General features: G+C 47.7%; 2 protein-coding genes and 2 long non-coding RNA genes across 6 annotated transcripts; 2 read left to right on the forward strand and 2 right to left on the reverse strand.

The window, feature by feature from the left end:
- Positions 1 to 23,424: 23,424 nt before the first annotated feature.
- On the reverse strand, positions 23,425 to 32,441 carry LOC144934578 (uncharacterized). Of its 2 annotated transcripts, XR_013637177.1 has the most exons (7): positions 32,346 to 32,441; positions 29,801 to 29,918; positions 27,245 to 27,360; positions 25,285 to 26,340; positions 24,960 to 25,118; positions 23,879 to 23,974; positions 23,425 to 23,746 (listed from the first exon to the last, which is right to left on the reverse strand). It is a non-coding gene; the product is annotated as an uncharacterized LOC144934578 (long non-coding RNA). The 2 variants fall into 2 exon arrangements; XR_013637176.1 differs by lacking the exon at positions 27,245 to 27,360.
- Positions 32,442 to 35,342: 2,901 nt separating this feature from the next.
- On the forward strand, positions 35,343 to 48,306 carry CYP27B1 (cytochrome P450 family 27 subfamily B member 1). The gene is made up of 9 exons (XM_078860527.1): positions 35,343 to 35,876; positions 37,249 to 37,439; positions 39,459 to 39,652; positions 43,315 to 43,515; positions 45,218 to 45,381; positions 46,254 to 46,420; positions 46,683 to 46,764; positions 47,595 to 47,810; positions 48,180 to 48,306. Exons 1-9 carry the CDS (start codon positions 35,535 to 35,537, stop codon positions 48,291 to 48,293), a joined length of 1,671 nt encoding a protein of 556 aa, XP_078716653.1. The 5' UTR covers positions 35,343 to 35,534; the 3' UTR covers positions 48,294 to 48,306.
- Positions 48,307 to 55,319: 7,013 nt separating this feature from the next.
- Positions 55,320 to 121,435, reverse strand: LOC144934579 (uncharacterized). Of its 2 annotated transcripts, XM_078860530.1 has the most exons (6): positions 121,238 to 121,435; positions 110,741 to 110,812; positions 90,912 to 91,030; positions 60,488 to 62,759; positions 58,022 to 58,290; positions 55,320 to 56,900 (listed from the first exon to the last, which is right to left on the reverse strand). In XM_078860530.1, the coding sequence occupies exons 3-6, from the start codon at positions 90,958 to 90,960 to the stop codon at positions 56,155 to 56,157; spliced, it is 3,336 nt and encodes a 1,111-aa protein (XP_078716656.1). In that variant the 5' UTR covers positions 90,961 to 91,030; positions 110,741 to 110,812; positions 121,238 to 121,435; the 3' UTR covers positions 55,320 to 56,154. The 2 variants fall into 2 exon arrangements, with proteins under 2 accessions (XP_078716656.1, XP_078716655.1); XM_078860529.1 differs by lacking the exon at positions 90,912 to 91,030.
- LOC144934338 (uncharacterized) lies at positions 69,872 to 85,670 on the forward strand. The gene is made up of 3 exons (XR_013637150.1): positions 69,872 to 70,051; positions 71,152 to 71,209; positions 85,639 to 85,670. It is a non-coding gene; the product is annotated as an uncharacterized LOC144934338 (long non-coding RNA).
- Positions 121,436 to 121,896: the final 461 nt, after the last annotated feature.

Below are 121,896 nucleotides of genomic sequence, written 5' to 3' on the forward strand. Positions count from 1 at the left end.
TATTGTGTCGAGGAAGGCGACTTTAAAGCAATTTTGACTGACCATGAATCGGACTTTTGGAACTTAAAATTTGGCTTCCGATGTTCATGCCTATAAGCAGAATCACTCGAATATATTCGTCCACAAAAATTCTAGTTTCTATCCGTTGTCGAGAATAATTTAGAATCCACGTGAACTATACCATCATGATCATTTAGATCGTTCACGCATTCGGTTACAATATTTCTCTATGCAGTGCTTAATTTCAACCAACACATTTCATAATAGAGTTTTTTTAGGGGGGGAGGGTTAGATCGCGTAAATATATAAATGTGTCGTTAAAACCCGCCACCACCCGACACAGTCAACAAGTAAGTGTTGCCACGTAAACAGAACGTGCCAATTCGTTACTAGTACAGCACACCGGTGTGTTGGAGAGCAAATCCACAACTTTTACAATCTCAGATTTCTCGATATTTTCTGGAACGCTGCTAGCTGGGCTGGTTTTTGCCGTCGCAATTAAGTAAGGCACGATTACGCCTGTGCTGTACTAGTAACGAATTGGCACGTTCTGTTTACTTGACCCAACCTTACTATACTCTTTGGTTCTTTCGATAAAGTCACGTATTTTATTTTATCTCTACCTCCGTGACTTTACCGAAAGAACCAAAGAGTATGGATTTCTGCAGTCACGAAAGCTTCAAATCAAGACTGACCTTACTAATTGGCTGTGTCGGGTGGTGGGGGGTTTAACGACACGTTTATATTTATGTGATGCAACTTCAAAAAAAACTGTATTATTATACCTACTATAATCACCCAGGAATATCCTTAATGCTCGTGACGTCACTCCACATCGACCAGCCCCCCTCATTAATATTTATGAGCAGGTGACGTCCTCCAAATGGACACCCCCCTCAATTAATATTAATTAGCGGCTGACGTCACTCCACATGTGGGGTGAGGCGCCTCCTCCCCCCTCCTCAGCGTCAACTCATAACCCGCACCACAAAGACAGAACCCTCACGTCACGTGATCTCCGTCACGCTGTTGAGACATCAAAGTAAAAAGGACGTCGTGATGAACAAGGGATTATAACCTTTAAATTAAATAAGTCTGTGTCACCGCGGCTTTACAAATTGCACACGCATTAAGGCAATGAATATATCACGTCGCGGTCTGCTTTTCGCTTGCAAGTTTCAGATTTACTTGCAATACACGAGTCCTTGGACGGGCAAAAGGCTCGTGGATGAAAGTGGTCGCGAAAACCCCCTTCGTGTTAAACTGGCCCAGTTTCTCTGTGCCAACAGAACAAGGCAATGCTGTCGGCGGCCCCGAGCCAGCCAGCAAGGAATGCTTGGCACGATGCTGCAGTTCCCCGTGGATTCTCTATCCTCCCTTTGCGTAATATTACGCAAGAGCGACACAGATATTCGCGGGTCACGTCCACACCCACACGCGCGCGCGCGCACACACAAATAATCCCCCCCCCACCGTCCACCCCTCGCCGTATAGCAAACATAGACTGCTGGGGCAAGTGCTGTTCGCGAGCATCTATTAAGGCTGGTACAGCCGCCTTTGTCTGCTCCATTGCTATTATATATATTGCAACACACCGCACCAGGAACGAGTTCAATAATGTTTGCAGTGGAGTTAGCGCACTGTCCTACGGGTCTGGATTGTTCGATTCCTAGCCATGGCTACTATCAGTGCAGCTCCCCAAGGTTAACAATAACAACAAGTGATGGTGACGTAACAACGGCGCTTGTGCCAGGCTAGGTGCACCTCGAGGCTACTATCGAATGTTTTCGCTGGCAGGAGGTCACGGGACACACACAGACACTTATGTATATACATTAGGCGTAAATTTCGATTTAAAGCTTTCGTGACTGCAGGGATTCATCTTCTTGGTTCTTTCGGTAAAGTCACGTAGAAGGGAAGTAATAAAATAATAAAAATAAAACATAATAAAATAATTCTCACGACGTTTCGGCGTGTGCGTGTAACACCACACAGCACAAGCTCGAGGCAGTGAAACTGCGGACACCAGAAGCCGACACTGCACATACGCCCACCTGCCACAGAGCGCAGTCTAATCATTGCTACTTAATGCGTCGGTGCGAGTGTCCGCTCAGTCTGGGCTTAGGGTCTCTTGTGCGAGGCCGCTAATTGGACGCTCTCATTGCGTCTGGCGGCGTGCGTGAGATGCGCGGAGCAAGTTGCACGCGCAGCGTTCTACTTCTCGCTCGATATTTCCCAGAACGTTGGCTTGAAGCAGTCGGGTAGACGTATTCTTAATGCTCACGTATAATTTTATTACCATATACTGTTGTAATCCCGTGGAAAATGTACTTAACAAAAAAGGGCATTTTCTTGGGTTTTTCGGTAAATTCACGTAGATAATTTCAAAGAAAATATAACAAAAAAGAACAAAAAACTACGACGTTTTGATCGCAAGACAAGCAATCGTCATCAGGAGAAAAAAAGAGAGGGAAAGCTGCTGAAGCAGGCTGTTTTTAAGGTTTGAAATGGGTGTAGCCCAAGGGTCATAAACGAAGTTGGCGGGGCTAGTGATGTTAAAGTGAGACTAACATCGGAAGGTAGGATGGAAACATCACAGCCACTTATGACTTAAACTGGTTAATAACGTCCTTCCATTAATTGCTCAGTTGGTACCCATCTTCTCGGTTGAAATTGTGTCTGTGTCGATAAATATGGATGGCTTCATGAACGAATCTTTGTTGATAGCCAGTGGGTTTGCAAAGTACCTTCGTCTTGGAGAATTAACGACACCAGGTGAGCTGAGTTAAGTACAGCTGAGATGGTCTTACCAGTGAATGGTTGTAAGGTCTCAGACAGAAATCCGGCCAGTTTGTAGGTGGGTGAGTCAATGGTGGAGACGATAGGACGAATGGGTGTCCCTCCTTTAAAAAATGTTGGTAATCCATACAATCTGGGTGGTCTAGCAGCAGAGGGTTTTAAGGAAAACCGCTTGGTTGGTTCGATTCGAGATGTCGAATCTTATTCTCTCTGAGATCAGGGCTAGGCCAGCCCTGAACAAGATCCGTTTAGCATTGGGAGAAGTGACAGCAGCAGATGTCAGTGTAAAGGCGATCAGTATTACCTTCGTGTCGCGGCATCTCTTCAGACACATTTAATGCGGCGAGATGGATGTGGCGTGGCCGAAATAATTTCCGTAACAGTGTTCTTGACTGTTCCACCAGAGATTTAACAGTGTGCCACTCATGCTGCTAGCGTCGATTGCACCGCGTCAGAACCACGTGTTCTCTACTGATGGGGCACGTCTGCGACCCACGACTTTGGTGACAAGGGTTGTGTCGAGAATAGTGGACCACCACAAACCTGCAGGCCTGCGATGTGGCCAGGAGATGGCAGTACAGCGAGTGAATTCGTGAACTTGTCTGTGTGGAAATGTGAGCGTTATCTCGTGGTATGCGTGGTGGGGCTTTCGGTGCTCTGGTTTTCTCCTAGAGCGCCGAAATTTACCAAGCTTCCCATTGCACGACCCTCTTGCGACACAGTGATATTTTTCTAAACAAACAAATGAATGAATTAGACATTATATTTTCCTATACTATACTTAAATATTGTCCCTAGAATAGTGGCAATGGAAGCCCATGGAATGCATGCGTACTGATTACACTGTGTAACATTTTTTTTGTTCCTGGGTAGTAAGTGTTATTTCCTAATTGCTTATGCCTCAAAAGTACAGAAAATTGCTATTATTCCCTACAAACTTTGCTTTTGTGACCAGGACAGTGATATTTTGAAATTTACATATTTTCCCGAACATTCCAGATAGATTCAGTGCTGAGTATACTTGGAGTAACTTCTAGAACATTCTAGAACTGTCTAGTAACATAAATAGTAGTATAAATACAAGGGCCTTAAGCCCACCAGTTCAGTTTAGTTCCAACTGCCTAAGTGGATACATATTTGCATTTTTCTGAGATGGAATCAAGAGGCTGCAAGCATCCGGCAGACGCATTTTGCGATGTCTGCGGCCAATTTATCAAGACAAAAGCGAAAAAATACTCTGTGGAAGCATCTGCTCGGCATGCCTTTTGGGGATTAAAACATACCCTGGGCACCTCATTTCACCTGCGAGCAATGCAAAAAAAACTCTGGAAGGTAGGGATGGACAATTGTTGCTCGGAATTTTCTGTTATTACATTTTTCAAATTGTGAAAGTTTATTATTTTAAAATGTTTTACAATTTTCAATGTTATTGAAAAAATATATCATATATGAAAATTTTTGCGAGAATCTCTTACACATTAGTCATGCGTGAAATACATGTATTTTTGTAGGATGGTACAGAGGGGAAAAGAGAGTCATGAAGTTCGCTATCCCAAGAATTTGGCGGGAACTCACTGACCACTCAAGCAACTGCTAATTCTGCATACTGGACCCTTCCAAACGTCGGACTGGCAAGAATGCACATGCTATCACGTATCCGGACCTTCCTTCATCCATCGCCCCGGTGCCACACTGCCATGAGCTCCCCGTACCCACTGCTCTGGAGAGAGAGCAGCCGTCTTTAGAAGACGTCTACAACGTCTTCCTCAGAGAGCGAGGAAGACGTTGTAGACCCAGATGACAATTTCAGAGGTGGCGCTGAGGAGAGAAACCCATACTACCCCAACTAAAAAGACCTCAACGACTTGATCAGAGATCTTGGTCTCACCAAGCCCAATGCCGAGCTTTTGACGTCTAGGCTCAAGCAGTGGAACTTGTTGGATGAAAGTGTGCAAGTCGCAGATCATAGCAAGCGTCACCAACCTTTTTGCAGCTTCTTCACCCGTCAAGATGGGCTCTGCTTATGCCACAATGTGGCCAGTCTGTTCGAGGCAATCGGAATCGCCTGTAAACAGAATGAGTGGCGCCTCTTCATTACCAGCTCATCCAGGAGCCTCAAAGCCATGCTGCTCCATAATGGTAACAAGTACCGTCTCTTCCCTTGACTCACTCGGTGCACCTCAAACAGGATTACAACAGCATAAAGACCTTGCTGGACGCCTTGAAGTATGATGAGAACAGCTGGGAGGTCATCAGAGACTTTAAAATGGTGGCATTCCTGATGGGTCTGCAAGGCGGTTTTACCAAGTTTCCCTGCTATCTTTGCCTTTGGAACAGCAGGGACACCAAGGCGCACTACCGCAGGCGGGACTGGCCACAGCGTTCCGAGTTCTCTGTGGAGAGGAACAACGTCAATGGGAGCCACTGGTGGACCCCCAGAAGGTGCTGATGCCACCACTGCACATCAAATTGGGCCTTATGAAACAATTTGTCAGAGCTGTAGATAAGGAGTCGGCAGCCTTCAAGTAGCTTCAAGACTTCTTCCCTCAGATGTCTGAGGCAAAGGTCAAAGCCAGCGTCTTCGTCGGACCACAGATAAAGAAGATCCTGGAGTGAAATGAATTCCCCAAGAAGCTCACTAGTAAGGAGAAAGCGGCTTGGAACAGCTTTGTCACAGTGGTTCGTGGCTTCCTGGGCAATCACAAGGTCGAAAACTATGTGGAGCTGGTTGAGACTGGTGAAGAACTATGACACAATGGGCTGTAGGATGTCCCTCAAAGTTCATATGCTTAATGCTCATCTTGATAAATTCAATGAGAACATGGGAGCATACTCGGAGGAGTAAGGTGAATGCTTCCACCAGGATATACTGGACTTTGAATGCCGCTACCAAGGACAGTATAACGAGAACATGATTGGAGACTACATTTGGGGGCTGATTCTTGAAATTGATTTACAGCGTAATCGTAAATGTCAAAAAAACTACTCACTTCTAAATCTTTTGTAGTAATTTTTTATTACTTTTGTATAAATACATGTTAATTTTGAATCATATATTGTTTTTTTATGACTTTATGTGAACGAAAAGACACAATTTGGCCCGTTTTCTCAATGAAAATAGGTAAATTCAAAATATCAGTGTCCTGGTCACAAAAGCAAAGTTTGTGAGGAATAAAAGCCATTTTCTGTACTTTTGAGGCATAAGCAATTAGGAAATAACACTTACTTCCCAGGAGCAAAAATTGTCTTACATAGTGTTATCAACACAGGGAACGTAACACAACAAGAGTACTATTATATTCAAGGGTAAGTATGCGAAGAAACGTAATCGCTTTTTACTAAACACTATTGCAGACATAATCCATATGGATAATCCTGAAACGCATTGCTGACTCGCTTGAGCTCGACTAAAACTGTCAGAAATTAGTTTCTCATGGTTTACATTTTAAAGCCACGTGGTTTGCAATGCAACGCAAATAATGAATTCCGCGAAAAGAGGCCTGACTGAGATTTGAAAGTGCCCTCTTGCACCGCACACGCAATGTGGTGCCACGCGCCGTGCTTTCTCAGGACAATGCATCACGCGCCCCGACTTTGATTCGATTCACAAACATTCCCACAGAGTCGAGAGTTACGAGACAGCGTCAGCGTTGGCTTCCTACTCTCCCCCGCCTGGTACTGAGCAAGAAGGCCAAACTGCCAGAATTCTGCAGTAAGAGGCTTACTAACCAGACGCTTAAATCCCCGACTCTAACCCAACACCAAGGCTGTCTTGCAAGCTTAAGCGAAACTGAGAGTGTGGGGCGGCATTTGATTTAAATTTTACATTTGATACAGATGCATAATGGATAATCCCTACGGATATTTTAATCAATGAATATTCACTTTTCATCTCTGCGGTACGTAGAGGTGGAACGATTCGGCATTCTTAGTGCTGGGTACCAAGCGGTTATCTATTAGGGATAAAGTTAGGGCAGGAGATAGCAACGCATCAATGGATTATTGAATCTATCTATACGGAGCTTTGAGTGTCACCGGCCTGGTGCGTGTGGGATTTTACCGAGGACGCTGATTTTCTCTCAGATGAAGGCCAAACGCTCACACACGTCTTATTGCAGGGCCCTCTTTGAAAAAAGGGTCTTTAGACTCAGTGGGGCTGGGTATTTAAATAGTTTTATTATTATTATTGTTATCATGATTATTATTTTACATTTTCAGGAGTACTTGACACTTTAATCTACATGGAAATAAATACGGCATTGTGCAAACTATATCAACATGAATGCCATACCTTCTCACAAGCCTGTCCTCTCAGATGCACATCGGACACTGCTGAAGAAGATGGGCAGACAGTGCCATTGTGGCATTGGTGCAATGCTGTCGTGTAACCGAAGCCTAAGGTTACGTTAGGACGGCTTGAATGTGCGTTCTTATGTTGACCCAACAGCCTAGGAATTCCGACAAAAGCACGGTCTGCCGATGAGATCCAAGCGCTCGAAACCGCCTCTGACTTTGCTCGCTTAAACATATGCTGCTGAATAATATTGTTCTGGAAAGACAATAGGCTGATGGAGTAAAACAATGTTGCGACCGTTGTGTAGAGACACATAACGGACGTCTATGCATTTATTATATAATTGTTCATAGTGCACCGCAGCAACAAACACTATTGCTTATTATGCTGATGAGGACCCCGTGATTCAGAGGGATTGTTCTTGCTATTTGGCATTTCTTTAAACAAGCGTGCATTCAATAGGCCCGACTGCTTGATGGGAAACTGAAGGTTTCAAAACCAATCCAGGATTTGCTGACCTAAACCAACTGCGCTGAATAGCGTTCGTCTGGAACGGCGATAGGCCAAACGAACACAACTCACCACCGTTTTGTATGTTGTAGAGATTTGTGGAACAAAAAAACTATTTATTTAGTTACAGTGCGTCACATATCCGCCCTGAAAAATTAACCACCCAAGACCAGTGGATACGGTGTAACTCTCTTGTTTTCTCTGACTTGTTGATAAATCTCACGTCTCTCAAAAAACAGTCACGGACTGCGTACCCTCACGCGCATTTGCCCACTTCGAAACCGAGGTGTTAGCATTATCCCCCCCCCCCCCCCAATGTTTCAAGCTGTATGCGTGTCCCGTAAGACACTAACACATAGATTAGCGTGGCGTATGTAACCGCCATCGTCACCATCGTAGATGTCCACATATCCGACCTTGCCACATGCCCGCCTCCACCCCCACCCAGTGACCCTGGGAGTCGCACACGCGACGCTGTGCCGCATTTCATTACGCACAAGGCGGTGGAGGGGGGTGTTGGGAAGGCCAGGGGCAAGCTGCGATGAGCCTAGCGAACGCCATTCGCGCATCAATCGCGGTCATTGTCCGTGCCCCTTCACGCGCGGAGAGGGCGCGGGAGGATGGTCGAGGATTGCTTCGCTGTCTGGACGCTTGGTGGCTGAGCAGCTTCGGAGCCTCATGACCAAGGTTATGGTGGCATTAATGTCGCCGCACTATCACAGCTCGTCTCATGTGTAGTGGGGGGAGGAAGAGGTACAACACCCCCCACCCCCTCCCTCCGTTGCTGTTTCACTCTTCATGCGGAGGCCACGCATCGTGAAGGATGAAGATCGATTTTGATCATGTGCCGTGCAGTCATACGCGCCACGGTGCCGAGATGTTAACTACCTCGCCGGGTATGCAGGAGGTGTCGCAGGTTCGATCCCGATTCTGACGCCTGGAGTTTGCGTGTCTCTCTCTCCCCGTGGTCGGGTGGGATTTTTCTCCGGGTCCTCTGGTATTTACCCTCCACATTTAGAAATACGCGTTTAGAGTATTTGGGCTGCTATAAATCACGATAAGCCACTTAGTCGAGCTATCGTTTGTGATGGTCAGGTCGCTTCTGAAAAAGAGCTCAAGTGGGCCTTACCTGGTAAAATACAATAAAAAAAAACACGTATATAGATAGAGAGGGGAATACAAATATGAAAGTCTTGAGCTTGGACTTGAAGAGGAGCAGGGAGCTGACAGCATGGATGTCGGGGGCTAACAGGGTTCCAGGCCACGACAGCAGAAGGGAACGGACGATCTCCCACCGAGGACATCTTCCCCGGAGGCTTTGCGAGAAGGCCTTGGTTCGTGGAGAAGAGGGTGAGAAGCGATAGCGAAACAGGGGGTGTGGTGCAAAGGGGATCTTTGCAGTGGCGGGAGTGTGGCCTTGAAATTGATCTGGAATTTGACTGAGCAGCCGGCGGGGGGGGGAGCCGAGAATTGGAGTGATGTGGCTTCGCTTAGCGGCGCGGGGTCAGGAGTCCAGTGGCGGAAATTTGGCATTAAAGTTTGTTTCTAGCTTCTTAGGAGCGGTGGCATGGACGCGCGTTTGACACCGCCGTCTCGTATTCACCACGCAGTGCATTGCGGGCTCTTCGGAAACATTGAGTAGTTTTTTGTTGCGGTTGACACCGCGCGTCCATCAATCGTTAATCGCATCCATTGCACAAAACCATGGCAGCCAGCAGATGCGGATACCCGATGCACAAATGGAACACTTAAAACGCTCCGGTAGTAAGTGTGCGACTGGTTATCCAGAGCAGAGACCGTACAGCATATAACGTCGCAGTGACCCGATCCACAGATACGAAGGAGACATCGCGGCGAACGATACACTCCGGGCTTGACCGCCTCCGTGGGAAATTGTAGCTCTTGCTCTGCAATCTACATCGGCAGCCCGTAACGAAAGATAGAAAGAAAGACTCGTAAAGAAAGAGACGCGCCGCCTGCTTCGCGGTTGACGTTAAAGATCGCGGGACGTCACTCGCAAGAGGAGGCCGCGTGCGTTCCAATGGCCACACATTTTGTGAATTTGAAAGGAAAACAAACAAAAAATGCCTCGCTCGAATCTGCACTGGGATCTACATCGCGATCGCCAGACCACAGCAAGTGCGAGGCAGCTTGCTAGGCAATCGAGTCGTGAGACTCCGGGAGTCTTCCCCGGTGGACAACACAAATGTTACAGAAGTGGTTCTGTGGGAAGGCGGTTGTTGTTGTTGTTGTTGCTGCTGCTGCAGAGAGGCTTCGTGGCGTTTATTAAAAGCGCGGAGACCCTGCAAAGCATGACCCATATCCGTGTAACCCTGCGTTTAGACACAACATCTCGGGATGTTAAAAATACCCCACGGTTTAAACGAGCCGTCCCGTACCACGCCATGCGTCATCGCCTTGCGTCTGTGTTGGTAAAGTTGCCCCTACAAGTCCACTTATACATATGTAATGTAGTAACTTGGCGGGAGACGACTTTACGGGTAGCACACTTTTATTAACACCGAACTTAGTTACACGTATGGCCACTGTAGCCTAAGTTGCGCGGGTTCCCCGGCTACACCCCCACGGACTCTTCCGCCCCGTAGCTTCTCGGGAAACCACCCAAACTGGGGTATCAGTCTCGACCCCTGGGTCCCACAGTCTTGCCCCACAAGGACGTCAAGACCGCGGGTCCCACAGTCTCGCCTCTGAGCCGCACAGAGCCCCGGCCCTTACAAGGACAGCGGGACTAGGGGTCCCAGGGCCCTATCTCTCCAACTCCGTCTTCGGTCTTCACTGGTTAACAACTCCTCGAGTGCTCCCCCGCTTCCCCCTTTATAGTCCTCCGCTCCCGGGGGAGGCGGAGCCCATGCGGACGTCGCTGAGAGCACCCACCCCAGTTGCCCAATCACCACGCGCTGTCCCATGATCCTGTTTCCCATCTTGTGTCAGCGCACACAACCCCGCACGCGCGCTGCCCCGTGATCCATCACTGTCAGCGCGCGTCACCGCTATACCATGCGATGTGACCACACCTGGCGCGCTCACACACGCGCCCCCGTTGTCAGCGCGTACCGCCACTACATCACCCCCTACCACATAGCTCGCAGCCGGCCCGGCTGCTAAAAATATTTTCCTCTCCGTGTGTGCCCCGTAACACCAACAATAACCATGCAACACAACACAACACAGGATTCCGCAAGCCCGTACGAGTCAGAACACGCCACCGTAACAACAGAACAATATGTACAAAACCGGCGAGCGACAACAATAAACTACGTACAAAAATGACCCGTGTAGCGTCCCTTCATTCCCGACCACCCCTTGAACGAGACATTAGACCGGGCCGAAGGGGAACGCCGCGAAGCAATGCAACCCCGGCACCCGCTCTCTATTCTTCTTTTTTTTTCTCTTCAGGAAAAGTGTTGCGTCTTAGCACGAGTCCGCCTGGCCGGTCCGTCGTACGGCCCCAGACGCGGCAGACCGTCCGGTGGCACCGGCAGTCCAGGAAGGCACGGGACAGGCATCGGAGATCCGCGCGTGCCTCGGGGTTCCGGTTCCCGACGGTCAGCAGCCGTCAGGTCCGAGACACCTGGGAGTGGGTTAGGCGGAGAAACGTGAGGATCAGACTGCGACACATCCCACCCCGAGTCGACGGCCACATCGCACGCTCGGTCGTCCCGGCACAAAGGGAGGCCATGTGGTGCCGCGAAAGGTTTCAGACGGGAGGGGTGTACGTACCAACGGCGTTTTCCCCATTTAATCTGAATACACTGGGGTCGAGCAATACGCACGACTTCCACAGGTCCCCTCCATGGTCTCAACAATTTAGGGGACGTGGCCACGTGCATGTGGGCAGTGCAGCCAGGCCTTATCGCCTGGTTTCCAATCGTGCGTATCCACCTTTCGTGCATGCAATCTTTCGTTAGCGATCTGGCGAGACCTCGAATTCAACCTCGCAGCCTCCCGCGCTTCAGCCAATTTGGCGATATTAAATTTGATGTGGTCGGCCAACTTAGACTTCGCACGTGGCTGGGAAATCCCCAGTTGGGCATCCATGGGCGGATCGGCCTCTCGCCCATACATGAGAAAAAATGGGGAAAAACCCGTTGCCGCATGGGGTGCCATTCGATAGGCCGCGAGGACCCCCGGTACCTGTAAGTCCCAGTCAACCTGATCGTCAGAGACCTGTTGGCACAACATAGAAGTAATCGTCCGGTGGAGACGTTCAACCATCCCATCAGTCTGTGGGTGGTACGGGGAGGTACGCACTTTCTTCGTACCCAACAGGTCGCACACCTCGCGCAACAAGATGCTCGAAAAAATTTTTCCCCTGGTCAGTCAACAAGCGTTCGGGGGCACCTTTGTCCAACACATAGCCCTGGACGAAGGCGTCCGCCACTGCTGCAGCCGACTGGTTGGCGAGCGGCCATGCCATGGGCCATCGGGTGAAGTATTCTACGCCAACCAGCAGGTACTTGTTGCCCCTAGGTGTAACGGGAAAGGGCCCAAGATGTCGAGCGCGACCAATTCGTTCGTGCGCGAAACCTGGATGGACTGTAGCGGTGGATTAGCCGCTACCGGCGGCGGTTTTCTTTGAGCGCATCCCACACACCCCTTGAGGATGTTCGCCACGTCGCTCCCCATACCCGGCCAATAGTAGTCCCGCTGGAGTAGGGCGAGCGTTTTGTGAAATCCCAAATGCAGGAGTCGTTCGTGAGCAGCCAGAACGACCCTACCTCGCATAGCAGATGGCACAACGAGCGCATGACGCCGGGACATATTGTCCCACTTCATCAGGAGGCCCTGCCTGACCACCCAGGAGCCGACCCCCGTCTCCCCTCCCCCGGAACCCTCTGCCTTCCGACGCAACGTGAGTAGGGAGCTGTCCGCCATTTGGAGACGGCCCCACTCAACAAGAGGCAACGCGAGTAACGAGTCCCCGCACGCGGGAGCGGCAGGCACGTCGACCCGTGGGGCGTCAGTGGCGGCGAGCAGAATTTCCGCGGGGACGGCGACAGGGGGTTTACACCGTGCCGATCCCAGAAGACATGCGCAATCCGAGCGAGGCGACAACCGCGACAAGGCATCCGCATTCGAGTGCCGCACACCCTTACGGTAGATGGTCGTGAATTGGTATTCTTGGAGGACCTCCAATCATCGGGACAATTGACCCGAGGGTTGTGCAACCCGCATTGCGTACTGGAGCGCCGCGTGGTCCGTACGAACAGTAAAATGAGGGCCGTAGAGATACGGCCTGAATTGCTGAATAAAAAAAACGATCGCTAGCAATTCACGACGCATAACACAGTAGCGCTGTTCCGCAGGTGACAGAACTCTGCTACCGTAAGCGACCACTCGTTCGACACCCCCGACCACCTGCGAGAGCACTCCCCCGATACCCGTGTTACTGGCATCCGTGTCAAGCAGGAACGGTTGCGTGAAATCGGGGTAACACAAGGGAGGAGCCCGCACTAAGGCATCCCGAAGGGAGCTGAACGCAGCCTCCTCCTCCGGCCCCCAGTGAAACCTTACCCCTTTAGCCGTCAAAGCATGTAGGGGCCTGGCTATGGTGGCAAAATTTTCTACGAAACGGCGGTAGTAGGAGGCAAACCCTATGAAGCTGCGGACCTCCGTGACTGAGGTTGGCGTTGGCCACGAGCTGACACAGCGCGTCTTAGCAGGATCTGTAGAGATTCCTGAATGGCCAACGATATGCCCCAAGTACCTCACTGATTCCCGAAGCAGGTGACATTTAGCTGGTTTAAATTTTAATTTAGCGGAACGCATCCTGAGGAACACTCCCCTCAATCGTTGGAGGTGCTTCTCGAAAGTCCGGCTAAAAACGATGATGTCATCGAGGTAAATCAAGCAGGTGTCCCACTGGAGTCCTGACAAAACCAATTCCATGAGCCTCTGGAACGTGGCGGGAGCGGAATGTAAGCCCATGGGCAATCGATTGAATTCAAATAGGCCTCCTGGTGTCCGGAAAGCGGTCTTTGGTTTTTGGCAATTGCCAAAATCCCGAAAGCAGGTCAAGCGTTGAAAAAAACCGTGCCCCCGCCAAGGCATCTAGCGACTCATCCATCCTGGGGAGTGGATACGCGTCGGCCATCGAGATTTTATTTAGGCGGCGGAAGTCCACGCAAAACCGTAAGGACCCGTCCTGTTTTTTAACAAGGACGATGGGAGCACCCCATGGACTGGAAGAGGGCGAAATGATGTCGGCAGCCAGCATGTCATTGACAGCCGACTGCACATGCTCCTTCTCGGCTGGGCTCAGCCGGAAGGGATTTTGCCGAATTGGGGCCGCATCACCCGTCGCTATGTGGTGGCGCAACAGGTCCGTGCAGCCAATATCGTACTTGTGTCTGCTAAACACATCAGCGAATTCGAGTAGCAGGCACCTCAATGTTCCCAACTGCACACTAGACAGGTTACTGGACCCAGCACACAACGAGTCCAATCATTCTGTATCCTCCTTTGATGGAGGGTGCGGATCGAGGTTAGAATCCACGTGTGCAACGAGCTGCTCATCCACAGGTAACGGCGCCGCGTGAGCAAGCACAGTGCCCTGTGTAATGACAGCCGGTCGCGACCCCGTGTTCAGAACCATAACGAATGGATGGCCGTCCGCCCGCACCATGGTCTGAGCTACCGCTAAATCGAGGCCCCCAACAGCTCGGTTTGACGGCCCCAACAGAACACCCTGTTCCGCCGCATCCACCCCAAAGGGTTTTCGCAATCGAAGGGGTACCAGCATCTGCGATCCCGGAGGCACTCGCACAGTCTGAGTTGCCAACGCCTGGACCGTCGCACAAACCGTGCGTATTTTGGTAGGACTTGTCAAAAATGCAATACGCCGACCCGATGGGAGCTCAATGCAAGCCTGATCCACGAGAATCTTAATGGGCATTTTAGCCAGAAAGTCCGTACCCAGTAAACAAGGAACTGCCAGGGATGATGAAACCAAAATAGGACCCGCCAATTTAATATCGCCAATACAAATTGTCGCCCGAATTTGTCTGACAATTCCCAAAGAGCCCCCGTTCGCAGCGTAACATGGTACGTCCACCGGGAGTAGGGGTCGACATTGTACGGGAAGGATGTTATAAATAAGGTCGGAAATGATGGTGGCCGACGCACCCGTGTCCACCAGCACCCGGACCTCAACCCCGTAAATAAATCCCGTTACTACGGACGACCCGGCCGACGCAGCCACTATCCTGTGGGCCAAGTCAGACCATTTGACTGCTCCCAGGCCGTGTACGGACCCCCCACGCCGAACCGAATTCCCGGCCCCAATGCGCGGTCCCTCCACCGCGAAGCGGCGACCCGAGTGTGCCGTGTATGTGGACCGAGCGTGTATGGTGCCGCGACTTCCCGGGGGTAGCTGTGATGACTTTGGCCCTTGGTCGTCGTCCGGACGTGGTCCCGTGGCTCGCTGACGCGGGGCCCGGCACCCGGCCGCGACGTGACCCCGAAGGCCGCAGTTGTAACACATGACGAGAGACGTCGCAGGTTTCGGTTGTTCCGGCTTGCGGGACGATCGCATGGGCGAGCGACCTCACGATCTCCAATCTCCCGATCTCGCCACGGTGAAGGCCTCCTCCCGAGCCGGAACAGTCTGAGGCTCGGCGACCACCGAGGCAGGTGTCACGATCCCCGCCGATGCACAGACGACCGTCCGCTTACGCTTGAAGACCTCGTGTGCATGTATACTTGTAGCAACCCCCAAGGAGCAAATGTCCATTTCGTCAGCCGTATTAATGGGGACCCCCAGGTCGTGGGCCAACGCCAGTAGCTGTTCTGTCACCATGGCGTCCTTCCCCTCCTCGTCCATGCGGGGAAAGGCGGTGTCCACCAGGGCGAGCAGCGACGTGCGGTAGGCGAGCGTGGTTTCTCCGTCCCGTTTGCGCCGTTCGTAGAACTGGTGGCGACAGGTCGAGGGCGGTCCAAACACCTTAGCCATGAGGTGCAGCGCGGCCTGGAGCGTAGAGCGAGACGATCGCGGGGCGGATGTGAAGGCCGCGAGTGCGTCGTCGTCCAGCGTCGCCGGCAGCGCACGCAGGGCAGTGGCGTCGGACCACCCCGACATTTCTTGATGTGTGAGAAACTTTCGCTGGAAGGCCACCCAGTCGCCCTTCTCAGCCTTGAACGCCGTCAGCGCGGGCAGTCTTTGTTGAAAGACTTGGTCGTCCTCCTCCGATGGACGATTTTCCCGCGCGCCGTTGTGGTTGAGAAAAATGGTGGCTCCCTCGGCAGGTGCATGGTGGAGACTTTTGGCGCGCGCTGATGACGCGGGCTGTGTGGAGTGGAGGTCCCCGACCACGTGGTGTCCACGCTTCCCGCCAATCGATGGCGGATCATCAAAATTGGCGCCAATCTCAAAATTTGAGGCGCGGAGCGCATTCTGGCGGGATCGTTCGGGCCCCGCTTCCTCCTCCAGCCTCGCCGTCGTCCTCCCGCCTCCAGAAGCAGTGATTTCCGCCAAAATAGAAGCGGCGGCGAGCAGCAACTCCGCCAGGCGGGAGTGTGCATCCTGGAAGCCGTTGTCGGGCCCGAGCGGAGCGTCAGGCATCGGCGCGAGATGCTGCCGCGTCGGCATCTCCTCGTCCTCCCCTCCTGCGGCTTGTAGCTCCGGTAAGTCGTAGTCGTCTTCCCGATCTTGCTCGTGGGTACGGGTAGTCTTCCTTGTATCCATCCTTTTGAAGACAGGTTTACTTCTGACGCCAGTTGTAATGTAGTAACTTGGCGGGAGACGACTTTACGGGTAGCACACTTTTATTAACACCGAACTTAGTTACACGTATGGCCACTGTAGCCTAAGTTGCGCGGGTTCCCCGGCTACACCCCCACGGACTCTTCCGCCCCGTAGCTTCTCGGGAAACCACCCCAACTGGGGTATCAGTCTCGACCCCTGGGTCCCACAGTCTTGCCCCACAAGGACGTCAAGACCGCGGGTCCCACAGTCTCGCCTCTGAGCCGCACAGGGCCCCGGCCCTTACAAGGACAGCGGGACTAGGGGTCCCAGGGCCCTATCTCTCCAACTCCGTCTTCGGTCTTCACTGGTTAACAACTCCTCGAGTGCTCCCCCGCTTCCCCCTTTATAGTCCTCCGCTCCCGGGGGAGGCGGAGCCCATGTGGACGTCGCTGAGAGCACCCACCCCAGTTGCCCAATCACCACGCGCTGTCCCATGATCCTGTTTCCCATCTTGTGTCAGCGCACACAACCCCGCACGCGCGCTGCCCCGTGATCCATCACTGTCAGCGCGCGTCACCGCTATACCATGCGATGTGACCACACCTGGCGCGCTCACACACGCGCCCCCGTTGTCAGCGCGTACCGCCACTACACATACATACAAGATAACGGGGTTAACTAAAACCTACAGCTGTTTCATTTTGTGTCGGTGTCGCTGAAGGGAATATCTCGACATTTGCATCGATCTATTCCAGGGGTCGGCAAGCCTTCGGCTCCGGAGCAGCATTGATTTGTGACATTATTGATTATTGATGATTTATTATTGATTATTTATTATTTGGTAGTTAATTAAATTTCTATTTATTTACTATTTATTACTTATTATATATTCAGGGACCGCCGTCTCGTATTCACCACGCAGTGCATTGCGGGCTCTTCGGAAATATTGAGTAGTTTTTTTTTGTTAACTGAATTCGAAAAAAAATTACCCTTCATTTTCGATTCTTTGCCGACCCCTAAGCTCTATGGGCCGACTCGCGTGCGCGTTTTAATGGTGCGGCGGTGAGCGATATCCTATTCAGCAGGCTGCGGCGGAATGATTGGTGGGGCTTGCTTACCCAAACATGGCCTGGGTGCGTGCGTGTGCGGGTGCCTCGCATTTGCAGCTGCGCAATGCGCCTGCGTCTGTCCGCACGTGTTTATGTACAGCCCCGAGGGTCCATCCTCTGCTGCATTGATTTGCTTGACATATATTCTCATAGAAGTGGAAATGCTGTGCTTCATTGGCAATGATATCTGAACGGGTCCTGGGTACACGCACCCTGCCAACCCACTCATTTAAATTCACCAACATGCCACTGACCAGCGTGGTGAGGTATGGTAACAAACAAACGTCTCTCAGCATTCACTAAGCGGCGGTGACATCACCACGGGGCTTGAGCCAGGCTGGGTACACTTCAAGGCCAAGGGAAGTGTCGAAGGCGCGCTGAAAGGAGGGCACGGGACAGGGCCCAGGAACTATGGGTTGACTGCCAGAGGCACTAACCTCGTGGTCTTGTGAATGTCACTCCGTCCCGTATTTTTTTCTCGGGCGTGCCTTCCCGCCCCTTCGTTTGCCATTCTGTCAGAAGTCTCGTTGCATCGGTCATAAACCCCTTCTCGTGGTGTATTCTGCCGAAGCCCGTTTGCTTTTGTAAACGGTAAATTAGAAATTCGCCCCGTAGAAGAAAATACAATTTTATCTGTGAAGGCTTCCCTAAAGTGTCACGATTTATGTTGACGAGACTCCTGCTTTTGGTGTTGGGTCAGTACGTGTTGCGAGACATTTTTTTTACGATTGAAACCCAAAGTACTCCGCAGAGATCGGTCGGAGTTCTATCTGCTGCACTGCGCCCTGTGGACAGCACGTTTGTCGCCCTTGAAGACCCGATCTCTGCGTGCTCCACCAACCCCTGCCAGATGTGCGCTACTGCGCACGGCCATCAACGAGGCTTCAGTTTTCAGGTCACGGTGTCCCAGGGACCGCCTCCCCCCTCTCCCACTCGCCCAACGCACATCACGACCGTGATCATCACAACGTCGTCCAACGTTCCACGTCTGCCAATCACCCTTGCTCACGCGAGGCTCGAGGCTGTGAGAAGACACAGCGATGTCTGTTCCGCATTTTTATTCATTAACTGCAGCTGGATACATGGTCACCGGTCATATTTAACTATGGTCACAGTTTTCAATGCGAGCGTTCTACAACGGTATCATTTGGTGGCTGCTCCCGAGTTGAAATTTGACGTACGGAACGATCTTCCTTCCGATATTAGGAAGCTCAGTGCGGTCCACTGGCCATCGGACAAAAACGGCGGTCACCGCATTGCGCACTTTCAGACGCGCTTTTGCGGCCGTCTGGAACGCTCTTCCTTCCGAACTTAGGACGCCACCGGAGCTATGCACTTTTAAATCTGTATTGAAAAAAAGTTTCTTTAGAACTGCTTTTTGTGTTTAGTTTGTTGTCCTTCCCCCACACGGTTGAATACGTACGATGCTAAATAAGTTAATCATACATGCCGTCGCGTATGTTTGGACGCTACGTGATTATCGTGGTGTTTAAATCTTAGGAAACTATTCCCGCGTCACATCCCGTGTTAGATAGAGCGGCCCGTGGAACGAGATGTCACGCAACTACTTGAGATCGTATCGAGGGGCACGCAGCAATTGTCCACACGCCCCCCCACCACCACCACTCTGAGAAATGTGCATCGCACAGAAGTCAATCTGAACATTATCAGAGCTGGAATTGTAACCAATTAAGTGACAAAAATCTTCAAATGCCATGGATATAATTTGGTGTGTGTTTGTGTTCAGCAAAAGGTGAGGACCGCCGAGGCCATCAATCACGTGTTGTTGAAACCCGAATTCGGACTCAGCGACTCGGCAATCGCTGGTCAGTGTGGTCCCGTGAGTCACATGGCGGGCACTGCAGAAGGGATCTGAGGTCAAGGGTCGTGGCCCTGTAGCCGTGACCCTGTTCAAGTTGAGGAGGAGGGGGTGCATAGAAAAACGCAATGCAACAAAAAAATATCTTTAAACAAATGTTATATGAATGAGTAACGATGCGATCTGCTTTTGTCTGGCTTACATTGTGTCTGTAGCCCTCACCCGTTATAGATTTGCAACTCCGATTAGCATGGTGGGCGACGTAGGGTGTGGAAGAAGTTCAATGTACATACGTAGATGAGGAACGCCTGCAATGTTCGTTGCTTAAATGGTATTAATTGCTGTGCCAACATGTATTGACTTGACAACTGTGAATGGATTTAGCAGGTGGCAAAGCCTTTATGAGGAATATGGGGAGGGGGGGGGGCTCAGCCCCCTCCTGCCCTCCCCTTCCCCTCAATAGGACGATGGGACTGTCAGATTCCAGGTCTTGGTGAAACGACCAAAAACCCATGGCAATGGCGATAAATCCTCTCGTTGGCGATGGAGACATCAACACATTTCTAACATTTTGCCAATGTACGCATCACCGGTGAAGACTGTAACGAAAGAGAAGAGTGGCCGTAACAGGAAAACAGTGCACTTCCAAAAATCGTAAGTTGCAAACGACGCCCTGATTCGTGAAGGGAGAGACAGAACACGCAGTCGTTGCACATTATGCAACAGCAAAAAAAACCATCAGCAGTTCCTGAAGAATTGCATCGTGGTCATCTTGTCTTAGATCGACCAGCATAAAAAATAATTTGAGCAAATGTCTCCGTGTGAGAACGACAGAAGTGATGCAGAGATACACAACTCCAGACCAGTTTCGTTCTCATTAACAATGATACGAATAATTTACATTTGTGAGGCGCATTTCATCTGTAGATCCCAAAGCGCCGCCGTGTTTGGAAAGCGGGAAATTTACATAACCTGCAGGGTAAACCGGGCAGAACTAGGGGGGTAAAGACCAATTTCAAGAGGTGAGCTTTCATAGCAAACTTATTTAAACCAAACGACTGTCTTATTCGCAAAAGCGTTCCAAAGTCTGATATGTGCACTGGCAAAAGCAAATCCCGATCAGCCCAGGAAATTACCTCGGAGTACTGGGAAGAAGGCGATCCGAATATGTCAGGGACCTCGTTGGAGACTCAACGTGGATCGGTTCCCGCAAAATATTGCGGCTGTTAACCCATGGAGCGCCGTGCAGGTCAGCGAGCAGTAGGAATCTTCCGGTGCAGTCGGTAACTTGACTGGTAGCCAGTCGTGTCGATGGCGTGGGGCAGCAGCGAGTCCCTTGACCCCCCCTGGTGACCAAAGCTGCGAGTTGGAGCCCCCTTGACAACCACCACGAGATTTGCGTTCAACAGCAGTGTAATATAACAACAACGCTTATTTAAAACGCGGTTAAAAATTTTACGAAAATTATTTCATTTACGTTCCGCTTTTTCTTACAATTCAATTGCAGCAGTAATGTTTGGCGTCCGCAAATTACGCAAATCAAATCTTGAGGCTCCACCTGACCCGATTATCACTAACGCCATTGATGATAGCTCGTCAATACATGGACAAGAGAGCGTGTGTGTGATGTGCTCGCGAAACGTTGTGCGCCTAAAGGCTCTAGCAGCTCCATTATAAACAATCTGGAGTCTAACACAGCGCCTGAGTCGCAATCCCGAACAGTGATACTCTGCAGTGATTAGGACCCAGCAGTAAGCCATCGTCACACGAATTCTCGCTGCCGCAAACGTTGGCATCTGCACTATGGGACCCATGAGCTTGGCGATAGACATCAGTCCCAGTCGCGTAAGATGGCATTTCCTTTACGAAGCAGATTTTCGTTAGAAAGTTGCGTTTCTCTCTGTTTTGAATAACGCAAATATTTTGGACAGCCGCCGGGCGCGTGTATGCTGGTGTGTGCGTGTCCCGTGCGCATTACATTTTCAAACAAGAAAAAAAATTAATAAAGCGAGTTTATCTAACAAGTCAAGCAGAGGCTTACAGATCAAAATGTTCTGTTACTCAATCGTTGGCATGGGTTATGTGATTCGCACGGGGTTGGGTGAGGTGGAGCGGACGATAAGAGTAATCTGTTGGATGGGAAAGGGGCAGACTGGTAGTAGGTGGGGGCGGTGGTGGTGGTGGCAGGGTTGGTGTTGCGGGTTGTGAAGCGGATTTAGGAAGGGGGGAGATGCGGCAGGGGTTGGAGGTGTGTGTTGCTACGATTGGTTTGCTGTCCAGTGGAGGCCACGGGGGGTGGGTGTAGAGGATTGCATGTTACAGGGGTTGCTTAGGGACAACACGGAGCTAAGCAGCCTCAGCTGCTATCGGACTGCCCGCTCGTTGTTAACTCTGCGGATCCACCAGGTTCCCATGGCGAGGGGTTCCATCCCACTCGCAGCGGTGATGCGAAATGCGCGCGTCGATTCGTTCAAAACGGCCGTGCGTATCCGAATGAACGAGGCGCTTCCAGATTACCTTCGACGTCGCTTGTCCTTAGAGGTACCGTTCCTCTTATCCACGGGGATGTTGGCGATCCACATTCGTGCATCCTATTTTCCGGGATGTTATCCGCAAATTTGCTACAGTTATCCGTTTGAGGAAAAAAAAAGTCACGGATAACAGGACGACTTTTGCCTACACGATCTCCTCTGCGCCATGAGAAAAGAAAGACTCGCTTCATAATTTGAGCACTGATGTAACCTCTCGGAGTGGGTGCCAGCAAATAAGGGCCGTTAATAGGATGTGCTCGATGCACGACTCCAATTATCCGTGAAGAATTCTCAAGAAAACAGGAGGCCGTTCCTGCAATGTAGCGTGACAAAAACAAACTGCAGAAACGTTTTGGACAATCGGATGATTCGGTCGCGGATAATCGGAGTTTAAGCGGGTGGTAACATCTCCCGCGGATGATACGATTCGCAGATAATAGGGTAGCGGATAACAGGAGGTCCACTTTATCGATGACGATTATTATCTAGATGTATTTGCGTCTACGTTAATGTTCTGCCATTCCAATTCTAAGCACTAAAAAAATGCAACACAACGCATCTAGTATGTATTGGCCAAACATCCACGTGTTGGAAAATCACCTGCGAACTACTTTTTTGGGATTACACGTTAAACACGTCGCCCCCCCCCCCCTCTGTTAAAACATGGCAAGATCCTCCCGAAAAAGAGCGCTGGGACTCGTTGAGGCTCTCCTGGGTGAACAAGTGTACGAATAATAATAGTAATGGTCATGCCTATGCGCCGCTTCTCGGTGCACTGTAAAAAAGAAAAAGTTAGTTCAACTCAAATTTTCAAGGCAACCGACTGCACAGAATTTTTGAGTTGAAGATATCAACTTAATTTTTTAAGTTTTGAAGAACAACAATTATTAAGTTGCGTCAGCTAAGTTAGTTCAACTCAAATTTTCAAGGTAACCGACTGCACAGAATTTTTGAGTTGAAGATATCAACTTAATTTTTTAAGTTTTGAAGAACAACAATTATTAAGTTGCGTCAGCTAAGTTTTTCAAGTTCGTACAACTAAGTTTTTTTAGTTCAAGTTACTGGAACTTTTAAGTCTGTAAAAGCTTACTATTTTGAGTTTAAATTACCCCCCCCCCCACACACACACACACACTAAATCATCCACTGACAGTAAAACTGTTAATTTATGCATGTTTATTTGAACGACTTTGGCACAGCTTTACAATTCCATAATGACATCAGTATGGGCATTGGGCAATGTAAACGAGTTATACCCAAAGCAAATACATCTTTTTTTTTACTTTCCGACTCTTGTTGAGACCTTACAAATAATGCAATATTGTCAAAGATGACCGATAAACAGTTGTATAGTGCCTAAGTATTAATTCAGAAATGTGTAAATCCCCAGCTGAAAAAGCCAAATTGTCTAAACGTTCTGAATTATCTGAACTTTGAAATTAGCCAAAAATGCAAACACGCAGGCTATAACAGTAATTGTGAAACACAGCTTGCTTCTACTGAGAAACAATCAATATTCTCGTGACAGTTATATGACAGCTACAAATAACAGATTTTTTTTTAGTCAAAATAAAAGAACAACATAAAAACTATAAGGTGGTCCATGTGAAGATTTACAAAATATCCAAACATAAATGAACAAACATGATAAAATAAATCTTCCCCATGGAAAATGAATCACTGGTTTAACAGCTTGGTCTTGAAGCTCCGGACACGCTGTGAGCAATTGGTGGACATTTCCATGAAAATGTGCTGGATAGTTTCACAGGTATACTTGATGTCTTTTGGGAACTCCATGTTAAGGGCATAAAGCAAGCCAAAAAGATACGCAAGCGCAGTCGGGGTGTCTGGGATGTCTTTCAGGACAATGGTTTCCTCCAACACAAGGGCAATATTAATGACTGTGTCGTCATCATCATCAAGCACTGTGAGGACCCCCATCTTGATGCCTTTCACCTGTTTGTCATCTGCATCAGTTGCCTGACAAAACAAAAACACCACTGAAATAATGTCCTGTAGAAAACTAGTCAATAAAGAGTGATGTCTATTTGTGTATGGCCTCTTTGCTATACAACACTACTAAAAGCTGAAGGTCTTCCAAGCTGCACTCACCAGGCATCTAGAGAAAAGCTTCTCAGTATTCTCCCGCAGAAATATGGGAAGACCTTCCACAGCTGCCTGTCTGCGATGACTTGTGATGTCAGATGTCTGTTTTGGAAGAATATAAAAACAAACAAATACTTTTGTTTAGCTCTGTGAAATGTACTCCTGTATGTGCACTTGGTTCCATTTGTATTCCCATCTCTACAATTGTGCATGTAGGCAGATAAAATAATTGCAGGCTCTGTTAGTTTGTTAGTGTTTATTTTTGTCTTTTAAGGATAAGTTCACTATTTTGCACTTTGAGCCCTTGCACTTTTATCTTGGCTGAAATAGAGTGTTTGACGAACACTCAACGAACACCACTAACCAATCGGTGAGTTGCACATCTTTGAAAACGAACGTTTAGGGTTGATTTAAAGACAGGTTTGTGAATGCATGTAGCTAGCCATTCTGAAGCATGGCAGGGCCGATTCTAAATCAGCCAAAAGCTCAAGACTGGACCAATAGTCAAAATTCGGGTGTCAAACACTATTTCATCAACCCACAGAGGAGGCTCAAAGTGCAAAACCGTGAACGTATCCTTTAAATATTACTGTATTAAATAGACAATCAAGATGGAACTCGCTCACCAATGTAGCTGATGCAAAAAAATTATTAAGTTATATTCCATCAAAAGTGCAGAGTGCTAGCTTGGTAGTTCCTTCTTGATTAATGGTTTAAATATTAGTGGACAAACTGAAGAAAAGGGTAACACTTTACAATAAGGTTCATTTATTAAACATTATTTAATGTATTAACTAACATGAACTATACATTTGTTATAGTATTTAATAATCTTTGTTAATGTTAGTTAATATGAATAAAGCTGTTCATTGTTTGTTCATGTTAGTTCACAGTGCATTAACTCATGTTAATAAGATTTTAATAAAGTATTAGTAAATGTCGAAATTAACATTAACAAAGATGAATAAATGCTGTATAAGTGCAGTTCATGATTAGTTAATGTTAACTAATGTAGTTAACTAATGTTAACTAACGAACCAAATTGTAAAGTGTTACCAAGAAAGGGCCTTGTAGTCAATATAACAACCTGTTTGTCAAGCATTTCCAAAAGGGTTTCCATCTCTCGACTAAAGGCGCACTTCCTGGCACGATACAATTTCAGCAGACGAGGGGTCAACATCTCAAGGGCAGCTTTAAATGTTCCCATCAGGTCCTTGGTGGTCACACGAGTGAACTCTTGACAAATCTGAATTAAACAAATGCAATACAAATACAACAAGCTGATAGTGTGATTTCATTGTTATAATTAAGACTGCAAACTCAAAGCCATAATACAAATTAACCTACATACACTATCATGGAAAAAACATAACACAAATGCACCAAGTTCAAGAAAAAAAAAGATTCCTTACCTGTTCTTCAAGAAATAGACCGGGCCACCTCTCCAGAACCTCTGAGACCATGGGCTCCATCTCTACAATCTCCATTCTCCTAAGGGAGAATGTGATGTCCATCTTCTGTTTGATGAACTCCATGTCCTTGTTTTTCTTCTTCATGGCTTCAACCAGGGAAGACCTCAGGTCTTCCAAGTCATCCTGGGTGTAGCTTTCAGGATGATCTGGTACATGGTTGACCTCACCTCGTTTTGGTTTTTTCAAGGAAAACCTTCCCTCCGGACCACCATCCCCATCATCATCATCTCTTCTTTGCCTGTTGACACCATGATCATCCGCCTCCTCCCTTCTTGATCTCCTGTTGACACCAACCTCATTACATCCAGCTTGACGTAGTTTTGATCTGTAGTTCCCCATCTTGTACTTTATGCTGGTTGTCCATCCCGCATATCCAGTACCACCACCAGGCTCTTTGAGGCAGGGATGTTTGTTGACAAGTTCAGCAGCAACAGAATCAAACTCATGTTTTTCAGGGTAGGCTTTCACAGAAAATATTTCTTGTGCCAACTTGTCCAGAATCTCTTTTTTCACATCTCTGGTTACATGTAAACCCTTCCCAAATAATTCAAACGTGTCATTCCCCTTGCGGAGTATCAGTTCCACATCATATGAGAATTCTGGTACTGGGAACGGAGTGGGCCACTGTGAAACATTCCTCCTATATGTCCGCACAACTGAAGATAAGCTGTGGATTGAGCCTGGAGATCCAATGATGGCTGTGTCAAGGGAAGAGATGGAGGATGACCGAGTTGGTGTTGGAGGTGGTGGTGATGGCATGTCCTCATTGCTCCACAGAATATGCAAGACAGCCTTTTCTGAAGGTAACTCTGCTATGTCAATCAGGTTGCAAACTGCCTGGCCAAAGTCTGAGTCTTCATACTGTATACAGAATTCACCCACAAGTTCAAGTTTTTGACGCAGTTCATTGTACAGTTCCTCTAAAGTTTCAGGAGCTTTGGTCAGCCGAATCTTACGGACGAGTTTGGGATTTATGTGGACCAGAAGCAACAAAGCCTGTGAGGACAAAAGAAGAACAGATATTTGCATGACACTTTAAACTGAAGCCATATACAGTCATGGCCAAAAGTATTGGCACACCTCAAGAATTGTTGGTTTTTAAGCAAAATTCGCAAACTTTTGAAGGTTTTTTGATAAAATAACCAAACCAGGATATTTTCAATAGCTCAACACAACTGAAACAACAATTGGTTTCCCCAAATGTAACAGAATATATCACCAAAATACTGTGGAAAGTGAATACTGCATGGTCGAAAGTATTGGCACCCTTCACAACAAGTGTCTTTTGCCGTGATAAAAGCACACTTTTCAGTGTTAAAATCCAGTGCTAAGGTTATGGGTAGTCAGACGTCAGCTGTGGTAGCACTCCTGAGAAATATCAGCCCATTTCTAACGGACAAAAATCTCCAGTTTACTTACTATACATCTGTTGGTTTATATGGACAGTATAAGGTTTTCTTCAAGTAGAATCGACTTTATTATCCTTTAGAAATGGGCTTATACTTCTCAGGAATGCTACCACAGCTGATGTCTGACTATCCATAACCTTAGCTGTGGATTTTAACAATGAAAAGTGTGCTTGTATCACAGCAAAAGACGGTTATTTTGAGTGCCAATACTTTTGACCATGCAGTATTCACTTCCCGCAGTATTTTGGTGATATTTTGTGTTGAATTTGAGGAAACCAATTTTTGTTGTTTCAGTTCTGTTGAGCTATTGAAAATATCCTGGTTTGGTTATTACATTAAAAACACCTTCAAAAGTTTGTGAGTTTTGCTCGAAAACCAACACATCCGGAGGGGTACCAATACTTTTGGCCATGACTGTACCTTGAAGACTTAAAATCAAGTCATTAACACATGACAAAATTATGAAAACATACAAACAGAAAGGTGCTTACCATTTCAATTTACTGCAGTAGCCAAGCCCTTGGGGTCACCATCAAAGTTCTACCAACTTGGTATGCAGCCAATGGGTGGTAATCGTTCAAAGTCTCTGGATCCAGGATCTCTACATCTGAGTGACAGTTATCAATAAGTTGGTAAGACCGATAATGTTCCATGTACCAAGATGATAATCTTGCGGTGACAAAATACACTTTACACCACTTGTCCACCAATATGTGTAGTATTCTAAAGAATTCTGGCAGTCCACTGCATTCACCCGCAGACACTATCATGTCCCTCACATACTGGGTCCCATACAAATGTACTTCTTTAGCAAGAGACACATCATCTTCATTTGGGTACTTCTTTTCTAGTCCTGTCCTGAGCTTTTCATCTAAAGATGATATTTTCACTCTATCTACACTACCAACATGCAATTTTGGCTTGAACAATTGCTGTGTGTAAAGAAGATATGCCATGAGGTGTTGATGCTTAGTGGAAAGGGTGAGTAGTACATTCTTAAAACAGTGAGCATCATTGATTGCCTGTTTGAAAAAACTATGCTTAGACTCAAATCTAAACGTCCACAGATCCACTAATGGCCCAAAGCACCGTGTGAGATGCACATAGTGATCAATGAAGTGATGCTTTGGTTTCAACTTAAATTCAGGAAAGGTGTCAGTGAGTAACTGGCGATGGTCAGACAATTTATTCCCCAAGTAACATAATGTTCCCTCTGATAACGTAGTAGACACCGTAATCTCCACAATCTCTTTAAGGTCCATTAAAATTTCCCATGACTGCTCTTGTTCAGGTATATAGTTCCCGATCAAGAGAGGTAGCAAACGTAAAAGTGCCCAGTTTTCATGTCCGTTACCGTTTACCTTTCCAGATACAAGGCTTGTCTTTGTAATTGCATGTGGCTTGTTGACCAAATCAGAGAATTTGTATGGAAACTGTTTTATGCGGTTATTCAGTCCATCGAATGTAATGAAACCTTTTCTAATCAATTCTTTTAAACACAAACTTAATTCCGCTGCGACAACACCTTCAAATAGATCATGCAAAAGATCAGGGGGAAATCCAGTAACTGGGTGGAATAAAGACAACTTACTTAAAGCACAGGATGATTTAACACCATTCACACATGGCTTAGGCTTATCACTCAACTTGAGTTGTTCCACAAAAGAATCGTGTTGCGTAGCAGTTCTCAGTGGAAAGTTCCTTGGCTCACAATTTCCAATTTGGTCTCGACTGATGCAACAAAATCTGCAGAATTTTTCGACATTTAAAGCTTCCTGAAAACCTGCTAAGCTATGTGCACCAAGGTTATCAGCACAGACACAGAACACTGTTCCCTTTACAAATGTATCTAGAGTCTCAATATACACTCCTATCTTTTCAAGATATCCAAGATCCTTAATCAAAGGATAAAGAAAGGCATCATACCCAAATTGTCTGACATCGACAGTTTTTCCAAGACAAGCCAGTTGAATTAGGGGGAGAGTAGAGCGAAACTTGCTTGGTAAATTCAACAAAATCCAATAGACAGCAGTAATTTTATGGATTTTTTTTGAGGACCCCAAAGGATTACATAGTTCCAGGTCATCTATGTAAAGTCCTATAGAGATACTTGCATCTTGCACACCCAGAAGACCATTGTCTTTGTAGTACTGTCCGTCTCGAAAAGAGCAAAATTTACCTGGGTTGTCCCCTTGACTAAACACCAACTTCTCCACAAAATCTGGCTGTCTCAACAAAGTCCCAAGAACCTGGAGGATTGAAACATAAACAAATGTTTGTTTATGGGTTATTTTATATGTATACTCAGTAGGCTGAATTACAGGGAACTTATCTTTAAAAAAAAGATTTCTCCTGTGATCAGTGGCCAATGCACCCTTTCCTTGAGTGCTTACAATTAATGGATTTGTTTCCAAGACAGCATCATTAATCTTATGGAGAACGCTATCATCTAATTCAATGCCGTGTTCTGCAAGCACTGCTTTGATACCTGGTTGCGAGTGGGATTTTGAAAGATGTAAAATATCATTAAACCCCTCAACTATTTTCTGTACAGCGTGTCTACTAACATGTAATTCAGTTTGCATACGTAGAAAAAATCCAGCAGCCCTGTGTTCAAGAGTCTCAGCATCTACATACTCCTCCTTTTCTTGGACATCTGAATTTCCAGAACTACCTGGAAGTGTATCTTCCTCACTACAGATACCTAATGGTTGGTCAGAGGAATCTGTCTCAATGGACACAGGTTCATTTTCTAAGTCTGCTCTTAAACAGGTTCTGATATCACCATGCTTGTGTTTCCTACTTTTGTGTGAACTAAAAGTCTTTAGATTGTTTGTTTTAAAACTACATCTCAAGAAGGGGCAACACACAGTCTCATGTTTTTTTAAATGGCGTCCAAGGTGTTTGAAGAAAGACTGTTGCGTGCAGATTTCCCGGAATTCACATAGATTACAAAAAAAGGTGAATTTATCATGTATTTTGGCTGTCCTAAAATGTGATCTGGTCAAATGTGACTTTAAGGCGCCAGGTGTTTTAAAAGTACATACACAGTCACCGTAAACACACGGCCAGTAAGCTCCTCTACCGTGCCTGAGCCGATGGTGCCTAAGCAGACGTTCTTGACTGGCACTGGCAAAGCTGCAGAAGCGACACTTCATAGAAAACCTAGCACAAAAATAAGAGGAGAAAATTAACACAGTGACATACTTCGCAACCGTTCACATTAATGCTGTTGAGCTTCAGGGCTAAAACACACAAAGGTAGGGCTGGGTATTGTTCAAAATCTTTCGATCCGGTGCCAATTTCGATACCTCAGTTTCGATACCGGTTCCTAGCGATACTTTTTTCGATACCAATTTTATGAAATCCATTTTAAAAAGATTACATAACTAGGGATGGGAACCGAGAACCAATTCTTCTTCAGAACCGGTGCCCAGTGAATCAATTCCTTGGAACCGTTAGCATGCCTGCTTAACAATTCCGCGTATCGGTTCCGCTCGTTGCAAATGTGTCATGATGTCACACACGCGCTGCATTGTTTTGATTAAGAACGTGGCAAACATGGCAGAGGCAGAAGTTCGACGCAGAAGTATAATGAGGCCTTTAACGGGACGCCATGTTGCTTTCCGACAAGCCATCGCGTGCTATCTCACACACATTCATACACTCACTCACTCTCATGCGCACACACACACACTTGCGCGCGCACACACACTCTCTCGCGCTCACTCACTCACACACGCGCACACATACACACTCACTCACTAGTGCTCACGCACACACTCTCGCTCACTCACTAGCGCACACACACTCTCTCGCGCTCACTCACTCACACACAAACGCACACATGCTCACTCACACACACACTCACTTTGAGAAGTAGCTCACCTATACTTTTAGATTTGTTCTGAGGTTGCTACACATAATTTGTGTATACAGTATGTGCTCTGTCTTCTGATCAGATATTAAAGCGAGTTAATACAAACAAACACATTTGTACTTATTCCCTCACCCAATGAGAATCGATAAGGAATCGGATCGATAAGCAATCGTTAAATCCTTATCAATTCCCATCCCTATACATAACACATTACCTCAGAAAAACTTTGGTTTTATTTTTTTAGTTTGACTCATGCTCCTTAGCCAGTGCACAAAGGAACACATTTTTTTTATAAAGAGCTCATGCTCACCAAAACTGATTTTTAAAAAATAAAAAAATACAGTAAAACTTCATATTGTGAAATAGTATTACAATTTAAAATATTATTTTAATATATTTCAAAATGTAATTTACTCCTGTGATATCAAAGCTGAATTTTCAAAATTATTACTTCAGTGTCAAATGACCCTTCAGAAATATGAAAACAGTTTGCTGCTTAATATTTTGGAAACTATGATAATTTTTTTCATGATTATTTGATGAATAAAAAATTCAAAAAAGATTTATTTAAAAACGAAATATTTTGTAACATTACACGTTGTAATGTCACCCTTTGATAACTTTAATGCATCCTTACAGAAAACAAATTCTGACAAACCAACACATTTTTGAACGACAGTGTGTAACGTTACATTCAGTAGGTTATTTATTGAAATATAAACACTGGAGTGATCAACAAGGTATCTCTTCATTTACCAGTCGAAGACGGAGCAACTTTCTGCTCTTATGTTTACTCCGTGCACTGTCAAGGTCTTCATCATATTTGTCGTGGTACCGGTCTTTGCAGCAATTATTTTAATGCGAATACTGAATCGCGCGCTGTTGGCATCGAGCCTGGAGAAATGTACCCACACTTTTGATCGACTTTTCCACATCTTTAAGGTATTATGTGTGTGTGCTCGCGTCTCATATGAATATGTGCGCGGAGAGTTTGTGTGTGTGTGCTTGCGTCGTCTCATATAAGTATGCGTGTGAAAAGTTGTGGGTGCGCGCGCGCGTCTCATAATATGAGTGTGCGTGAGCGACTTTATGTGTGTCGTTGTGCATTTCATATGTATTTGTTTGAGCACTGACGTTGACGAGTTAACTCCTTAGGTAACGTTATCGAATTCTGGAACTGGAACCGAACCACATGTCATTTTTAGATAAAGTTACTCGATAGTATCGAGGCAATTCGGTCGGTAACGTTACCTAAAAAGTATCGAACTCGGCAACTTACCCAGCCCTACACAAAGGTCGCATGCTAGAAGCTATATAAATCTAGTTAACCGTATCAAACCGAAGTTTTGTATCAAAGTTTTAGCACGTTAGTTCTACCTTGATCACGAGCAGCAATGTGAACTGTTACCGCCGGTGCTTCGGTTTCAGGTCAATGAGCAAAGCAGACGTGCATAAAACAATGCCATATCATTCATCGAGAATAACAAACATAACGGCAACACAAATCTTTCAATTAATATGTGGACAAGAATTATATTGAGCTTAGCTGTTCAAAATAAGCTACGTTAGCTTCTAACCAATTAACGTTAGCAAGTGTGGGATTTTGTATTGCCATTAACGCCTCGCCTGGTTATGATTTATCGATTTTGTTTCGCGCAATGAAATGTAATACAAATACCAAATGCATATACATATTCATATGATTAGCTTACCTGTTAGAATGAATGTTGTTTATCTTCGGCCAAGAAGTCAGAGAAATTTACCGCTGGCATCGTGACAAAATGGCGGACGCAAACTTTCAAACTGTCGAAGAGAGCTCCAGGCAAAATCCTTGGAAACCCCGTGGCAGCCGGTTGCCATGACAAATTTCAAATGAGCATGCGCAGATAAGTTGACCTCACTTTAACTGGGTGTCAACTACAACTTAAAAATAAAATCAACTCAATTTATAAAGTAAGATGAACTTTTACTCAGAAACGTCTGAAAGTGAGTTCAAGTGGCTTACAACAGATAGTTCAAGTTCCAACTAGCAATTTTATTGTCAGTGAATGCAAAAATCTTAGTAAGGTGAACAATTTTGAGTTGTCATTTTTACAGTGTGGCAGCCCCAACAGTCTGGAACGATATCCCTCTGCACATTCGCAGCATCACCTCAATCGCCTCCTTCAAGAGACACTTAAAAACTCACCTCTACAATCGTGCTTTCGAGCGACTCTGAGCTTGGCTCCGCGCCTCTGAGTTGCGGCCACTACGTCTGCAAATTTGTGCTCGTTATAAATGTAACTATTATTATTATTATAATTAAAAGTATTACACTGATGAGCAATGCTCTGGGAACCTGCGGCAGAGTTGTTTTATTTTCTAAAGAGAGTTTTCTGACCTGGTGAATGGACAAAACACGCTCAAGGAGAGAGCAGCTGGCAGGACACCGCCTCACTGTCATCTGTGAGTTGCACGGAAATAAATATGGAGCGAACGCAAGACAGTGAGCGATTGTGCGTTTTTGGATAAGGTGAAAAAAAAGGAAAGAGTGGGGGATTGCAGGCCAATCTTATTGCATCCATTGCGACGATTGGATAATAGCTCTAATTCTAGATTTGAAGCTTTCGTGACTGCAAGGAGTATGGATAATAGCTGCGGAAACAGCCAAGGCAGCAGCGAGTCAGCGCCAAGTATGCCAACGCGTATTCCAAGCCTTCTTGCGTGACCATAATCTTTCTAGATTTGTTTTATTATTTGCAGGATTGGATTGGCCCCCATCCAGCAATAGATTGGAAGTGATGGCTGCTGCTGCTTCTGATGATGATGATGATCAGAATCACCATGACGGGAATGTGAGAAATGTTTAGCTGTACTGAACTATGTAACGGACGCCCATAATTGGTAGAAATTGACCCAAGATGACCGCTCGTCGGCCCATGCAGCCTTCCCACGAGCATGCCAGTAACGCAATGTGTGCGCATGATCGTGTATATCATTGCTGTGCGCGCACGTGTATGTGCGAATTGATAAAGGGCTGCCTATTATTACGCGCGCGCGTGCGTGTGTGCGTGTGTCCATCCTGCAATGATTACACGTACAGGGGAATACGTGTGAGCTGGTCCTGGTCGCAGCAAACAGTCGCAATGCTTCAGCTACGTGACATCAATCGAGCATTTTGGCCAGCGCGCGTGTTAGTGGCGCGCGTCAATTGTGCCCACGCGATTAACCAAATTGCTCGGAATATTTGCCCACGTGACACCTTGATTTGATGGGCTCTTTCTGGTAGTGGAGCGCTAAAATAATAATGTTTTTATTATGACGTTTTAACCCAAAAGAAACTAATTATGAATCATAACATTGGTCGTGAAAGCCCATGGTTAAAATGAATGAAAAACATCACTCGAATGCACTCCGATAAGAGCCCACCCATTGCCGTGAAAGAAAAACAAATGCAAGATTACACTTTTGGCAATGTTATTATTATTCGTACCATTGTTGGACGCTTCTCCTTCCCCCCGGTCGCAAACGACAAAAAAAACCACACTCGCAATAACGCCGATCATTTCATCAGTGGGTCTTGCTCTGGGGTTATTACCATAATGATTTACTGCGTATTTCCTAAACAAAGTGTTGTAACTATGAGGCATTCCGGGCGTTCTGTGTGTCTGTAAATATTAACCGTGACCTTCGCCTTGACTGGTGTAGATTGATAAAATATGACCCAAAACTTTTTTTGTTTTAATAAAAAATAAAATAAATAAACAAATCGAAGCCAGCCTTTGCGTCACGTCTCTGGGAGGCAAAGACTCGGCCTATATATACAAATGCAGAGTCCTCTCCCGCAACGAAAACTCAGCTCTTGCCCCTGTATCACAAGTAGAGGTTTTTGGTTGTTGTTTCTATCATCTCACTTAATTCCTGCTATAGCAGCGTTTATAACGGTGCATTAACAATCCCGAATCATCGCAGGGTATCGACGGAGAAGCACATTCGAAGGCAATGTTCATTTAGGAGTTGCTGGTGAAGAGATCATTTAAAGAGACCCAGAGAACAGGGGGGCCGTGTGTCCGTGTGTGCGAGAGACACGTGCCCGCGCCGAGAAGGACGTTGCATTAAAAAGTGGAGCACATTTGCAGAGAAGCGAGAGAAACGTGGAACAGCGGTTTTGAAACGGACAGGATCGAGAAGTGAAGTGCAATCGAGACAGCGATAAGCAGACACGCCGATATAAAGACATTGAGACACACCGACACATTGACATATTTACTTTTGTTCGCATTCAGACAAGCAACCACGGAGAGACACTGACACAATTGCAGCCAAGGCATTACGCCGGCAAGCAGACACTTATCCCATTAGCAGGGAAGAAGCTGTCACTGGGACAGACAGACAGACAATGAAATAGACACACCCAGGGACAGGCATAAACATTGAGACAGATACGGAGGCAGCAAGACAGGCGTTCAGATTTTGACATTTAAGATAGACATTTGAGACACGGAGACAGATATTGACACAGACAGACGTTAAGGCACCGAGGCAGAGCCTGAAAACGCATTGCCACAAAAACACACACAGACACTCAGAAAGACACCGATGCAGATATACACTGAATAATTGTGACACAGACCGGAATCAACATAGACACAGACACCGAGACGTTAAGACAAAGACACACGGCGAGACGCACCCCGAGACAGAGAAACAGACACACAGAGGACAAAGACACCGAGGGCATTGAGACAACGACACACAGCGCCGAGACAGAGAGACGGACACGCGCCGAGACAGACGAGCGCCCGAGACAGCGAGACAGACACACAGAGGACAAAGACACCGAGGGCATTGAGACAACGACACACAGCGCAGAGACAGAGAGACAGACGAGCGCCCGAGACGCAGACGACGCAGAGAGCCAAATGACGCACGCGGTGACCGTGAGCCGGACCCGCGGCTCCGCGCTGTGGCGCGCAGCAGCCGCGCTGTGCCCCCACGCCGCCGCGCCGCCGCTGCCGCAGCCGCACGCCGCCGTCGCAGCAGCTGCAGCCGCGCTGTGCCCGCACGCTGCCGCGCAGCCTCAGCCACCGCCGCGCGTTCCCACGGCAGACGCGCAGCGCACGCGCGGGGGAGGAGGAGGCGCTTGCCCGGCCGTGGCCGTGGGGGCCCTTAAGGGTCTTCGCGACGTGCCCGGTCCCAGCGTGTGGAGCTTCGCCGGCGACCTCCTGTTCAGGAGGGGCTTGAGCAGACTCCACGAGCTGCAGGTGAGAAAGCGCGCGCGTGATCGCGAGCCGTCCGGGATTGGCGGTGGGAATTCCACGTGGCTGTGTCGGGGGTTTGGCGGTTGATCCGCGGGGCGAGCGCTCTGTGGTTGGACTCACGCAGGGAGGTCGTCGTTCGGATGGGTGTTGGGTACGACGAGAGGCTGACTTGATGAACATTTGATGAGGAAGAGTGTGAATGCATTTTAAAATAGCCCAAGACGTCGAACTTCCAGCTTAACTTCTTCCATCAGGCCAACAGACATTGCTCATTTTAAGTTCGTTGCTGTCGTCCTGCTTGCTATGTCATAGCCTGTTCACAGATTCAGATTCTCGCACGTGAGCTGGATGAGACGAGACGTTAAATGTCACTTTTTTGCATAACATCGTCGCATTTATCCCATTTATGAAATGCAGTTTTTTTTGTCTGTATTAACTGGACGCGTAACCATGCATCGATCACAATTGATGAGCTACCCACACGGTGCACGCGTGAAGCGATGCGTGTGAATGCTCGTCCGTGTGCCTCGTTATGTAACAACGTCATTCTGCCTCAATTGGACATAACTGTTTGCAACCCTTCTGCCTATCGAGACACTGCTCATGATGTGAAGGGTCTTCTCACGCCGTGTCGGTCATGGGGTCCCTTAGCCATACTTCACTACACTGGTCAGCGTTGGTTGGTGAATAACCTCACACCACTCTCCCCCCCCCCCAAAAAAAAAAACATTTGCCGATGATCAAATCATCTCGAATGCGCCCTATCTCTGTGCACCCCAGAAGCTACGCAGGTATGAGCCCGGTTAGTGGTGCAATGGGTGACCAGCGGGGCTTGCCAGGTGTTGCAGGCGCGGGGCTGCCAGGCATGGCCAGGAGATGGCAGTGTGGAGTATGACCCCCTCGTCGACAGCGTGCTGCCTGGCTTTGCTCTGTGTTCGGCGGTTTCCTCCAACAATGAGCCAAATGCTCATTGATGCACTCTTTGGTTCTTTCGGTAAAGTCACGTAGGTATAAAATAAAAAATGGATGTGTTTGGCCAAACATCTCAATGTAGCAGGACCCTCCTGAATAGAGTACTAAGATTCATTGGGGCTTTTCTTAGTTAAATTTTCATTATTATTCGTAACATTATGACATGCGGTGCTGTAGTCCTGCACTGTGCTATAACTTGTTGCCTCCGAAACGTCGTGATTTTTATTTGATTTTTATTTTACTTTTATTAATTTAAATTTTTATTTTTTATCGACGTGACTTTACCGATAAAAAAATCTAAGAATATGAATCCTTGCAGTCACGAAAGCTTCAAATCTAGAACTTCGGAGTATACTTTGCGCGACGTTCATGTCCCGTCGTGCCGTGCGACCCGCGAACGCAGATCGAGGGCACCCGGCGCTACGGCCCCGTGTGGAAGGCGCAGTTCGGACCGTTCGTCACGGTGCACGTGGCGTGCGCGAAGCTGATGGAACAGGTGCTGCGCCAGGAGGGCGCTCACCCCATTCGCTCGGAGCTGTCGTCGTGGAAGGACTATCGCACGGAGCGCGGCCACGCGTTCGGACTGCTCACTGCGTGAGTATCACAGCCGTGCAGCTGTTCACAATGAAGGTGGTTGGGTTAGATCACGTGTCGCAACCCTCCACCACCCGACACGGCCAATCGGTAACAAAAAATGTGTCACGTTAACAAAACGCCAATTCGTTACTTCTTCAGCCCACCGGTGTGCTTGAAGAGTGAATCCACAACATTTAGAATGTGAGTTGTACGACGTCTCGCTGGTAATTACATTCAGCATCCTGGTGCGATTTGCCAGAACTGATTGGCCGTGTCGGGTGGTGGAGGGTTACGACACATTTATAAATAACGCGATCTAACTCCAAAACCTTTATTATGAATGATACTGGTCGCGAAAGCCTACGTGTTAAACAGCCATAACACTACTCCTCGTCCCCCCACCACCCCTCCTGACACGCGGTTCTCTGGCTTGACCGCCTGAGTGTGCAATTATTGTTGTGGTGCATCTACATCATCAGCCATTCGAAAGAAGAAGACGGAAGACTGCGTGAGTGTTGTGCAGCGGCCCCACCAGCCGCCCCCCCCCACCACCACCACCTTTTGTGTCCAGAAGAATGAGGGGCGGACAAACACGCCGGACGATTGACTGTGTGTCCCACCCAATTAAAACCGATGCATCTGGGTCATGATCGTGGCAGCCTTGTGCCCCTGTGTGTGTGTGTGACCCAATGATGTGTTTTTTGTGTCATACCTAATAATCATCATCATTAATATCATCATCATTATTATTGTCACACACGTATATATAGTCATGGCATTCCGGAATCTGCCATGCTTTAACAAGATGCGGGGGCTTCACCCATCTCCGTTAGTAACCCTGAGCCACGCAAGAACAGTTCACACTCCGATGGCTGCAGGAAAGCCAGTCTCTCCGTAGTCTGACAATCTCTGTTTGACTTCTCGTCAATTCAGCCCCCTTGTTCAGGGCGGCCTTGAAGCCCTGTTCAAGACAGGCGATGACGAGCTGCTAAACTGGATACTTGGCCTCTCTATATTTCTAGATTTGAACCTCACAAAAATAATATTCAGGGCCTACCTTGGCTCCTCCCACCCTCAACCGGTATATATACAAGGACTGTTTTCTTGGAATTTCTCTCACTTGATACAACTATCGTGCTGTGACGGTTCCACCTGAAGACGGAAGCTTGTGTTGCCTCCGAAACGTCGTGATTTTTATTTTATTTTACTTTTATTAATTTAAATTTTTCACCTACGTGACTTTACCGAAAAAACCTAAGAATATACTCTCTATATTTCTTCCATACATGTTGGCTTCCAAACCATCCGGGCAGATGGCCGATGAGTGCTCGTCATTCGAGGCCGTGGCAATGACGAGGAGCAGGCATCCAACAATTGTCTTTGTGCTTCCCACCGTTCAATGCTGCTACGGCAGCTCTCCGATGTGCAGCAAAACAAAACGTCGGACCATCGTGCCGCACAGCAAGCCGGAACAACTCGAGGAACACACTCAGAGCTACGCAGCAGAGCCACGAAGACTCGCGCGTTCACAACGCGGCTGCCTTCGCAATCCCCCCACCCTCCTCCCCGTGACCCAAGGGGTCTCATCCTATGCCACTCGCTCCGGTGCCCTTCATCCTCCACTCAGCTGTGGCACCTTCATCCTCACCGAACCCTTACGACAGGTGGGGGTCGCCGCGGTGGCGAGATGTTAACTGCCTCGCCCGGTTTTCGGGAAGTCGCGGGTTCGATCCGGACCCCTGACGCCTGCTGTTTATTTGGAGTTTGCGTGTCTCTTTCCCCGCGGTCGCGTGGATTGTTTCCCCTCCGCACTTTTAGAATCAACATCAACGCGTTCCGAGTCATTTGACTGCGAGAAATGTTCCACGTGACGATAAGCAAACTTCGTTGAGCTGGCCAGGTAACTTCTGAAACAAAAGAAGAGCTGCATATCTCAGCGGGCCTTACCTGGCAAAATAAAATAACCCTCCCCCTTCCCCCGCTCCCACCGCCTCCCCCCTTTTGCCTGCCCCATTGTGCCACGACGCGTTGTGACAGGGAGGGAGAGGAGTGGCAGCGGTTACGCCGGGTGATCGGAGACCGCATGCTCAAGCCGGGCCGCGCCGCCGCGTACACGGCCCCCCTCCTCGACGTGGTCGGCGACCTCCTCGACAACGTGGAGAGGCAGCGAGGGCAGAACCAGGGCCTGGTGCGGGACGTCTCGGATGTCTTCTACAAGTTCGGTCTTGAAGGTCCGTGTGCGAGCTTCGACAAAAAAAACCCATCTTGAGCACGCCGCACGACAATGGGTGGACTCGGATGTTCACGAACGCGCAGTGGATGTACGTGGCGGTGCCGCGGTGGCTCTCTGTTGTGTATTTGGGGTTGTACCGCGTGTTGTTAGGGGCCGTCCATAAATGACGTCACGCACCTGGGGGGGGGGTTGGGTCAGACATTTGTGACGATGTGTGACGATGGGGGGGGGGGGGGGGGGTTGAGAAATGTGACGTCACATCAAAATGCGCAACTTTAAATAGATATCGACAACACGTTCTGCTTAATTAAGTAGACTTTTTAATAAATGTTTTCTCCTACAACATCAGAGTACAGCGCCACATTAAATACGTACTACAATGACAATAGTTTAAAGCGATTTGAAGCATGTTTTTTTTTGGGGGGGGGCGGCAGAGTTTTGTGACGTCATATTTTTTGTGACGCCGTGTGACGAGGGGGGGGGGGGGCAAAAATCGTCCAAAATCGCGTGACGTCATTTATGGACGGCCCCTTAGGCACGGGAGTCCGACGTTTCGCCCCAAGTGCGTACAAAGAAACAAACCATTGGAGAACGACTCAGCAGATGTTGACGAAGCGGCTGACTTATCGCCGCTTCGACGCATCATTGGCGACGGAGATGTTGCCAATGCTTCCATCAAAAACTTTAACGGAAAGGACCATTTGCCCACAGAGCGTGAATGGAGCCGTTTGTGTTGAGCTGGGAGCTTGACACGCATAATAAGTGAAACATCAAAGCACCGACGTGTTTATTCGCTTATTTGCCGAGCATAGAATTCGGGGTACAAATTGGAATGTGCTAAAAGTCATGCATACTTCGACGGACGTTTGCATAAGTCCCTTTAAATGTGAGTTGGGATCCACTTCAAGTTGTTTATGTGGATCAAGATAACGCATTAATCTGTTTGTAATATAAAATATAATTGCAACGAAAAAATGCACCCAGCAGAATGTCTAATTTATATCCCCAATTTGAACGGGGAACTATTTTTTTGGTCCGACATTTTAATCGAATCTCACAATTTTTAATCAAGCTCTGAATTCAATGTTTTGCACGTGGATTGCTAAGCGATTGGTCAACACGGATCTCCGGTCTGTGGGCATGTCTTTGGGACTGTTGCCGCAGATCACCGAGCCGCACATAACCGATCGGAAAGCACGCGGGCGAGGTCAGATAATTGCAGCGATTTTTTTTGTTGCCAAAAGCCCCGTAAATTAATACGCGGTTTTGTCTCACGCTGTGACCTTCAAGGGCACTGCGACCCGAATTCATCGCATTGCAGGCCACTGGTATTAGTGATGGATGAGCGGCTGTGTGCGTAACCCCCCCCCATCTTATGTTTGTTTGGAAGTAAAATGCAACGGTTTGCGATAGACGATGCTCAGACATGCGGGGAGGCAAGCACATTTCATCAGGGGAGACGCGCTACCACGTGGCGTGCTGTGTGTATGCGCGCGTGTGTGTGTGCAGACGCCCGCGTGTTTGCAATCAGGGTTAACATCCTGGTCATGTCCGTCAGTGAACATATTGATATAAATCTGCTATGGACCTTTCGTTGATTGACCGAGGCCGAAAGGAGCGCTGTGTTGCAATCACAATGCTATTGCTTTGAAGTGGAATTGACCAAACAGTGCAACAATGCGGACACCTCCTGAAAAACAACCTTCATTTCCGGTGAAGCTTTCCTGGATAAATAATGGCATCATCGTTGTGTTAATATCAACTTTCAGCGATATGAAAACGCGGTAGGCGTGGCATTGATACCACCACACAGCGGTGCGCTGTCCTGTTCTTCACGTGCTCACGAGCAGAACCTTGGCCCTGGGTCTGCGATGTGAGATGTGTTTTTGTGTTGCAGCAGAGGGATAGTGCGCAGTGCTGCGGTGATGCAGATTGTGAGCGGTCGCCAAGAATGTTGTGGTTAAATGACTGCAGAAAGTTACTAAAAGGGATGCTGCGTAGAGTGTGCTTTGAAGAAGAAGAAGTGCAGATGTGGGCCGGGTGACTCAGAGGTCAGCGTTCTGAGCCAGCACGTCTGAGATCTTAGATTTTAATCAGCCGTGAGTGGTTTGGTTGTATTCTCAAGTGTAGCGAGTAGATGGCCCAAGCCCGGTCACCAATGGCTGCACACATTCAAACTGTCATGTGAAGTTTGGCGTTGCACTTAATTTGGCAACATTTCAGCTCCAGAAAAATATAACCGAATACAGTATATCAGTTTTGACTGTGCACGCGACAATCTCAATTTGAACAAAATATATCTTCCACACAGCTGTTCTCCGGCACAGCAGCGGGTGCTCCGATTAGCATGGCTGGCTGCGTACGCTGCAAAAGAAGTTCAACATACATTACATACATACATTACATACATACATTACATACATTACATACATTATATACATACATTACATACATACATTACATACAAACATTACATACATACATTACATACATACATACAATACATACATTACATACATACATTACATACATACATTACATACATACATTACATACATACATTATATACATACATTACATACATACATTACATACAAACATTACATACATACATTACATACATACATACAATACATACATTACATACATACATTACATACATACATTACATGCATACATTACATACATACATTACATACATACATTACATACATACATTACATACATACATTACATACATTATATACATACATTACATACATACATCACCTACATTACATACATACATTACATACATACATACAATACATACATTACATACATACATAAATTACATACATACATTCATTACATACATACATTACATACATTACATACATACATAACATACATTACATACATACTGCTTGCGGGGATTTCAAAGTGGATCCATCATCTCGTGGCGACGATGCAGGCGGCAGGACTGTAAGGGGCGGGGGGGGGAACCCCTCATTTAAACAAGAAATAAAAAATAATGCTTGTGCTCGAATTCTGTAACGCTCTCCAACATGCGTTTTATCCTCGGAAGTACTTCATTAGCGTTTCGTTTCGAGGCCACACAATGAGATGACGTCACACGGCGCATGACGTAATTAGGAGATGAGGTAGACGGGGAGGGAGACGGAGGGGTTCAAACTTTCTTTTGGAGCTGATTTTGTTTTTTATTTAAACACCGTGAGGTTTTTTTCTCGTCTCAAATTTTTGGGCAAACCTCTGATCATTTTTTTCTTCCAGTTTTCAAATCAGCAACGTAACTTGACACTAAATTTCCATTCAAATTGGATCATCTTTTCAAAGTTTCCTACCCCCCCCCACCCCCCGTTACAAACAGAGTTAACGCTTTCAACGTTAGCTACGAAGCGTTTAAATATCACGTGAAAGCAGTATTTACAAGAGTAGACCAACGTTAGTGTTTTGGGTCAAATCGAGCCATTGGTTAATATAACATCAAAATTCATTAATCATACTTGTGCTGCACAACCAATCGGCTACACATCCTTCTGGGACTGCGCTTTATCCAGCCTCGTCGTTCCAATGCAAGCCAAACTCCGCAGCGGTCTCGACGTTTCCAGCGTACTCATCGGGGCTTTCTGATCGACCGATTCGTCTGTGCGCCTGCAGGGATCGGCGCAGTGCTGTTTGAGGCTCGCCTCGGCTGCCTGGCTCCGAACGTCCCCGAGGACACTGAGCGCTTCATCCAGGCCATCAACAGCATGTTCCAGCTGACGCTGCTCACAATGGCCATGCCGCGCCCGCTGCTCTGGCTCTACCCGACTCCCTGGAAGCGCTTCGTGGCCGCCTGGGACTGCCTCTTTGCCTTCGGTACGGGCGCCGCAAATGGGGCAATTGGGAAGGGTCGTAAAGTGAGCATCGCTCGGACTTTGAGAGTTTTATATATAGTAATAATAACAAACATTTTTGTCGTGCAGCAGGTTTGGTGAGCGATAGAGAAGTTGGCTCAATTTCATCGCCTTTGTCGAACTTATAATTTTTTGCATCGCTCTCCGATGTCTTCTCGGAGTTGTCCGCCGCGTTCATGACCAATGTCTCTCAACGTTCTCGGGGGGAGCTCTTTCACTGTACTCCCAGCACGTGGCGTGACACGTCGGACAATCACACCGAGCAGCATTGCTGCACAATCTGAAAAGGCATTGGGAGAGCCATAGAGCCACAAACTGCGATATGCCAAGCCATGAGTATGGTCTGGATTGTTCCTGTGCGTTACAGCAGGAGTAGTAAATTGCCCATACATGGATAAATGGCCTCCAATGATGCGCTGCTTGAATAGTTCTCATTTCCCATGTGTCCACACACACCGTGTTGTAATTTCCATCAATATGCTCGCGCTATATATATTTTAAAAAGGCCAAGTCTACGTTGGTAATTTGTGTAATTCCCACACGGACACACAAACACACATTGTTGATGGATGTATGGAAAATGTGTGGCGTGTGACGTTGAAATTGGGGCCACGTCATGATTTGGGATATGTTTAAATGGCTGTCTGATCGATAAGCTGAATTCTCCAAATTACCTTGACAATGGTGAAATGTGTGCGTGACATCAATCGCGTCCGCATTAACTACGTACCAGATGCTCAAGCATTTCCATAGCAGTTGGTTGGGTTCTCTAAACATGCATACACACGGTGAACTCTCAGTTGCCCGAGGGCGCATTATCTGGGCTCGCGGATGAAGCGTGCTTGCAAATTATATTGTTGTTTTACACGTAGACCGGATTAAATATCTGGTGTTCCTCACCTGTTGGAGGTGACGTAATTGTCAAGTAAAGTTAAATGAGTGGCATGATCAATTAAGTACGTATGTATGTTGAACTTCTTTCACACCGTACGTAGCCAACCGTGCTAATCGGCGGTGCGGTGAATGTACAACAAACTAAACACAAAAAGCAGTTCAGAATCAGAATATTTGTTTATACTGGAGGAACCCGATGAACTATAAAGTATATTTTTCACACATGCCCAGTAGTTCACACATGCCCAGTAGTTCACAGATGCCCAGTAGTTCACAGATGCCCAGTAGTTAAGAAGCAATGAAAGTGATTAACAGTCTACGTCTTCAACTCAATTCCATGTCCGTAGGTAAACGATGAATCCGGTCCCTACGGTCCAATTCACATAATTACTTGGCACACGCCATTGTTTATGTTTGATCTGGAGCACCCCTCCCCACCATCACCCCGAGTGACCGAGAAGTCGACTTGCACCACGTGCCGTGAGCAACCTCGTGACCGCGCGTCGCTTGGCCGTGATGTCCGTAGCAGCAGCCGCGGGGTTTAAACCTTCCGCCTTCGAAGAGACCGGGACCCCTAAACGCAACAACATTTGACAGTCAAGGCCCGCTTGGCCACGCGAAACCTGGCCATCGCGGCGAACGACTCCCGCGGCGGGCACGCGAACTCGCGAAGCGCGACGGGGATGCGACGCAGTGACGTTCCCTGTCGACGAGGTCCAAGCGTGGCCGACATCGCCGCCGTTGTGACGCGCGATTCTTTCTGCGAGCAGCGAAGACCCACATCGACTCGAGGCTGGCCGAGCTGAGCGAGCGGACGCGGCGCGGCGAGGCGGTGCAGGAGAGGGTCCTCGCCTACTACCTCTCCCGCCAGGACCTCTCCATGCGCCAGATTTACGGCAACCTGACGGAGCTCTTGCTCGCTGGCGTGGACACGGTGAGGATCGCCGATACAGACGCCCACCCCCCGCGTCAAACTCGCGTAGCGCCGTGCCGATTGCAGCGTCGCGGCGTGAATACTAAGGGGGAGATGGGTGGCCTGATGCGTAATACGCGTACGGCGGTTAGCGTCCCTGTCCAATGAACCTACCCCCCCATTCTGAGCTCATTTCCCCGCCACAGCTAACATCGGCGGCGAGTGATACCTGAAACAGTTCTGCCCACTTACTAGAGTGGTGAAATATGGCTAAACAATCCCCCCGGCTGACCAGCGTGGCGGTGGCTGCACGAGACGCTGTGTCATCGCCCCCCCCCAACCCACCCCTCTACACAAGCTTTGCAGCATTGAATCAGCCCCAACTCCGCCCTGCCCTCTCGACTTTGCTGTAGAGGCAGCTCGTACACCACGCACACCAACCCCTCCTTCCTCTCGCTAGCGGGTAACAGGGCGCCATGGTGGCAAAATGTTAACTCCCTCGCCTGGTATACAGGAGGTCGTGGGGTCGATCCCGACCTGATGCCTGCTGCTGTATATTTGGAGTTTGTATGCTCTTCCTCCACGTGGTCATGTGGATTTTTCTCCTCCACATTTAATATCGACGCGAAGTTTAGGGTATTTTGCTGCTATACATTTCCACATGAGAAGCCAGTCACCTCGTTGAGCTATCATTTGTGTCGGCAAGGCCGCTTGTGAAAAAGAGCTACACAGCACAGTGGGGCCTCGCCTGGTAAAATAAATAGTTTAGTTTTAGTTGAACAGCACTGACGCTGCTGCCCAAGGAGCGCGCGGGGTTGTCCACGTGCGGGACGAAACTAACGTCCTCCCTCCTCCTCCCACTGCCCCCCCCCCCCGCACGTGTCCCCGCGCAGATCTCGAGCACCATGTCGTGGTCCCTGTACGAGGTGTCGCGCCACGCCGACCTGCAGGAGCGCCTGCACGCCGAGGTGTGCGCCGCGATGGGCGGCCGCGCCACGCCGGGCCCCGAGGAGCTGGCGCGCATGCCGCTGCTGAGGGCCACCGTGAAGGAGGCGCTCAGGTGGGGAGCCGGGCTGGCCTTGCGCCTCTCATCCACGCGACAGGCTGCGGTCATTCTTGATAAGCCTTCTTGTTGCGATGACTGCCGCGTGGCATCAACTGCGAGTGCGTCGAGCTTCTTTCGCGCCGCGCGTAGCCAACCGCGCTAATCGGAGGCGCGGGGGAAGGACCGCAGACTAACACGCACACAAAAGCAGTTCTACAGAAAACAAAAAGCTATTTGTGAGCAGCTCTTACATGCACTGGTGCGGTGTCTCCTGCAGGCTGTACCCCGTGATACCCGGCAACGCGAGGGTCTTCTCGCAGCGAGACGTCGAGATCGGCGAATACCTCATCCCGAGAGGGGTGAGCACCACGCGTGAGGCGCACGTCCACGGCCACGTTCGCGTTTGATCCGTGTAGCCAGGCGAGGAGTCAAGGGGCCAGGATAGTCTCTCAAACTAAACTAAGTTTTATTTGACCAGGTAAGGCCCACTAAGCGATTATAGATCTTTTTTCAAAAGCGACCTGGCCACAAGTGAAAGCCCAGCGAAGTGGGCTTATGATCGTCGTGTGGAAATGTCTTGCAGCCAAATACTCTAAACGCGTGATGTTGATTCTAAATGTGGAGGGAAAAACCGGAGGATCCGGAGAAAAATCCACGCGACCACGGGGAAAGAGAGAAAACACGCAGACTCCAAATATGCAGGCGTCAGGGTCGAGATCGAACCCACGACCTCCTTTATACCAGGCGAGATAGTTAACATCTCGCCATTGTGGCACCCCCATCTCATTTGCAAGAGTGGCCTCGCGTATTAGTCTGCCAGTAGAGGTTGGGGTGGGGAGAGCGATGATGGTTGTGTACAATCCCAATTGATTGATTTTTGGTGTAACTTTCGAGTTCCTTATATGCACATCAATATATGCACGTGTGGCCTGTTCCGAGTCACTCTCGCCCTGATCCAATGAAATGCCACCGATTTGGAGTCAAACGTTGACTATTTTGCACGCGTGCCTAGACCACACCTGGCACTCCCAGGTGGTCTCCCCACCCCAGCACCAGGCAAGCTCAACCCTGTGTAGTTTAGTCTTGATTTGTGTAGTTTGTGTAGTTTGTGTGCGCTCAGGGTGGTTTTGTCACAGGTGTGGGTCAACCTTGGTTTTGTTTCACGTTCGTGCCCCGTTTTGTGCAACAGACACTCATCACGCTGTGCCACTACGCCACCTCGCACGACGAGCGATACTTCCCGGAGCCGGAGGCTTTCCGTCCCGACCGCTGGCTCGACAAGGGAAACAAGAAGGAGGGGGAGGAGGGCATGCACTCATTCGCGTCCATCCCGTTCGGCTTCGGCAAGCGCAGCTGTGTGGGGAGGAGGCTCGCCGAGTTGGAGGTCCACCTTGCACTGGCACAGGTGAATAGCAAACTCGTACAAGCACGAGGTGGTCAGATGGATCAGGGTGCTGGGACCATGACAGAGCTGAGATCGAGGGGTAAAATGTGGGGTTTAGCCGCCAGTGATTAAATCAGGTTATCCGGCGTAGTGAGGTGATGGTTTCTCTCTGGTCACCAATGACCGCATAAAAAAACGGATTTTGTGATCTTTTGGATTTCATTTAAGCAATTCCAGAAACAGTATTTACAACGAGCACAGTTTGTTTCATTGGCATGAACCACTCCGTGGCAGCATCATTTCAAAGGTAATACAATGAGCCTGGGAATAAACAACAGCCACAATGATAGTTATGACACCAACTGACCATCGCCGATGTACCCCTTGCAGATCATAAAGAAGTACGTCATCAAGCCGGAGTCCAAGGACAGCGTGGTACGGCCCATGACACGTACCCTGTTGGTGCCAGACCGGCCCATAAACCTGCGCTTCCTCAACAGGTGACGGCCGTCTTCTGCTCAAGAAGAGATATGAACACAGCTGTCCGTTTATGTTTTATGAAGGGAGGGCGGCTATACCACGTGTCGTGGCCCCAGTTGCTCTTGACCCTTTAAAGTCTTCTTTGGCCTCTGTGCCTATTGCAGCAAATTAAGAGGTGCGTACGGAGGCATCTCCCCAAGTTGATGGGGGAATAGCAAAGCGGTGGTTGTCTGTGTGGGGGGTCCTTCCACTATAAAAAAGAGACCCTCTACAGAAAAATGAACGTGTTGGGAGTCCACAGATTGATGTCGAAGTCACGTGTAGCTCTATAAAACGTGTGGGGTTGATGCGTGGCGTGCACTACCACGTGAATGTGGATCTGTGGTAACGAGCTGAAGAAGAGAACGTGTCATCGGTTAGCGGGGCAGGGCCCGACGGGGGACAGGGCGAGCTTGTTTCCCGTGCACGTGGGCAGAACTCACCTGGTCGGAATTCCATACGGAGAGGACGAGGCCTGAGATTCAAAACAACTTAACAATATGGTGGAAGTCAAAATATGGAAAAAGTTAGTTTTTTGAGGATCTGCTTGCCTGTTGTGTTCCATGATCCGTGTTTGGTCATGGTAGCCTGGGTCATAGGATTGTGCTGGTCGTGGAGGGGTGGAGGGGGGGGGGAAGATATGGTTTGGGTTTTGCAAAAGTCACAACACCCACAACTGTATCATGAGCGGCGGCAGCGGCAGTGTGACCGTTTACGATACCCGTATCAAAGCGTCATCTGAGACTGCTGGCACTCTTGACATTCGTGCCAAATGTGATCAGCGGGGGCGTGCGCTCTGGAATGTTTGTGTCAGGGCATTCAGAGCTGCAATTCGGCAAATAATCAACGTAAGAGTATCTGCATCCTGTGAATAAGAAAACAAGTGGAGTGCTCTCCAAAATGGCTAATCGGTGTCAGCGTGTCCAGCAAACACGTGGCCCACAGCCACCTCAAGAAGAGTTTTCAGCAACGAGAGAGCACAAATGTACTTTCGCTGCTGTTCACTGAAGTATTGTTTTATATATTATCTTTACAAAAGCTTAAAAGCCTTAAAAAAGTGACAATTTGTAAACAGTGTTACGTTCCGTTACTCACGTGTTAGTCAAAGTAACTCTAACGGCGTGAGGCCTTCATCCAGCCGTGCATTGGCAAAGGGCTGTATATTATTATTATGATGATGATGATGAAGAATTCAATGTACATAAAGCACAACTATTTAATGAATGTAAATTATTCGTAATTACGCACTTATATGTTTTGTATTTTCATAACAATGCGTATTTTAGTCTGCACGAATACGTTGTCGAAAATCACGATGCGTCACTTCACTGTGAGAGATGTAACTGCAACGTTCTTTGGCTCGAAATCTTATTTCAGGTGCACACCGTGCGACTTGAGCAATCATTTTTACGAACACGATGACAACGCACACGTGTTCGCGTTTAAAGTACTCTACTGCGTTTCAAGAGCATGGACTGTTGTTTATTTGTTGTATATACAATAAAATATGTCATGAGCTTTCAAATTAAATATAAGAATGCTGTGGTTTGATATTATGTTTTCTTGGTTATGCTGTCACAAGGACAATATCAATGACTAGCCTTTTTGCCCGTCCAAGAACGGGTGTATTGCAGTAAATCTGAAACTTGCAAGCGAAAAGCAGACTGCCACGTGATAGCCATTGCATCAATTCGTGTGCAATTTGTAAGGACGCGGTGACACAGACTTATTTCATTTGAAGGTTATAATCCCTTGTTCATCGTGACATCCTTTTTACTTCTATGTCTCAACAGCGTCACGGAGATCGCGTGACGTGAGGGTTCTGCCTTTGTAGTGAGGGTTGTGAGTTGACGCTGAGGAGGGGGATGGAGGCGCCTCGGTCCCCCATGTGGAGTGACGTCACCCGCTAATTAATATTAATTGTGGGGATGTCCATTTGGAGGACGTCACCTGCTCATGATTATTCATATTCTTTGGGTCGTTCGGTAAAGCCACGTAGATAGATCAAATAATGGAAAATAATAAAAATAAGAACAATATCACGACGTTTCTATCGCAACACAAGCAATCGTCATCAGGTGAGAAATATCGCGGGAGAGCTGCTGAGAAGATATGGTGGGAGCGCTGCTCAGGTAAGGAGTTATAAAGGTTTGGGATAGTGTAGCCCAAGGGTCAGTGGGAGGGGCTAGAGATGAAATTTGCATGTAAATGTAAGATCGGGTAAATCTTGACAAATGAAGCTGTGGGGGTGGCCATTGTCTTGTGAGAGATTAGCGTGTCAATGTAAGAAATTTGCTTGTAAATGTAAGCTCGGAGAGAGCTCGGAATTGATTATTAATGAGGGGGGGGGGGTTCTACATGCGGAGTGACGTCACCCGCTCATGATTATTAATGAGGGGCGGGTCCATGTGGAGGACGTATCCTGTTCATGATTATTAATGAGGGAGACTGGTCGACGTGGCGTGACGTCACGTACGTTCCACACTGACATTCTTGGGTGGTAATTGAACTCTTCTTGGTTCTTTCGGTAAAGTCACGTAGAAGGGAAATAATAAAATAACAAAAATAAACATAATAAAATACAAATTTTCACGACGTTTCGGCCACAAAACAAGCAGCCGTCCTCAGGTGAAGAAACAGAGCTGTCGGAAAGACAGCGTCCCAATGAACACCGCCAAGCTTGGCAGCGTATATTTAAGCTGGGTCGGGGGAGGAGAGCGCCTTGACAAAGGAGTTTACATATCAACAGCGGAATTAAGCATATTGATGGCAAATGCAGATATGGGATTAGTCACTCCTCGTGGAATGTGTAGGTGGTAGGGGGGGTCTCAAAGTCATATTATGCTCGTGTATTATGTAGGATTAGCAGTGATACAGGGAGGAAGTAGGATTAGCAGTAATAAAGGGAGGGACATTTTAATCGTAATGAGCTGCAGCAGCCAAACCACCGCGTATCAAGCTCGTGCATTATGTGGGCAACAAAAAAGGGAGGAGTTTCTAAAGAACAGCAAATGCCCTTGAACTGTGATCAAGCTGTGTTACGAGGCGGGCAGCAGAGGGCAGTGCAGCAAAAGTACTCTGCAGTGTGGCCCCAAAAGACAAAAACGATGGTTACATTCACAAATTCAATCTGGTTATTTAATGCATGCCAACTGTTGTTCAAGATGACGTCCATTGGCATTAATGCGTGCATGGATCGTGACTGGCCTAGCCTGCTAGCAGTGGCACCGGTGCTAAGGGGCCGTCCATAAATGACGTCACGCACCTAGGGGGTGGGGGGGGTCAGACATTTGTGACGATGTGTGACGGGGGGGGGTTGAGAAATGTGACGTCACATCAAAATGCGCAACTTTAAATAAATATAGACAACACGCTCTACTTAATTAAATAGACTTTCTAATAAATGTGTTCTCCTACAACATCAGAGTGCAGCGCCACATTAAATACGCACTACAATGACAATAGTTGAAAGCGATTTAAAGCATGTTTTATTTTCAAAATAGAAATATGGTTTTGGAGGGGGGGGGGGGCAGAGCTTTGTAACGTCATATTTGAGGGGGGGTCTGACTTTTTGTGACGCCGTGTGACGAGAGGGGGGGGGGGTCAAAAATCGTTCAAAAACGCGTGACGTCATTTATGAACGGCCCCTAAAATGTGCAGACTTTAAACCCAAGTCCAGAACACGGGTTCCGAGTGTAGTAAGGGTTGCCAACAGCTCCTCCGGTGCTTTGAGCGGTGGTGCCCTTTCTCGATCTCGGTGTCGGTCCATTCCACGCCTCCGAGCGGACGTCTAAAGTTCGTTTTTTTTAGTTTTTGGCCCAAACGTGGACCGAGCAATGCGCACCACCCTACGGGATGGATAGGCCTCGGAGGAACGTGGGGCTGAGCAAGTGTGTGGAGGAGGCTCGTGAAGGACCGCTACCGGGCAGTTGGAGGCAGTCCACCCTCCAACAAACAGCGGAGGGCAGAGGGGTGACGCTCACAACAACGAGCGGAGCGCCGGGCGGGTTAAACGAAGAAAGTTGGCACAGTAGGGGGGGGGGGGGCACTGCTGGTGCATCTGCCAGTCGTCTAAGTCAGTCACCCCATGGCACAGAGTGGCAACGTCCCTCCCAAACTGTCCGTGTTTATCAATTTATTTTCAGTAGTTCACAATTAAGATAAAAAAAACATTAATTATATACACCCGCGATTCTTAATGTGAGGGACAAAGCGAACACCTGGCCGCTCCTCCAACACAGAGGTCAAAGTCCGCCTGTGCCCGTGACCTGGCTCTGTGCCCCGTGACCTCCTTAGCCAGCGAGCCTTCGATCGACAAACTTGCACGTGCTTGGCCTCCGCAGTTGTGCACCTGGCCTGGCACGGCCACCGGGGGTTGACGTCTTCGCCGCTGTGTTGCCGCTGTGCTGAGGATTTACACGCGGCAAGGTGGCACGGAACACGCGGAGCTGAGCGCGCTGCTCTTTTAAAGGGGCCTTCCATAAATGACGTCACGCGATTTTGGACGATTTTTGACCCCCCCCCCCTCGTCACACGGCGTCACGAAAAGTCAGACCCCCCCCCCCCTCAAATATAACGTCACAAAGCTCTGCCCCCCCCCCCCAAAAAATAACATGCTTCAAATCGAATCTTGATTTAAAGCTTTCGTGACTGCAGGGATTCATATTCTTGGTTCTTTCGGTAAAGTCACGTAGAAGGGAAATAATATAATAAGAAAATAATAATATTAATATTATTTTATTATTTCCCTTCTACGTGACTTTACCGAAAAAAACCAAGAATATGCTTCAAATCGCTTTAAACTATTGTCATTGTAGTGGGTATTTAATGTGGCGCTGCACTCTGATATTGTAGGAGAAAACATGTATTAAAAAGTATATTGAATTAAGTAGAACGTGTTGTCTATATTTATTTTAACTTGCGCATTTTGATGTGACGTCACATTTCTCAAACCCCCGCCACCCCTCGTCACACATCGTTACAAATGTCTGACCCCCCCCCTCCCCTAGGTGCGTGACGTCATTTATGGACGGCCCCTTTAAAGGTGCGTGGCACGCAGCACGGAATTGGAGCACGGGTTGACGAAACCGGTCCGCACTGGCCCAGACTTTGGCTTCTTTATACAGCATGCTGTCGTCGCAAAACATTTGTTTAGTAGGCTGATAGGGCGAAATAAACATAGCGGACAAATGCCCTTGTGTCTGCTTATTGCTTATTTTTGTATGTTTCAGTCTACGACCCTCCGTGATGGCTCAATGAGATATCGAATACATAAACCATTTTGCAACGTTGCATGGAATTGGGAAAGTCGGCAACCCTGTCTACGATGTCACGTCGATACGTACAGTGGTCATTCACGTCATTTACTCATCGAGACGAGACACCATCGGTTTTCGTTAAGAGCCATGCCGGACTCAATCACGTGCATGTTGAACCACCTGCTACTGCCAGCCCTCAAGATCCACCACTAGATGGGGTCATTATCATTGTGAAAACGCCGGAAATTGAGCACGTTGCCCCACGTCATTCGTTGCAGGGCCCATGCCAGCCAATCTACACCCACTGGATGCCCCCCTGTTGAGCTTGCAACATGGGGTATCAGAGTTATTGATGCGTTTGTGTTCGTACTTTGCCCAGGAAAGCCTCACCGAGTCCCATGACTCTTATTCAGGAGGGTCCTGTCAAGATTTACGAAGGCGGCGATGGTGCAGGGAGATGATTGCTATGTACACTGCTGGATATTCCAATGGAGTCGTTTTCGGTGTAATTTTTTGTAAATTTGGACCAGGAACCCGACACACAATGACCTACTCTTGATAATTGTTTTTTTACCCTTTTTATCTGTCAACAAAACTGACACCTTTTTTTACAAGAAGTCATGTTTGCATTGACCACAATACCTGCGTCGGAATGCAAACAAAAAACACAACTCTGATAATGTATGCACTGTCCTTGAAATTGATTGGTCCACACCCGAGACAGCTTTTCTTAGAGCCTAGTCTCACATGGTGTTGGACCAGATGACGCCAAAAGGCGCACAACTCAAAGACAATGCATCTCGTCAAGGAACATAAACCATCACATGAACTCCGGTCATCCTCGCAGCAGCGATATTTGGCTGGCTATCGAACAAATACGATCACTGCATCGCGTGATTTCAGATGCGCTTCCGCGGCCGTCTGGAAATGCTCTTGCTTCCGATATTAGGAAGCCACTGGAGATATGCAATTTTAAATCATCTAGTTTGACAACTCATTTGTGCTTATTTTGTTGTCCTTCCCGCGCACCTCCGATAAGCACGGCTGGCTACGTACGGTGCGAGAGAAGTTAAACACACATGCGTCACATGATCTTTTAACGTCCAGCGTGAAGCAGACGGTATTTTCACGGTCAATACACCCGCAGTGTTAATCGGGGCGGACGCTGGAATTCGAACCGTGAACGTCTGCAACAAGAATCGAATGCGCTACCAACGAGGCCGTGCGGCGCGGCCCATGATGCCGTGGTGTCATCGAGATTGTGCCACGGTGTTTGTTGCAGGGGGTTCACGTTGCCATGCGCCACTGAGAAGGGGTTTAGTAAAAAACACACTGGAACCAAGGACTGGGTGGCAGTGGTGCGTAAAGCATAATTCCCCGTAAAAAACACATTTGTATTCTCAGGTTTTTTCGGTAAAGTCTGCATCACTTGATGCAGCTAATTCGGCTGTGACGGTCCCACCTGATGACGGAGACTTGTGTTGCCTCCGAAACGTCGTGAATTTTATTTTGTTTTGTTTTATTTTACTTTCATTAATTTTAATGTTTTTACCTACGTGACTTTACCGAAAAAACCTGAGAATATGAATCATTGCAGTCACGAAAGCTTCAAATCTAGAACACATTTGTAGTTTTCACTGGCAGAAGTGTACGTGTAAAAAGACACACAGACATTCCGAGCACGTTTAATTTATTAGTGGTGTTTATTTTAGAGCTTATTATTACGCAATTTTATTTAGCTTTACAATGTTTATCTACATTGTGTTGTTCGGGTATACGGTCTGAGTTGTGTAAAGAAACTTGAGAAAACATCTGGATCATTACCCAGGTCCTGATAATCCAATTTTCTTGACACTCCATAACACTGTACTCGGCACTGTCTGCTGTAGGGACTGGCTCTTGAGAGTGACAACCCTGCAAGGTTTCTTCCCTGCGCTACAAGAAGGCTGGATCAAAACCAAGGCCCTTTCTGTCAGTGCCTCATTATCCAGAATTCAGAGTTTGCTGTGTCCTTCACGCCTTCAGAGGTGGGTTATAGCAGCCCGAGGCATGCGACAGTGCCACATTACGGCCCAGGATGGCCTTGTTTTTCGGTCTTGCATCATGAATACGAGGTGATATTTGCGTCCATAGTATTTATCTGCTTCTACCACCTGAACATTGCAATGTAAAAAAGTTTCGTTGTCCTGTACTTTAAAAAGCGTGTTGTTTATATGTACAGCAACAAAAATCAGGCGACAAAAATACGACAGCGTTTAAGTTTGGATAACATACAAAAAGGGAACCAATTGGTCATCCCTATAATAAAAAAACAAATACGGTAATATACCGCCTGCAGTGACCAAGTATAAAAAAGAGGACGAAAAAAAGTGTAAACTGCAGATGTGAACGCGTACAAAGTACTACGACGTCAACAACAGCAACAGAGCACAATCTCAATGTCCCCCCATCGCTCTACCCTGCACATTTTAATTTAGTGACGTTTGCTCCATCCATCGTGGGCGGTTGCCCAGTTAAAAAAAAACTAAAAAAATTGTCGCTCGAGCAGGAGGAGAAGGCAGCGGCAGCTCGTGGAGCGCTCTTTGTGTTCAGGAGGAGGCCGGGTTGGTGTGCTCCACCAGGCACCGCGGGCAGTGGGCCTGCACGAAGCGCAGCGCCTCCGCCGCCACGCCGTCGCACTCCTGCACGCTCAGCAGCCGCAGCCCGCGGCAGCCCAGCGCCACGGCGCTCAGCCCGCGGCCCGACACCGCCCCGCAGCCCCTGAGGCCCAGCCTCTTGACTCCCGGGCAGCCCCGCGCGAGCGCCTCCAGCCCTGCGTCCGTCACGAGCGGGCAGCGGCCCACGTCCAGGCTGCGGAGCCTCGCGCAGCCCCGCGCCAGCGCCTCGAGCCCCCGGTCGGAGACCCCCGCGCAGCCGCGCGCGTTCAGGTAGCGCAGGCCGGGGCAGTGGCGGCCCACGTGGCGGAGGGCGGCGTCGGTGACGCGGGCGCAGTGGGCGAGGCTCAGGTAGCGCAGGCGGGGGCCCGCGGCGGCGGCCACCTCGCCGAGGCCCGCGTCCGTGGCGTCGGCGCAGTCGCACAGGCTGAGCTCGCGCAGCGAGGCGCCGCAGTGGCGCGCGAGGGCGCGCAGGCCCGCGTCCGAGACGCCGGCGCAGCGGCGCACGTAGAGGCGCGCGAGGCGCGGGCAGTGGCGCGCCACGGCGAGCAGGCCCTCGTCCGTGAGGGCCGAGCAGCCCGACATGTCGAGGTGGCGCAGGAGAAGGTGGCGGCCGTGCAGCGGGCAGGCCTGGCACGACGGCTCGGGCGTCAGGCTCACGCACGTGATCTCCGGGCAGTCTGCCGATGCGCGCACGGCAAACACGGAATTGGGTTGCGAACGCTTAGGGTTGACTCCAGGATGGGATTGCACCGTCGTGGGTTTTTTGCGCGGGCTCGTCGTGTCAAGCGCTCACACACACACAGACGAGACACACAAGCATCACGTGCACGCAAACCGCTCCATAAATCCTCCCTGACACACACACAATAGTAGTTTTCATGTAGACAATATGTCCCTTGCCAAAGGAAAGCAGAATCTCCACCAGTGGCCGAGACTGTCGGGGGAATCGAGCAATGTTCCACTTTAGCAATCTATCCAACCGCTTAGTAGCAGGCTACAAGTGCGATCGGCATGTTGCTTTAGGAAATTTATAACCTAGGCCGATCGATGCATTTCCCAATGCAGCTCCTCCGAGACGTGGCAGAGTGCCAGGCATTCGTGGCCCTCCGCCAAGAAGTCTTTGGCAACCCGACCAAGTTCAGCTTCAGGAGCGTGGGTTTCAAATACTGTACAGGTAAATAGTGAGGATTGGCGTCTGGTAGACATGCCGGTTGTCAAAAAAGAATCCAGGCAAATATAACCGTGACGAGTCTGTTGAGAGATGGGGGAATGGTGACATCAATAGATTATACTTGAGATGGTTTGACAGGTGACCAGAAGTTCCGGAAACTACATCGTAAAGACCATGTCCGTTAAGGCAAGGACAGAGAGGGGAGACCATAGAAGACCAAAGGAGACAATGAGTTTGTGAGGAGATGCGTCATTGCCACGAAGATGGCGATGGATCGAAGACTGGGGATAGAGGACTCGTGTATGTAAAACGTATTTTGCAATGTACGTAGCCAACCGTGCTAATCGGAGGTACGGGGGAAGGACAACAAACTAAACACAAAAGGTAGTCCTAAAGAAATGAGTTTTCAATCTAGCTTTAAAAGTGCGTAGCTTCAGTGGCTTCCTAAGTTCGCAAGGAAGAGCGTTCCAGACGGCCGCAGAAGCGCATCTGAAAGCGCCACGCGATGCGGCGACCGCCGTCTTTGTCCGATGGCCAGTGGACCCCACTGAGCGGGGGAAACACTCGGGGGAGGGAGAAGAAGAAGAAACCGGCGGGTTCGTGGCGACCGGCGCGAGCGAGACTTGCCAGAGACGTCGAGGTGCTCGAGGTTTGGGCAGCGCGTCACGACCTCCAGGATGCCGCGGTTGGTGATGCGGGGGCAGCCCGACGCCTCGAGACGCCGCAGCTCTGGGCAGCGACGCGCCACGGTGAGCAGCCCCGCGTCGCCCAGCCCCGCCGAGCCGCTGAGCACCAGAGCCTCGAGCGTGAGACACACGTACGGCGTGTCCCGGCACAGCCGAGCCGTCAGCGCGTCCAGCGCCCGCTCCACATCCTGCTCCCCTCCGTCCCACGGCCTGATGGTGCACAGGTGAGCGTTGAGCAGGTGTTTACGTGTGTGTGTGTGTGTGAATGTTGAACTTCTTTCGCATCGTACGTAGCCAACCGTGCTAATGGGAGGTGAGGGGGAAGGACAAACTAAACGCGAAAAAGCGGTTCTCAAGAAATAAGTTTTCAATCTAGCGTTGAAGGTGCATAGCTCCAGTGGCTCCCTAATATCGGAAGGAAGAGCATTCCAGACGGCCGCAGAAGCGCTTCTGAAAGCGCCGCGCGATGCGGCGACCGTCTTTTGCCTCGCTGGCCAGCCAAAAGCCGCCGCTGCGAGTGTGACCGCAGTTCGCGTGATGGCTTACGCTTCTTTGACGGGATCACCAAGGTATCGTGGTCCATTTGTGGCAAGCACTTTGTGTGCAATGAGCGCGACCTTATGATGATGCATTAGTTCAGCAACCGGAAGCCAATGCAGCTCAATTGTGAAGAAGTGTGGTGGTGGTTGTGTGGGGGGTGTAGAGGTGTGGAAAGAGCAGCTTCGGAGAACCGACGATCGGCAGCCGCGGTCCGTGATTTGGGGACAACGAGCAATGACACACAGAACGAGCCTGCTGGTGTGGAGGGGCATTAAAGTTGTGGCTGGTAAGATTTCCCAAACAAGGGCGATCGAGATAATTTGGCTGTAAATGCATTGCGATTTATCGGTGACAATTTGCACGCGGCTGGAATGATGAATTTGATTTCTCCTGCCAGAGCAGTGTGTTGGCCCGAGAGTCTCTGCAAGGCAAACCCAAAATACTTATTCAAGATTGAGCCTTTGATGGTGTTCATAATCTGTAAAACACTAAGGGCTCGTAAAATAATGTTTAATTTTCGTATGCTTCCTGCTGCAACAAGACAATCAATTTAACCATGACAGCCGCCACTGGCTGATTGGAATGTCCTGTGATGCAGGATGGCGGTGAAGTTACACTAATTAAGAAAATAAATGCGCGTATTAATTACAAAGGAAAACAATGCAATAAAGCAAACGCGCGTTTCAGGGTACAAACGGATATATTCATCAAAATGCTTGGACTCTCTTCACAAAGAAGTGTCAATTTTATGCATGGTGATTTTTATAAGAAACATTAAAATATAAGAGCGCTAACATCTGCGTGCATATACGTGCACGTGGTTGCCATTTGTTCACGACGTCGACACTGCCATAAATGGGTACCTGGTGCAGTGTGTAAACAGCATCACCGGAGAGACAAAAGCGGCCGGGGGTGATGCACGCCACCCCAACCCATCATGTGTGTGCTGTGGCCAGCCTTCATAGGTGCTCGCTAACAGCACTTGCCCCAGTAGTCTTGTAAAGGCTATATGGGGGATATTTGTCTTTGTCCACTCTGAATGGAGGTGCTTTTGAACTAATGTACACCCCTCAGATAAAGTACATCTCACCGGAAATGAAGTTGTACCGTGTGCTGACCCTTGACACTGCTCTTTTGTTTATTGTTGGTCAATGTGTTGTGTTAAATATCGAATGTTGTGAGCGTGTTTGCTCTGTAACACAGGAATGCTTTCAAAAGTAGAAGGCTCTCGTCCGGTTTAAACAAAAACTAAATTTTGTGATGACGATGGTGGCGATGATATGAATAATGAGGAGATGCATCTCATTCAGTTTTTTTTTATTGATTTTTGAATTTTTAAAAAAGTTACTCAAAGAAGCACTCTAATGCTGAGCGGACCTGTGAAAATTCACCGTCAAATTTCGATTAAATGTCACAATCCGGGGCTGCAATTGCATGCAATGTTCCTGTTAAGCTGTCGCGCGCCTGGCTGCAGGGGCCACGCGAACCAATTGCACAAAGGATACAAACCATAAATAATTGATTCTCGCGCGCACAATTTTACGCACGTAACGTGAGCATGACAATCAATTATGAATGAAGAATAATAGATTGATGATCACCGTGATAATGTCATCAGCTGCACCACCAGCATGCATCAGCAAGGCGTCCTTGCGATCAACGGGAAAGTTTGCGGATTGGCGCAGCGATTGCGCACGCCGGACGGTCCGGATGCTGCGCGGGAATGCGCGCGTGGGCCGTGCCTACTTGGGGAAGATCCACGCCCTGCCACTGCTGGTGGCCATCCAGCCGAATCCCATCACCCGTCCCACTCTTCGTTCACAATCGATCGTCACGCTCGCGAAACGGCGCCCGTCGCCTCACTCACCCGAGCGTCACCGCCTTCCAGAGGCGCGGGTCCCACGCCACCAGGTACCAGCGTCGGCAGACGCGCGCGCACCTGCACAGGCTCTCGGCGGCGAGGTTCGCGAACACGCGCAGGAGTAGCCAGTCGGGCAGGCTCTCGATGGAGAGCGGTCTCTTGCCGGCCTCGCCCTTCGTCGGCCGCGCCGGCGGCACCTCGAGCTCCAGCCGGCTCAAGCCGAGGGCTAGCGCGGTCGTGGCGTTCTCGCGATCGACGGGGATGCCGACGCACGCTGCCGCCGGTGCCTGCCCACGTTGGTTCGGATGCTGCGCGGCGGGAACGCACGCGTGGGTCGTGTGCATTTGGGGAAGATCGACGCCTTGCTGACACTTATGCTGGTGATGATGATGATGATCCGGCGGCGGCTGATGTTGCTGCTCACGATGCTCCTGGCATCTTTCCGGCAAGGCCCTCGCGGATCGTTCTCGCTGCGCGGAGGACGAGTGGGAGCTCGGCGATGAGTGGGAATCGGCGGAGCGCGTGGACACGGGCGAGGATGACAGCGAGCTCAGCGGCTGTGGGGAGAGAGACTGCCTCGTGGAGCTGTGCAGGGGACAGGGCCTGTGCTTCTTTAAGGTCCTCGTGGGAAACATTCTCTGGCCGACTGGCTGCCCGGACTTGAGGCGGGCGTTGCTGGAAGACGACGGTTGAAGCGAGTGATTTCTCTCAAGCAAAGGCGGAGGAGGTGACAGCGACCTGTGGTGGCTCGAGGGCGGTGGGGACAGAAGCCCGTGGTGGTTGGAGGCGGGATGCAGACTCGACTTGCGCTGACTTATCGGAGGCGGGGTGAGCGGCCTTCTTTTGTCGAGGGGAGAAGGCGACAGTGGCCTGTGGCTGCTCAGGGGTGGGGGGGACATGGACCGCCGAAGGCTGCAACGCGCGGGCGAAAGCGCGCGTTGAAGGGGTCTGCTCGGAGGTGGAGAAAACGATCTGAGCTTGTTGCAGGCTGGAGGCGACAGCGACCTGTGGACGCCGCTGGCAGGCGGCGACAGAGGTCTCCAGGGAATGGGAGGAGGTGGTGCCAAGGCTCCCAGTTTCGTGGACGCTGGAGACGGCCCGCGGATGTCGTTGGGTGGCGGGGAAAGAGGCCTCTCGTGGCTGGCGGACTGCTCTGCGAGGTGACTTCGAAGCTCTCGGGGAACCGGAGACAACGGCCTGTGGTTATTTCCCACCGGCGGAGACAGAGGCCGCCGCGCCGACGGCGCTTGGGACGATTTCGGAGCCTGATGCTGGCCGCACGAGAGCCCGGCGCAGTTGAGATACCGGAGGGATGGAGCACATTGCCTGCAATGGGGCAATGGAGACAGCGCGGGTGGGAGCAGCTCCTGCTGCTGACCGCAGGGCGACAGAGGGCCTTGATGAGGGCTGGAAGCCGGAGGAGATTGATAGCCGACGTCAGTGGTGGGAGTCGGTGTTCGATGGCTGCAATTCGCTGAATGGGCCTGGCAGTGCGAAGGACGCTGCGCATGTCGGTGGCCAGATTGCTGCTCCGCGAGGAGGTTACGGCAGCTTGGAGGCGACAGTGAAGGATGTAAATCTGTCGGCGGTTTGCCGCCCTCGTCGGAATGCTGCGGCGGTGTTTTCGGATAAGCGGACGCAGATGTGGGGAGGAGAGCCTTCTGAAATCCAAACGTGTTTGGAGAATACGACCTTGGGTGGCTGTAGGGGTGAGGCAGGAATGAAATCTGGGAGCCGCAAAACGGAGGAAGGCAAGACTTCTGGAAACCTGCGGGCGACTGCCCGCGGGCGCTCGCTTGGCCAACCGGCGACGTCGGCCTGCCAAGATTCGCGTGCGGGGAAACGGCTCGCCGTTGGCCGTATCCCTTGGAGAGGAGCGAGCATTCGTGGGGCGAAAGGAAGGGCTGCGCGTCGCCCGCCTGCGACGACACGAGGCTGCTGTACAGCTCGCAGTGCGAGGAGACGGGGCACTCGCGCTGGACGGGCGTGCCGCGCGCGTCCGCGGCCATCGGCGAGAGGGGCCGGCACGGGGGTGGCACCGAGCCGGCGTCGGTCGATCGGTCGGCGGGTCGGCCCTGGCGGGCGTTGTCGCCGTCGTGGTGGCCGTGGTGGTGGTGGTGGCGGCTGGACCGGGCGTGCCGATGGGCCGCCGCTTTCGTCCGAGCGGCGTCGGGGCTTGAGGGGGGCGAGCGTTTCATTTGCAGCGGAGGGGGCAGCGGGAAGTCGTCATCGTTCTCGCCGCACGGGAGGTTCGCATCCTGGGAGCTCAACCCCGAATCTGCGGGGGGTGGTGGCGGGGAAGGGTGGGAGGGGGTACATCGGAAGGACGCAGGGAAGGAGTTCGCGTGAACGTGGCTGCTGCTGACAGGTGATAATATTCAGGTGCCCGGGTCAAAGGGAAATTCACGGGCCGCTGGAAAAGCATCGATTGCAGTGTTTTACGATTTGTGGTTAGAACACATGGTTATAATCATATATGATTGCTCTGGTATTGCTATTGTGATCCCTGGTTAATCAGATATGTTGTTTTTGCGTACGATAATAATTAAAAAATGAAACTGGATATCACTCGTACTGCAAATGCTAATTCCACAAACATAATTGGTTAAAATATCATTTATATTATGCTTCCTGAAAACATGTGTAGTGTTTATTTTTACTTTTAAAATGTAACATTAAATATGCAGTCTACATTATCCGTATTTTATTGCTTCCTCATTTATCTACATAAAATAAAGCGTGCAAACTACGAACATACATGCACAATGCAATGCCAGGCTTGTGCTGTTCTATGGGTCTTTCGGTAAAGCCACGTAGATAGAAAAATAATAAAGAAATATCACGACGTTTCGATCGCAACACCCGAAGACAATTGCTTGTGTTGTGATCGAAACGTCGTGATATTTTTACTATTTTTCTATCTACGTGGCTTTACCGAAAGACCCATAGAATATGTATTCCTGCAGTCACGAAAGCTTTAAGTCAAGGCTTGTGCTAGTTTTCCGCTGCTCTGCAACTCTGAATGTCTCTCCGTGTCTCTCGCGCTGTGCGTCTGCTGTGTGTGTGTGTCTCTGTCTGTGTGTGTGTGTGTTTCTCTGTCTGTGTGTGTGTATGTCTTTGTCGTTTGTGTCCCTGGGGGACTGGTAGTGCAGCGGTTAGCACGCAGCGCCATGAACCAGGCAAGCCAAGTTCGATTCCAGCTCACGTGTCCTGGGCCTCGCCTAGGTCGACTCAGCCTAAAATGCGTACATGGTGCGGCATGGTTCTGGCCACCCACTTTCTTATTACCGTACTGGCCTTCCAAGGTGCTCTCTAACAGCACTTGCCCCAAAAGTCTGTTCAGGTTATAAGGTGGATCTTTATCTATTGATGTTTGCCAGCCTCTCAAAATTGAGCATTTTGCCCTTGCCCGCTGGACTTCACGAACCGCTTGACAGCCTCCAGTGATGCTCGTAACATCTGGATCTCAATTGCCCCTCCGCCCAGCCCCTTGGGTCAAAGAGCCAGAGGTCACGTCCACACTGCTCGTGCGAATGGCCGCAGGGAGAGTGGAATCGGCGGTGGGGGAAATCTCGAATGCCACCCCCACCCCCAACCCCCCCCCATTGTGTCCTCTTGCCCCCACTTCTTTCCATAGCCTACCTAGTCCGCGCTTTTAGAGCATTTTATTGCATCTGAGCGGCCTTCGTGTACACAGTAGACTCTCGATTATTCAGTTTATCCGATTTGCGGATTAACCGCGCACCTGAGATTTAGACATGAATTCATAACTCATGGAATTTCCCTTAAGGCCAAATCATTCATCTAAAACACTTATACATTGTTATTCTTGGAAATGTTTAATGAAAGTCGTGTGCTTAAACCGAACTCAATTTTATTCACTTAAACATGTTAGTGTTTTTTGGCATAGAGATCTGCGGACTATGGTTATATTTTTGGATTATCTGCGATTTTGAATAATCCGTGGCCATCCTCTCCGTCATTAGCGTGGATAAACGAAAGTCTACTGTGTTTACATATTAACATGCAGGTTGTTCAATGTAGAGCATGGAGGTTGCATTTACGAGATCACGTTTCTTACTAAAAGGTAATGGTGCAGTCCTGCAGTCGCTTGCTCATCCCCACTGCTAACAGAACAGTCTCCACGAGAAGGGGCTCTGCAGGACCCCTCGGAAGGCATTTGGCCTACTCTTCCATGCTGACTAGACATCTTGAAAGAGTACCAACAATTTGCCCCGACTCACAACCAGCTGATCGACTGTTACTTAACCAAAGCATTAGATATTTTTTTAATATATACTAATGTATATTTAAGAATGTACTATAAACTAAAACGATCAATCGTATGCCAACTACAGTTTCAAAGGCCAGTCAAAGGTGCCGCATCATCCTCAACGAGCTGACAAAGAGTGCTCCTGTATTTTGTGATTCGTTAGTTTTCAATGAATTCAAACAAATGTTAATTGGACAAGTTCCATTGTGACATGGTGACCTATTTTGTCTCACGATGTCTCGCAATCTGTGAAATGTTTACACCAGATGGCCTGCGTTAATTAATGCCCGCCAGCGTTTCGTGTCATCAAGACGATGGGCCGACAGCGATGCAGTGTGGCAGGGTCAGGCGAAGTCCCGTTAACTCAACCGAGTGAGAGGGCGCAATGAGATTCCTGGCTGTTATAATCACATCGTGTATTTATATTCGTTTACAGGACCTTTACAACATTGAAGTCGCGAGCAGTGCGTGACCAGTCCAAATTAATATTGGTTCCCAAAATAAGTGTTCCTCTGGGAACTAATATTCACTGAATATATTCACAAATATTCACTGAATATTTGTGAATATTCATACTCCCAGGGGAATAATATTTGTTATCACCAGGAAATTTTTTTCCCAGTTAGAGTTTCATGTTACTTTGTTTTAAAAATAAATAAGGTGGCCAAAATATTGGCTCCGAGAAAGAATGAATGTTCATTCCTGGAGAAACGAGGAATTGAAGGATTTTTTTTTACTGAACCAGCAAACGTTTAACTCCTCTTATAAATGCCATAAAGTTTATCCACTCTACAACAGGATGGTGTCCTCTGGTCACAATCAGAATATTTATACTGGAGGAATCCGATGAGCTATAAAGCTCTTTTTCACAGATTTCCAGTAGGGGCACGGGGTAAGAACGTTACAACAAACAACACCAGTACAGAAACACACGATAGGAGTACACATACAAATACAACTAAACCATCCCCACCCTACCAGACAAAGCCCACTGAGGTATTCACTTCTTTTTAAAACAGCGACCTGACCACAAATTATAGCTCAACAAAGTGGCTTATCATTTACACATTAATATACCAGCAAATTAATCTAAATAGTCTAAACGCATACTTCTAAAATGTGGCCATTTTCCAAACCTTCGTAAAAGTGAAACAAACTGAAGCCTCGCAAAGTACCGCTGCATGCCCTTAGTGACATTCAGCTGCAACTGGCGACGGTGTCCCCTAAGGGAAATGCCGTTGAGGAAGTCAGGGGCGACCACCTGGAACAATCCTCTCTTAGTCTTGGCTCGATAACCCTCGTGCAGAGGGGTGCGGTGTTTCGTGGAAAGGAACAGAGGATGGCATCGGATGGGATGGGAGGGAACTTGAGCCTGCGGAACCTGCCCTTCAGCAGATAATATTAAAAAACCCAACAACGTTGAACCGTTGGCTTCGTGCAAAGTAGCTCAGCAGGGAGGGTGCTGAGCACGAGGCCGGCCTGCTGTATCGAGCCGACCCGTAAGCAGCCTTTTGGGACCCCCAGTACTTAAGTAGGAAATACGCATTGTGCCTAATGACTTGTCCGTAAGCGGGGAAGCCATGCGGAACGCTTCCAAATGTTAAAAGGCCACATGTGCCGCCCCATATGTCCTTTCCCCCTAGGGAGCGAGAAATGCCGACACACACACACAACCCCTATTAACCCCGTATCCTATAGCTGGCTTATTGGCTGCTTAATCCTAAAGCTTAGAATCACCAGCGGTGATGGCAGACAAACTGATGGATGGACTGCGGGACACGTCTTTAGGGTAACATTATCAGGGCTAGCATTGGGGGGCAGGTGAGGAGCGTAGGGTGATTGTGCCGGAAGCGTGGTGGATGATTTGGTGGTTTCGGCAAAGTCATTGCATTGCTTTCGACCTTGCCGTGCTGAAGAGTGAATCCACAACATTTACAATTTTTGAGTACGACGTTTCGCTGGTAATTACATCCAGCATCATCGGGCAATTAAATGTTGTTGATTCACTCTTCAACACACAGGTGGGCTAAAGTAGTGAACTATTTGTCTTTTGTCAACGTGACACTTTTTTACTGATTGGCCGTGTAGGGTGGTAGACGATTACGACACATTTATAAATAACGCGATCTAACCCAAAAACGTTTATTATGAATAGTATGTATGTTGAACTTATTTCGTACCATACATAACCAAACCGTGCTAATCGGAGGTGCTGGGGAAGGACAACAAACTGAACACGAAACACAGCTCGAAAGAAATTCGTTTTCAATCGAGATTTAAAAGCGCATCGCTCCAGTGGCTTCCCAATATCGAAAGGACGCGGCAGTCACAATGCCCTGGCCACTTTGACCACGCCGCTGACCCCCACGGTGGCTCGCTACACCGACATCCTCGCGCCGCGGGGTCAAACGTCCCTTTAATTTGTGTTGGTACGCAAAGGAACGTGACGTAATCAAAAGTAATGCACCGACGTGATACGTTTCTAGTGTTGTCAGCGTTCACTCTTTGGCCAGAGCCGAATGATACAGGTGTGGCCGAGCTGCACAACTACATCAACACTTGGTTGGCTTCATATTTTTGGTTATTTCGGTAAAGTCATGTAAAAAGAACCAAGAATATGAATCCCTGCAGTCACGAAAGCTTTAAATCGAAACTTGGTTGGCTGTCGTGGCCCGGTGGCTCATGGGGTCGGAGTAACGAGCCGGCACTTCTCATTTCCAGGGTTCAAGTGCGGGTTTCAGCCGCCCGTTGTTAAACCAGGTCCCCCAGTTGAAATGTAGTCGTCACTTAATTTGGCAAAAAAAAACAGTTCTGAGAATGAAAAATATGTGATCGCCATGAGAACCACAACTCTACGGCAGGGCAAGTGGGTCAGCGCTGTGCTCCTCGCTCATGTGGACAAGAAGTCACTTGAAGGAATCCCAAAAGCGGTTCAGTGATATGGGGCGTCCATAAATGACGTCACGTGATTTTGGACGATTTTTGACACCCCCTCCCCCGCTCATCACACGGCGTCACAGAAGTCAGACACCCCCCTCAAATATGACGTCACAAAGCTCTGCCCCCCCCCCCAAAACCATAGTTCCATTTTGAAAATAACACATGCTTCAAATCGCTTTACACTATTGTCATTGTAGTGCGTATTTAATGTGACGCTGCACTGATGTTGGAGTGTTGTTATAACAATTCTATATTTATTTAAAGTTGCGCATTTTGATGTGACGTCATATTTCTCAACCCCCTCCCCCCCTCGTCACACATCGTCACAAATGTCTGCCCCCCCCCCCCAGGTGCGTGACGTCATTTACGGACGGCCCCTATCACCTTAAGCGAGCCGTTCTCGAACGGCGGCGGGTGCTCCGCTTCGTCCCATGGCGCGACACCAACGGCACGAATTTGAACAAAATTAGGAAGGAAGACAGAAGCGAAAGCGTTGATGATGGCTTGCAGCTAGCACAAGCAGGGGAACTTCATCAGCCTGGTCCTGCAACTAACCACGGAGGATGCGCAGGTGCGTGGGGTGCATTCGTTCGACAGCCCATTGATGAAACGCGATTATTGTTGCGCTCGCTCGCAACAACGTGCATCAGTTTGCACGAGTGAGGGTCGACGGTATTCAAGGCGCGTCGCACACGTGACTTGATTGCACAAACTCTGCAGCCAGTGGAAATTCAGACGAAAGAAAAAACTAGGCGGAGGAATCGGGTCGTTGAATAGAATGACGACATCAGAATCGTGATACAAATTCCGTCAAATTGTTTGCGGGGAGAATCGTTCGCTCTGCGCTCGCTTTGTGTTCGCTGCAGTTGTATGCCGAAAACCCGTCTTTTTTTGTTATGCGAGCAGGCATCAATCAGGGGGAGCCAACTCCACCTCTGAGAGCAGGCGGCCTGGACCGTCGCCAAAGTTCTGGTTTGTTGCAGACGATGGTGGAGCCGGGGACACGCTCTAATTTCGCAGCGTGCGCCGTCCGGGCGAGATCCCGGCAAGGTCGGAGCAGCTCGCTGGAAACGCACGTCCTGTGGAGCGCATTATACGGTGGCCATTTAAGCGCAGCTCGTGCACATGCCCACGGGACCGGACACCAAGAGGTTTGACAACAGAAGCAAAAACCTTGAGGTTTTTTTTTTCTTACAATGAAAATAAAAAAAAAATTGTTTCACTCGCTCAGAAATTATATTTCAAGACATTTCAAATGTAGCCGTCAGCACAATGCTTTTATTTAGCAATTTTTTTAGATGTTCCGTTTTGCGAAACAATATAGCTCTGGCGAGGATTAGAACAAAAAACCTGGCAGGGAGCAGGCCAAAGTTGCGGGACTGAAACGGTTGAGTGCATGGTTTGGGGGTGGTGCTTTTGTGACCGAGACACAGCGAGGGTTACAGTTACAGCGTTAAAAGATGCATCGATTAAAACGGGACGAGAATTGACGAACCGAATCAACTTGTATTGGATCACTAGTTCGGTTGGGGCTGCTGCCTGATGCTAATTCGTATTTATTTACACACTGACCTGAGTTCAATTAATGGTCATGCTAATATGAGTGGTGAGTGATATTTTAACCGGACCAAAACGAATTGACCAGCATGGTGAAGTATGCTCAAATAAATATTACGATTGACACGGAATGGGGAGGCCCTCATCCAGTAGTCGAATAACATGGGGCTGTAAAAGTTCCATGCCATTTACTGTAAAAAAAAAGGTGTGAAAATATTTCCGGATGGCATCATCTGTAAAAAATAAATAAACCCATCATGTATCCACTGCTACAATCCCCCATGCTCTTGCGCAAGATCGCCACGAAAAACATATTTTCCATAAAGTTGTTCAACCCATCGTCACCTGTTTAAATAGCGAACAAATTGTATAATGTGCGTACCGATTACCGTTCATTCTCCGTCTACATATTCATATAACTGGCCTTCAATGCCGCCTACAGACCTCTGGCTCGGGCGCGCGTAGCCGCATCCGTTAGACAGTCATATCGATAGCGGTTGTTTTATTTCCTCCCGAGTTTCACTTTCTGTCCACAGCACATTTCCTCCTAATATAATTTAGATGCACATGGGCTGGAGCTCCTCCAAGAGCCGCCGTCGTCTCTTCAGCGGGGGGCCCTGCGCGCTGACGGCGCACGCCGATGCTGCGGGGTTTGCGCTTTCGCAAATGCCACGTGGCCCCCTCGCCGCTGGCAGCTGCTCGCCGTGCGCCACCGCAGAGGGCCTTAGCATCCGTACGCTTAGGGATTTGGCAACGTGGCCCCCTCGCCGCTGGCAGCTGTTCACCCTGCTCCACCACAGGTGGGCCTTAAAAAAATAAACTAAACGAAGATTTGTTTACATTTTACCAGGTAAGGCCCACTGTGCTATTTAGCTCCTTTTCAGAGGCGACTTTGCCACAAATAATATTATCCCAATTAAGTGGCTAATCACGTGGGAATTTATAACAGCCAAATGCTCTTAAACGCATGTTGATTCTAAATGTGGAGGGGGAAACCGGAGGACCCGGAGTATAATCCGCGCGACCACGGAGAGAACACGCAAACTCCAAATATACAGCAGGCGTCAGGGTCAGGATCGAACCCGCGACTCTCCTGTATACCAGGCAAGGTAGTTAGCATCTCGCCCCTGAACGTCCATGAACTTAGGGTTTTGGCGACTTGGCAGCTGCTCACCCTGCGCCACCACAGAGGTCCTTCGCAAGCTTAGGGATTTGCCGACTGGGAATTCCTTTCCAAGGTGGCATTCCTGCTATCTGGGAATCGCGGCATTTAAATCGCCACAGCTGTTGTAGAGTTAAGCCAGAGGTTTTGGCTTAACGCAGTGAAAAACGAGTTGGGTCCTGTTCGTTTAATTCTTCTAAAAAATGCGGTGGAGATGCTGTGTGTGATCTCCATAGTCGTACTTATTTTCTTTTCATTTTGTAATATCTGGCACGTGGGAAATGAGACGAAGTCTTCGGCGAAGGTGGCGACGTACAATTCCGTTGCCTCTTTTGGATGCCAATAAAAATGTACGGCAGCTCGCTTGCCTGCTGCGCTGTTCAGCAGGGTGATGTCACTATGAATAATGTGCTTATCTACGTGTATCATGGATTGGCAAGCTGTATGTCTACAAAGTGTCAATCTGCCTGCCGCCTGACTGCCAATCTGTTCATCTGTAAAGTACAAAAAAAAGCATCTCTATTATTCAATCACTATACAGAGACACGCGAGATTCAGCATGACCACGGGGCAACCCGGAATTTGCTTGGTTAATCCAGTCTTGGAGTTGGGCCATCTTATACTTGGCCCCAAGTTAAATCTCAACTTGACTCAGATGATTTAAGTTGGGAGCGGGGTGTCGTGGCCCAACTCCAGAATAAACTCATGAGGCGATTGTCTTGCCGCCCGGTGGTCCAGGTGAATCCAAGACCAGATCTTCCAGAACGTGCCTGATCTCATCGATGAAGCTACGCAGGTTGGAGTCTGGATACCACATAGACTGGGCGACCAGCACGCACAACACAGGGAGTTGTAGGCTGCTACGTACGGGGACTTATTGTCAGCAGGGGGCAGTGCGGTAAAAAGTATTGTTGCATTGCACTATGCTCCCCGCCTTCACCAACCAGCACAACGTTATGGGGAGGTCCTGATCCAGCTGTGGGTTGACAAAAAGGCGGTAGATTTACACACAGGCTGGGTGAATGGCAGACCTGCAATGATTCACCGTCCCCACCCCCCACACTTTTAGGATTAAATTTGTTGCCAAGTTTAAGTTTAACACGTAGCAGGCTTTCGCGACCAATATCATCCATAATAGAGGTTTTTTTGGGGCTTAGATCGTGTAAATATATAAATGTGTCGTTAAACCCGCCACCACCCGACACAGCCAACTAGTAAGGGTTGTCACGTAAACAGAACGTGCCAATTCGTCACTAGTACAGCATTAGTGTATAGTGTAGAGTAGTGTATAGTGTATAGTAGTGTATAGTGTAGAGTAGTGTAGTGTATAGTGTAGTGTACTAGTACAGCACTAGTGTGTAGTGTATAGTAGTGTATAGTGTAGAGTAGTGTATAGTGTAGAGTAGTGTAGTGTATAGTGTAGAGTAGTGTATAGTGTAGAGGAGTGTATAGTGTAGAGTAGTGTATATTGTAGAGTAGTGTATAGTGTAGAGTAGTGTATAGTGTAGAGTAGTGTAGTGTATAGTGTAGTGTACTAGTACAACACACCAGTGTGTTGGAGAGCCAAGCCACAACATTTACAATCTGAGTACGACATTTCGCCAGTAATTACAACCAGCTTCATCAGGCGACAGCCAGAGTTGTGGAGTAGTTCACCTGTTTCGTTCCTGATATCGAGGCGTAGATGTGTTGACCACCCTTCTACGCTCTTGAGTCAACGTATATTATGCATGCGCATTATGCGGGCCAATTGATCGTGTCCTTCCTGTCTGTTGTGTGTATTAAAATAGCCAACGGTAATCTCTACGCCAACGGTAATCTCTATTGAAGTACCTCTATCATGTTGCCAAGATTCGATGGTCAAGAATCCATTTTATTTTTAGTCAGTGGTGCAATTCTTGAGTGGCGGACAATTTGATTCACGCTTGCGTAGGGTTAACTAAGTCATTTTAATCAACGAGTCGACGCATCCAAACAGACCCCTGGTCGGCAGGAAGGATTCGTATTTTGGGAAGTAAAGGAGGTAGCTAGGTATTGCAAGCAAAGTGTCCTTCCAAATCTCACGCCACTCTTTCGTGTTTTATTTCGCTAAGTTCATCTCAGAGAGGTTCTCAAAGTCACGTCATGAGACGAAACATCCATTCGGAACTCTCACAGAGCATTGGATCGCGCCTTGATGGAAACGGGCCTGGAACGAGAGATCACAGAACTGATTTTGAGATCTCTTCCACGCTAGGAGGCAGCATTTTCGCACCCATTTCCTGACTGCCGAACGATTGTTTTTTTTTTCTCAGAGCTGGGATTTTTTTTTTGCCAAATCAAGTGGAAACCCACGTTCAATGTGATGGGATTTTTTTTTATATGTGCAGTTATTGGTGATCAGACGGGGACCGGTAACCCGGTAGGTCAGAAACCCAAGTGTAATCGTGGGCAGCTGCCCACATGAAAAGCCTAGGGTCTCAGCGGTCCCACTTCGAGCACTCTGACCTCCAAACCACCTGGCCACCTCCCTCCCCTGTTGATTGTTATCATACATCACCGAGCATCGCGAAAGGTTACTCCTGGCAGAAACAGAAGAGCAAACCCGGCAGTAGCAGATGTAATAAGAACAAGTACAACAGCGCCTTTTATTTATCCTCGCTTAGTGTCAAGCTCCCTTTACAGAAGAGTCCTGCATCGCGACGTTTTGTCAATTTTATTCATGTGTGTTTTTGGCGAGTGGGGTTAACACTCAAATCTCTGCACAGTTGAACTCAATAATCAGTTGCTGTACTACTGCCATCTCCTGGTTATACTCCCAGCTTAAGCCTCTACAACGCCTGGTATGTTTTTGTTTTGCCCTGCTTAGCTCAGCTTAGCTTCTGAGATCTGACGGGATATCGGGTGCATTCAGGGTGATTTGGTCAATGGCGCTTTGCGCATCCTCTTTGCTTTCCCGTGTTCCCTTTAAAATTAAACAAGAGGGCCGTTGAAAGTGCCGCTGCAGAGAGAGAGAGGGTGATTTGAAGATTAGTGGGCGGTGAGCTTTGGGGGGGAGGGGGGGTTCTCACACGGACGTGAAAAGCGGAGTCTGCGCCACCCCGACCCTCGCAGTAGTAAATTGTCTGACCGTTTGTAAATAAGTTTGTGACAAACGGTCTCTGCTATAATGTGCACTTTGTTGAGCTTGACCGTGGTGGGGGGGGGGAGAAGAGGAAACTTCAGCGACTTTCAAAAACACACAGGACCCTGAAGGAGATGAGTTATTGGTGTGGGATGGGTCTTTGCGGAGACAAATGTCGTATGGCTGCCTGTGACATGCCGGTGAGGAACGGCCACATTGTAGTAGGATGGGGGGCGGTGGGGGGTGAGGAATCTGAACTTGCAGAGGACATCAGGCGGGAACAATTTTTGGAGACACGCCTCGCTTGGAATGACAGAAACTCGGGACGAGTTGGAAGGAGAGGGGGCCCACGTGAAGCGTGCGTGCGTCCACGCTTGCGCGTACAGCGACAAAGCCCCCCGTGTAATTGTACAGAGTGCTGGGGCGAGTGCCGCCAGTGAGTGCCTGTTCAGGGTTTGGCACGAGACACAAACAGGTTGTTATAGGTTGCTGTCGGAGGCTTTTAAAACACAAGCGCCAAAAAAAACAATAAATTAAGCACACCTATCGATAGCACTTGCCCTAAAAGGGGGGAAACTATATAATGGGCGACGTTTCGGGCAATGGCTCATCTTCTCTGCCTATATATTGTTTTTCCTTTTAGGGCAGTGGTATTGACAAGTCTGTTGAGATTTAATTCCTGAACGAGTGCTGTGAGAGCATAGGGAAGGCCGGAGTACTTGGCTTGCTCAGCTATGTTCACTCTTAATAACAACGCTTTCGTTCGGTTCGATCGCATAAATGAATGTGTAATTAACCCAACCCGGCACCGCCAATCGGTATGGGTTGTCACTTAAACAAAACGTGCCAATTACATCTCGAACACACGTTTTGTTCACGCGACAAACCCCTTACTAATTGGCCGGTGTCGGGTGGCGGCGGGTTTAACGACACGCTTATAATCACGCGATCTAACCCCACAAACAACACCAACAGCAACAACACACTGTATTGCCAATAATATTGGTCGCGAAAGCGCGCGTGTCAATCTACGTCCACGCTCAAAGGCATCCACGGCGAGTGCGCATGCGCACCGCCACCGATACGCGGCACGCGCTCATTTCTCACTCGCGCTGCCACCACGCGAGCCGCGTGTTTGTGTGCTCAGAAAACATCAACCTCGCATTCGAACCATGGGAAATGTTTACACCATTGCCTTCGCCCTCAGATCAACGTATCATTAAGCATATTGTTTTAAATCAATTACTTCGCCGCCGAGCCGTGGCCAACTTCCCTAACCTATTCATAACTTTGCTGTAAAAACAGGAGATTGGGCTTCAGTGCAGTCCGCCAGTGTTTATTAGTTTAAGAAAATGAATGCAAGCTGGGATGTTGAGCCTGGGCCCTGGAAAAAGATCGTCACGCCGGACTAACAGCGAGGATAGCGTGGAGCTGCGCAGCGGACGATGAGCGAGCCAGTGGTACTCTCCCAGGATGGAGCGAGGCGTGGTGGGTTTAAATGCGAAATACTGCGTACGGATAAGAAGCGTGGAAATTGACAACAACAACATAAAAATGCCACCAAAGATGAAAAGTGCACAAAGAAGTATGGAGACATGCATGCTTGGAATTACAGAATGAGAGACGCTCGATTTATTGAGCGATAAGACGTGGATCAGAAACGTGGAAATTGGCAAAGGAAATGACACAAAAGCTCAAAAATGCACAAGAAAAGTACGGCAGAGGTGCATGCTTGGGATGTCATTGTGAAAGAAAAACACATGTAGAAGAGAAGATACGCAAGTGACGGACAACATACTGGCTGCCAAGTAAAGAAATTGTGCTTGGGCAGTGGTGGAGACGAATGACTGAGTAGCAGCCAAAGGTGGAAACGACGCCTGAGAGAGCATTGAAGGCGGATATGAAGCGATGAGATGAGCTTCTGTGTAGGGAGCGAGATGCCTCGTGGCACCGTAGGATTATGAGGGATGGCGACAGCTTGGGAAGGCCATCCAGCAGTGACTAGATCATGGCCATTGATGGTGATGATGATGATGAGAAAGGCTACGCATATGCACCCGTATCTCTGCTGCATTTACATTTATGAAAACATGTCTGTGTCTTCGGTCTACGCTTTTAGGACAACAACTCGCTCGTGAATGCATTCACGCATGCCTGAAATCGGATATTGAAAGCTAAGCAGGTTTTAGCCCGCTCATTACTTGGATGGGAGACTGCCTGGGAATACCAGGTGTCGTAGGCTGGCACGTGACCAGGAGATAGATGGCAGTCCAGCTGGGATTGTTACCCCCCTCGTATGGATTTCTCCAGGTGGCTGTACAACAACAACAAAATGTCCCACGTCCTCAACACCCATGAATGGAATTGGCCAAACATCCAAATATAGGACCCTCATACAACACGAGTCTTGACACTCGGCGAGACTTTGAGTCGTTCTCTCTCAGCTCCATTCGAATACTGTGATGGTTTGCAAGTCTAACTGAATCTAGTCCACTCCAACTGATGTGAAGTGTGCATGATTGATGTCAATTTGCGCAATCCATCAAAAGCTGTTTATTAAACCGTGGCTTGGCTTGCACTTGTGGTGACACGTACCCACGCGCACACACAAACGCGGGCACAATAAAACAGCTGTCAATCACCGCTAAGTGGCCGTGGTGCTCGAGGTGGTGGTGGTGATGTCACCCCACTGGACAAACAGCGCCCAGACACACACGCACACGAGTGTGCGGTAAGAAGGCAAACACATCGTGGATTAAACACAACAAATACATCAAACAGTCAATCTGTCTTTGTTAATGCAGGACCGTGGTAGCACACTTAAACCTGGAACTTTCACCATCGTCGCACAAGACTTGATGAGCGCACTGCTTGCAAATCAGAAGGTAGCGAGACTGCATCCTCTTCATCCTTCTCGGTGATCGATCAAATGGGCACCACGAATGTGGAGAGGTGAGCACAAATCCCATTGCTCAGCTGAATGGGAAATCGCTTTGACGTCGATTTCGCACAGATGGAGCGTTCCCAAGTGAAATACAAAATGACCACCGTGACGCCACGCCGGTCATTGTCTACCTGTTCCGGCAGTGGGGTCATTTAATGTGGACTGTACCAACTGCTGGGTTAGAATCAGATGGTAGACAGCAACAGCGATGTGCTCCCAAGTGTGAGGGACGTGAGTTTGAATCCCGGCCCGGGTCCAACTCTTCCAAACATTCCGGCAGAGTCGGGATGTGAAACAACCTCGCTAGCGTCACACAGTGGGAAGTTGTCGTAGGGCCCTTTTTGTCAATCCACTGCTGGTCTGAGAGGGATTGTGGGGGTTATTTGACCATACTTCACCGTGCTGGTCAGTGCGAATTTGTTTGGTGTAGGCGGGGAGAATTCGACAGGGGGTATAGCAGGAGTGTACAATCATGTTTTTTGCTCTACTTTCCTCTTGTGCTGCACACATCGATATATACTATATAGAGAGTTAAAGTTCAGTACAGCTCTCATCCACTAATCTCTCTCACCTCTATCTATGAGCTAGGAAGCAGGGCCATTGCCCGAAACGTCACCGATTATACATGCCCTCCTTTTAATGCGGCGTTATTAACGAATGTGTTGAAGTGTGTACAGTTGAATGGAGAGGCTGGTCTTTGCCGGCGGCCGGGGTGATGTTGATCTTACATTGGTGGGTCAAGACAGCTCTTGACACTGTAAACAGGTGTTGACACACGGTGTTGGTTCTAAGCCTTCGATGCGTCCCATCACGAAGGAAAACTCGTCTCTTTAAACACAAGCCCCAAGGGTTTAACCCTCACCGCGTTGTCTGCGGTGGCCGTGCCATGGTCGTATGTTCGTGGGTTTGTAGTTAGAGCTGGGAAGAGTGAGCCGTTTAAGTTGATTGATCAGCTAAGAATGCCATCGACTTCGTCGTCGTGGTCGGTTGCTCGGGTCCCCACTAAAATTGCTGATGATGCCAATTGCATCACCAAGCCCCGCCCATCACCTCCCGTCCAGCGGCACACGTGGGGAACAGAGGAGGCACGTGCTTTTTTGTCTCTCCCTCCAATTATTTTCCTGTTGTCCTATTAATCAAGCAACGGAATCGATCATCGGTATAATAATCTATTACTGTACGTGCATTATTGGACGCTCCAAATATCTAGACGCAAATGCTCCTTTTTAATTTAAATTCGCATGGTGATGTTTAACTCGAAGTCGGCGCCCAAATTCGCATAAGCGGAATCCGCTTTCGGTCTCGCGGTGGTGATCTTGGCTCTTGCCGGCGTGGGGCGAGTGAGGATGGTGGCGACACTCCGATGGGCATCCGTGCGACAGTCTTTTTATTATTGCACGCTTTTATTTAACTCACTCTGTCTGTTGTTGTCGTTGTTGTCGTTGTTGTATCCTCAAATCTTGTAACTCAATTTTAACCCACTTCCCAATGTGGTATCGACATGAAAACTTGGTATACTTATGTCATACTGATGACAATACTATATTCTATCATACAAAATAAAACATCTATATTTTTAAACATTATTTTTATATGTTATGTTTCGGCTTGGGTCTAATTGTCCACGGTAAACTGATGTTGGCTGTAATTGGCCACGGTCCCTTACGTTATGGAAGCTTCGGGGCCACTTCCTGGAGTCGTGGAGTTATTTCATTACTAGGACATTTCATTAAAGTGTGTTTTTAAAAAAGTTTTATTTAATATTGCTTTTTAGCGCAGCTTTGGACAATGTTAGCAATCAGGTCAGCGGTACCGAGACCCTCGTCCCGAGAGGGATGTCCAAACCACTACTTGCATATTCAGATAAACCCGGCTCTCAATGGTAATATTATTGATATTTAGTGACTTCATTACCATTTTGTCTATATTTGCACTACTATCGTTATTTTTGTTGTAACTTGCCAACCCGCCCACACCGGACATCTTTGACAAAGAGCTTCACAGCTCATCGGATTTCTCCAGTCTAAATACGGAGATTCTGATTCTCTCAAATGAAAGGGCACGCAATGGACGCCTCCGTCGCTGCTACGTCGCTTCCTCGTCGTCCCAACGTCCCAGGGACCTTCCTCCTAACGCAGAGTCACAGCCACAGTGTGCCTCGTGCTCTTTGTGATTTGATGCCTGGTGGGTGGGGTGACAGTGCAGCGGAGGGGGGGGGGCAGCGGGGGGGGCGTGCAGCGGTGAGGGGTGCAGTGGGAGTGGGGGCGGTGCAGCGGGAGGGTACAGTGGGAGTGGGGGATGTGCAGCGGGGGGGGGGGTGCAGTGGGAGTGGGGGCGTGCAGTGGGAGGGGGGAGGGTGCAGTAGGAGTGGGGGCTGTGCAGCGGGGGGGGGGGTGCGTGATTTTTGTTTTCGCGGCGGCACGCTAATCTGTGTGCCGTACACGGCTCGTTGTTTTCCTCTGCGACTTGGATTATTTTCTCACAAAAGCAGGAAGCGAGAGCGAAGGTGGCGGGGGGTGGGGTTGGGGGGGGGATGTTTTAAAAGCCGCCGATTCAACGCGCCCACGGCGACAACGTCCGCCACCTCCCCGTGCCGACTTGATTCTTTTTTTCCCACTATTCAGACCGGCGCCTTTCATGAACGCGAGTGGAATTATTACTGAACGAGAGACGTGAAGCTCCCGGCCACTGTCTCTCTCCATTGAGCGGGGAGCCACCGCCGCCTCCCGACTCCCGCAGCTCCCGACTAGCACGGTTGCCTCACGTACGGTGCGAACGAAGTTCGACAAACATACATCCGTAGCTCATTCTGTCCCGATGCTGTCCGCGTTGAGGGCATGCGTGTGGGAGCGGTGGTGTAGCGGTTAGCGCGCTGCGCTACGAACCCGGCGACCTGGGTTCGCTTCCCGCTCACGGCCAACATCAGTGACGATTATCTGAACCGGTCCTGCGTCTCCCCTAGGTCGACTCATCTGGTAAGACAAAGGCGGTCGGGCGTGGTGCTGGCCACCCACCCCCGCGTGTACTGTTCCGGCCTTCATAGGTACTCGCTAACAGCACTTGCCCCAACAGTCTGTTACAGGCTATATGGGGGAACTTTGCTTTTTTTACGGGTCCACCTCGGCCAAACAAAACCAGAGCCCCCACTTGCTCCAAAGCGGCCAAATGAAATAGACACGATCTTAAAATATTGTATTGTGTGGCTAGCAATGGGCCCGTGTAATCATTATCAGAGGATTGGAGGGAAGGCAAAACCATGGGTGTTGGCAGGTGCCGTAAGACTTCACAAGAGGCTCTCAGTGACGACAGGACGATGCTTCTCAACCTATTTGTGTTGCTTTTGTGGCAACACACAAACTTCTAAGCAAGCGTCTCCTCCTGTAATAATACATAATGATGAAGATATAATTTACAGCGCTTTGTCAATCCACTGCTGGATAAATGCCTCCCCATGCTGCCGCTTTAGTCACAGAGAGCTGTGCGACCATGCTTCATTGAGCAGTGGATAGACCATGGTATATGAGAATGATGAATGCAAAATAAATGAGCATTACTTGGGTTTCCTCCCAGCCAGTTCTCTTAACAATGCGCGGTTTCAGAAACGGACACATTGAAACATTCATTAATGAAATATGATCTCAAACACGGTGCGGCTAAATTCCTCCGTGAATGCCAGAAGCGGCTCCGACTTAATCTCTGGATTTGGTGCCTCCCTCCAAGAATTGAAACAAAGAAAAAAAACCTGGGAACAATGCCTGTCTTGCTGGCATTGCAAACGCGTTACAAATTGCCTTCTGCAGGCGTACCACAGCCAGATGATGAATGTTAATGACCCAACAGTTATTATTTTTTACGGTGAAATGATGTAATGTTTTATTTCGTTTAAGAGTAGCGAGTTTAAACATGTCGAAATGTCCCTCCTGAGATCGTGCTCATGTCCCTCGACAGTCCTGAGCCCGTGGTGGAAATTCCACATTTACATGGCAGGGAGCAGTCCCTCCGTAAACAAAATGAAACCCTAACACACCTTTAACTGTCCACCCAAAATGGTGCAGCCTCACCAAGTAGTACCTATTTTACCGACCCAAGTGAGATGATGACCCTAAATTTACGCTGGCCCGGAATAAACTCACGATTGTGAGTCCTGCTGCTTTAAGCAAATGTGCTATATTCTTCTGCCCTTGAAGCACATACCTTCACTTGCTACAATTGCCTCATCAACTCCATAAGCAATCCAGCCGCCTGCCTCGCAAACACCGTAGGAGGCGGGCAGCAGCACGAAAAAGAGCCACGGACACGCAAAGATTCAACCAATTAGCCCGCTTAGCCCGTCGGGGACAAGTGTGATTAGTAAGCGGCCGTTCATGCCAGGGGAGGTTATGCGGGCGCTCTACATCGGTAACTGGGAGGCGTGAATGGTGCTCACACCACGGAGTGAAAGCGCGTGAATGGCGTCAATTAGAAGAGAGTTCCCCAACAGCGTTCTTGTTCCCCCACGGTGGAGGGGGGAGGGGAGAGTCTAATTCCCCGGGGCTCTACGCCACGAGGTTGTAACTTGCAGAGCCACGCGTGGCGCGCAACGTGAGTTCTCCCTGCAGCCGACAAGCGCGTGACGCGGCCCGTTCACGCTTCTGTCGGTTTAGTAAACTCGATGTGATGCCGTGTGATGAAAGCATTGTAACTCAAAGCTGCATCATGGGACCGCCCTTGCCATTATAAAAATATAAGAATAGGTGTTACCCTTTCTGGCAATAAAACAGCTGTGTTAAGATGCTAAAACACCAAACTGAAACCCTTTGCAAGGAATTATGTCTGCATTAATCGCATATACTTGTGGTGAACATGCAATAAAAAGATGCTCTGGTAGTGTATGATGCATTGTCTTTGAAACTGATTGGTCTACACCAGAGACGGCTTTCTTGAGAGCCTCGTCTCAGACAGTGTTAGACCAGAGGACGCCAAAAGGCGAACAGCACAAAGACCATGCCACTATCAGGATATTGAGAGCTCGGGGTGAGCAGCTACATCATGGGACCCCCCTTGCTAGTATCAAAATATAAGAAGAGATGAAGGCCCTCCCAAAAGCCGTATCGCCCGTGTTTGACCATACTTCACCGCGCTGGTCGGTCTGCGATGGTGAAGTGTGGGAGCCACCCCCAGCCACCCCGCCCCTTCCAGGACTGGTTTAGACGTCACTCGCTAGCCGTGGTCAGGTATCAAACTCATGACGTCAGGTTGATTAAGCAGCGCCGCTAACCACTGCGCCACAGTTCAAACCTCGTGATTTGAATTTACAGCATGAATCTATATTTTATTTCAGCTTGTAGGCATCTCATAAAAAGTGAGCTTTTTTATTATTATTATATAGCTCTTGAAATTGATAATACCGTACAGTAATGCCTTGTTTTTTTATCCGTTGCTATTTTACAAAAGCAATGTTTATTCATCCTATCTGTTGCAAATAAAGGATAGATGATAATGATGGTGGTGATGGTATGATGATCGTGGTGGTGATGATGATTAAACGAAAAATAACCTTTATTCTGTAAAGCCTCAGTGAGTCTCAAGACTATTCTGCAGGAGGTCCTTGCATTGGGTATTTTGGCCATTTCAATCAAAGATTGTTTAGCATGTAGAAGTACTTGGAGAAAGACACACGTATGTGAAGGGATAACACCCAAAGGTCTGCACAGTTAGAATCAAGAATCCGTTGCTTCAATGCTACCTCCTGGTCACCTCCCACCTTCTGATGATGACGCTGGAGGCGATGGTGGTGCCAGCGGTGGCAGTGGTAGTAGTGGGTGATGATGATACATGATTGATGATGATTAATGATGATGATATTGCAGATGGTGTTAATAGTAGTGAATAATAATAATGATGATGATAATGGAGATGATGGTAGAGCTTACTGACGGTGGTGTTAGATGATGATGATAATAATGATGATTTACTAACTTTTACGTGAAAATCAGTCACGACTTTTGTTGTGCCAGACATTGAAATGCAAAATGTACACGAGCTCAGTGACCTGTTTGGCTCAATACTCAGCCCAGGGATGTTGGAAAAAAAAACACGAGGGGATGGGGAAGCCGAGCATGGGGGTCTTGGGGAGTGGGGGGGGTGTTGGGGCGCTGTGAGGAGGGGGGGGTCGATGCAGGGGTAGGAGGCTGACCTGCCCCCTGCTAACGTCCCCCTGTAACCCAGGACGCCTCTGCAGGAAATGAGTACGCGGCGCTGCACTATGTTTGCAAGACTCGGGGAAACAAACAAAGAACGTGTAACGTTGCTTTATATTTAAAGAGAGAAGAAAAAAAACACATTTAAGATGGTGATGAAATATGCGGCCGTTCGGGAAGGTGGGATCCGCTGTCCGTCAGAATAAGCAAAGGAGGTCGTCTTCTTATCCTTTTACAAAAAAGAAGGGAAGATGTCGTACGTTTATTTTTTTTGTTGGCGCACGCGGAGCGGGCTGCATTCCTGCGCGGAGGGGGCCAGTCGCGGCCTTAAATTACGAACGTGAACCTTCTTCGACCGTTGCAGCGCGCAACACTCGGCACATGCACGGAGCTCGCTGTGGAATACAACGTCACTCTTACGGTGAAATTTGCGTGATTTATGGCACGCTCGGGGGAGGGGGGGGGGGTGGAGGGGGGTGGCTCGCTCGGCGCTGCCCGGCTCCGAGTCGGCCTTGTGAACAAGCGCCGTGCAGATTAATGAGGCGACCCCGGGCATGGATTTTAGAATGTGATGGGGCAGCTCGCGATGAAGATGTACACACGGCGGGCGCTCTCGCGTCGGGATTAACGTTCTCCTTGAGTGAGTTTCAACGAGCAAATCTCGGCGACTGTCTAACAGGACGTTAGCGTTGTTGCTGTGAGTGAGCTTATGGACATGTTACGTGTCCGATGGGTTTTCGAGTTTGCACCGTGCGTTGTTCGGCACAATGCCCGACGTTTCGCACCGCAGGCAATTAAAGAGGCTCTCGGCACGTGGAGCAAAACGTCGGACATTGTGCTGAACAACGCATTGGAGAGCCGCACAAAACAACCCTGAAAACCCACACAACTACCCACCCCTGGGTGAAGGCCTGTCCGTGCTGCAGCAGCCATTGGGCTTGTTTGGCCGTACTTCACCATGCTGATCAGTGTGGGTTAGTGAAATGGGGTCCCCAGATCAGGTTCATACCTGGCTTACCCACTTACATGAGCCATGGCTGGGAATTGAACTCAGACATCGGGGTTCGTAGTGCAGTGTGCCAATCACTGTGCCACCCAAGCATGTTACATGTAAATGACAAGACATTCAATAAACGTTAATTATTCATCCAAAAAAGCCTCACTGAGGCTGGGCTGCTTGGCCGTTTCAATTACTGAGCAATTGGCATGTGAATTCTAGATTTGAAGTTTTCGTGACTGCAAGGATCCATACTCTTTGGTTCTTTCGGTAAAGTCACTTAAGGACGGATGCTCGTGTTGCGCCCGAAACGTCGCGATTTATTTATTTATTTATTTTCACCTACGTAATTGGTATGTGGACGGGAACTGGCACCCAGAGAAAATCAATGTATGTGCGAGGGTACCAATTCAAAGCTCTTCACGGAGTAATTCAATATTCTCGTGCTTTAATGCCATCCTCTGGCCACCTGGCATCACAAGCCTATATCGCCTGGTATTTCCAGGCAGTCTGCCCACCCTAGTACTGATCAGGGTCAACGCTGGTTGGCTTCTGAGCTTGAACCACACAGGGCGCATTCAGTGTGAATTACAAAGTGCAGCTGGTGAGGCAGTGTACACTTCCGTGCTGCTAAAGGGAAGTGCGTTCGTTTAAAAAAAAACTCTTGCGATCACGAAGTACCCTTCACTGCTCCTATTTCCCATTCATCACCACGGTCATTTAAACCCCACAGTGATGGGGGGGGGGGCATAAGCTGAAGGATTTAATTTCCGTGAAAAGACAAATGACGGAAAGGTATGACTCACGTGTCATTGGTTTGTGTTTACAAAAAAAAGGCCACTTTTTCGATTGAAATATTTAAAAAATATAAATGCTCACCGTTTAACACGTGCGCCAATTTGTGTTTGTATTGTTCACAAGCTCCTGGCTATTTTTAATTAACCCATACAGTCAGCCTATGCATGCAGTGTTATATGAAATAGACGTTATGTTCACTCGAGTGCACACATTTAACCGTGTGTTCTCAGCTTTAAGAATGACACCGAAATCTTCAGCATCGAATAGGAGTGTTCAGACAGTGAGTAATGGGTGTTCAATGGGGTCAAGTGGTTTGTGAGGCACCCTTTAGCCCCCTTATCGCATGCACTGAATATAAATTGTTCGTGAAGATAATTGTGAATGGAATAATGAACAATTTAGAGGTCAAACAAACACGGGAGCAAGCCGGAGTAAGGAAAGGGTTCTCTACCATTGACGACGTACATAATGTCATTCCATCTTGTGTTGAACCACTTTACTGCAGGCGAAAACCCCATATCTTACTCGCTTATGTCCTTGCACGACTCGACTTTGGAATCATCTTCCCTCGCCCTTTTCTCTCTCAACGTATTATAATAACCATGCTCAATTTAAAACAAGTATTAACTCGCATCTAGTATGCCTTCTACAGAGCTGTTTGTTGCTGACATCTTAGAGTTTCCTGTGGCCTTCGGGTCTGTGCTGAGTGACGGTGATAGTGAAATTCTGATTCTGCGGAAAGACGAACGTTCTAACGAACACCACAATGCACCGCGGAATCTGTAGCCGACGGCTCAGTGGTGGGTTGACGTAATCACCCGAGCTCTCGAATGAAAACACGGGCCGCGATTTCTTGCTAAAGCAACAGTGGCAACCTTTTGCGGGCGCTGTTCCCGTTCCGTCGCAGGCGAGGAGTCGGCAGGCGATAAAAGGCCGAGCTCACAAGTCACGCCACTCGGAACCACGACACCTGGAACGGCAATTGCCGCCGTTTGCTGCGAAATAATATTTGTTATTGCGAAAACTGTTCAGCAGCGAGGAGTTAATTGTAGCCATTTTCCTGTTGGGGGGGGTGGGGGGGGTAACGCGTGCTTTTTTGTTTTTTTGTTTGGTTTAAAAAGTCCTTAAAAGGTGCATGAAAGGGTGACATTGAGCAGGAGGTTTCCGTTCATTTACTACCACAAAACAAATTCCCCTGTGGCAGATGTAATCTCACCGCCTCCACCGCACCCCGCGCCCGACAACCGCTGCATGCAAGAAGCACCTTCTTCAACGTCAAGGTAAGGGAAATCAACATGGACACCGTCGGAAAAAAGCCATCAAACGTGCGTCGATTCCAAAAGCCGCCAGGTCTCATGTGCTAGACATTACACGCGGCAGTTTTGGGGGGAAACTGGCGGTGGCGCCCTTTGAAGATTGCATTTACGGGAATTTGCCGTTAATAAGGAGCTGTTCACAGGGAGATGCACGCGCATAACTTAAGAGCTCTGGCGAGTGTGACAATCTGGGGTTCGCTTTGCCGTGCTGCTGCTGCTGCTGCTGCGTGTTATCTGCTTCACTGCACTTCGTGCGCCCAAGAAGTGGTCCCAGGGGCTCGCATCTTGGCATGCGCTCCTTGTTGCTAATGTTCCGCACAGGGGACTTATGCAAAGACGCAAACGGTTTTTGCCAAGAAAATATAATGAAATAACCTTTTTTTTATTGATGAATTATTTTTATTTGAATTACATTTTTAATTAAAATCCCACTGCTGCTGTCACACACAAAGATAAACAAAGACAAAGATCCCCTGTATAGCCTTAACAGATTGTAGGGGCAAGTGCTGTTAGCGAGCACCTATAAAGGCCGGCACGGCACACGGGTGGGTGGGTGGCCAACACCACGCCCGGACGCCTTTGTCTCCCTAGTGGCGATGTTTACACATCGCACCAGTTACTCATTTGAGGCTGAGTCGACCTAGAGGAGGCCCAGAACCAGTTCAGATAATCGTCACTGGTGGTGGCCGTGAGCGTGAATCGAACCCGGGTCGCCAGGTTCGTAGCGCAGCACACTAACCGCTACACTACCGCTTCCTCACACACACATTTACATGCACACATTATTAGATAATGTATTTGCTATTGATTAATAATGCATGGCATTCTTTTGGACCCACGTTAGTGTTCGCTAAAATGATAATTGCACGTTATTGCATTTTTATCCGGCTATAAATAAAGAACATTATACTCTGAAAAGCTGGCAAGTTTTATTCAAATGTGATTAGGCTGAAGAGTTGAGATGTAGTTGCTATCCCAGTATGACCAAATAAGGCTCAAAATATATTTCGATTTAAAGCTTTCGTGACTGCAGGGATTCATCTTCTTGGTTTCGGCTACAACGCAAGCAGCCGTCTTCACCTGAAGACGGCTGCTTGCGTTGTAGCCGAAACGTCGTGAGAATTATTTCATTTTATTATGTTTTATTTTTATTATTTTATTACTTCCCTTCTACGTGACTTTACCGAAAGAACCAAGAATAAGGCTCAACATAGTTCAGAAAATTCTATGATTGAGAATGTCATTGGCTCATGGACTACATTGCACACTTGAAATCAAATTGAGAGAGAGATAGCAAGAAGAATTAGGAAACGCACGCATGTTCATGACATCAATCATGAAGGGAAAGTACACAGGCTTCGACAGGACACCATCACGAGAAGGGATTATGGGCAATAGTCAAGTGTAGGAACGGAGTGGCGGCCAAGGAATGGAATGCGTTTGTGAGTGTGTCCACTGATGAGATGAAGCGAAATCCGTTTGTTTGCAGGTGCTAAGCTTCATGATTTCAACGAAGGATCGTGAAAGGTGGCATCCGCTACCAGCTGCACGTTGACCGTGGCGGCCGCAGCTGCTGATGATCATAGACTCCACGTGGCGAACACACAGTTGCGTGTGATTGAATGCACACTCCCCACACCCAACCCTTGATTGCAGCCCAACTCTTCAGCCACTACAACTTGACCACCGCTGTCAATAAAGGAGTTGTGATTTTACAAGGAAGGTATGCTCAGCCACACGGTTAAAGAAAAAAAAAGAATCGAGGCGGTTAAAATGTTAGAAATATATTTAGCGGCAGACCACCCCTCGGTTTATTTTTAGTTTCGGTAAGATGTAGGATTGATTTTTTTTTATTGCCGGCTGGATTTGGCTTTGGCGAACCGTTCCCCCCACCCACCCCCCGCGCGTCTGAATGTTTCTCTAATCTACCGTGACGAACTCACACGGCACACACGAAGCCCGTGCCGGCGAGGGTCTGCAATGGAATGTCCGCATGGAAAGAGGCAGAGTCGACCAAAAAAACCCCAAACAATAACCACAGGCAGAGCCAGGGCCACCTAATGTGCTCATGTGAGGTCCCGAGGAGCAATCCCAGAAATTACATTCTCATGCTATGGTCTGGAAGAACCTTCATATTTTTTATCATTATTATTACGCATTTCTTTTTTACCCGTGAAATGCCTCACTGAGTCTGAAACTCTCTTTTCAGGAGAGTCCTGCCAAGTTTGTTTTCGCAGCAGGGGGCGATGTTGCCCCATGCCGTCCCAATTGAGTAATTTGCAGACGATTGTTCAACATTGAGACGATTGGCCAATACCAGTTCCATTGAATTGTCGATGAGGACAAACAAAGTTGTCAAAACTGTCTCCCTCCTTTATTACTTTTAAATATTTGAACAGGGGAAGCCCTGTGAGATGAAACAGCTCATTTTTCATCAGTGTCCTGGAGCGAACAGCACGAGCAATAGCAGACGAAACAAAGGCTACAATAACACCAGCAAACAAATCTGAGAATACAAATGTACCATGAAAATGAATGTACTTATTATAGCCTTTTGTCGACAATCCATTGCTGGTTGAAGGCCTCTCAGTGCCGTGCCAGTCGTGGTGGGAAATTTGATCTTTGACATTTCTTTGCTATGCTGCTCAGTGGGGGGGGGGGGGGTGCTTGTGAAGGCGGGGAGCATCGATGTGGGAACATAGATGTACGGTGCAACAAAATATTGCCGTCTGCCTTTCACTACGTAAACCAGCAGTTAAAAACGTTAACATTTACCCGAATTTATAAAAGCAACTACTTAATGTCTGCGGGATTTTTTGGGTCCACGGTAGAATTTATTTATTATATAAAGGAGGTTATATTTTTTTGGCACAATAATTGGCTCTCATTTGGTTACAATGGCACCATCCCGTATTTTCTTCTCTTTGCAAAGGGAATTTATATTGGCAGAATGTCTGCGTGTCAAGGATGTTGTGGATTGAACAAGATTAAACCGAATGTTTTGAGTGGCAGGTTGAGTTTTAAAAGCGTCTGGTCGGTGTTTTTTGTTGTTGATTTTTAAGCTGTTTTTACATTAATCACAGGACAAATGTAACACGTGCCTGCATTTAATTGTTGTGACATCTTTCAGTTTTTTTCCATGATTTTTTTTCTCTGCAGCTTCGCTTGATGACGCGTCTCACAACAAGAGCAAAACGCGAACACAGCGGCGGAATATGTCCGTTATTATTATTTTTTACTTTTGTTCAGACTTATTCGATTAAAAACATAAATCCTCACGTGCTCATTTTAATACCATGTTATTTCCATTTTAACTTTAAACTATAGCTTAAATATATACGTATATAATATTTAGTGAACACTCCCTTGTGTGTTCGAGATCCCCAGCTGTGAATAATGTAGCTTATCCAAATGTGACCCCTTTTGTTAAGTGGCATCACCGCCAAAACTAAACAAACCGCGGAATAAATCACGGGGCCCCTTTTTGATCTCGGCTCTGCGCAGATAAAAGAAGCTGCCACTGTTTAAACGGATGAGGAATATTTTTGGAATGTTTGTGCAATCCTTCCTCATTCGCTCGTGCTCTTTATGAGAAGTCATTCGTATTTGCCTTTCCTCCAGACCCCCAGAGTGCAGCCTCTCTGACCTTATCGGCCAAGCGGCTGCCAACTGCTTGTCCGCGCTTCTGTCTCTGGGTGTCCCCGCCTCTCCACTGCTAACCACAAGCCAGCCGGTGGCCCTCCACACACTCCACCGCCAAAACCAATACGCGCAGAACCGGGGGCGTCACGGTGGCGAGATGTTAACCACCTTGCCCAGTTTACAGGAGGTCGTGGGATCGATCCCGACCCTGACGCCTGTATATTTGTAGTTTGTATATCTCGTGGATTTTTCTCTGGATATACAATTCCCCCCCCCCGCCCCCCCCCCCCCAATTTAGAATCAACATGCGTTTAAGATCTTGACTTAAAGCTTTCGTGACTGCAGGAATTTATATTCTTTGGGTCTTTCGGTAAAATCTTCTGCCTGATGACGATTGCTTGCGATCGAAACGTCGTGATATTTTTATTTCTATCTACGTGACTTTACCCAAAAGACCTAAATAATATTCGTTTAAGAGTATTTGGCTGCTTTACATTTCCACAAGATAAGCCACTTGGTGGCCAGGTGGCTTCTGAAAAAGAGCTCAATAGCTCAGTGGGCCTTACCTGGTAAAATAAACACGAATGATTGGTTCCATGTTTTTGTGCCCCTTTCCCCCCACCCCTCTGCCTTCCCCACCCCCCCAAGGACTGATAATAATATGGACAGATACTGTCATATACTTATAAGCATGGATAAGTAAAAAAAAGGCAAAATGAAAATATAAAAAGATTGAGAGAAAGGAGAGCGTAAGACAGAAAGATGTCTGGAAATATGGAAAATTGGTGTCCGTGAGCCAAAAGTGAGAGCATTTAAAGCCCCTGGCAGACACGAATAAAAACACAGAGAGAATGAAGGCATTACAAGACATTGGTTTGGGCATCCCTCCCAGAACCAGGACATCTGTGCCACTGACCCAGCGTGGATGCGCAAGACTCGCTGCGTTCGAGAGGCATGCTACGCGACTGCGCGGCAGAGTTTTTCGCTCGGCGAGAGCGTGAGAGACGCTCACGCGAGGCCGAAAGTGGCACCTTCTGTTGCGAACTAGGTTACTGAGTTCGAGTTAAGCATCACCGAACCTTCATTTCTGTTATCTTTAAAAAAAATTCCAGGTTAGGCCCACTGAGCTATGTAGCTCTTTTTCAGAGTCGACCTGCCCACAAATGATTGCGCAACGATGTGGGTTATCACGTGGATATTTATAGCAGCCAAATACTCTCAACACATGTTGATTCTAAATGTGGAGGGAAAAATCGGATGAGCCGAAGAAAAATCCACGCGACCACGGGGGGAACCGGAAAACTCCAAATATAAATGTTTCTGGGTCGGGGTCGTACCAATGACCTCCTGTATACCAGTCAAGTTAGTGAACATCTCGCCACCGTGGCGCCCCACTAAAAGAAGCATTGCGTCTGGAGTTGGGGGCGTCCAATCATGTTTGTAATCGATTATTCTACCGATTATCGATGGCATTGGTTAATTAATCGGAAAACAAGAAATAGTGGAAAAAAGAGTGTACCGCTAGACGGGAGGTGATGGGCGTGGCTTGGTGACATCATCATCGCCATCCGCGTCACGCTGGGCGTGGCTTGCTGGGGGTTGCCTGCCTTCGGGAGGCAGAATGTAGGGGTGGTCGCCCTTTTTAAAGGGGCACAAGTCATTGAGAACAAACAAAAAGTAGTCAATTACAATTTTTCGTCGACTAATAAACTTAACGGAATCGTTACATTAAAACGCACTTATTCCTCCTTTTGTGAAGAGCATGGCTTTTCTTTGCAAAGTCAGCAGATGTGGAAACCTGGCAGAACACTTTTCTCAGATTACACTAAAGCCGAGATTACATTCTTCACGAGCGGTGAGATCTCGCACCCCACGCTGATCTGGGCAGCCAAGCAACGTGGCTGTCTCCGTGTGCCGCCCGTGCGTTTATAAAAACAAAAACGCTCTCGTCCAATGAAAATACTCAAAAGCGAAGGGTCCTCCCCCCCCCCGCTCTTCCTCCTTCTTTGGGACCACACAGAGTGTTTGCTCAAGGTGCTCCATTTACACGGTGAATATTGCACCCGGTTAGGGGTTTGAGCTTTAATTGTTGCGCGAGAAATCGAGCTCCATGCATTTTTTCTTGCGCTTTAACCTCTCGGGGTCCGAAGGGTTAGCGCTGCTGTAAGGGCACGGTGGCTCCCAGCACTTGCCCCCTTGCTACTGGCTCGATGGTTCGTACTCTGTTACAACATCCGAATTGTAATTTAAACAAGCGTGCATATTTGTTTAAAAGGGATGTCCCTTCTGTTGACTCGACCGAGCACAGGAACGTATTAGTGTTTTGCTTGTGTAAGCGTTGTTCGTGTAAAGTGTCGGCAGGGCTTAAGGCACAACAGCCTGCTATGTTCACGACATCGGTCACAACCAAGGGAAAACACTAATGAAAGAATTGAATGACTTTTGACAGAAATGTATACTTGAATAGGCTTATGTTTCAGGCAAAGATCCATATTCGGAGCAATCTCTGTTCCGAAGAAGGATCATTGCCATCACCCCATCTTTCAGACACATATTCAATATATTATTATTACTATGCTTGATTACCCAGCAAGCCTCACTGAGTTTCATGACCCTTTTTCACGTGGGTCCTGCCAAGTTTTTATCGTAGGGGGCGATTATTACTACCCTTCATCCCAATTTAGTCATTTGTGGGTAGTTTTTACATTGTATTTTGGACCATGAGACCGGCACACGATGGGCTACGCTTGCGACTGATGCAGAGGGCTCTTTAACGCTCACCGTGCACGAGACGACACGTAGCAATTTTCACGTAGCAATTTTTACAGTTTATACACACCGCAGTAATAACCAGGGCAGCCGCTGGATTGGAACCGTGAAACCTCTACAGCACGCAACGAATGCTCTACCGTAAGGTCATGTGACTGCCAAAATATGGGGTGAGGAGCAGTGGTTAGTGTACTTCGCTATAAACAAGGTGACCTCAGTTCGATTCCCAGCCACATGGGCAAATAACTCCCACGACTGAAACTGCGTGGGGAGGGCTTTACCAAGTCGTGAATTAATACCAATATTATTGTAATATGGATTTCTGCTCAAGGGCGGTGTTAATGATGAATTCGGCAAACATTTGTTGATTTGCACTTGTTCGTCACTAGTAGTTTTTCTTGGTTCAATTTTGGGGGAACATATTACACGCATTACAGTACCACAGTTGAATAAAAAAACAATTCCACAAATGTACCTATTTTTGACACGAAGCAGGAACTGCTGCCGTACGGCTGTTGCCATAATGACTGCTTGGGCTTTTGGTAACATGAATTAAGGCTATTGTGGAGGGACACGCACACACTTATCCGACGGACCTCAGACTTCCCCTTTTCCTGCATGTAGAATGTTTCCAAAAGACACCTGCACAGTGTTTTCCACGCCTGCCTAAATATGAAAGGCCCACGCGTGTGTATACACCATGTACGTACACACGGGTTTTTTTGTATTTCCAGGGAGAGTCTCAACATCTCGAGTGCCTCTTCTTTGATGTTGCCTCGTCTGTTGCCAGACACTCCCTGGCGTCGAGGAACGACAGAGCCAGCCATTCACGTCCGACGTAGACTGACAGAGTGCAGTGTTTGCCCACGTGGCGTATACAAGCGTATCGTGAGCACTAACGAAGCAGTGGTACAGTCGATCCACAGTTTTAGCTGATACAGATGCCGTTTGTTGGTTTAAGATACAGATGCCGTTTGTTGGTTTAAGAAGGCGACACATCACAACGTTCGATCACACACGGAGTAAAGTGATTGGCAGTGGCTTTGTCGGTTACCCGTATATTTATTTCCCAGTTTTACTTTTGGCTCCAATATGAAACAAAGTGCAGCCCACTTTGTCAGTCCACTGTTGGAGGAAATTCTCATACCGTGCGTGTAAGTCATGGGGGTTGTTTTGCCATACTTCACTACCCTGGTCAATGTGGGTTGGTGCAGGGTGGTTGCTGATGTAACTCATCGTTGATCATAACCACGATCGGGAATCGAACTCAGGTCGCTGGGTTCAGAGTACATCGAGCGAACTGTCGCACCGCCAATTTCCTCCTTAAATTTAAGTTTGGGACAATCATTTGCTGGGGCTTTTATCATAAGTCTGTCAGCAGCTTGTGTAAATTGTAACAAAAAAAGTTTACATCCGTCAGCTGTACTTCCAAGAATAGTGTTTCATATATCATTGTTGTATTGGGTAGCATTGTAGTGCAGATGTAATGCGTTGTATTGTGTTATTGTGCATTGCAGTGTACCTAAGTGTATTTCGTTATTATAGGATTATATTAATAAACTTCTAATAAAATACAATTTAAAAAGTGCATGCTTTAAGAATATATCCTGGATATCAACGTGCAATTCCAGTACATTAAGAATTAAGCTGCAGTACAAAAGTTGAAAATTGAAAAATAAAGCAATTTCTGCACCCAGAGCTGTCCCGACGGCCTTTCTCCACTCTCTCTCTCGCACTGCCCCACCATTCTTCACCCTGGAGCCCCCACTCACTGATCCCTGCCTCCCGTTCTCTCCACCTACCCCCCCCCCTCACATATTCACCCCCCTCTCACACAAACATTAAGGCAACAATCTGGGGCCCACGGGCTTGCTTCCACGGATTTCCTCCCGAGATTTGTTGCGCTCCGTCTAATAAAAAGAGCTTTCTCGCATAGAGAAAAAAATATCACCACGAGTACAAAAACATGCGTGTCCGTGGGCTTTATCTTTGCATTGCATTCACAAGGCCCATTGAAAAAAATGACAATGCAGACATTACCACGCCGTATGGACAATAACGCACGCATAAAACACACAAAAACCCGGAAAAAATACGTACGAGCTTGCGGCACTTGAATTGTAGTCTCATAATGGTTTGAAAGGTGAAACGTGAATTTACTTTGTTGCTGAGATGTGTTGGACAAAATCCGAAATGGCATCGAGCCAGCTGGAGTGAACATGCTTAAAACAATCATGCAGGCCCAGCCATCATCTGGCCTGGAAAGAGTTTGTGTTTTTTGTGTCTCTCATTTTTCTTTTTTGGTTCAAGAATTCCCGCTGAGATAATAGTGGATATATATTTTACTGGATGGAAGAGCTGCTCAGATTGGGATTAGACGTTAAGTGGTTGCAGGGGCACCGTTAAACAGGGCCTATTGGGTACCCACCACATGGGAAAGGATGTCGGAGTGTAATATAAATAACGCAGCATAACCACAAATCATCTGTCATCATGTTCATCATCATATCATCATGGCTCTTCATAGTCATTTTTGTCCTCATCATGACTAATCACCACAATCATAACCATAATTATGGTCAACATCATCATCATGAATCATGATTCTAATAATCATCATCACTCATTATCATGCTCATCACCATCACGATTGTGCTGTGAGATACGGAGAGACACGCCACCGTAACAGCAACTCATAAGACCCGGGGATGTGAAACGGGAACTTTGAGACAAAAGCAAGCGTGAGAGCGTTGACTTCAAGCGGCCGCAGCCTTTAAGGGGAAGTGACTTTACATTTTGTGACGGCACAAACATCTATTGCGTGCTTGATGTGGTACCTGGTACCAAAATGAATTAAATGCCCACCAACCCCCTGGCCGATTTCCCTCCTCTCTGTAGCCGGCGCCTGGGCACCTCACAGCTCCGTGGGCTCCGATGCGCACTTCGATGGCTATGCCACTGATTCAATAAAGACACAACCCGGAGGGAGGGAGGAGTACGATGATAGAATGATGCCTCGACTGGCAGTGAAATGGATTACGGCCACGCAGGACAAGCTGCATGGAGGAGATTTCATCAAGTAGAGTATTGAGACAGGATGATGAATGCAATTCCCAAGCAGATGTATACAGGGCGTGAGTCATTACTTGGAGAGTTGCTACTTTCAAGAACAGTTCCAAAAAAATACTTCTCTAATTCACGTAATAAAATGTGCGAATTGAGCGTTTTCTTTGTTTTGTTTTAAACCAAAAGGGAGCAAGCGTAGTTGCGATCGGCGTGTACGACTGCGATTGAACACGTTTCCAAGTCACTGCGATTAGAAAGTCAGCGCGGACGACACCGGGCGCACAGCTTAATATTTGCCTGAACGCCTCGCTCGCTCGCAACTTTGATTCTCTTCGCCGTGAGCTGACGACGACGCGTGGAAGCCGAAGCCGTCCGCACAAACAACGGGAGGGGGAGAGGTAGAAAGCTCTGCTTAGACCATTAGGAAAGCCACATGCTTCACGCGCGGTCAAGGAAATGAACTGTAGTGTAGTTGCGGCAGGCGTAATGTGAGCAGCGAGGAATGGGGGCGGGGGGGTGAGAAGGTTGGCGCTTAAACGCAAACACGAGGAGTGTTTGGTGGCGGGTAGGGGACGGACGGACGGACGAGTCAAGGGGCACCCTCGGAGCACCGGGAAGGCGACTGGAGCGCGCGCGCGCGGTCTGCCCGGGGCCTGTAACGTCACCCGGGGGGGGAGGGGGAGTCTGACCGAGATTTGGCGAAGGGCCGCCGCAAATAAACAGGACGCAGGGCGCCCCCCCCACCCCTCCCACCCTCCGTGGGGGTTGTTGATGGGGGGTACGCAGCCCCCCCGCCCGCTCCAGGAGGAGGGGGGGGGCTGCCCCTCGAGAGGGGGAGGGATGGGACGCGCGCGCGCGCAATCGCTGCGGGGAATCGCGGGGAAAATGAAGCAACAGACGGAGAGACAAACTCGCGCTCGCCTGGACATGTTAACGCTGCGAACGAATGGATCCCAGATTTGTGTGTTTGGGCAGGCGGTGATGTTCTTGTGAAGGGACAGCGTTGTCGGGACCAGCCACACCACTTGAGTCGACGGTCATTCGCGTGTGACCTGAGTTTTTACTTGACGTCAAAGAAAAGATCTCAACGCATTCGCAAGCAAGGCCGTCTTAAAAAACAATAAAAAAGAGACAAATATGATAATCGGCAACGTTTCAGGCAATGACTCTTCTTCAGAGTATCGCGTGCTATGGAGAACAGCCGTTCCCCAAAGCATCATACGTGCGTTATTTTAATGCATTGCCGTTTTACCCAAGTTGTTCATCACTTCTATAAATTACGTTTAGGTGAGAAAACGATCGAACGACACACGCAGGACACACGCCGCTATGTAAATTTGACAGCTAATGATGCTTGGGGTCAGTGTGTGTAAATTAACTAGAATTTAATTGTTTGTTCGATAAAAACTAAAAATTCGGGAAGACACCACACTCGTGTGTGTGTGTGCGCGACATCACAATTGTGCGTTTACAGTTTGAGTGCTCTCACCGTGGTCGCGTGGATTTTTCTCTGGGTCGTTTAGCGTATTTTGCGGTGCGTTGAGATATTATTTGCGGCCGGGTCACTTCTATAACAGAGCTACAGAGCCCAGTTGGCCTTACCTGCTCAAATGGTTCAGTTTTACAAGCAAAAGTTCATGCAGCAGTCCACTATGAGTGAGCAACAAATGGCCTAACTGACCCTGGGCACATTCGAGATTGATGGTACACTTTCGATATCACCATACGGACTGAACTCCTTATGCCTATGCTGTCGGTCGACTTGAATTCCAGTGCGTTGCGGGACAACAATTGCATATGGTTTAGCGGTTAACTGTCTGTTGTCTGTCTCAAAAAATAAGAGACGCACACGCGCAGACCCACGCAGGACTTTACATCTGGTCTCAGAAAGCTGGGGAGAGCATCGTGCGAGGTTCCCATCGCTACGAATCCACGGCCGAACGCGGCGCTCCTTAATTTGCATTTGTACGAAGAAGGAAAGAATAAAAAAAAGATCACGAGAAAGTTTAGAGTTTCCGAAAAGTAATTACCGTACATCCTTCCAAAACATTTTTGGGTAATTTTATGCCCCATATAAAGAGGGGGGGGGGGGGGCGGAAGGTTACATATTCTAACCAAGTGAAGTTCTTACTCAAAATCAAGGAAGTCTGCATTGCATGTAAGCGCCGTGAAATTGTTTCCACATTCCGTTTGCAAAATCTGGAGAATCATTATTCTTAAGAAGCGAAGAGCATTTCCTACACACTGGAACACACACGCTCCATCCTTAATCTCTTTGCCCCATTTGTCATTGCAGCAACGGCAAATTATTGCTGCAACATGTTTGTAAATGGGAGATGGCCGTTGTATCGTTGTGGCTCGTACTACTGAACTGTTTTCGCATTGGAACCTTATTAATGATCGATTGACGTTGAGCATTTCATTTATTTAACCACGTGCGACCTAAAGATATTCGTTTTTTAGATGGACATATGTTGGCTTAACTTCTTTCTCACCGTACGTAGCCAAACGTTCTCATCGGAGGTGTGGGCTGAACATATTGAGGGATATACTATCTTAATAAATTATTGGATTATAGCATTGACAGTGGTATATATTAGGCATGTCCGTTGTGCCAATTAAACTAGATGCGTTGGATCCGTGCATAACATTGCACTGGTAAGAATCCATTACGATTCGTGCAAATAACATGCAAAATAACCTATATTGTTTAATGTAGCTGAATAGAACAATACAAACTAAGGGGGGGGGGACTAGAAATAACAAAAATGGGATGGTAGAAATTATACAAAAGTAATGTATTCTTGAATCTAATCGCAACCCTGAATCATGACAATTCATTAAATCACTTGGGAGTAAATCTCTGCTGAGGGATGTGAAAATACCAGCAGACAGATACAAAGGATTGGCTCTGTCTATAAATTAAATGTATCTGTGCAGAGCTTCGAGTGTTCTCGTCTTGCAAGCACGCGTGAGATTTCGTCTGGTCGTGGGGGAGGTTATTCCCCCCCCCCCCATGTCAGCCAAACACTGTCGTACTTTCAATGCACGACCCTCCTGACAATGGGTCTTGAGACTCATTGTTTCTTTCCTGGGTATATAATTGTCATTATTATGACTTACAAGACTCGTACACACGTCTCACAATGGATGGAGAGATGAGATCGATCCATGTACAGCAGTGAGATGGATCGTGGCATCACAGGAACACGAGGAACGGTTATGGAGTTGAAAGGCTTTCATCCAGCAGTAGATAGTCCATAGCTAAACATGACGATGACACGTGTTGTACTCGGCATGAGAAAGGCACTGCTCGTGTATATCCAAATTAAATTTCATTCATGAGCCAGCTTCTTTGTGTATCCAAATTAAATTTACGAGCCAGATTCTTTGTACTAAAAGAGAGTCCGTTTTGACAAGAAATGTGAGGCCAGAGTGGTGATGCGGTGGTGAGCACACTGCACCCTGCAGCCAACGGCCTGAGTTGGATTCTCAGTGACGGGCAACATCAGCGGCGTTTGGGGTCTTAACCCACTCACCAACTTCCGCCGTGATGCACGGTGAAGCATTGCTAAAATAAAAAAAAACCCCACGACCGACTAGGTGTGTGGAAGCCGTGAGGAGTGGATTGAAAAATAATGTATAAAAAAAAAACATGATTAAAATCTACAAAAATATATATTCTAACTTTGGTGAGATATTGCATCGCAGGATCGTGAGAGATGGCTTGCAGCTTCAGGAGGCCTTCTTTCAAAATCAGAATACTTACTTAAACTGGAGGAATCCGTTGAACTATAAATCTCTTTTCCAAAGATGTCCAGCAGGGGCAGGTTAGAACATTTAAAACAACAAATACAAAAACACCATCGGAGTGGCAAAATACAGGAAAGGTAAGCAAATCACTTAAAAATATATACAAATAAAACTAAACTATGTTTTTTTTAAATCTTACCAGGTCAAGCCGATTGAGCTACTAGCTTTTTTTGCAGAAGCGACCTGGCCACAAATGATAGCTCAAAGAATTGGCTTGTCATGTGGAAATATATAGCAGCCAAATAATCTAAATAATCAGCAGTGGATTGACCAACGCGGATTATTATGATAATTATTATTATTATTCTAAAAACAATGAGTTCCATTATATAGGAGCGTTGAGCAACACCTTGTAAATATATATGTCTGTACAGCTGTGCTGTCCTGGTCGTGAACAATGAGGTCCTGTTCTGTGCTGGCCTCCGTGTGAGGTCGGAAAGTGTATCTGAATCTGGCAAGGCAAGCATCCTTTCCAAGTGACCTTGCATGGCAATTATTTCAACGTTTACATTATTTATTATTGCTGTGCACATCGTACGTTCAAATAGGAAACTTTCGTTTCGTGTGTTACATTGCGCCTTATTAAACTTGTGATCCATTTATTCACCGAGGGAATGTTTTACACGTGCGTGTGTGTGTGCGGCGGCGGCGGCGGGGGGAGGAGGAGGGGGCTGGGTTGCCCGGAGGGAAGGCACCTTCGCCTCCTAGGGATAGCTGCTCCCTCTGTACTATCACTGCCTGTGACACAAACACACGTGCGATGCAGCTCAACTTGTCAGATCTCGGAAGCTAAGCAGGCTTTGGCACTGGTTAGTGCTGAAGGTGGGTGACCACCGCGCACGAAACAGGTTGTGTAGAGACTGCGGAGGCTACGTGGTTAGGCTGTGCAGAGGGAAAAAAAATCTCTATTGTTGTACTGTACCTCTATGCTCCCATTTCTATGCTTTCCCCAACCGTGCTGACCAGCATGGTGAAGTAGAGTCAAAGAGCCCCCCACGACCTGCACGGCTTGAGGAAGCCCTCATCCAGCAATGGATTGATACAAGTCTGTACTTGCACACGCAATGATTATGAATGCATTGTTTTGAAAATTCCCTGGCCGGATCTGCCGCGAGCACCCCTTAATGAACTTCTGGATATTCTCTTTTTTTGGCTGAATCCATTTGCTTTCCAAACAGGGGCCCCCTGGTAATACACGAAACGTGACACGTATTGAGCCAGGGTCACTGGGTAATGGATGCGCCCACCTCCCAGATGCACGCACTGCTAAGTGGTCCTTCGCAGCTGCAGCGCGAACACACGCGCGCACGCACACATGCACACAAGTGCACACTCGCACTTGTGTGTTCCAGTACACAAAGGTGCACGCACTGGCATACAATTGCATGCACCTGCGCACAAAAAATAGATCCCCCGTACAACCTTATAGACTGTTGAGGCAAGTGCTGTTAGCGAGCACCTATTAAGGCTCGCTCGGCGCCTGAACAAGTGGAGTGGGCAGCGTCACGCCCGGCAGCTTTTGTCTCCCCCATTGCTCATGCTTACCACACTCGGTACTCATTAAAGGCTGAGCCAACTTAGGGGAGGTCTAGTACCAGCTCAGATATCACTTGCCACTGATCTTAGCTATTGTTGGGAATTGAACTCGGGTAGCCACATTCGTAGTGCATATAAGTGCACATATTCACACACAAAACAGCACACGTTGCTTTCAGCCATGTAGAGTTATTGAGAAATTCACGTTAGCAAGCACCTATTAAGGGCCCGCACAGGACACATTTGGGTGGTGTGGCCAGCACCACAGTCGATTCCCTTTGTGCTGTAAATGGCCAGGAATGAAACCCCAGTCATCTGAATTTCAGTGCAGTGTGCTACCCACTACGCCTCTAGTCGCCACATAGAAACACACATACAGGATTACAAACGGCATAGCCGATCGTGGTTCGTAACTGAGTGAATTAAAAACATTCCAACGATTACAGCGTTATGTATAAAAGGGATATAAATCTGAAATTTGGCACCGATATACTCAAAACTATTCGCGAAAAGTAAAGCCTATTCTTATGTTTTCATCATTTCAATACTGGCAAAATGTCCCATAGATATTTCATTTATGAAAACAATTCGATCTGGCTTCTGTCCCAAATAAAACGTTCATGAAAGCAGGCGCTTAGTAAAATATTATGACGCTGGGTGCAATCTCTGTCTCGGAAAAGTTGCTCCCTTTTGACATTGTTGATGAGGGGTGGGATGAGACGGTGAGTGGTGGAGGAGAGACCCAGACAACATTATTACCTACCAGGGGCCTAAAATTGATCACGGAGGGCCTAACCGTACGTAAAAAATATACGGGCATATGCACGCATGTGTGCAGGCACATGTGCGTGCACGTAAATTAAGAGAGAGGAAAAACGAAATGCCCTCGCGCAGGCAATCAGAGCAGGAACGGCGCTTTAACAGAAGCCCGCTGGGAGCACCGCTTACACAATTCTCACGCACAGTAATTTGTGTGTGCGTGTGCATGCACGCGTGTGTGCGTGCGTTTTTGTTGAACGGAGAGAGGGGGTGGTGGCTAGCTTGTTTTGTTGCTTTTTTTTCCCTCCGCAAACCATAAGTCATCAGTCACGAACGCCTACCCCATTCTAACGTCTTGCCCTCTTACCTGCGGCAATAACTCAACGCGTTAGACGCTTCTAAAGCCTCGGGCTCGAGTCTTCTTGCGAGCATCAATCTGTTGCTTGTTGTCGGCAGCAAGAGAGAAATGGTTGTTTGTGCAGTCGCGAAGAAGAACATTCACATGGTCTAAGATGTTCGTGCTTGGTTTTGAAACTTGTTACTTTTTTTGATCAATTCAGCTTCAGACCAGCGGCGCACCTATGGAGTGTGCGGACGGAAGAGCATCACTGGGGCTCATGGCCTGGCCGGGCCCAGGGGCATGAGGCTACAAATGGGAGAGGGATTAGCACGGTTGACTACGTACCGTGCGAAAGAAGTTAATCATATACACATATACATGAGGCCACATATATATTGTTTCAGACATACCTAAGACGGAGGATTTAAAAATAAAAAAGTGTTCTGTGCATCGCCCGAGCCACCCCTAGGTCAACTCTGCCTAATATAAGTTCCAGCTTCGGCGTGGTCCATATCACCAACGTGGAGACAAAGGCATCAGGACGTGGTATTGACCTTGCCGCCTCATCTTTTTTTACTCTGGCAGTTTTATAATAGACGCTCGCTAACAGCACTATTCCTTATATTCCACAGGCTTAAGAGTGAGATTTGTAGTCTTTGTATAAATTTATGTAATGTGTAATTTCTGACAATATAATAAATTACTTTTTGCGGCCAATATAAATCATGCATGCTGCACACGTGTATGTATATATATTCTGAGACCAATAGCATATGTTACGTTCCCGAGGGGGAGCAGAAACGTAAGTGAGATTAGCAATGTATGCCTCACCAGAATAAGTGCACCAGACACTGCCAAAAGGCGCTGCGGCTTATCTTGGCGTCAGTTGGGCAAATCTGCTTTATGTGAAGTCTAGAGCACAGTGGGTCCGTGAACCTCAAATACTAAATTTTGTTTAATACTCCAATCTATCAAAAACCCGAATTCTCATTGAACAAAATGCGCGCGATTAACACGGGGACATTAACTCAATAACGCTAAGACGTATGTATGTACACACTATCTCATTCCACCTTGACTTGTCGGCATGCTTTTTCTGCTCCTTGGCTTTAAGGCATTCTCCAGGGGCCAGAGCAGGGGCCTGGGCATTGCTAGATCCACAGCAAAGAGTGTCTTATAACCTGCGCCGGTATTTACGGCAGGGTATGAATCATGGCGCGTTTGAGTTGTGCCGTAATGATGTGGGCGGTTTATCACAGGACAGTAAGCTTGGCACTCTCGTAATTGTTTCTCTTAATTTGGAGTTGATGAAAAGAAATGTCGGTGGAGCGGTGGTGCAGTCGCGAGGATACTGTGCTATGAAACTCGATTCCTGAGTTTGATTCCTGGCCACGGCTAACATCAGTGGGAAATTATATCAGAGGTGCCCCACATCCTTCACCAAAGCCATGGACCAGTGAGGTAAAGTGTGGTCAAACAATCCCCAAGACTGACATGGCATGGAGGACTTCATCCAGCAGTGGATTGATAAAGGGCTGACAATTATTCCTACAAAGAAAGCAAAGATATATATTATTTCCCGGTGAACGCATTTAAATAATTATTTCTGCGCTGCACGTTATAAACGTATCTTCCTGCGTTTATATCAGTGATTGACAACAGACTACTGGAACAAGCAGATACAAATTTGCGGCAGCAAATTCTCAGCAAGGTTCAGTGTCGGACCAGAGAAGTGTGGTGGTTGATAACAGAAAGGTGGGAACTTAGCCGTCAAGTGAGGCTTATAAATGTAACTTTTTTTGTACTAGGTAAGGCCCACTGAGTTGTATAGCTCTTTTCTCAGAAGTGACCTGGCCAGAAATGAGAGCTCAACGAAGTGGCTTATCACGTGGAAATTTATAGCAGCTAAATACTCGAAACCCACATTTCTAACCGCGGAGGGAAAAACTAGGGGACCCAGAGAAAAATCAACGTGACCAAGGTGAGAACATGCAAACTTCAAATATACAGGTGTCACTGTCGGCATGGAATCCACGACCTCTCGTATACCAGGGGAGGTAGTTAACACCTCCCCACTTGATGTAAGGACTCAGATCCGCCCTACGTACAGCAGATGTTAGTGCTCTCTCTGAGTTGTCAACTTTTCAACGCCTGACCGTCCTAGCATGAGCGTTTTTACTAAACATGCAAAAAATAACAACGGGGAAGCGGTCCCAGCCAAGAAACAAATTAATAGAGTGCGGCTCAATGCTAAGGCAAGGGACATGTAAGCATTATAAGAGCGGCAGCGTGCGTTACACGATGCAGGACAAACACTCATTCATTTGCTCTGGCGTTCTGCGTTTATTTAACTACACTCTAAGTATAAACACCTACCCCGCCGAGTCAGCTGTTGCCGAGGAATGAAAAGCCTCCCTGCTCATTGGATGTGGTGACTTATTTTCTTTGCCCACCGCGGGCCGGGCCCCGGAGTCCCGGGGCTCGGAGCGGGAGCGGCCACGCTAGGCTGCCCACAAATAAGGCACCTTCGGTGAATGTGATGCGGAGCGATGGGGAGGAGGGGGGGGCTTCCTCGCAAGCGGAGCGCATTGTTGTTGGCGGCCCAGTTATTCGGGGACAAAACCCTCTGCAGTTACCGCAGGTGTCCGCTCGCGAAATATCAAGCGTGTTCCCAGAAGTTACGGGGGGGGGGTCACCCCACTCGTGCATTTTGAGGTTGGCCACTCAACCCCACGGGGGGGGGGGGTGGACAAAAAAAGGCCTTCGTCCCAGAGTGATGGCTGCAGCTGATGTATGGATTACAGCGGAGAGCCTGCGACCCTGCAGGGTGGTTGGGTAGGATAGCTTTTAGTGTTGTTTTGCGGATGTTAAAAAATAAACGTTCCCATGAGTATACGTGCACGGCGAGGGCTTTTGCCTGCCGATAAGATCAACCCCGAGCCCCCCCACCCCGCGCGTCCGCTTTTTACGACGGAAAGCTGTGGGAGTCGGTGTGCGCGACAGCTGCATATACCCACGGTAGCGAGACCGCCACTAGGCAGTGCCCTTCCCAGCAAAGGTGGCTTCTGTGGGCAGAGTGGGGCCGCTACCGTAACGTTTTGTCTCTCTCTCTCTCGCTCTTTGGTTTTTTTGTCGCTACGACTTGCACAGGGGCACCGAGCTACGGACGGAACTGTCCGAGCATGAGAGTCGACAAGTCTGAGCAAGTCGTAATGCCGTGATCTCGCTGTCCAGAACGGACTGCGTGTCACGGGACTCTCCAAGGCGAATGGAAGATTTGGACAGAATTCCAATAAATTCAATGCACATTTATTTCAGAGGTCTAGTTTTATATATATATAACTGGTATTTATTTATATTTGAAACCTTAGACCGCGGGGCATTTTCCATGACTACAGAGAGTATGGAATGCTTGTAATGCAGTGCGGATTTTTTTTTCTTTACAAATATATATAGACGATTAAACAGAGCATCCACATGTTAAATCAAAACCAAACTTGCTTGTTTTTTGTTTTATTCCTTGTGAAAATTGCCTATTTGTGTTCATCTCACACTCGTGCATTTGAACGTATGTATTTGCAGAAGAAAACGTGCATAATTTTCAAAATAATTATCCATGTGCACTCCGAGGTATATTAAGTTACTTGGCAGGCTTTGACATTTCAACATCTCTTTGAATATCTCAAAGACCACAATTTCACAAATTATGTAAATTGCATCTGGTTGGGTGGCCTCAGGGTACAGTACACTTATCCTACGAGTTCAAGCCACTCAGATTTGTTCCCGGTACGGTTTAAACTTTAATCTCAGTGGAAATGTGCCGTTTGGATCAATATCAAATGAATGTGCTATCCTTTTGGAAGCTATGTTTTCTTTGGAGAATTGTGGACTTTTAACATTGGGGTGTGGGGGGGACCGACCCTGCCCTGGTCTCACCGTTCCAACATTTGACTGGAAAAATTGCAAGTAATTCTTCCAATTTCCCAGCATTTTCATTTGCCTCAGCAGTGACGGAGGAAACGGTAATGTGCATTACTGTAAACATTTACCAGAAGTGAAATCTGCCAAGCGGCCGCTTCTTTTGCTCAAACGAAACTAAAACAAGTTGAAGGAAATTCTTTTTTTTTGCTTGTAAAAATTCCAAATAGCGTGTACTCCAATGAGCATGGGTGGCCTCAAGCCTCCGAATTATCTGCATACTGTACTGAATCCATAACCACATTCATACCAGGTTCCATGATTCCTGAGTTCTCTGCCAAAGGGCAGGGTCACGCCCCTCAAGCTCCCTCCATCGAATGCGAACCATCGCCCTCTTCTTGGTTCTTTCGGTAAAGTCACGTAGAAGGGAAATAATAAAATAATAAAAATTAAACATAATAAAATAAGTCTTCAGACGCTGTCTCCCCAGACGCTGTCTCCCCGACAGACCTGATCTTCACCTGAGGACGGCTGCTTGCATTGTGGCCGAAACGTCGTGAGAATTATTTTATTATGTTTTATTTTTATTATTTTATTACTTCCCTTCTACGTGACTTTAGCGAAAGAACCAAGAAGATGAATCCCTGCAGTCACGAAAGCTTTAAATCGAAATTTAACCATTGCCCTCTTGACACATAAAAAAAACAGCTCTTGAGGCCACAACGAGGCAAGAACACTTGAGGTGGTCGGTGTCCTTTTAACGTCCTCAACAGTATTTTTAGGCGACACCATCGCAGTTCAAAGTCATACCTGCAACACACTTTCCCTAACCCATGAGAAATCAATTACAGGGCTATAATTTAGCTCTGCAATCACTGCATGCACCGCACAACTCAAAGGTCAACATTTATTACCGTTAAACCACTGCAATGAGCCTCTTGATCATTGGCAGAGATATGTCCAGGCGTAATGATTATCATTGCTGTCATTATCACATCGGCGTGTTTCACATTAGGGGCCCTGTTGGGGAAGGTTTCCCTTCTGCTGCCCACATGGCTTCAGGGGCATCCACAAACACGCAATGCCCAGCAGAGAGGCCACGCCACTTTACAAGCGTTCATTCACAAGCACAGCCTCCCAGTGCCCAGGCATTCCCCATCTATCACCGACAGTGTCCCAAGAGAATCAGCTGAGCTACGGCCACTGACTATAATGGCTGGGGGCGCCACGGTGGCGAGATGTTAACCACCTCGCCTGGTATACAGGAGGTCGTGGGTTCGATCCTGACCTGACGCCTGTATATTTGGAGTTTGCATGTTCTCCCCATGGTCGCGTGGATTGTTTTCCAAGTTCTCCGATTTTTCCCTCCACATTTAGAAGCATGCATTAAGATTATTTGGCTCCTATACATTTCCACTTCCTTGAGCTATCATTTGTGGCCAGGTCGTTTAAATAGTTAGTTAGTTAACTCACGAGGCTGGGGGATGCGACGATCTGTGTGTATTTAAATTCCAAATGTATGTTCATGGCACCACAACACAAATAAGGAGACTGAGTTCTCCAATGTGTCTTTAGGTTGTACTGCACTTTGCCGGACATGATGTCCGACGTTTCGCTGCACGTGCTTGGAGCTTCGTCAGAACTGAAGCTCCCAGCAAGTACATCATGTCGATGAACGTGCGGTACAACCTGAAAATACATAGGAGAGCTACACAGCACAACTTCCAATACCTACGCAGCATTGAGGAGACATGATCTTAATATCCCTGTATCTATCATTTAGAGTAAGCGTCTTAAAATCCAATGGTAATATATAATTATAAATATTTGCATTCATAATAGTGTCTGTACATGTTATTGTATTACCCGTCAATACAATGAACTGTATATGTTAGAGGGAAAGTTTCAAAACGTTAAGTCAACCCCATTTGCTACATTTAATCAGAAACCTGTTTAATTGTTATTGCTATATATGATGTCTATTTTTTGGTTCTTTCGGTAAAGCCACGTAAGATAAAAAAAAATATCACAATGATTTGTTCTATCTACGTGGCTTTATCGAAAGACCCACAGAATATGAATTCCTGCAGTCACGAAGTCAAGATCTATGATGTAATAATAAATAAAAACCCTCCGTGTCCACGACCATTGTTTTTTGTTCAGATAACAGGGGTGGAGTCGTGGCGCAGTGGATCGGTTACTTCACAATGAAGTCAGTACCTGAGTCAGGGCTCACATCAGTGAAGAGTGACATCTCAACTTTTCCTGGGCTCCCTCTTCACCAATCCGCATTGACAAGCGTGGTGAAATATGGTCAAACAAACCACCACGACCGACACGAAGTGCAAGAGGCCTTCATCTAAGAGTGTATTGACCAAGGGGAGTATAACATTATTTAAATTTCAAACCTCTTGACCACAACTCTTTCCACATTAAGCAGTAATGTACACGCGCGTTGAATCATATGCGCGCGAATTTATCCCTCCTAAACGAAGAGCAGATTGAGTTTTAACCTTTATTCCACTCTCGCCGAACCCCCGCACACAGCAAACACAAACAACTCTCACTCGCCGCGAGGTCGAATACAAAGAAACACCCGACCACATTCAACCACAGTTACTCAAGGAGACCCGGGTCTCCTGACTCCATAAACTCTCTCAGGGGTCAAAGGTGATCGTGGCCCCACTGGGCCACGAGAGTGTTTTTTACTAAACAGACCCGGGCTGCTGCTGCTGGTCCTTCTATTGACTTTCCTAAAAGTCACCCTACCCCCTCTCCCATCGCTCCTCCCAGTGTCCTCACCAACTCGAACCTAGGCCTCCCTCCTTCCACCCAATACCCCATCCGTTCCGTAACTCTCCCTAACCACTATGGGTGGAACATTGCATCGTTTCATTGGATTCCTTTGCGGTGCATAATTTTTATTCTCAAGCTCGTGATACATGCAACATCATTATCGTCGTCGTCATCGAGCGCATCATTTTTTTTGCCGTGCTTTACATATCGTTACAACTTTTAGCAACTAATTGTGTACGTATATGTTGTATATAATAAGCTAAAATCACTCCTGCGGTCAGTAGCGGTGCTACCATTCAGCATAAAAAAACACATGTAATTTATTATTAATTTGAATTGTGACACATTCCTTCAATCGCCAGGGGAGTGGTTGAGTCAGCGCCCACTAATTACGTTCGAAAACCCGGAGTCGATGCGTCCCTTTGCACCTTCACTTCCCTTGTTGCGCGAGCGGAAACCTGTTGATGGCAATGTCGGGTGCACTCGCTTTGTTTTTTATGGGCAAGAATATTAGATGCGGTCGTAAAACGGGGACTGTCTAACAGCAGACTTGAGAATTAAACTCATCACTCCAACATTCAATTCCAGGTATTCCCCCACACCCCCATCCACCCCCCGCCCCCCCCGCTCCGATTTATGCATATTTCTGTGAAATCAGCAAAATAAAATGAACAGTCAGTGAAGTGCATTACACCGTTTACTTTAATTCCACAGTGAGCTATAAGAAACATCAGGATCGTGTACTTGTAACCCAAAAATATCATAAATTTCTGAAACATTTTTTGTTCGCTGCCTTCTGCAAACAGTAACGTTGAACAGGGGGACGGACCAAGCTCTGCGCACTTGGACTGTCACAATCTGAATGTGAAAAACATCGAATGTGCGCATTTTCATTTTCCGTGCCAGCTGCCTTCTCTCCTCCTTGAGGGCCCAAGTTCTGCTGTGTGGAGGCTCATGGGAGGTGGAAGGTTTGAGGATTCACTTGGTAGTTCTATTTGTTTTTAAAAGCCGGGTTTCAACTGGGTCTACTATTTTTTACGGATATTTTTTTCATTTCATGCATCTGAAACGCACCTGTGGCAATACAACGTCTCTTATAATGGTTTTATCACACTATAAGGTTAAACAAAAACTACCCTCATGCTTACAACATTGAATGCCTCCCCTGTCGGCAACAGCTTAGTAAGGCCTTCATCCAGCAGTGGATCCATCACGGCTGATGACGACTGCGATGCTTCCAGCACTGAAGTGTTAATGGACAGAGCTTGCACAGCTTAATGAGATGTCCAGTACACGGATGACACAAATATGTGGCTCTGAGTGAAAACTCAGGTGTACCTTCCGAGGCAAAACAAAGTGATGTGTTCTTCTGGAATATCACATCAATCCCTAGCACATGATGGTGGTCTTTCCCGAACTTGAAGAGGATGGTATATGTTAAAGGAAATTATTTCCCTCGCTGTATCACACCGACCTCAACTTCACGACATTGCATACAATCATATAGTGTGAGGTGGCTAGAATACAGGAAACATATACGGTGTTATTACATTAATACTTGTAGTAGAATACAGATTACGGGGTGGCTCAGAGGTAAGAGTTGGCACCGCTGAGATTCTGGGTTCGAATCCAGGCAGGTGGCTGCGATTAAAGTGCAGTGAGTTGACGGTCTTAGCTCCCGGTCACAAATGGTGTTATGGGAGAGAAAAAGAAACCCGTCATCTTAAGTTTGCTTCTGAATTTAATTTGGCAAAGTTCCAGCGTTGAGAATGAAAAATCTTGACTGTCACGACTTGTCACGAACATTACATTGCTCCGTCGCAGGGCGGTCAAGTTTAAGAGACCCGAGAATAATTTCCGTGATGTCGACTTCTGCCGGCCAATTCTCTAGCGCGGGACGTTGCACTGCTATGCAAGAGTAGCAAATGGATGCGTCTTGAAAATGTACGCTCAAACAAAACGCCATCAAATCAAAAAAGAGACCATGCATTTTCTCTATTCTCGCTGGTTTGAGCAACATCCCCATAACGCATCTTCCTCCGCCTGTCCCCCCCCACCCCCACGCTCAAACAAGACGCCATCAAATAAAAAAATAAACCATGCATTTTCTCTATTCTCGCTGCTTTGAGCAACATCCCCATAACACATCCTCCTCCGCCTGTCCCGCCCCCCACCCCCCACGCTCAAACAAGACGCCATCAAACCAAAAAAGAGACCATGCATTTTCTCTATTCTTGCTGCTTTGAACAACATCTCCATAACACATCCTCCCCTGCCTGTCCCCCCCGCCCCCCCACATCTCTACCCCCCACATCCCTCCACGTGTACCCCCGCCCCTCAAGCACCCCTACCTCTGCTCTTGCGGGTGGGCGTGAAGTCTGTGCTGGAACTAAAGTCCGACGAAATGCTGGAGCTTCCTCGGCCTGCACACGGGAAGACGGGCGCACAAAGAAGTCGGGGATGGTGGTGGTGGTAGGGGGATACGGGGAGCGGGGTGGGGGTTGCGTTACAGCGTTGTGTGCAAACTTTGTTGTTTACATGTTAGCGTCCTCCTGCTACCTGTCACGGCCCTTTCACGGGGACAGCTGACAGACACGGGGCAGGCGGCTGGCTGTTCGAGACGTAGGGAGCACGGGCGGTGACGTCCTCTATTCTCCCCACACTGCCCGAGAACCATGCGACCTTCATCACTGCGGAGTTGTGACCTCCTCGTTGGGTTTTTGTTGTTGTTGTTGTTGAAATGGTTGTTCGTGAATGGTGCTCACGTTGACAGATTTCGCGCGGTAATGAGCCATGTTCGCAGTTGTCAATTCACGCGTGTTACATTTGACGCGAGTCTCGGGCTTTGTCACGCTATTTAATCGCGCGCTTCGTCAATGCTTTGTTTTAACGGAGCGAATAAATGCGCTTTGAAAAGCCGCCGCGCGTGTAGATTTAATTGTTGTCATTTCAGCCCGGAGTCTGTGGTTTATATATAACAGTTTATCAGCCAATGATAGCAATCTGTTTTTTTGCAAAGACATTCTTCCTTAACGTGCATCGTTGCACACGGAACTTTATTGCATTTTGATTAATCAAGACAGAAAAACACGTTTCATTTTAAATCGAGCGAGAGGCCATTCGAGGGAGACCTGCGCTACAAAACCAAAGATCAAAGCAGGAACATAGATGAAGAAAGAAAACCAGGAAATTAAAAACACAATAAATCAATGTACAACACAATTCAACACAATATATCAACGTCAAATACCGCATCATATAAACTCTTACATTGGACATCGTTTAAATTTACAGCGGTAGAAAACACAAACAGAGATCAGTAAATATTAACGACATAGTGTCCATAGGGGCCTGCGGGCAATGATCAAAATCGTTTGCTTTTAATTCATCGTTCCAAGCTCATAAAGAGTCGTGCTTGAAGGAGCATTTTCCCCACGCAATGTGAACTCCAGCACTGTGTATTAGACTCCTCGTGTGAAGAGTGACTTAGCCCACAATTGGTAAGACGTACATGTTTACCTTTCACTTTCATGTTTAACAAAAAAAAAAGAATTAATCTGTCTGCTTCTAGATTTGAAGTTTTCGTGACTGCAAGGATTCATACTCTTTGGTTTATTCGGTAAAGTCACGTAGGTAAAAAATAAAATAAATTAAATCACAACGTTTCGGAGGCAACACAAGCTTCCGTCTTCAGGTGGAACCGTCACAGCCAATTTACTTAATTGATGCAGTAACTTTGCTGTGATGGTTCCATCTGTCTGCTTGTTTGTTTAAAAAGCCAAGTTTTTCGCTCACCTCATTAGCGTTTATTGTTGCTGATGCTGCTAAAACTACAATGGGCAATTAAAGGGTTTTGAGAATAGCCTGAGTATTCGTGTACTGTATGTTGAACTTCTTTCACGCCGTACGTAGCCAACCGTGATAATCGGAGGTGCGGCGGACGTACAACAAAAGTATTTGACAGAAAGTTTCAGTCATCTCACTTGGCCAATTCCGAATCCCCTTCGACGTCAATAATATAATGGAACAACTCAATTGATGATATGGAAGGGTATAGGTAAAGCGCGTTATGAAATATGACTAGGTCTGCATATCTTTAGCCCTCTGCTCACTAAATATTTAGAAAAGCTGTTCGAACGTACGCCCTTCAATTTGTTTCCTGTTGTTGTGCATGTTGACCAGCAGGTCTGCCTTGTCTAAACAGGGCTCGAGGTCTCAATGGGCTCTCGCTTGCTGACAAATAAACCACGTGATTGTAAAAATGAGCTATCTCTCTGATGTGTCTCTTTCGGATTGTGCCACAACGCTATTCGGCACGATGTCCGACATCTGACGCCCAGCACGGAGAGCTTTACAGCAAAGGCAAAGGTCCCCCAGTATAGCCTTAACAGACTGTTGGGGCAAGCGCTGTTAGCGAGCACCTATGAAGGCCGGCACGGCACACGAAGGGGTGGGTTGCCAACACCACGCCCGGCCGCCTTTGTCTCCCCAGTAGCGATGTTTACACATTGCACCAGGTACTCATTTGAGGCTGAGTCGACCTAGAGGAGGCCCAGAACCGGTTCAGATAATCGTCACTGGTGGTGGCCGTGAGCCGGAATCGAACTCGGGTGGCCGGGTTCGCAGAGCAGCGCGCTGACCGCTACACTGCTGCGTTACAGCACAACTGTGAAAACATACACAGTGAACATTATTTGTTTAACAGTGCCGCCTGTTTCACTGCATACAGTATTGCATCTCATTGTGACTTATACGAACTCTGGTTTCCATACAAATTACAAATGCAATTTTTTTCAAAACGTGCAACCGAGTAAGCGTGACAGGTGAGGGATGTATTAAATCAAAATTTGCAAAAGCTTGAGTTAAATTCACTATTCGCCATGTAATTGAGAAGGTGACGGTGGGATTTGTAATCGCTGTAACCGCGTTCCAGTTTAACAGCCCTCTGAGCTCAGACGAGGCGTCCTCACTGTGAGTCCAGCCCAGTAATTATGGATGAGCATTGGCAATGGGACAGACATAACTGTGGGCCAAATCTGTCCCCACCGGTTGGAACATTCGCACCTGTGGCTTCGCACAATAAATAAACCTCCGATGTAAAAATAAAACTTGCTTATTTAAAGCTGCCTAAAGCCACATTTTGTCAAAACTTTTTTGGGCGGCTAAATGTTTTGACAGCATCGTCTGGGCTGTAACGGTCGTTATAAATAGTGCACGCACGCTAGCGCGCCGCACCACAAAACAACCGAAACGCGCAGCGTGAAATCTGACTGCTGGCAAGGAATCTGCGGAATTCTAGCTTGTAATTAAAGGGCGAGGAGACGGCGTGCGTGTGATGAACGCTGGCTAAAAAAACGAGGCGGCAGGGTCTTTTATTCAAATTAAAGCCGATCGAAAGTGTGTGAGCGCAGTGTGCAATCAACGCAACATTTGGGACCCCATTCATTCAATGCCGCTCTAGCTTGTTGTAAGAACAGCACTTGAGTGTAGTGTAGCATGTAAGCTTTGCGTGAGTACGCAGATTATAAACAGAGACGGATAAGGAGGAGGCTAGGGGGGGGGGCTTTATTACATGGGTGAAGCCATAAATGCTTTGTGCCACGTTTGGCTAAGCCAGGGGCCAGGGTTACTGTGCAAGGGGCATCAGTGCTCACGTAATTTCCTTCAGGGCGTACATACTTTGGTAATTCCGGACACACGCACATTGACACATAATCGGCGTGCAGTTATTCACTTGTCAAACAGCTCAAAGTGGTACCCCATTCTAACCGGCATAAGGCAGTGCTTAATATCCCATTTTGCAAGTTTAGCCAGTCCTCGACTTACGAACACCCGAGTAACGAGCATTTACGGACCAGCTTGCATGAAAGTTTTCTTTTTTAACATCGACTTGAAACGCGAACCTCTCACTTGCAAATTGAACCGCCACACTATTTTGTAATGACTCAGCCTCGTGCTGGGAGTGAGTGCATGTGCGTCTGTGCGTGTGCACATTTAAATATACACAGTAGATTACTGTGTTCCGATTTACGACCTGTTAGACTTACGAATGGGCCTCAGGAACCAATTCTTTTCGTAAATCGAGGACCACCCTACTGAGATATTGCTGGGATTTCCACACGTCTATGGCGGGGGTGAGTTTATATATCGAGCAATCACTGCTAAGTCTCCACAAAGTGTCACTCTTTGTTTTATTATCAACCCTGGTAGTGCTGAAGTGCTGAGCTAACAGTATTCCCATATTCACCTGCAGGCTTTTACCCCCGCACCACCTAACCAGACTGTGCACATCTGAACGATACAATGCATACGAATCTGTGCTTACGAACATGCAGTAAATACGCCCGTCTCTCTGTGAATATTCTCCTTACACACTTCTATCCGATTACTACAAGAACTGCATGGAGTGCTGGTTTCCAGCGGTATTGTCATGAGTGTGTTTGAAGCAACTTATGAATACACTTCGACCATAAGGTCGTCTTAATTATTGCTCTGGGTAGTAGAATTCTACTACCCATCTTGTGCTTTCATATATAAATATATATATTATAGAACTCTCTGCATAGATAAGTTTCCCATATTTTCACAGTACCTTGTTTCGGTGAAATTAAGATGCTTTCATAAATCAAGTTGCGTTGCATAAATATTGCAATACTACAGTGCTGAAGAATGTTAGGGTAGCCAAGACAAAGTGATGTCACCAAATGTTCAACATATGCGGGCAAATTAAAGACAAAGGGAGCATGAATGCCGCAATCTAATGAAAACCACGCTCTCCAAGACTCGCTTTACTGGGGTGTTGTGAGAGTGGTGGTGGGGGGGGCTCACAGTTGGTTGGTTGTAGCAGGCGAATAGGCCGGGCCAGGAGTGAGGGGGGGGGTGCAGGGAGGCGGGGTAATGTGGACTTCAACCGAAGAACAATGACCCCTTGGCTGGAGAGAGGGCTTCGCTGTCCAAGCTATAGCCATCTACCCCGCGGCGTACACTAACAACTGCCCGAAGAGACACGCAGGGGCTGCGGGGGCGACGGGGGCGGCGTGCATGCGATTCATCAGTTTTCAGACAGATATTTTTATAGTAAACACTGCACGCAGTCGGACTTTTCCATAAAAAAAAAATCCATGCGAGAGTTGAGATGTGGGGGGGGGGCGGGCGCGCGCGCACAGGAGGAGGATCGTAATTGGCGCAGACACCTCTTGAATTTTGCAGAGTTGCAGCGTGTTCAATTTATAAGCAGAGACACGCACAGCACCATATACGTGCTTGCACCGATAACCAAAAAAAAGCACGTAGGTTTTGCAATACACAGCCTTTACCGAATCCAAGGGGATAGGGAGGGGAACACAAGATGCAAAAGAGAAACTTCAACACCTTCTGCGGGTCTTCTATTGTAAGTGAAGCTGCATTGTGTAACGGAGAAGCAATGTTAAACATAGGGGTTACCAACAAAAAAAAGTTTTATTTTTACACGCTAAGGGTGATATGTTTAGAGCGAGGTATTTTTAGGCGCCTATCGCGTTGTTTAAAAAGTTCCCCATAGACATTGCCCAACGATGTTTGTGTTATTTTAGTGAATTGGTTGAAACCAATGTTGTCCTATGACCACCGGACTCTAAGGACCATTGTCCAAATGCGAGTAAAATCACACACAGAATCACCTTGATAGTTTCTCCCCGATAGCTGGTGCCTCGCGGTGTTATTGGGCTGTGTGGCCCCAACAATTCCCAGCAGTTTTTGTTGTTGTTGTTGCTGCCATAAACACCTGGCCATTACCGTCTAATTTGCGGCACCACATCTGTGCAAGCCAGTGGCGTTATCAGCAGCGATAACACGTGAAATTTACTTAAAATAACGATAGAAATACACACGCTGGTGGTCAAACCATATACAGTAGAGTGTTTTAAAAAATAACAATACTGTACAGCGATATTTAAAAAACAACAAAAAACATACCACAAGAATATCGATGACAATTTAAATACTTTGTGACAAGTTTGGAAATCTTTTTTTTATTTTCGACTTTTTTTTTGCGTCACGGTGGCTGCTCGGCACGTGGGTGCCCGACCGTGCACATTGCTGGGGGGGTGGGCGGTGAGGGAGGTCGGAAGAGCGGTGGGACACATGTGGCGAAGGCTGGTGGGGGAGTGGGGGGTTCAGTGGCGGTAGGCAATCGAGAGGAGAGATATAAGCCACCCAAGAAGCACAAGCTTGGTTGTGACAAAGTCCACAAAAGGCCTCATGTTGTGGGGGCCTCGGTGGAGTGCCGCTTCGAGACTGTGAGTGTGCTCTTGTGATGTTCTGGTGGGCATCAAGGCGTCGTGCTCGGAGGCTTTGTACAGCGCTGCTTCTGAGTCGCAGTCCTTGAGGAAGACCACTTCCACGGCTCGGCTCCATGATGCCATCCGTGCTATCAATCAGGATTTTTTTAAAGGTCTCAAAACAAGATTGATGCCAGGAAAGAAACCTGCCACACTAACACCTTATACGCTCACGAGGATAGAAGTTTATACAAATAAATATAGTTTAGTTTTTTTAAAGAGTATTGTTTGGGAAATTTACTTTACAGGCATGGGTGTCAAAAATATTTCATGGATTAATGACACTGCTCTGAAAAGAACAAGTATTTAATAGGCAACATATCTGGCAATTGACTTTCTTCAGAGCAGAGAACCAGTCTCTATCTATAAGCAAACTTCTACCCCTTTGTCATATATACTTTTAGAACGTTCACAATCTAATATTTTTCATTGGTTGGGTATAATAAACAAAGCAGGAGCTACTTCACTTGCATTGTATTTGTTTAGAATGTGCGTGCACATCAACTATTGTACTGCATGCCTGCATTTGCATAATTGGTGGAACCAGGCGCGCGAAATATGCAAAAAAAACACAGCGCACAAAAAGAGGGATGTCGTGTCAAATCTGGATCACAATTGTGTTTGTTGGTTCAGCATGTAAGACTAACAACAGCCTGTGCCATTCTTGCAGCACGCCTTGAGAAATTATTGATTCAAATCGGTTTGTAGAGCCGGGAATTGTAAAACCCCATGAATTGTGACCTAAGAGGACACAGTAGGAGCCACGTAAAGCATTGGGAACTTGAAGGAGACCCACAGCTGACCCCGTGAACAATGGAGCACTGTTTGGAGGCTACCTACGCAATGAGAACAGTTAACGGTCAATGAGAGTAAGCTGCATGTCCAGTAATGCAACAGTTCCATGTTTTTTTTACTTTTTGCTGTAAAGTGTTGCTACCACTTGTATCCCGATTGTGCTATTGGCAACACGTCGTCGCGAGATGAATAATCCATTCAGATCTCTCAAAGAGCAATGGAACTCATTGTGTTAAGAGAACAGTCCGTAGAAGCGAGTATCACAGAGCTACCTTAACATCTCTTCAATTGGTCCCTGGTCCTCTACGTAGAGCGAAGCACTTTCCCACCAACTTTGCATATTAGAGTAATGTTCGTTGCATGAAAGTGAAAGCCATATATTAATTCTCAGAGTTGGAATGTAGCCAAATTTATTGCAGAGGCGGAGCCAAGGTTTACGTGATGGTGATTAAAATTTATTTTTCGTTCATTTCCAGCACGAAACGGTACACTTGCTCACAGGGCACCTCGGTGCTGCGATGATTAATAATTAGTGGTGAGTTGTTAACGATGCGACACGAGACCGGCTGCAGTAGCTCGGTGCTTGTGTGCTCCCATGCTGCAGTCGTGTCTCTGGTCATTGCCGTGTGTCTATTCACCACAAAATACACAGCCGACTGCTTCGGAGTGGACGTTAAAGATGATCCTCTGACGTCAATCGCGAGAGTAGGCCAATTGCTTGCTGGCGTCAGGGTCCCAACTGTGGCCAATTCAGAAAAAGTTACCCAATTGGGATTACACATAGCAACGTGCCCCCTCCCCCCACACACACTGTTAAACTCCTGCAGACTACATCCGTGGAACATAGCGCCGTAGTGCCCTATAAGGATGGCGTAAATACGAAATGTACAACACATATTTGTTATTATTAATAATGTTCGAACGTCGTCTGTTTTCACATGCTCCATCTCAGCCGCTTCCAGATTGGAAAAATGCGCCGACGTTGTTTAAAAATGTAGCAGACCTCTCCTGGGCATATACACAATTTTAACACTATTATTACCATTTATTACCGATATAAATTAAATGTATTTTTTTTAATAAGACGATGGAGTGTCAATTGCTGTGTCACCAAATATCGATTAGCAATAGTACACGCTATCATAATTAAATCTCGTCTTAGATAATAAGTCCTACATTTCCATTCAACAATGCTAAGTGATTGTCAATTATTTGCTCAGCAAAGCCTCACTTGAGTCACATTGGGATGCTTCACCAATCCCATTTATTCGTGGTTTTGGCATGTGGGAGAAAACCAGGGTACCTAGAGAAAACCCACAATGCACGCGAGAGGATTATACTCCACACTGCCGTATCTCGTCCACACCTTGCAGTCACACACCTGCAACACCTGGAACGCCCTGGTGGTCACGTGTCCAAGTACTAACCATGTACCATCCTGCTTACTTTCTAAGACTTAACAAGATCAGGCCACGTTTATTGTGGGTTGTCTTAGACAAACACAATCAGTAATGGTCAGAACGTATTTGTAAGCCAGAGTGCTGAGTGGGGGGCTTGTGGATGTGAATGTGTTTTTTATTTCACCAGAAATTCCAAAATTTCCTATGCACCGAGGAGTGTGCATGAAAAGTACCGAAATGCAAGCTGGATGCAATTTCTAAAAGTGTAATCTAACAGTGTAGCTCCATTTTAAGAAACGCAAATCTTGATCGCGCCTTTGAAAATGTTTTTTTTAAGATGTCTGTTTGAGATTAAATATCCTGCTTGACGTATGAGCGGTCCTTAATGTGGTCAGTGCACTTACCTCTCACAAGCGGAGGCAACTTTTGACGTTTACAGTATACGTGTGTGTGTATGCAAGTACATCATGCTATGATGTGTAACATAGACACACGTATACGTGCATCAAAGAGCACTTTCGTGGCAAACTGACAGCTGATATAAGTTATTTTGTTCAGATAAACATGGATAGTAAGATCCAAGAGGAACACCTTCCGCCAAAGTCAACACAACAATAGGAATCCTACTGTTTATATTTTGCGTTAACCGAGAAAATGTTCATTGCATCTAATAACTCTACGTCTGGATATCGGGACATCTCCTTCAGATGAACGAGTTCCTGGAATAAACCCCATATTAAGAAGGGGACGACACAAAGAAGTTGTCAACGATTTAAAGAATAAATTACTAATTAGCAAGAGAATCGGCTCAACAATTAGGAGAGAAAAGTAAGACACTGCAAGAAAAGATATGAAGCCAAAATCGGCGAGCAGAAAATGCCTCCTGTTGTGTCTACTTGGCCCGGTTTCAAAGTCTGCTTGTCCAGAGTTGCCTGTACTGAATCAATGCTGCCCAAACGATGCACGTATTCCCAGCAGCTCGTTGGGCTGATGGATTGTGTAAGAAAGATGTATTTACTTACGTGGAGAGACAGATATATAACAAGTAGGCATATTGTCTGCTTTTCTATTTTTCTTATTTTTTTTTTACACAACAACGTTAATGATTATTTCAGATATGAAGACAGACAGGCACAGCCTGGACGAGAGACCGTGAGATACGCGGGGACAAGCGTGCCACAGAGCATGCCTGTCTGGGCACCTTTAACCTCCAGGCACACTCGACTTGTGGCAAGGCCAGCCATGCCGCTTGCACGTGCGTGGACAATGACACGCAACAGCCTTGAGATAAACGTTCTCACATACCAGGGTTGGTCAACATTTTCTTGAGAATTTTTTTTTAATATATAATAGAGGAACATAGATCCTCAACACCAACATGTTCATTGTGTGATCAGGGCTTACACGGAGTGGGTGGAGCCTTAGATGAAGTGTAACGTGACGCAAGGGTGTATGTTATTGGACAGGATTTTGACCTCGAAACTTATGAACTCACCTTTGCATTCCCCATATCCTTGTTTGGGTATGTATACCGCCAAAGAAGGAAATTAGTTGGTATACGTATGAATGACCTTGAGCCAGACTTAAGGCTATTTTAAAGTACATGTGCAGTATAATAAGTCATTGCTCAGTGCAAATCACAGTGAACACTAGTGCTGGCAGATGTATATAAAGTATGAAGTTAATTTACAATGTATTTATTTAGTATTTAATAGAGAGATGGTGTTATATTTTATTTCATGTTATATTTAGTTATGTTTTGTGTTAAAAGGATATGCTATGTCAATCAACAATCACTTCATGAAAATATATTCGTACAAGTATGAGCTGAAATAACTTCAAAGGCAACATTTTTAATGTGGAACTGAACAACACGACAATCATAAACAAGCTTCGTACTCTTAGAGCTCATCAGTGCACCGTAGTCAGTCACGGACCCCAGGTATGCTGGGTCTGACATTGGCAAACGTGCAGTAAAATCCACTTAAAACACACGTACAGTATAATATAATGATATTGTCAAGTATTCACCAAGTAACGCCTAACTTGATCCTCATGATATATTTCAGGAGGGTCCTGCATTGGGACGTTTGACCAACAGCATTAACGAGCGTTCGGCAAACATTCCCATATCAGCTGGGATTCCAGCACACGTTTTCATTAACACCGATTGTGCATCCCCTGTTACTCTCCCCCCATCTCTCTCTCATTAATGCCCACGGCACATCAGAGGTGCATAGGCAACGTTACTTTCATCAGTCAACACACACACACACCGTGTGAGTGAGGTTCAAACGGACATCGCCCACGAAGGCACACTGGTGTGCCCACTCACCCGTGTCGCTGTCCTGTTTGCTGCCGTTCGCCCCCATTGCACTCTCAACGGGGCCACGCTCTCTCCAAAGCCATGTGTCGCCTCTCAACATCCAAGCCGGGTCCACCAGACACAGAGAAAGAGAGCGAATCTCCTCCAACACCCCATCCGCCAGCAGCAGACCTCCCCCCACCCGCCAACTACAAGCCCTTGCTCCAACCTCCCCTGCTACCCTAGCTCTTCAACAATGTCTCAAATACCCCTTTTCTCTGACGGCACGTATACTATCTCGGACTGGAGAGAAGCTGAAAGCTGTAGACGCACACTCCCACGGAAAAAGGACGGGATCGTAAATTAGTCCGAGCAGCCGCGCCGCGGTTGAAGGTGCCAGGCGATAAGCAGCACCACTGGCCCCCGTGTCAGTAAGTGCGTGTCTTGCGACTTCGGTAATTGCTGCGTTGTACGTTGCTCTCAGCTTTAAAGAGAATGAAACGTGAAGGCGGAGGAGACGGACGGAGCAGCAGCAGCAGCAGGAGGAGGGAGGGGAGGCGGAGGAGAGTGAGAGAACGAAGCAACGCGACTGCTTTTACATTTCACATTGTCAGCCACTTCTTAGCTACATGAATCACAGCGCGGAATGTGGCTCGCTGAGAAAGCATTGGAACCAAACAAGAGGGAGG

This window comes from Lampetra fluviatilis, chromosome 10 (assembly GCF_964198595.1).
Source record: "Lampetra fluviatilis chromosome 10, kcLamFluv1.1, whole genome shotgun sequence".
Taxonomy (NCBI): Eukaryota; Metazoa; Chordata; class Hyperoartia; order Petromyzontiformes; family Petromyzontidae; genus Lampetra; species Lampetra fluviatilis.

What these genes read in the sequence shown, in the direction of transcription:
- LOC144934579 (XM_078860529.1), bottom strand. Translation starts at nt 121,328, where the DNA reads ATGTTGAGAGGCGACACATGGCTTTGGAGAGAGCGTGGCCCCGTTGAG. An exon ending in TGGAAGGCGGTGACGCTCGG is followed by an intron (nt 58,291 to 60,487) that starts GTGAGTGAGGCG and finishes GTGCACCATCAG; the next exon opens with GCCGTGGGACGGAGGGGAGC. An exon ending in CGAGCACCTCGACGTCTCTG is followed by an intron (nt 56,901 to 58,021) that starts GCAAGTCTCGCT and finishes GCGCATCGGCAG; the next exon opens with ACTGCCCGGAGATCACGTGC.
- CYP27B1 (XM_078860527.1), top strand. Translation starts at nt 35,535, where the DNA reads ATGACGCACGCGGTGACCGTGAGCCGGACCCGCGGCTCCGCGCTGTGG. An exon ending in CTACAAGTTCGGTCTTGAAG is followed by an intron (nt 39,653 to 43,314) that starts GTCCGTGTGCGA and finishes GTGCGCCTGCAG; the next exon opens with GGATCGGCGCAGTGCTGTTT. An exon ending in TCCACCTTGCACTGGCACAG is followed by an intron (nt 47,811 to 48,179) that starts GTGAATAGCAAA and finishes TACCCCTTGCAG; the next exon opens with ATCATAAAGAAGTACGTCAT.